The sequence below is a fragment of the Primulina tabacum genome, chromosome 12 (genome assembly GCF_025594145.1).
Source record: "Primulina tabacum isolate GXHZ01 chromosome 12, ASM2559414v2, whole genome shotgun sequence".
Classification (NCBI taxonomy): domain Eukaryota; kingdom Viridiplantae; phylum Streptophyta; class Magnoliopsida; order Lamiales; family Gesneriaceae; genus Primulina; species Primulina tabacum.
In genome coordinates this window covers 874,071-1,014,772 of record NC_134561.1, presented here as the reverse complement: position 1 = coordinate 1,014,772, position 140,702 = coordinate 874,071, and the positions used below count along the sequence as shown (strand labels likewise).

Below are 140,702 nucleotides of genomic sequence, written 5' to 3'. Positions count from 1 at the left end.
AATCGATACACATTCGCATAGTACCATCTTTCTTCGAACAAAATAAAACTGGAGCTCCAAAGGTGATACACTCGGCCGAATATATCCCTTATCGAGAAGGTCCTGTAATTGTTCTTTCATTTCCTTCATTCCAATGGTGCCATGCGATAAGGAGCTTTAGAAAGGCGCAGTTCCCGGTATAAGATCAATAGAAAAACTAACGTGAGGAGGAAATCAGGAATCTCATCGGAAAATACATCCGGAAATTCTTTCGCAACTGGAATATCAGATAAAGAAGGTTCCTTCTTAGAGACATCAATAGCGTAGATAAGATAACCTCATCTCCGCTAGTCAAAAGTCGAGACATTTCCAGGAAAATACCAATGGAATTTTGGCTTGGGAACCGTTGCCATAAAAATTCCACTTGGGTCCATCAATCGGTCGAAATCGAACCACTCCATGAAAACAGTCAACAGTAGCTCGATTTGTCATCAAAGATATTCATGCCAACAATACAATCAAAGTCATGCATTGGAAGGACAATCAAATTCAGAAATATCACATTATCCTCATATATCAATACACAATTATGCACAACTTGTTCAGACAAAATAATCCTTTCTACTGGCGTGGCTATCGATAATGTATCATACAACTGGGTACACTCAATACCATGAGATGCAACAAATGCATGAGATATGAATGAATGAGATGCTCCTGTATCAAATAAAACACGTGCAGGATAATCGCAAAGCATGCAAATACCTGCAATCGCACCACCAGGAGCTTCTTTCGCCTGATCCTCAGTCATAGCATACACTCTAACTTGAGGAGGGACTTGAGCAGTCTGACCACCCGGTCCTCGATATCGAGGAACACTCAACTGCTGAAAAGAGGGAACAGGAACAACATGCCTCATCATACTGGGGCCACCTCTAAATCCTGGCTGGGATTGAGAAGAAGTTGTACCGCTGTTCGGACATACTCGAGAAAATGGCCTTCCTGCCCACATTGATAACAAGTACCAAACATACCTCGACACTACTCGATAGTATGTTTGCCCCAACAATGGCTACCGTAAGGAGAAATCACAGGACTCCCTCGCTGGGATCCACTAGAACTCGAAGAAGACGAAGAAACAGAACCAGTCTTCTTGAACTTCTTACCTCTCGGACGCAAAGTAGGCTGCTGAGCTGACACTGGAGGTAGAGGAGCGTACTGTGGACCTCCTCGCCTTAGTCCAGCCTCGGCTCCCTTAGCTCGTTCAACTGCCTCTGCGTAGCTCGTAGGCAAACCAGAAATGAAAAGTATAGATAGCAGGATGCAATCCATTCACAAACATGTTATATTTTGCTTTTGCATTCGCAGCTACGTGAGGTGCATACTTCAACAGAGTAGAAAACTTCGAAGCATACTCTGCAACAGTCATCATTCCCTGCTGCAGACTATTGAATTCATTCTCTTGAGCAGTATAATAAGAGGGAGGGGAATACTGCTCCAAAAATTGGGCCTTGAATATATCCCATGTGACTTCAATCCCGGCTTCTTTCAGTCCAATCTCAGCGGCTTCCCACCAAGATTTTGCTCGGTCTTTCAATTGATACAAAGCAAGTTTCAGTCTCTGAGCCTCGGAATATTCAACAATATTAAACAGATGCTCAATATCCTTCAACCAGGCCTCTGCTCTTTCAGCACTCTCAGTTCCAAGAACCTTGGTGGTTTCAGATCCTGGAATCGAGCCATCACTACATCCATGGACAATCCTTCAAATTGTCTAACTATCCTCTCAGTACTGCTACTCGCAGTTTCATTTGTGGGATCCATCTACAAATCAGAGGATGGATATCACAAATCAATATCAATTTCACATCATCATCATCTCATATAATCAATCTCATCAATAACTTACTCAAACTAAATCAAGTAGAAGCAAGTAATTCAAATAAATCAAACACATACGCACAATTCATTTGTGCCTATTCACGTGTACACAAGACTCAATCAAGCATTCCCAGCTAAGCTCTGATACCATACTATGTGGGGCCCTTAGCTCTTAATCGTTATTACAACACAATTTGATTATGGTTAATTAATTACAGCGGAAAACGAGTTTAAAATTTCTTTACCATGAGCCCAAAACATCTCTTCTATAATTTGAATACTAAAAATAGTATTTAATCCCATAACATATAACCCGCCCACACATAATCAAAACCAATCACATACAAACAACTCATATCCTAAGGACATGCCCCGGTATATAGATACATATATATACTGGGAACAAAACATAAAACCTCAGTCCAAACTGTGACTCCTTCCAGAAGTACCCTCTCCGGCCTCCTGATATCCTGGAGTACCTGCCATTGTCCACACACAAAGACAATAACAGCCCCCCTTGGGGGTGAGCAAAGCTCCGTATGGAACAACCATCATATATACCACAAGTATCTAAACAATGATATATGATATGCAATGCATGTATGTCGTGGAGGTATCATGTCAAATGCCCATCCACTAAGCACATGTCAGAATCAAACGAATCGCTATCAAATCAATGCTCGAGCTGGCACACCGACCTCAATTAGGGATACTCTTATGATAGCGTCGGCAAAGCGCCATCAAATCTCAAATCTCAAATCTCAATCAATCGTCGAGGCCACAAATGTCTATGTTTTAAGGGTCATGTAATACCAAACATAGCATTGTGTTCACAAACCCCAGAATCCAATCAAATCATATCAGGGTATCCAAGGATCATAGCTCAACGTGCATGTCATGTATCGATGTATGCATCAAACGATGTGTGTTAACAAAACATTTATTTTATACATCGATATTCAAATCACAATGTCATGTATGCCACATTAAATCATCACATAAGGCATATAGACACATATTCTCAATCAAATCAATCAGACATATATCATATAATACATATACCTGTCGTATGTTACCCGATCGCAACATACCTCAATTCTTCGTTCCAATTGATGTAGCTTGAAGATATCAGTATAATAATCTATCTACATCAATAACATATTCATTTCAATCAATAACATGATCCAAAATCAATAATATAAGTTCCAAATATCTTTTGAAACTTTGAAAATTCATATCAAATCGAAATCATAACATAATTCAATTCCGACTTCGAATATGAGTTTCTTGTCGGTTATTCTACCACATATAGGAATCTCGATTTCAAATACATGATATTCCAGCACTTTCATATTTAGAGCTGCTGAAACTAGAAGAAATTTACCTCAACAAGAAGCTCTCAACGCGAAGATTCCGAATCTATAATTTGTTTCGCGTTTGGACAACATTTCGAAATCGATTCGGACGAAAGGAATCGATTTTCCTCGAAGCTACGGTTGAAAAATGAAGAAGGAAATGAACAGAAATCTTAATCTTATCCTCACCGCTCTCGCGCTCGGGTGGTAGAATTCTCGCGCCCGAGCGCGAGAGGTTCTGCCCCCGAGTATCAATTGCACCGCGCTCGGGCGGTTAAAAACTGCAGCTCGGGCGCGAAAAGTTCTGTCCGAGTAATAACATGTTCTACACTGGCGCTCAGGCGGTCATTTTCTACCGCTCGGGCGCCACACGTTCTGTCCAAAAATATTGATTTTGTATTGTATTAGCGTCCGGCTTCTCCACTCGAGTTCTTACAACTTCAATTCTATTAATTAATCAATATCTAGTGCAATATTTCATTATCACATTTATTTTCTCATTTTCATTGTCATGATATACCTCATATACATAATCACATGACAATTTCATAAATTATCGATAATCAACATAGGATTTACGATAATACGGTACACGGTCCTTACAAAACTCCTCTCGACATATGTTTTAAATCCATATGTTTTTATCTAAACTTTCCATTTTTGGAAAATTTCTCTAAAAATCTCATTCGTTTCTTGTAGTGCTTATCGGATTTTTATGGAATTGGATTAAAGAAACAATTAGTATTGACCTATATTGTTGGGATTGTACCTATCTGAGATAAGTTGACTTAAGCTTCTAACTTAAGATGAAATATTGGATTTGGGAACAATAAATTATTTATGGAAAAAAACTAGTGTGTGAAAATCTGAGATAAGAGTTATAATAAATTTTGAATATTCCAATATAGAAGTTGATTTTTGGCAATAGTTAAATGTGTGAACATTAATTTGGGTTCTTAAGAATGCAAAGCGTTAACTTTAAATATGTATCATTTTGGGTTATCTTGTTTAAATGAGTGTGGAAAGCAATATCTTCAGGTTTATAAATTTATATTATTTTTGGATAACTAGTAGATTATGATCTTATGTGAATAAAATAAGTTATGAAATATTGTTGGATATTGAGGAAAATATAGCATAATAAGTTTGACTTTTAGGAATTTTATATTACTACAAGCATTTGGATAGGAAACAATAATAATTGGGAATCAGTGTCTACATTACTAGTCGACATTAATTTAAGACGTGATTTTTGGGATTTATATTGGATTAAATAAGAGACTAGTCTTGATATTAAATGTTCAATGGGAAATTTGATATTGATTTTTTCGGATTTCAATTAGAGTTACATTATTGGGCTACATTTGGATTCAAAAGGTTTTTATTAGGGTTTTTCTCTCTCATAAGAGAAATAGTTTATCAAATTAAGATAATAAGATATGTAAATATTGAGTTACAATAAGTTGTTGTAGATTCATCGATTGTTGTCATTGGATGCAGTAATAGAATTAATAATAAGAAAATTGGTGGTATAAGTATAATTCAAAGTATGAGTAACTCAACACTTTAGTTATTAAGATGTTTGACAAGAATCACTGATATATGATTTAGGAATTTTAGATGATTTTCTATTCATACTGAAAGAGAAGTCACTTGGGAACTAGAATAGAAAATACATGAGCAATACTTGTACCTCTTGTTAGACAAAGCCAATCCAAGTTTCGAGGACGAAACTTTTCATAAGGTGGGAGGGCTGTGAAACTCCGATTTTTCCCGGAGATAAGAATTCTGATGATAAGCCTAATTTTGGGATAAATAAGTAAAGATCTAAGATTTGATATGATATTTATACTAGATAAAGATCTAAGATTTGATATAATATAGATACCAATAGAGATCTAAGATTTGAGATTATAATGATATATTTGGATAAAGATAATGATGGATAAGATATGATAATTATCCTAGATTTAAATTTGATTCGAAGTTCAAACGCGAGGATAATACACGATCAGGATAGCTGACAACCCCTATAAATAAGAGAGCCATGCCATTTGAAATTCACACCTCCACATTTTCGAATTTTCTCTCTTGTTTTCCTTAGGAATTTTCGAGACTTTGCTCTCTTAGTGTGTCGAGTATCGAAACTCTGCAGCAGTCTAGATCAAGGCTCAGTTTCGAAATCCTACCATCACCAGTTCTCATTTTTTTCGAATTATTCAAGGTAAGTGGGTTCTTGTTATACTATAATTTGTGCACTTGTCCTTCGTAAGTGTGCTCTTGTTATACATATATTCTTCGTAAGTGAGTTTTTGCTATACTATAATTTGCACACTTGTCCTTCGTAAGTGCGCTTTTGTTATGTATATATATTCTTTCGTAAGTAAGTTTTTGTTTGCCACACTTGTTCTTTGAAGTGTGCTTGCGTTTAAAGAAATTATAATTTGTGTACGAATCTCCCTTCAGTTTTTGAAAGTTCGTTCGAGCATAATTCTTTGATCATGATATATTTTCTTCAAAATTTGTCAAATTATATGTTCAAAGCAGTGTCTGGCGATTGTATATGGGAAAGGATTTCCGAACTATGACCCTTATACGGTGGGATGGTAACCGTTGTACGGCCTCACTCCATAGAGGATTAACATATTGGACATGGCATCACTCCTTAGAGGATTAACATATAGGAGACTGATATCAGGAAACCATGAAAATGAAATGACTTTCAGTGCTAAACAAGTATGTTATACGAGTATGATATGTGATGACATGTTGTGATTATGAAGTATGAATATTCGTTATTATTCAAGTTATAATATGTTATGTAAAATTTGAATTCAAGTATCTGTATATTTTGCTTCATGTCTTGAACGGTCACCCGCTTGCTGAGTATTTCTTAAAATACTCACCCCTTACTTCCTCCCCACCCAGATAAGAATGAAGAGGAGCAAGAGCAATTTTGGGGATGATAGAAGATCCCGAGTTATTCCAGAAATTTTAAGGCTTAGTTTATTTTTATCGCTTCCGCACTGTTAAAACATTTTAATCAGTTTATTTTGGTATTAAAGTTGTAAAGAAGATTTTTTTGTTGATTATGAGAAATAAACTGGTTTTGGTATATACTGTACTGCGAGGCTTGTTGTTTGACGATTATGTGATTGTTGAGCAACGTTGGTATCGACTAATCCCGGTCTCGGGGCGTGACAATGAATTTTAGTCAGGGATTCACCCCTTGCCTTGGGTGTGGATATCCTACGCGATTTGAAGAGTTAATAGTACAAGGAATCTCTGGCCTGAGTAAGACATGTGCATTATAGAAACGTGTTTCCTTAGTTTCACATACGATGCCACTATGATTACTCAAATATATCACATCATAATCGGATTCAATTGCAACTCTCGTTATACCAATGTTTGCATATTTGATTGGAATATATGTATTGAAGGGAGCGTATTGTACGTTAACCATAACTTATTGGTTCTTGCAAGCACTATGACATGGTCGATTTGGGGGAAAATCGTTGTACTACAATAGCTCGGTTCTTGAAATATTGAACACCGATGAATTAAATCGAGTTTGATTTTCAAATCAAGCGAAAGACACTCAAAATAATCCTTCGTAGAAACTGATTAAACATTTTGTAAAGTATTTAAAATATATGCAAGTTGAATGAGTAAAAATTATTTTGGTTGAAGTATTTTATCAAACACTTCGTATGTAATATTTTGGTATTTGAAGACACATAAAATGTTTCAACAATGCATCTTTAAAAACAATTGAAATGATAAGTAAATACAATAAATAAATAGACATGAATTTGTTTATGGATGTTCGGAGATTAACAACTCTTACGTCACCCCTTCTTCCCCTTGGGAAGGATCCACTAGAAGACTTTGATTTATACAACACCTTGTACAAACCTATTTCAACTTAGGACTTATCTCTTGCCTAATTGAAATTCCTAGCATATTCTCGATTGTAGGCCGCAACCTCACAATCCGCATAATGTTTAACGTCTCTTATGCCAAGACTACAAACATAATCTTTAATGTCTCTGTGTGAAGACTCACTCAACTAATCTTTGAAGTTCAACTCTCTTGTACATGTGTGAGTGATTGTGTGTGAGGAATTTATCCTTTATAGTGTACATATCAAATGTATCCTCATACAAGGTATTGTGCTCTCAACTAGCAGATTTATTCATGCTAACTGCCAATGCTTTTATTCTCCTTCAAAAGCTCTTGTTTGATCTTCAAGATGTTGCATTTATAGGCCCCAACAATGATATATACATTAGACACAAGAATATGACCGTTTGAAAAGTTTCTGTATTGTTTCTGAAATTGCAACAGTCAAATTCGTCTTGCTGGACATTTTTCCGAGCTTAAACTTGTTGGTCAACGGTTCAAACTGGTCAGCGGTTCAAACTGATTAGCTGTTCAATCTGGTCAGCATCTCAACCGTAGCTCAACTGGTGTGCTGTGCAGAACCAGTAGCTTCATCGCCATTTATCAGCATCTTATGCTTCGATTAAAACTTTGATTTCTGAAGATGATTTGTAGATCATCGTCTTATCTTTTCCAACGCATACTGAATCGATTCATTTCAATAACTAAGCTGAGAGATATGACCAAAATATGGCAAATGCTCATACCAAATTGATTGCTGTTTTCCAGCAATCAGTTTGGTCATTCTGCGAACAGTTTGGCCTAGTTAACATAATATTTTACCCAACTGACGTGAAATACGACTTGTTCCAAATTGAGTTTTCTGATCATTCAAGTTAGCAGATTGTCATTTGAATGATCCCGTTGAGAGGTATCATCAAAATACCGAAGCTCGCCAGAAGTTCATTTTGGCTAAATTCAGTTTCAGTTTCATTTTCTTTCTTGTGTTTGCAAATTCACATATGAGTAAATATGTTATAAATACAATAACAAGTTTTGTGAACATCAAAATCAAGATAATACACTATAAGTGATACCTAGGGGACTACATGACGGTGATACTAGATGTTCTTACCATGATCCGATAGGTGCAATCAGACTTGAGTTTTGATATTTTTTTATCAAGAGGTTGATGAAAAGAATGAGGCTAATCAGAGTAAGCCCGAATAATGACAAATATTTGTCCCCAATCACATGAAGTTGTGAACCCACGACTAATTGTATCCTCGAAACCATTGAGGGTCATATAAGTATTGAATTCTCTGTTCTCGTGGAGATAGTAAAATTCAATGAGTTAAATTTGATGTCTTACTTTGATGGATATTAAAAATATTACTTATAAAGAAATTTATGAATGGATTTCTTATTTGAAAGTTGTGGAAGTTAGCTTGACAGCTAAATGACCGAGGAGAGTGCAACTGCCTTATTTACTAAAGAAATTCCCAAATAGGCAGATGCTAAAATGAATATGTGGAAAATTTTGATATTCGAAAATTTCACTTTTCATTATAGTAGCGAGATTTATACCTTCGTCACATTAGCGTTGTCTGATATTCGTTCGTGATTATGATGAAGTCGCAATAATTTAATTATTAAATTTAGAGTATGTTAATTAAATATTAATTAAGTAGTTTTGACTATTGTGTAAAATTATCATTGAATGTTCTAGAATGATCTGAAATTGATAAATTAAATAAAAGTTTGTAATTATATCAAATCTTATAAAAAGTTGATAAGATAAACTTGAAGGGATTTTACAATGAGAAATCTCTAGACGAAGGAGGATTCTAGAATAGTCTAGAAACTAATCTATATGTATTTGTTATCCACAGCTGATAACACACAACAAAGAAAATATAGATTAGATTTTTCCCTCACCAAGTAAAAAATTAGGAACCATCAACTCAAAGAACAAGTTTTCGGCCAAGTCACCTCCACTAGCACCGCCATGTGCTGCCAACCCACCTCTGTTGCCGCCGTGGTTCCGGCGAACAATCTCAACGATAAATATTTTCTAGTTTTCTACAGAAAATTACGAAAAGGACATTATATTTTACTTTCAATTGTCGAGTAATTTGTTATTTTCATATTTCAATATACTTATGTTGCATCGTGGGGGAAAGGCTTGTGTTTGTGTATATGCTAAGTAATAAAGACAAAATTGAATTCAAAGCACCTCATTTTTTTATAAATAATTAACAAATGTTTTGAGTTAGTAAAAAATGTATGTAAGCAATGATGTTTGTTTTTGTTTTCCTCCATAAATCTTATCTATAAATACTCATTTATTCTTAATCACACCAAAACACAAAATCTTTTTTTTTACAATCACATTTGTAGAAGTGAAATAGAAGATTTAGTGTGAGATTTCTTAAAAGTATTTATGATTGGAAGGAATAGGATAAATGAAGAAAAATCGAGTGTTAAAATCAGAGTGTTCTGTGTAAAATACTTTGTATTCTCAATTCTTTTGTCTTATTTGTTATCAATAAAAAACTAATCTCGTTGAGAGTTCTAGATTGGACGTAGACCAGTATTGGGCTAACCACTATGTATATCGATGTCTATTTTATTTGTTGTCATATACTATAGAAAGGTCTTGGATGCTCTGTGGTTGTATCTTAGTCCGAACTTTTATATCATAAAAGACTTTCTAGACAGTATTAGGGAAGTTATTCTCTTGTGTTTAGGTTTTGACGAATAATTCATTAGTAGTAGTCTCAAAAGATGGAGGTACATACAAGAAATATGATTAACCTTAGTATGATTAATTATCAGCTTTGGAAAAATAAAATGAAAATTTTTTTATTCGTCACCAAGATGCACCTATCGGCGTTCAATGAATCTAAACTAGATGATATATCAAATGCCGAATGAAACTTTGACCTCGAGCAAGTCTACGGGTACATCCAAAAATTTGTCAATGACAACATGTATAATAACATTTTTAATGAGACACATGCTAGTACGCTTTGGACTAAGTTGAAGGAACTATATGAATTATATATGCATTCAAAAGTGGCCAGAAAAACAGAAAAAATTGTTCTATCTGAGCAAGCTAGTCCAAATTCGGTATAAAGAAGGAACTCTGGTGGCACTTCATCTGAACGAGATTCAAGCATTTGTGCAGCAATTATCAAGTATGGGTACTAAACTTGATGACGAGGTGATACTCCTGCTTTTGCCAGCTTCATTACCAGAGTTTTAGGAGAATTTGATCACTCACAAACACAACCCTGAGAGGAGTCATGAGGATGATTCATCAAGAATAACATCTTGAATGAAGAGATGAAGCGGATATCCCAAGGTGCTTCTAACCCACAATCAGATGTTTTGGCTGCTGAGTCATGGGTGAAAGACAAGATCAAGAAAAACACAAATTAGAAGCTAAGGAGAAACAAGTCCTTGGGGAGATATGCCAACATAAAGTGTTATAGTTGTGAAGAAAACTAACATATTAAAAAAATGTCGAAAACCAAGAGACAAACATGAAATATGTGATGAGCAAACAAATGTCATTGACGAGTTCAATGTTGTTCACAAGTTGATAGAGGTCGTATTTACGCCTTTTATTGCATCGTTTGAGTCTGAGTCTGCATCATTTGTGTGCATGAAGTCCGTATTTTGTTCATTTTATCTTAAATTTTTTCATACGATCACCGCTGACCGATTTGCATGAATTTGTAGGAAAATGGTGGAAAAGACAAAAATTCAACTGGAACTGAAGTTGAGGTCAGAGCACCTCGCGCTGGGGTGAGTAATCACGATCGCCCTAACGCGAGCACCAGACAAAAAGATGTTGGGACAGAGGATATCGCACTGGGGATGAGAATTCTCGACCCTCGCCCCTGCGCAAAATGCTGAAAAATCACCAAGTTGAAGCAGAACCCCTCGCGCTAGGGCGAGATTTATCAACCGCCCCAGCACGAGATGCTGAGAAATAGCCAAAGGACAGAACACCTCACGCTAGGGCGAGAATTCTCGACCGCCCCAGCGCAAGTAAAGAAAGAAATTTCCTTCTTCAAATTACTCCAAACTTGGAAGGTTTTTGGGGGCTTCCACAAGAACCATAACACATGAATTGAGGGGCATTCTTATCACGTTCTGGAGAGGAGAGGAGAGGAGCAGCCGCACGAAGGAGAAAAAGCCAGAGTCGAGGAAACTTGAAGACTACGTGTCGACCGTAGTCTTATCACATTCTTATCACGTTCTGGAGAGGAGAGGAGCATTCTTATCACTTTCGGATTTTCGAGCAACGTGTCGACCGTTCTTCATCTACGCTAGTATTTTAGTTTACGAATCTTTATTTTAATTTCGCGTTGCATTTATTATGATGAAATCTAGTAGCTAAACTCATTGTTTGTTGGGATTCGAAGGGGACCCGACCCCGAATGATTGTTTGACATAATTTAATACTCGAATTTTACTTCTCTCTTGATTTTATTATTGTCTTGATTGAATTATTGAAATCTAACTAACTTTGATGATATTTCACATTGCGAGTGAGTTCGAGAGAATAATTTGCAATAGGATCTAGTAATAAAATCCGTGGATTTACAATTTACATAGATATATGAAATTGAATACGCATCGATAGTAATAGTCCAATAGGTCGAAAGCTGGAGGATTCCATAAATCGTGCATGCAATTCACCGTTGATAAATAATTAAAGAAGTTTAATTATTTCACAGTGTTGAATTATTTTAACATAACTCGAGAGAGAGTGTTAATCCTTTCGGGAATTCTGTCGAAGGAAGCGAACAATAGTCGAGATTAAATAGTGATAAAAATTAGGGGTAGGTGAACCGAGATTCCCAACTAATTATTTTCCCATTTGATTTATTAACGTTTATTTCATTTTTTTGTTTGCATTCAACCATTTACTTATTTAATTACTGGTAGTTAATCACTCACATTGATTATCGTTTGCTAAAGAAAATATAGTTGGAAACAATATAAGTGAAATACAGTCTATGGAGGAACGATACTCGTACTCGTTTACACTATATTATTACTTGACTTCGTAAATTTGGCAACTCAAGGACCCAGTTGGGTGATCGACAGTGAAGCAACAGTCAAAGTTACATCTCGAAGAGAATGCTTTATATTATACACAAAAATAGGTCTTTGTTTTGGTTAGGATAGGGAATAACGACTTATCCAGAAACTTGGGAAAGGGATATGTCAGCTTGACTACTGTGGATGACTCTACACTGGTCCTGAAAGATGACAGACATGTTCCACATATGCGTCTGAGTCTGATATCAGTCGAAAGTCTCGATGATGCATTTTTTGTAGTACATTCGCTGTGCAAGATTTCAAGAGGACTTGTGGTGGCAAATGGATTAAAGACGTCACAGCTGTATGTAGTACAAGAAAATCATTCTAAAGGAGTGAACAACACAACAGAAGAAAACTCAACAGAGTTTTGGCACCAATGTCTTGGCCATATAAGTGAAAAAAAGTCTTACATGACTTATGAGCAAGCAAGTTCTGCCTTACACAAAGCAGGTTCATATGAAATGATGCACTTGCTTAGCCAGAAAAGAAAACAATATATCATTTAAGAGTTTACCTCCTAGTATAGCCGATAAAATTCTAGATCTGCTATAGTCAGATCTATGTGGGCCGATGCCATTGTAGCTCGGAGAAACTACGTACTAGGCACCTTTTATCAATGATTATTCTTGGAAATTTTGGTTTTGGACACTCAGTACCAATGACCGAGTAGCAGAAACATTCAACAATTTTCTAATTTTGTTGAATGGAAAACATGCATAGAAATCTAATGTATTCAAAAGATAATGGAGGATAACACATTTGATTTTTTAATGAGATATGTAAAAGGAACAAAATCAGACACAAAATGACAACACCAAAGACACCACAACTGAATGGATTAGTTGAGAGAATGAATAGGACTTCGACAGAAAGAGTTAGAAGCATGCTCACACATTCATAACTGACTAAGGAATTTTGGGGTGAAATTATGGTTGCCGCCGCGTATATATTGAATCGCTCACCTTGTGTTCCTCTCAATTATGATGTCCCGAAACAGGTGTGGCAAGGCAAAAAAATTTCCTATAATCATTTGCGAGTATTTGGATGTGTTGCTTATATTCATATACCAAATGATAAAAGACAGGAGTTTGATGAAAAAAACAAGTAGTATATATTTATAGGCTATGACAAGGATCAACTCGGATATAAGTTTTACAGTAAATATCTCAAAAAGCCTAAAAGAAGTCGTGATACCGTATTTCAGGAGAATGAATTCTTGGAGACTATGGTCAAAGAGAATTTTGGATCTGGACTAGATCTAGAATTGTGGCCTTCAACGGTAAATCCACAATCAGTTGAATATGAAGAATTTCAGAATGACCATGAGGATGGATCATTAAATAATGATGAGATCTGTGTTCACAGTGAACCACCGGCAGAAAATTCTTGTGGTACAAATACCAAATATTCTGAAAGTGCAGTGCGACCCTCAACTAGATATTAACTGAATAAATATATTCCGCTAACTGATGGGGAGAACCGGAGAGCTTCCATGAAGCTATTATCGGTGAACACATGGAAACATAGATGGAATCCATGCAAGATGAAATGCAATCTTTTCATGACAATGATACATTTGAGCTGGTGAAGTTGCCAAAATGCACGAAACTTTTGACAAATAATCGGGTGTTCAAGATGAAACATGAAAAACACATAGTAAACCAAGATTCAAAGCTAGGATTGTTGTCAAAATAGAAGAACTGGTTGTCGCAAGAGGCAAATATGGCAAGAAGACCTGATTTTCACATGAGAGTTATATTGAGAAGGTACTAAGGAGGTTCAACATGGACCAGGTCAAAGTTTTTGGATATCCACTTGCCAACCACTTCAAGTTGAACACAAAATAGAGTCCTATTACGGAGGATGAAGAAGAAGAAATGAAAAGTGTTCCATATACTGTAGCAGTTGGAAGTCTGATGTTTTCCATGGTATGTTCTCAGCCAACTTTAGCTCATTCTGTAGGTGTAGTGAGTAGATTCCTTTGAAAACCAGGAAAAAATCATTGGGTTGTGGTAAAATAGATATTCAGATATCTACGTGGCATTTCTAAACATAGATTGAGTTTTGAAGGATCTAGACTTGAGCTTGTAGGCTACACAAATGCAGACATCGGCGTTGTTTAACAATTTAAAATCACAAAACAAACCACGTAGTACATAAAATAGAAAAAAAACCAGTCTATTACATAAATCAAATTTTTTTTTACAGTGCAAAACATAAATGCGGAAGTGATAACGTAAATGAAGATAAAACTAAAACTGATGCTTGAAACTTCATGTCTCGAACTTAATCACCAACCTCAAAAACATGTGTTGTTCATCCTCTTCTAGTTGATCTTCGCCCTTATCCGGCGACAATCAGTATGTGGGGGCCAATCGTACAGAAAAATATCAAAATATACATATGATATGAGTTCAAGGTGACATGTCGTAGGATAGGTTGTAACATGAATCAAGACATGAGACAAGAAAAATTCGAACAAGGCATCAGTTCATAACTGAAAATGAACTTATACAAGGCACTGCTATTCATCTCTTTGCTCATGATATATTGATCAGTTCCTAATTGTTAATTTTCTAAGGGAACGAGACCCTATATCAATTATTATAACTCACCGCATCAGGGGCCTTATCTTATCTTATTTTATGTTATCATATTTCAGAAATTTCCTTACCAATTTTTATTCAATCCTAATAGAGCATTTTCAAGATTTCATAGCATATCAAAAGAATCATGTAGAACGAAACATATATGAATCAAAGAACATGAAATGAGTAGTGCACGATCAAGTTATTGAAAACATGAAAATCATTACTTTAAAACATTTATATAAGACCGTTTACAAAAAATATAAGTGTGCAAATTTTATAGAAAGAATATAAATATCAAAACCCCACTTACCTTTGGATCACGCAAAAAAAAAAAAGAGTGAAAATATTGAATTCTTGGATCAAATTCTAGCTTGAAGAAAGCATCACCTCGATAGCACATTGGTTCGAGCTGGGCAGGAAATTGGGCAGTACTTTCTTGCTCAACTTATCGCTTGAATGGCACAACCTTTGGCTTGAAAATGTGGTAGAATTTCGACCCCTAAACAGCTATTGAAACATGCAAGGATTTGTTATGGATTAAAGGATTTTGGAGGAATTAAGTTTTTTGAAAAATCAAAACAAGTTTTTCCGCGACAATCAAAGTGCAATTCATTTTGGGAAGAATATTTCCATGCATTTAAGATCTAAGCATATTGATATTCACTATAATTGGATACGAGATGTATTGGAGAAAATTTGTTAAAGTTTGAGAAGATTTTGAGAAGATTCACTCAGATGAAAACATATCTGATATGATGACAAAGACATTGCTGAAATGAGAGTTGGAATTGTCATGCCCCGCGATCGAGGTATAAATGACATTCGGAATTGTTTGATAACATTAAACCTCGTAGCAAAACAGATAGCCAAAATTAGTCATTTTCAAAATAAATCGATGTTTTAAATTGACAATAAAAACTCATAAGAGTACACCACATAATTGTGAAGGAAATTACATCGGAAAACAATAATAAACTAGGCAAATGATTGATCTTCAGAATTTGGTTTCTTTACCAGCCCCAGAATGTCTTTACTCTTCATTGTTCATTTGTTCCTTAGTCTTATCTAGTGGAGAGAAATAAGAGGGTGAGTGTTTGAGGAAACACTCAGCAAGTGGAGGCCTGATCAATTACCACAATAACATAATGTATACACATAGACTTAGTTTTAAAATTCAATACATAACTTGGTCAGATTTCAAAACTTAGCTTATAGACATATATCAAAATAGTAACAGAATCATAAATCAGAACAGAGCTGAGCAAAGCAAATCAAAACAGAGGAAAACGGAGCACTTATATTCATCTTGTTATCCATGGTCAAATTGTCCCTCATATGTTAATCCTCTAAGGAGAGAGGCTAGAGACAGTTTTATACACACTGTGTGGGGTCAGACAGAACTTAGCAATTCTCTTCTCATTTAAATCTTGAATCATAACAGTGCATTGCATATTCAAACATGATAGACAGAGTTTAGCAGAATTAGAATGGACGAACAGAAGCAAATAAATATAAGACCTAACAAACATATAGTATATTAATCGAATTTTAAATCAATAAATATAATTTTAAAGTATATATAAGCCCATTTACCGTAATTCAAAGATGCAAATTGAACTTGATCAAAATTTGGATAAATGCTTGGCAGGGCTTGGGCATGACTTGGGTAGCAACTCAAGTTGGTTTTGAATGCGATATGTGGCAGAATTAGGGATGTAATCGAGTCGAGTCGAGCCGAACTCTTGAATGTTTGAGCTTGGTTCATTTATAATCAAGCTGAGCTCGAGCTTTATTTAACGAATATATGCATGGCTCACGAGCTTATTCAAGCCTTTATCGAGCCTAAACAAGCTTAATAAATATGAATTATATATTTAAATTTTCATTAAATTAATTAAAAAGTAAATTATATATTCAAAGAAAAATATATTATACTTATTAAAATTTGTAAATTTATTATAATAAATAAATTTAATAGATTTTTCTATATATTTCATAAATAATATGCAAAATCAATAAATCAAATATCAAAACTATTATTTTTTCATCTAAAAGATTACTCATGAACTTACAAACGAACATGTTCACGAGCTAACGAGCCAAATACTGTAAAACTTGAGTTTGGTTTGTTTATCTTAACGAGCCTCATTAAACGAGCTCAAACGAGCTTTTATCGAATCGAGCTTCGAATAGCTCACAAACGGTTTGATTCGTTTACATCCCTAGGCAGAATATCACCTTGAACTTGAATTGTTGTTGCATGAAAATTTCCTTGAAGTTCACCAAATCGGCAACCCTATGTAGTTTGAACTAGACTCGATCACCTTGGCTCGAACTCAGTCTGGGTTTGGTTCGAACTAGAGTTGTGTTTGTCTCAATTTTTGGTAAAGAAACAAACAACACAATGCCTTGAAATAACACCTAGCTACTGAACAATATCGTTGAGCACAACATTCCTTTCCTCTTACTTGAGAATGGTCGAAATTTTTGGTTATTTGTGAGAGAGTTTGAAATGTAATCTTGCTAGCACCTTGTGAGGTATTTATAGGCTGAGAATTTGCATATCAAGGGTTGGTCATGGCCGATTTTGTGGAGCCCAAACAACCACCATGTGATCAAAGTTCTATCTACTACCAAGAGTCACCTTGGTTCACTCAAGATCCAATTCTTGCACAATGAATATGTCTAACTCCTAGCTTCTCCCTTGGTTGCATTTTCAGTCACTTTAGGACATTATAACAGAGCTTCTTTCAGCTAAAATTTCAGGCTCATGAGCTGGGGGTGTGCATCCCAGAGTTGTCTCACTTCGATCCTTGCAAGCTTGCATCATTTCGAGCTCCCTGCGCTAGATTTAAGTACCATTGAGCTGAAAATTCTAGTTACTATAGCTAGGTTTTAATTAATAAGTTTTAACTAACCGTTTTTGAGTTGCTCGCTTACATGTTTTCTGCTTCGAAATTCTGATTCGTCACATGAATAATTCAGAGGTATTGTAGGTCTGATTGAATTCACAAAATGTGTTTGAGGGGGAGAATTGCTAAGTAATAAGCCAATTTTGAATTCAAAGATCATTTTTGACAAATAATTAACACATATTTTGAGTTAGTTAAAAATGGTTGTTTGATTATGTAAACAATGATGTTTTGTTTTATTTTCTTTCTCAAATCTCAACTATTCATCCATTCTTCATCACACCAAAGCACACAATCTTTTCTTCTACAGTTACACTTGTAGAAGTGAAATTGATGATTTAGTGTGAGATTTTTAAGGAGCATTTACCCTTGAAATAAATATAATTAGTGAAGAGAAAATGAGCATTAAAATCAGAGTGTCATGAGTGAAATAATTTGTATTATCAATTCTCTTGTTTTCTTTGTTATCAATAAAGAAGTAATCTCTTTGAGAGTTCTAAAGTAGACGTAGCCAAATATTGAGATAAACCACTATAAATGTTGGTGTATATCTTATTCAGTTGATGATTATACTTATGATGCGATGTTACCTCAAATTTATGTTTATTTCCTAATATCTCAACAATAAATACTACTCCAACAAAACCTCGAGTGGAACATAAAATTAAGATATATTCATTTTAGAACAAGATCATTTTTCAATATATATTTTTCATAGCACAACAATCTTCAGTTCATAGATTTAAACTAAGATCTCTTAATTTCATGTATAAACATGATGACATATCACTTCACAACGGTTGTTTCAAGTAATTAGTATACTTGTATCAATATCTAAGCACAATATTCCTATAACTTCTAGCTACTACTCGGAAATGAGCACAATATTATTAACGAAAATGAAGAAAACTAGAGAAATTCAAATAAGAAAATTAAGGGAGTCAAAATCAGACACGATCCACTAATCCGACACGGTTCAACAAAAAAAATCAGGTTTGGGTTTGGGATTTTCGGGTTCAGGTCAGATCGGATTGGACCCGATAACTTACCCAAAAAAAATATCGGGTTGGGTTGGGTTGGGTTCGGGTTGACGTGAGTTGACCCGAAAATTTTAATTTTTTTAAAAAATATAATTAATAAATATTGCCTACATTTTTATATATTGTATGTCTGAAAAATATTTATTATATATTTATATCATAAATTTTCCCGGGTCTTTAGGAAAGTAACCGGCACATTAGCTATGATATGGGCTATCCAAGTACCAGACCGGTTATCCAAGTATCAAACCGGATTAATGATGACCCAGATCCTTGTGGGATATCATTATTCATATTTTATATCAACCTTTAGTTGGAGTATCGGTTAATTAATAAACATTAGTTGGTCAGGAATTCCAATTACATTCGAAGTACCCAAAAGAACTTATTAAATTTACATATAAAATACATAATAATTAAGCTTTCCTTTGCAAATAATAAAGCCATACACTTAATTTTTTTATAAAATTTTCAACCTTCATATGATTAAACATGGATGGTATTTTTTTTTCTTACATCATGAGGAGATGTTTGTGCATAAATAGATAGATGTTGGGTGACGATACTATTTGAATGACAAAATATTCAATAATTATTTCAAAATATTCAGAAAATGTCGACCCACATATTGACGTGGAAGACTCGTTTTGGAGAAGACTCGTTTTGGGGGAAGACTCGTTGACCCCATATTATTAATGATATACATAACTGGAAAAATAAAATTTCTTCAACACCAAACCTACGACTATAAAATAATATGCATCAATCTCCAGCATTAATTAAGAAGGAAAATATCATGAAGAAACTCTTATTTCCCATGTTTTTTTCACTTTTCGCAGTGCTCAATTGTTCTATATTTGTAACATTTGCGAGAACAAATCGGAACCTGACTACAGATGAAGAATCGCTTCTCGCATTCAAATCAAGAATCACTCGAGACCCTTTTAATATATTGGCAAGAAATTGGTCGACCAGAAAAGGGGCTTCATTTTGCTTCTGGGTCGGTGTTTCATGTGGTCGACGTAACAAGAGGATCACCGCTCTGGACCTCCATGGTTGGAATCTTGAAGGCACCATCGCACCACATCTTGGAAACTTGACGTTTTTGAGATCTTTGGACCTCGGTTCTAATAGCTTCACTGGTAGATTGCAAGTGTTAAAATTAGGGGCCAACAATTTGACAGGCACTGTTCCCATGTTTCTTGGTGCCTTGACAGAACTTGAGCAAATCCCGCTGAATAACAACAGTTTTACTGGTGTCATCCCTCGTCTGTCCAACCTTTCGAAATTGGAGATATTTCATATGTCCTATAATTCTCTACATGGAACTCTTCCACAAGAAATAGGCAATCTTTCTAGTCCTACAAATATTGAGCACGAGGTCCAACCAATTGACAGGATCAATTCCATATGAGATATTCAACATTTCGTCCCTCCGGACGATTGATCTCACGAATAATAGCTTTTCAGGCACGATCCCCATGAACATGTGTGACAATTTGTCCAAACTAAACATACTCGCGTTATCTTTTAACAGTCTCTTTGGGGTGATTCCTTCAAACATATACAAGTGTAAATCACTGGAGATATTGTCCTTGTTGATTAATGAATTTAATGGAAGCATACCAAAAGAGATTGGGGAGTTGACAAAGCTCAAGGAATTATACATTGCCAGAAACAATCTTGAAGGTAAAACACTAAACTGAAGTAACAATTTAAGTTTCTAAACATTTCAAACACTTAATTAAGTCCCTAAAATAAATACTTCAAGTCCCTAAACATTTCGAAGTAACAATTTTGATCTCTAAACTTCAAAAAATATGAAATATTTGATCACTAATGTTGTCTTTAACCATAAAGTTATGGCAAAATATATATGTAATTTTTTAAACTTTAGGTTATGAGTGCTTGTGTGAAATATTTCTAATAAATAATTTTAGGTTGAATGTGAAATGACTTTCCCAATATCAGATTTAGTTCTTGTGTGTTTGGCTACCTTGTAGGAGGTATTCCAGCAGGGATAGGCAATCTCTCCCGAATAGAGATACTCAGCGCGTCGAATAACTCAATCTCTGGTGAAATTCCATCTGTTATCTTCAACTTATCTTCTGTGAGAGTGCTTGATCTTGCTTCCAACTTACTTAATTGCAGAAAGCTTTCGTTTCTAATTCTGTCGATTAATGAATTCACAGGCGCTATTCCAAAGCAAGTTGTGAACTTGACTCGACTCAAGCACTTGGATATATCACAGAACAAGATGACGGGTTTTCTACTTGTTACGCTAATCTCTTCATATTATTGCTAATTCCGTTGTTGGGATTTTTAGCCATTGCTAACTTTGTTTGCAGGAGAGATACCCTCTGAGCTTGGTAATCTTAAACTTGAGAATCTTATCTTTTTTTCAAATGGCTTATCCGGGTCCATTCCTGTTTCCATTTTCAACATCTCAACGCTAAGAAAACTGCAGCTTTCTATCAACCACTTTGGAGGTCAACTTCCGAGAAATATGGGGATTTCGCTTCCAAATTTAGAAGCACTCGGTCTATCTGGCAACAGACTCACTGGAACAATCCCAGTTACTCTAAACAATGCTTCTAAGCTTGCTATTATAAGCATCGCTAAGAACTTATTTACGGGTACGGTACCCAATTTCAGCAATTTAAGTCTTCTTAAGTGGCTGTTTCTTGGAGGCAATAATCTGATTGGGGGAAATCTGAATCAAGAATTGGGATTTATCTCTTCACTGGCCAATTGCCCTCATTTGGAGATGATGGAACTGTCGTCAAACCAACTCAACGCCATCCTTCCAACTTCACTTGGAAATTTATCGGAATCCCTCTGGTCTTTCGACGCATTTGACTGCCACATTAAGGGATCCATTCCTCCTACAATTGGAAACTTGACAGGCCTCAAATCTATTAATTCAGAATTTAATGACTTAACTGGGTTGATCCCGAAAATGATAGGGAAACTAACCCAAATTGAAGAGTTATTTCTCGGACAAAATAGACTTGAGGGGCACATACCCACAGAGCTTTGCCGACTGAGCAGATTGAGTGAATTGCGCTTGAGTGGCAACATGCTCAACGGCTCAATACCAACATGCTTTGGGGATTTAAAATCCCTTAGGAGAGTGTACTTAGACTCCAACAGATTGACTTCTGTGGTACCGGACTTGTGGAATATTGCAGGTCTTTTGGAACTAAACTTGTCCACTAACCTCTTAAGTGGAAACATATCATCGGAGATCCTCCCGAATTTGAAGTCACTTTCGAATCTCGACTTGTCATGGAATCAATTTTCGGGTGACATCCCAATCAATATCGGTTCCTTGCAGTCTTTGGAGACCCTATCCTTCGCACACAATAACCTTCAAGGAAGTATTCCTAAGACTACCGGAGACTTGCGAGGCTTGGTGTATTTGGATCTTTCTCACAATAATATCTCTGGATATATTCCGAAGTCATTAGAGTCGCTTATGTATCTAAGTGATATTGATTTATCCTACAATAGACTAGAAGGAGAAATCCCAAACGGAGGACGTTTCTCGAACTTTACTGCTCAATCTTTTACGATGAACTATGCACTTTGCGGTGATGTTCGACTGCAAGTTCCACCCTGTCACATTGAAGGTGTTGATAAGTCAAGCTCAAAACATGTTTCCTTCATCAAATACATCTTAGCTCCTATTTTATTAGCTATCTTGGCGGTGTCCTTGTCAATCTGGCTACTACGAAGACGGAAAGCCAACAAAAAACAAAACCGAGTTGAGACCTCGTCAATTATTTCTTGGAGACGGATTTCTTACCACGAACTCCGACAAGCAACGGAAAACTTTTGTGAAGGCAACATTATGGGAAGAGGGAGCTTTGGTTCAGTTTACAGAGGAACACTCTCTGACGGGTTAATCATTGCGGTGAAGGTTTTCAACGTGCAACTAGAACGGGCCATCAAAAGCTTTGAAGTCGAGTGTGAAGTAATGAGCACCATTCGTCACAAGAATTTAGTTCGTGTCGTAAGTTGTTGCAGCAACATAGATTTCAAAGCATTGGTTTTGGAGTATATGCCTAATGGTAGCCTGGAGAAATGGCTTTATTCCTCTAATAATTCTTTGGATTTGCTACAGAGATTGAACATAGCAATTGATGTTGCACTAGCTCTTGAATATCTTCATCATGGGATTCCGTCACCAATCATTCATTGCGATTTAAAGCCTAATAACATCCTGATCGACGAAGATATGATAGCACATGTCGGCGATTTCGGAATCTCCAAACTCTTTGGAGAAGGGGAGGCTTTCCATCAAACAATCACATTGGCAACACTATAATTTTAATCTGACAATTTGAACCGTGAACTAAAAAAAAAATATTCTTGGTATCAGAGTATGGATCAGAAGGGAAGGTATCAACAAGCTGTGATATTTACAGTTATGGCATCACATTGCTGGAGCTATTTACGAGTAAGAAGCCGACCGACGACATGTTTACAGAAGAAATGAGCTTAAAGGATTGGGTGAGTGAAGCATTACAAGAAAACATAGTGACTGAAATTGCTGCTGATGGCTTGCTCGTCCAAGAAGACCGACGTTTCTGGGCAAAGGAGCAGTGTGTGTCGTCGATTTTCGACTTGGCGATGAAATGCTTGGCCATTTCACCACAGGAGAGAATCAACATGATTGAGATAGTGGTGACACTCAAAAAGATCAAATCCTCATTTCTAGCAAGCACGAGGTAGAAACCGGCACAAATTCTTGCACAAATATGTTCAAAGATGGTTATGTATTATATAACACTATGACAATGGCTTGATGGTTTAGAAATATATTTCATACTATTTTGAAATTTTTTCATTCCTATACGCATATATGGGCTATATTTAATATCTTATAATAATTTTGAATTTTATACAATTTAAGAACATCTATTCAAAATATTTAAATCAAACTATATTTCATTTTTTACAACGAATTTTTTTCTGAAAATACATTGTAAAATGTTCAATAAAAATATATTTATTTTCATAAATTTCATCAATATGTTAAGATTATTGGTATCCATCCTTTTCTTTAGATGATGTGATATGAATTGAAGTAAATCAATTCATTTTTAATTTAGTTAAAATAAATAAAAGTAAGATTATGTATGGCATATAAATATGTTTTGCAATGTAAATTATTTATTCTTGCAGAAATAAATTTATTTTCCATTTTATTCATACAATCCAACATCACAAATATTTTTTCTTTTACTTATTTTCATAAAATTTTATTATTTTAAAACATACTTAATATTTGTTATTTTTATATAATACGAATTTTGTTATTTTATACAATGATATATTTAAGATTTTTTTATTTTTACAAGTAATTAATTTTAAAAAAAATTGTGTATAATAAATATATTAAACAATTTTAGGATTTATTAATTATCTAGCTTCGTTTTGAGCATAAATTTAAAATGTAAAATTTCAGTCACATATTTTCTCTTTCCATTTTATGATATTGGCTTCCAAAACTACTTGTTTTAAGTTTTAATTTAGAAACAACTCATAATAGTTGTTAGGATCAATCGTTTATCACTAGGCCAAAAAGTATAATTATTAGTCAAATGCACAACTTTATTTCCTTATAATTGTCGCAGCATTTAGCACGTACTAAGCTACGGGTGGTCATGAGATGCTACACCTACTTGGTTGTCGATAGGTCGGTCTATTAGGTCCTATTATTAAAAGGAAAACGCCGATTAGATATTGAAAAACCGATAATTTTCGCTCTACAATTAGAGATAATTTTTTTATTCGGTCTCTAATTCTGTTACAAATCAGTGTTTTCTTGCCGTGCATGAATCAAAGAGGGGCTTTGGTCTTTGGGGCATGTCTCATTACTGATGTTGTCCCATATTCTCTAAATCGGTCTTACTTATTCTTTATCGTCGCACAGATAGATTTACCTGTTAAAATCTGGCTTCCCTCTTTTTATGGTTGATCTAGTCAACTAGATTAAACGAAGCAACGTCAGCAGCTTAAACCACGAGTGCTTTCCAGAATGCCATTCACCTCAATACTTCTTTCACACATTCTTGTTTAACCCAAAAATAATTAATTTTTATAATTAAAGAAAATTCGATTTTTAACAAAACAAATTCCTTTTTTTACAATAAAAAAATTTGTACAAACAATGTATTTTGTTATGGCTACATTCTATAGATAAGTAAGAAAAACTAATTTTGTTATTAAATAATTTATATGTTTTTTTCCCTAAAATAATATGATATGGGTTTATTCATAGCATAAAAATTTATTGTGATAAAATGATATATGGAAAAGTTATTGACTTGAAGAATATATTATGTTTTTATTGGCTCAGTTTTTTTAATATATAATTTATCAAATGTATTTAACTTTTTATATGAAACTATTAACATAAAATTAAAATTTAATTCAATATTCAAAATTTAGAATGTATATGATCATATTTTTTTATCTTTCAAATTTGAAAAAGTTAATTATTAAAATATATTTTAAACATAAATACCAAATACATTTCTCTTAATATATTAGTTTTATACATTTCTCATAATATATATATATATATATATATGTATTTTAGATTTAAAATTAAAATAACATATATACAATATAATCACACAAAAATATTTAGTTTTATTGAAATTATATGAAAATAAATTACAACAATAAATTATGGTGTAGGATTATGTAGGATTATCCATAATTGTCATGAACGATTGATATGTGAGCAACAATAGATTAGGTGTGTTGTGCTAATATAACATATTTAATGTAAATAAATCAACGAAACTAGATTTATCAACTTTATCTATCTCGGTTATTAGATTTCAAAATTAAATGTTTTCACAAAGAGAAAATGTTATCTTTATTCAATATGGAACATCTATCGTGTCCAGTTGGTTATTGATAATTTTTTACTGGAGAGCGCCGATGAATATATGGTATTTGATTTTGATTTCGATGAATTTACATTATCTATGCTTGTCACACCAATGCATAAACACAGTAGAAAAGTATTAAAAAAAACTTTTGCAATCATTTTAGGAAATCAAAGCGCAACTCTAGCTGCTTGCAGCAAATGGTACTTGAAGGTAAAACTCAATCAACCAGCGACGATGATGAATTGGGAAGAGTGTTCTAAGCAACAATCAATCAATGAGGATAAATGGCTGGAGAGAATTTAAAAGCAAAAAGTAAAATGTTGCCTCTCCCTTGTTGAATCCCCAACCCGACATTGACTATTATACTGTTGCCACACATACAAATCCCTAAATATAATCCCTGATTTTCGATTCATCTTCCTGAATTTTACGTCTTTTAGGTCACAAATTTGATTAATCTTCGTCTCGGCGCGGTTTATCCATTAACATCTGTATCAGCAACGTACAATTTAGTATTTTTTTTTTTGTTCTTGTTTATTGGGATGAGTTCTGAATTATAGCCCTGGTCATCCCGAGTATTTCTTGCAATAATCTTGGCTTTGAATGGCGGCGCAGAGGGGCCTGGTGGTGGACACCGGGGTACGGATATTGGACGTGGATGAGGGGAAGAATCCGGAGTCTCCGACGGGGAAGAATTTCAAGGCAGACAAATTTCCGCTTTCGCGATGGGAATCTGCAATGGCTTTGGGGGTGTTTTTGCTGTTTTCAATCGGGTTGATGTGCATATATCTTACCATGCGTGAGGCGGAGTACGAGATGCTCAAGCTGCCTCGCACCATTGCTGATCTTCGCTTGCTCAAGTTCGTTCTTTTTTTTTTTTCCTAATTAAATTTCCATCATCTTCATTTGATTTTTCTTCGTTAGTTTTTAACCCAATGGTATGCATGCTATTCCAAAACGAAATTAATGGTTTTAACCCAATCGTTTTTGCCACTGAACTATGGATTTGGAAGTTCGCTCAAGTAGCTTCGTGTGTGTGCGTGTGTGTGGACAAGATTGATTAGTGTTTCTGTATTTATCTATGTGTTCTGTCGCTATTGAGTTTCACAATCTAATTATGCTACAGGGACCATCTTGCAAACTATGCTGGAGAGTACCCAGCAAAGTTCATTCTTGTTTACTGTTCAACATACATATTCATGCAGACATTTATGATTCCAGGGACAATATTCATGTCCTTGCTAGCTGGAGCACTATTTGGTGTCATTAGAGGGCTTTTCTTGGTTGTTTTCAATGCCACAGCTGGTGCATCCTCATGCTATTTTCTATCCAAACTGATTGGTCGGCCTATTATTAATTGGTTGTGGCCTGACAAACTGAGATATTTTCAAGCTGAGGTATTTATTTCCTTTTTTTTTTTGGGTGAGATTGTACTTCATTTCAGATTGTAATATCTAAGAACTGATAAGTTTCTTTTTAAGCTCGTTTGTCTTGATCTTTCACTATCTATGGCAACTTGCTGAGAAGGAAGTGTTTGGTTTCAGATAGCTAAGCGGAAAGATAAGTTGCTCAATTACATGCTCTTTTTGAGAGTGACGCCGACACTTCCAAATCTCTTTATTAATTTGGCATCACCAATTGTGGATATACCGTTTCATGTCTTCTTTCTGGCTACTGTCATTGGTATTATTCCAGCCTCCTATATCACCGTGCGAGTAAGACTTTTTCTTTTTGTTTTGTTATTCACTTCTTCAAGCATTTCAATGTGGCTTAGGGATACACGCTAGTCGAGTCGAGCTCGAATCAAAAAGAAAATTTTCAAGACTTGATTTTCAATTGATTAGAGCTTGAAAGCTATGTAGTTTCTCGGATATGAAGTGAACCTGCGAATGGCAAAAGTACCCTTAAAATATATTTACAACATTGGTTGTTAAAATGTCATTCATAATAAAATAATAATTTATATATTATTTGAAACATAAAAAAGATATTTTCATCTGAGCTCGAGTTTCTTGATCTGTGAGATGTTAAAACTCGAGTTGGATTCGGGAGAGTGCTCAAGCTGCTCGAACTCACATCTGAGCGCTGAGCTGCGTGCCAGCTACGGACAAGTGGCTTGGCTCGCGTACTCCCTAATTTGCCAGCTACGCTGCTGCTACTTCATTTCGATTAGTTTGTTCATCTGTATGCAATCGACATAAGTTTCTCCCACTGCTTTTGTTTTCATCAGGCTGGACTCGCGCTAGGCGATCTCAAATCAGTGAAAGATCTATACGATGTCAAGACCCTGTTCGTTCTTTTCCTTATTGGGTCGATTTTGTTACTTCCTGCTGTATTGAAGAGAAAACGGGTATACGCATAGAAGTGTTTTCATCTTTCTCCATGGAAAAATGGAAATCCGAAATATGGATCCCGTGGTTTTCGCCTTCGCTTGGGATACATGAAAATCTTTGAAGCCTCCTCTCCAGATCAATGAACAGAAATCATGGGATTTGACTCTTATGGAGTAACAATTGTCAGATATAGATTTTGATTCAGGTATGGAATATATAGTATTAAAGATTTAATCCCAATAGTAACTTGCAACTTCAGTGGAGAGTCCCATTCTAGAACTCATTAGGAGTCTGGGATCTGAAGCTAAATACTGTGATTTAGTTCATGCAATTTAGTACTGGAGAACTAAAACAAAATATTTAAACCATTATGAAATCCTTCCTTGTGTTCCACGCTGAAAACCTGACCAAATATGATTGATGTATCCCTTTTGATCATGGAATGACGCTTTCGCTCTCAAGATGTATCATTGAGGAGTTATTAGCATGACTAGCGGGTTTCATTTGTTAGGTTCACTGTTGTTTTCGTTAGCAACCTTGAAATAGACATGGAAAACAATATGTTCTTCCATCTAGTAGATTAATCTTTCAAACTTTTGAAACTTCATAAATTTATGTCCTAATACTGGAATCGATAGAGCTTCATCCATGGGTTGCCTTATTGTGAGAACCGAATTTTTCTCATTGATGTATTTTTTTTTTTTTTTGCAAGGAGATTTGAGCATAAGATTTTTATTATGATTGTATGGAATAAGATTTGCATATGGGGAGATAATAATTGAGGAATCTTTAAGGCCAAGTCTATAATACCTACACTTAGGCATGCTAAATTTTCGAAAATAGGTAAGAAGATTTAGAAGATTAGGATATTATACAAGTTAGAATAATTAAGGCATGGACTTTACAAGCAAATTTCGAATTATACAAGATATTTTGCCTAAATATGGTGGTGCCTAGATACTTGATATCATGCAATCTTGAGCCAAAGATTGGAAGCAAATCCTTTCCCCCCTCTTACAACATATTTTCGAACCATTCAAGGAGTGGGAATCAAGGATTAAATCCCACAATTTAAGTAGCTAAATTTTCGAAAATAGCAAGAAATAATTGGAGCCAATTTATGAGATTTGTACACAAATTTTGGTAAGGATTTAGCCACCAAATTTAGCTTAACCCTCTCCCCTGTAAATGTTGCATCAACCCTAGTCATTCCACACACCTAAATTTCGAGTTCCAGCAGCCTCTCTATAGCCAAAACTCTGCCCAATTATCGTCACAAATTTAGCCTAAAAATCGAAGCCGAAGCACCGTCCGAGCAAAAATGAGAAGCGATCCAAATTCCGAAGCCAAGCGTTCACGTTTTCTTATCATTCAAACACTGTAAGTGGGCTGTTTTAAATGCTTAAGATTTCGGTTTTATGCATGTAAGATTTTCGGTTTTTGATTTAAAAATTCGGTCGAGCTCCGTCTCCCGTCTATGCGTTTTTACGAAAATTTTGGTACGTTTATGTTTGACACTGTGAGGATTCCCTGAAAATGGGTGGAATTCCAACATATGGCCCTCAACGGTGGGATAGAACCGTTTTATGGCCTCGCCCCCTTAGAGGATTAAAACTTAGGGACTGACGTCAATAAACCGTTAAAGGTGAAAAATCGCAGTGTTGTTATGTTACGGGTACGATGTTACGTTTATGAAAAGCATGATGTGTTTATATGTATGTTTCGAAAAGGCTATAAAATTGTTATGTTTTGTTCAATATCCCCCATTTACTGAGTATTCCCAAAATACTCACCCCCCTTACAACCCTCCCCAGATAAGCCCGAAGAACAGATTGAGGAGGAAGAATCCGAGCAGTTTTGGGGATGGTGAATGCTCAAGGAATTTGATTATGTTTAAGTTATTATTGTTTAGACTTACGTTTAAGCATTTAAACTATGTCGTCTTTTTGAGATTTCGGGTTGTAAAGACAATGTTTATTTCATTGAAATTATGCATTATAAACTGGTTTCGGTTTACACTGTGCTACAAAGGCTGGTTGTTTTCAATTGTGTGATTGTTAAACGACGCCGATGTCAACTCCGAGTTTCGGGGCGTGACATTTAAGTGGTATCAGAGCCGCCAGGTTCATAATCCGGGTGGGAAGGAATTTTTACAAAAAAAAAAATATTTGTCGGTGGAATTTTTACTCGAGGTCGACGCTATTCCCTGCGAAACGGCCCAACGAGCGATAGTCACCACCCTAAAGTCGTGAGGTAGGGGCTGAAATCGCGAAATTCCTCCGTTTAGACCTTCGAAACGTCATTTTTGCTGTTTTAGGAAATATTCGTAGACCCTATAACTTCTCGTAGGAAATTTCGAATTCGATTCCGTCGATTGTTCTGGAATCCTCTCAACATATGCTTCGAACTCATATGTCTAATTTCAAACTTTCCATTTTTGGAAAAAAAAAATATATTTATTTAAATTTCAAAAATTTCATATATATTGTATATTGTCCTTTGTTATATGTTGTCTTTTTCCGATTACGAGCATTTCCATTTTTGATTTCAGGAAATGGCTCCATCTACTCCCATGCGATCCCACACCCGTGCCCAAGCTGCCATTCGTCTGAAGGAGCTTATTGATATAGAAGCTGGCTGGTTGTGTTCGTTCTAATTTTATTTTGCGTTGAGTTTGATCCATCCAGAGTAATGGCACCGTCTCAAACGAGTTGTTTAATTTTTTGAACAAATTGTTAGAATATCAATGTACTTTTTCCAAAAACATTTAATTCTAGAAACCAGTTAATTCATCAATGCTCCCATGTTTGGCTTACCTGTGTACAAAAATTTGCTAATTACAAATTTATATTTTGTATAAAGATGAATTTATTATGTGCATACTTGAGCCAACTTGAGCATTATTCTGTTTAATAATTTTAGTCAGGGTTGGCAATGGATTCGACCCGCATTGAATCTGTCCCGTTTAAGGTGGGTCTAAACTTGATCAATTGGTGTATAAGCATATCCGGGTTGGATAATGGCTTTTAAGGACGGCTCGGGTATATTATCATTAGTAAATTATGAAGTAAAATTATAATCATAATTTATATAAGATTTTTTTTTATTTTTATTAAGTGGTTAATTTTATGTTTAATGTAATAATAATTGATATAAATCATTGACAAGTCATAGTGCAATTTGATGGAGGTATTATTGAAAATAAGTTGTGATAATTTTGAGAAAAAAATGTTGTTGAAAAGAAAATTTGGAAAACAAAAGATTGTGTCCTCTAGGTAGCATATTTTTTATAATAATAATAATAATAATAATAATTGTTACCATCTCTTACCTTAATTCATAGAATAGGTCTTTCCTAAGACGGTCTCACGGATCTTATTCGTGAGACGGATTAATCATGTCCATATTTACAATAAAAATTAATATATTTGACATAAAAAGTAATATTCTCGTAATATTGCTCTTTTTGTTCCCGAAGGATTGGTAATGGCTCTTCAACATCAATGGACTAAAGTTATCATAGAAACACATGCCACAAATATGGTTAATTCCATTTACAATCCTTGCCCTTTTGCAGCAAAAGCATCATCTCTTTCGTTCGCAGTTCTTGCTTGCATGCACATAAATCTAACTCGAAAGTTCAACCTTGTGAACGTGACGCCAATCATGTTAAGCATATCCTTGCCTCCCATGGTTCTCTTAAAATTTACGAAGTATCGAGACTGAGGGCTTGGCCCAATGGTCTCACCTGAATTCACTAGTGTATTGACTCAGGTTCGAGTCTTCCCCACCCCTTAGATTAGGATTTAAAAAAAAAAATTTACGCAGTCTCGTCCTCAAAAATATATATATTTCTTTTAATCAAATTGGAACCATGACCTCTTGAGTTGGTCGTTCATATTGATACATATCGTGCTGTTAAACTCAACCATAGTTGGAACTTTTGACTAATGAAGCCCAATAATTAAATTCACACTAAACTTTAAATCGAGCCAAATTATAAATGAAAAAGGTCAGAGATATACTTAATCCAGAAAAAGTTAAAAATATATTGTGTTTTTGTTTCAATTTAGTTCATTATTCTAGACTTCCAATTCTCTCCAATAGACATTTACTTGGATTGTGTTCATGGAACGAGCATATTGATTTGATGCAATAAGAGATATATAATACAACCAAGTGAATCAAAAGATGCCTCAAACACAAATAAAACTCGCATAACGATTCATTTATCTTTATTGAAGACGGAGTACAAGATGTTATTTAGAACAAGTCGATTGTCGAAACACAGTAAGGACGATATATATACATATCGATATGAAGTACTAACTGTGGTAGAGCATTAACCCTTCAAACGTGAGTCTTCCCATGTCCAGAGTGAAGCTGGACAGTTTGGCTAGGGACGACTTGAAGCACGCCGGGTTGTTCTGCAGATTGTATCGTACTATTATCAGTATCTTGAAGTAGATTTAGTGCGCTCATGAAAATGAACAGAATGGGACGATACAAAAACTACGATCAGATAGCGACTCGAATGGGAGTAAAATTTTAGAGACTAAATTAAAATTTTGTGATATCTAGGTATTCTCTTGTTTAAAATAGATAAATTTCATGTTTGGTGCCCATACAGCAAGGAGATTGGTTTCTTGGCTAAGGGATCACATAGTTTTGCTTCAAGTAGGACCTAAGACTCAAATATACATCCAAAATGCAAACAAGGCCAAAAAATTAGAATAAGAGAAATATCCAAGTCTGGAACCTAAGGGAATGTTTGCAGTGAAGAAAACAGAATTACTCAGTTTCCCTCAAAAAAAATTCCTATGACTGTAAATATGAGACAAAATCAAGATAGTCCGGAAACCGAGAAAGAATTTAGTTTCAAAGCAACATGGAACTTTTTGAAGGGTCAAGAATTACATTTCTACTCTTTTTTAAAATTATTTTCATTTCAGAGGCAATGATCCTTCTCACCCACGAGAGAAAAAAACGCTAAGAACCAAGAAACACGAGAATAATCTCTCGTTTGATTAACACTACACACATATATCTTACATTTAACATTAAGGAAAAAACACAAAAGGAACACAAACATAAGCATAACCATGTAGCATGGACACGGACTCGGCAATGTTACACAAAGTTCTAAAAAATTTATGGTCCCATATGGCAAAATGTGGACGCACACACACGCACGCACATGTAAAGTATTGATATTAACAATAAAAGATGAAAAATATCAAGTACACATCAAAATTGGAAAAATATGCAGCAATAAATATATACCAGATTCACCGAGAAACTAAAATACACAAGTCTTTTCCATGTCTTGAAATTGAAGAAGTCATACAATACATACATAAACAGGAATTGCTAAAAAATGGTTTTTTTAAAAAAAATTGGGCTATAAATGTTAAAAGAAACACTGGTTGTGTCCAGAACTAGTCCGATACCCTGTGCGGCCGTGTTCAAAGTTTTTTCTCAACTTAATTTTCGACATATCACATATTCGAGCTACGCACAGATTATAGGCATAAACAACACCACCAAGGATCAATTTTTTGGAGTGTCTTGGCATACAAGTTGTACAAATTGGTAGCAAATCCAGAAGCAAATCACAGAACCAGCATAATCATACAAAGATCTACTTTCGCAAATGACACAACATTATGAATTAAGACACCAAAAATCAACAGGTAAATTACTACAAATCCATTAACCCACAGCTAAAGAATAGGAAAAATAACGTACTTGAAAGTTGAGAGACTTGTTCAGGAGTCAGCTTAGCTGAGAACCCACTGGCTGCATGCTTGTAACTGTACAACAAAGCCCCCTTCGCAGCATCCTCACTTTTAACCAAAATTTCAAAAACAATTTCACATACCACCATATATAACAATTTTCATCACAATTACACACCTCTATCTTCGATCTTGACAAAATAATCATCAAAGATTCGAATAAAAACCCATAAAAGAACATATAAAAAACCGTATTAGCCCAGATCACCCATAGTTTTTATCGTCACAATAACAGATGCAGTAAAAAAATCAGTCAAACCCATGAGAACTCAAAATCAAATACCAAAAGATCCCATTCCAGATCACTAAACATACTTTCCTTCAAAGAGATCCCAAAAGATTGAAACTTTTCTAAACTTGATAGATCTAAGACACAATTTTTCATTCAAATCCTATTTCATACGAAAATTTTAACACAACTCCAACCTGCCAAGAACAGAGGAGAGGGTCTTGATATGATACTCCTCAGGCTCCTGGCCTTCAGGTCTTTCGGTGTAAACTATGTGAACTTTAGCTTCAGAAGAAGATGAATCAGCGGCCATGGTTGATATCAAGAACAAGAACAGCAGCAATATTTGTGACAAAATGATCTTTGGGAGAAAATTGTGATTTTTCGGCATCGCCTTTTCCGCTCTTCTTTATAAAGGCATTTTTTTGGATTCGGAAATGGGATGTAATTCTTGATTTTATTCTTAGCGATTAAGTTAAGTTTGAGGATTTTACTCGGTGTGGCGTTTAATGCCTCGAGGAGTTGAATTGATCTAATTTTATCATATTCATTTCCTGAACTTTCCTTTTATTATTTTCTTGGATTGTCCGTATTTCCCCGATAGTCGTGTTGCCAGCTGGTTTAAAATCGTTTGCACTTTCCTGCGCGATTTTTCAAGAAACTTTGAGAGAGCCTACTCGATCTTTTCTGTTGACTTCATATGAAAAATAATAACATTAATTAATGTCTGCAACCTTAGGATATTATATTAAAAATAGAATATTTTTTTTAAGTTCGAGTATTGATTTTTCTTAAAACTAGCATCTTATTAACCCGATTAAGGAGATTATAATACTAATAAGAGTAGGTCTCTTGTGAGACGGTCTCACGAATCTTTATCTGTGAGATAGGTCAACTCCACCGATATTCACAATAAAAAGTAATGTTTTTAGCACAAAAAGTAATAGTTTTTCATGGATGACCCAAAAAAGAGATCTGTCTTACAAAATACGACCCGTGAGACCGTCTCACACAATTTTTTGTCTACTAATAACAACACATTTCTTGTAGTCATTATTTTTAGGAGATGCTATTACATATACACTTGTCAATTTTTATCAAATCATTTTTGTACTACTGTTGCCAATTTTGACTAAAAATTTAGAGCCCGCTATGTTATTTGGAAGCTAATCTAAGTTAATATACACCTCATATACTGGCGTTGTGACGGTTCGTTATCTTAGTCACGATTTATTAACACACAATCACGATTAATTAGTGAACTGGAGAAAAGTGAGTTGAAATTTTGTTTTTTGCACTATAAAAATTTCGACATTATGTTCTCGTAAATAGGATATACCAGAAAATCAAATACTCCTAATAAACAATATATGCTTTCAATAAACACAGTTAACATAAACAAGTGTTGGTCAGATACAATAATGACATAAAAAAACAAAAAATATCATAGAGTCGTCAAAGCTCGATAATAATATAATATGATCCTCAAAATATTACAAACACATCATACAACTACTCGAGACATTCTCTGATAAAAGTACAACTCCATAATATATACATATACTATCTGAGAGACGCCACCACGACAAAATACCTAAATACAACTTAGTACACTCTCAAAGAGCTCTATTACTTCATGATGCTTACTCTTGAGCACCTAGAGTCAAACAATTTGTGCTACCTATCATGTTCACACACAAAAAACATGACACCACCATCTTGAGAGGTCAGAACCTCAGTACGAGATGCATGAATGCGATGCATGTATAGGTACAAGACATCAGGATATCCAGAGTCAAATGATCGATATCAACAATCATATATAATATATTCGAGTTGGTCTCTACCTCAGTGGACCGTATCTAGGATATGGCTTCACTCTTGATGCCAACAACTACCTAAGCTGGACCGAATCGAGGTTTTCAAAAATCCTCATGACACAACATAATATCATACAACGAATTTCAACCAAAATATAAATGAATGTCAATAATAGATATATTCAATATTATATATTCAATTATATTTATTTGACTAACTAAAATAAAAATGTGTGCATAAAAGAATTATTCTAGTCCTATATTTTGCTTTACTCTTGCTAGAAACTTGAACACTGGCATATGTATCATCCAATACACCGAGACAGCCCTGTTACAAAGTATAAATGAACTAGCTTACAAATTATGTGTACAAATCAAATATAAACGTGGTTGGTTGATATGTTGAATAGCAATATGAAAGAAATAAAATTTAAAATATAATTATAGCATACATGCCTTGAACCATTTCCATGGTTTGTTTGAGCAATTGTTCTCCACGGGAACAAGCTTCACAAGAGGTATTGTGTTTAGCTTAAGAATAGCTTTGAGTACCTCATGGTAATAAGTGCTTACACTGTGGAAACTTCGTAGATAATCATGTTCGATAATTCTATTCTTCTTATGACGAGTCAATATTGACAAAAACATTGCGTACCTTTTCATCAACATGAATATATCTAGAATCTACAAGACCACTGACATGGCTAACCAAGGTAACATATTCTTCCAAATGCATTTCAATTCATTCTCAAATCGATAACACACTGCACATCACCTACTTCGATAATCCTATGTAGGTGCTTCTGTCACGTCCTGAGACTGGGGTTAGTCGACACCGACGTTGCTCTACAATCACATAATCGTCAAACAACAAGTCTCGCAGTACAGTACATATCAAAACCAGTTTATTTCTCATAATCAACAAAAGAATCGTCTTTACAACTTAAATACCAAAATAAACTGATTAAAAATGTTTTAATAGTGCGAAAGCGATAAACATAAACTAAGCCTTAAAACTTCTGGAATAACTCCAGATCTTCTATCATCCCCAAAATTTCTCTTGCTCCTCTTCATCCATTTGCTCTTCGTTCTTATCTGGGTGGGGAGGAAATAAGGGGTGAGTATTTTGGGAAATACTCAGAAAGTGGAGGTCATTCGAGACATGAAACAACATATACATATACTTGAATTCAAATTTTACGTAGCATATCGTAACTTGAATAATAACAAATATTCATACTCATAATCATAACATGTCATCACATTTCATACTCGTATAGCATACTTGATTAGCACTGAAAGTCATCTCATTTTCATGGTTTCCTGATACCAGTCTCCTATATGTTAATCCTCTAAGGAGTGAGGTGCCAATATGTTAATCCTCTATGGAGTGAGGCCGTACAACGGTTATCATCCCACCGTATAAGGGTCATAGTTCGGAAATTCTTTCCCATATTCAATCGAATCCTAACAGTGCTTTGAACATATAATTTGACAAATCTTGAAGAAAATATATAATGAACAAGGAATTATGCTCGAACAAACTTTCAAAAACTGAAGGAAGATTCGTACACAAACTATAATTTCTTTAAACGCAAGCACACTTCAAATAACAAGTGTGGCAAACAAAAATCCACTTACGAAAGAATATATATATACATAACAAAAGCGCACTTACGATGGACAAGTGTGCAAATTATAGTATAGCAAAAACCCACTTACCTTGAATAATTCGAAAAAAAGAGAACTGGTGATGATAGGATTTCGAAACTGAGCCTGGATCTGGACTGCTGCAGAGCTTCGATACTCGGAACACTAAAAGAGCAAAGTCTCTAAAATTCCTAGGGAGAACTAGTGAGAAAATTTCGAAAATGTGAAGATGTGAATTTCTAATGGCATTACTCTCTTGTTTATAGGGGTTGGCTGCTATCCTGATAGTGTATTATTCTCGCGTTTGAACTTTGAATCAAACTTTAAATCTAGGATAATTATCATATCTTATCTATGATACTGGATAATTTCGAAATCTATATATCAATTACTTGGATATATTTTCAAAATATTCTCTTATCCAAGCATGCAAAATTTCGAACTTTGTGTCTAATTCCCAATATTCGGTAAATCTTTATTTTCCCGTACAATTAAATCCTTGCTCTTAATCCCAAAAATTTCCTTTAGTCTTTTCGAATTTGTGGTAAATTATCCCAAAAATAATATTTCCCTAAATTTCTGGTAGGCGAACTTTTAAATTTTTCTCATGCCTGCATTTTTTTATCGTGCATAATTTTTCTTATCTCCATAATTTCGAAAATCTTAATTAAATACTCCAGGATTTCGAAATTTATGGATCATATTATCTTCTTGCTTGATCTTTATCCAGTTATTAACATCATATCAAATCTTAGATATTTATCCGGTATCCATATCATATCAATCTTAGATCTTTATCTGGTATAATCTTTCCGACTTTGAATTTATATCTCAAAAATTACCTGCTTATATCCAAAATTCCTTATTTAAATTCTTATATTTTGGTTTATTTATCCCAAAATTAGGCTTATCATAAAAATTCTTATCTCCTCAAGAAAAATCGGGGTTTCAAAACTTCAACTGAAAATGTATTCTTCCTATAATGCTATAGGACAAGCATCGTCCACAGCACCTATGCTAAGGTTGTGCCATGAACTTCACAAATCTGTAGCCAACAAGGCACAAGAGGCAAGAACAAGAAATATGGTGGTTTGTTTCTTTCGATGCTTCGTCGAAATCATAAAGAGCTGCAATAACTTGTGATTACTCTTCAATGGTAGGAGATATAAGACATATTTATGGTCTTTTACAAGGTTTCCATAGATTTGCAGTCAAACTACAAAGAAATAGAAGCTGAAACAACAATCATATTTTTGAGAAAGCAAAGAAATTTACCTTCGTCTGATTTGGTGTTCACCTGACTCAGATTCACTTGCTTTCCATCTTACCAAAACATTTGCTACAGTTGTCTCACTTTACTTTTATTTTGCAGGGTTTCATTGTGAAGATGGCATATTGTTGAGATTTTTTTTTTCAACTTTTGTTCTTACTGTAATGGATTGGTGTTCATCCAAATCAGTTGTGTTTTTTAGTTCAAATTAAGGTTTTTTAATTTCTGTCCTACTGCAATGGATTGGCTCAAAATAGGGTTTGAATAATTTGAATCAAACCGTGATTTTTAGCCATTTCGAGGTGCAGTTTGATTATGCTCGAATTTGTCTAGGGCTCCAAATTCAGTTCTAACAAAGATAGAGCCAAAATTAGTTATTTTTCAAATTTCGGAGTTTGAATATCTTCTTATTTTTCAAACTCGAACTCGAATACCTCTATTTATCCAGCTCGTTTTGATTTGTTAGCACCCTACTACTTTTGAAGCTTTCATTAAAGTCTCAGCTCTTTGTTTCGTTCTCTTCATCCATAGCTATGTAAAATAAAAAAAATTGGCTTCATTTTGTTTTTGATTAATGGGTTGCTAAAATCACATTTCTTGTGTGTTAACCATTCCTTCATATTTCGAGTAACAGCTTTCTTCATGTTTCAATTAATTGCTTACCTACCTATTCTTTTTCCTCTTTTGTTTTTCATTGCCACATCTCTTCCTTTCATCATGATTGCAAGAATGTCTAATCTTGGATTTCATAAGCTGATAAATTTTTTTTGGGTGGATTACCAAAATAACAATCATTACGTGCTTTTTTTTTACGAAAATATCACTGGTTTTTATAAAACAATGAAATTGATACATCTGTTGCGTTTTGATGACTATTTATCTATGAAAACGCTATATTTATTTTTTTATTTATAAAAAACTAAATATTAATTGACAAAAACTTGTGTGAGACGGTCTCACGGGTCGTATTTTGTGAGAAAGATATCTTATTTGGGTCATTCATGAAAAAAGTATTAATTTTTATTGTGAATATCGATAGAGTTGACCCGTTTCACAGGTAAAAATCCGTTAGACTACGTATACTCATATTAAATTGGTTAGATTATCATCTATTGTGGATTGAATATGTAGCTTGACGCAATAGTTTTTATCAACTATGTTTTTGACATTGGTATGTATCTTATTTAGGCTACCCAAACACGATCCTGCCGTCATCCTTGTTCATCACTCTCCCCATTCATTTCCCATCGGAGCCAATATGCAGAGAAGTCGACGCAGGTGCAATGGCACCGCCATGGGCTCCATCGTGCTCGATCTCCGTCCTGGTCTTGGCATCGGACCTTTCTCTCTCGGTAATTATTTTTATCAATAATTATCGTTGGCCCAGGACTAAATTTTCAGGATTGGGACACAGTTTAGGTTTTTGATGCTCGGTTGAATTTTTTTTTTTATTGCAGTTGGCAAAAATATTCTTGATAAATTCTGTTCATGTGTCAGGAATGCCCATATCCGAAGCCTTCGCACAAATAGAGCAGCAGCCCAATATTTATGATGTTGTGCAAGTCAAGTATTATGATGAGGTTTGGCTTTTCTGATTTGGATTTGACTTTATATTCATTGTATCAGTCTTTGCGTTCATGTGTATATCTATGTCTGTTTTTCTTCTTTTTTTTCTTGTACTTGTCAAATTTAGGACCATCGTAGCTTTACGATACTCAAATAACGAGCCTGATGGCATAAAATCGAAAAAATCCTTGCATTTATATTGTAAGTTCTGAGTGTACGCTCTTATCAAAATAATCCCTTATGTCACTTGTAAAATTCCAAAGTCCTCCAGAAAATGTATGTCTGTGACGAACTTCCAGCATAATATCTTCTAAAATAGTAATGAAGCCTCTTAATTTCATCCCTGTTTTCCAGGATCCGTTGAGGCTTGACATTGTTATTAGCTTCCCTGATCATGGTCTCCACTTGAGATTTGATCCTTGGTCACAGGTAGTTTTCTTGAAATTGATTATTTGTTTGTTCTTTATTTTGGTTAAAGAAATGGTTTTTGTGTCGTTGTTAATATATAAACATTTTAATAGTAATGCATTTAACATGTCTTTATTTTTGTCGTTTAAACTATCAGAGGCTGCGGCTTGTTGAAATTTTTGATGTCAAACGTCTTCAAATGCGGTATGCCACTTTGTTGGTTGGGTATGGACTTGTGCCTCTATACTTTATATTTCACCATTCTTGTTTAACAAAGTCTTGTCTGACATTCAAGTTTTTACTTCCAGTGGACCATCTACTCTTGCTACTTTTGTTGCTATCTACGCTCTTTTTGGGCCAACATATCCTGGAATTTATGACGAAGACAGGGGTGTCTACACTTTATTTTACCCTGTACGTGTGGTTGATATCTGAACAGATCATATTTTTTTCAGTTCTTTTCACATTTTGTTCTTCCAATTTTATCTCTTGACAATGTAAATTTCTTGGTTTTGCAGGGCTTGTCCTTTGCTTTCCCAATCCCCTCACAATATGCAGAATGCTGTCATGATAGGGAAGGTATTCCTTTTTACTTCTCCGATCTCTTTATTTATTTGGACTTATACCCTATGAACGACGCTAAATGGTTCTTCATTCTTGCTCCTCCACCAATTTGAAAGCTGAACTGCCTTTGGAGTTTCCAGATGGCACGACTCCAGTTGCTTGTCGTGTCTCTATATATGATGCTTCTACAGATAGTAAGGTTGGTGTTGGAGCATCAATGGTCAAGGCATGTGTACCTCCATTACCAGCTCACAGCCTCTACATGGAAGAAGTGCGAGTGAAGGCAAGCATTTTCTATTGTCATTTGCATTTCGTGGCTAATCTATTCATAAGATGTCGAGTAACTGCTACATGTAATCAATTTGTGTTTCAGCGTACTTTTGGCGTTCAGTTTGATGAAATGTACCCTTCACATCTCTGTTTTGCAGTTAGGGGAAGAACTGTGGTTTACAGTTGGTGGACAGCGCATTCCTTTTGGTGCATCACCACAGGTCTGACATTTTGAAATAAATGCTATGCTATGGATTGCCTGACTTGTCATTAACTTTCGACTTGCTTACACCATATCTCATAGATAATTATTAGTCATTCATAATCATGACCTTTGTTGCTACTGCTGATTCTTCGTCACTAATGGCATTAATACATTCATGTAAAGAAAATTGATGTCAGAAGCTGATTGTCTTCTCTCTTAAACGGGCCTCTGTTTTGATATTTTTTATTTATTTATATGAGATTATGTTGATGCCATTTTCATCTGCCTACATTCATCTGCAGATGGCATGTATTTCATTCCTCTTCATTTCTTATACAGGATGTTTGGACTGAATTAGGGCGCCCCTGTGGAATTCATCAAAAACAGGTAGTGTGTGACTTCATTTTCTCATGAACAATACTGCTCTTGGTATCATGGTAATTATGTTCGTGGGTGATACAGGTAGACCAAATGGTGATTCATTCTGCATCAGATCCACGGCCACGGACGACTCTATGCGGTGATTACTTCTACAATTATTTTACCCGTGGCGTGGACATTTTATTTGATGGACACGTGAGTTTTTTCTTTACAATTTTTTTCACTGCCAACTGCATGAACCTATGAATAAGATGCTGAAAGAATGTTTTTGGCAATTTGCAGACTCATAAAATCAAGAAGTTTGTGCTGCACACCAACTATCCTGGGCATGCAGATTTCAATTCGTACATGAAGTGCAACTTTGTGATATACAGTTCCGACTGTTGTTTTTTGGTTGATATATAAGTTCATATTTTTGGCTGTAAAGGAAATGGATGAAACTAAGCTCTATATTTTTGTTTCATACTCTCAGGCAGCGGGTCGTTTGATCAGGATGTGAATGCATCGAAATGTGCTCTCACACACAGCACACAGTGGGAGCAAGTTAAGGTGGTTGCATACTACAGTTTGTAACTTTGTGTTAAGTCGGACAGGGTTACGTCTGTTCAACTGAGTACCATATGTGCGGTATTCTGCAGGAAATTCTGGGTGATCGTGGTCGTGCTGCCATTCAAACTCAAGGCTCCACCAATAATCCTTTTGGGTCTACCTTTGTATATGGATATCCACATATTGCTTTAGAGGTATATCCTGTGTCTTGAACTTTATGGTTTTCCTGTGGCATTGTTGACATTTTTCTCCTGATTCGAACTTGCACAGGTGATGAAGAATGGTTATATTGCTACCGTAACTCTTTTTCAGTCCTGAGCATTGCACAGGTAAGTCGATATCGTGAAACTTGGTGCTATTCGTTACACGTTTTAAAATTTCTCATCGCCATCGCTTTTTAATCCAAATGAGGGAGCAAGTGATTCTTCAATTTTCACATCACGACTGAAGAGTGTTTGCAATCTCTAAAAACTGTGATTTTTCATTTTTTGGCAGTAACAGGTAAGGATTTGTGCTTTTGTACAAAAAAAGTTGGAACATTGTAGTTTGTCTTGTGATTGTAAACTCTATGTTCTTTGTAATTATCCTATGTAACTTCACTAACTTGTGTCGACTCGTTCTTTCATTCTTTAAGTTTATCTTTCGCTTCGAAGTACCATATTTTTTAGCTTTAATTTCTTAAATAATTTGTTGAAAATTAAATATTACTACCTATACTAAATATTCTCTAAATAATATATCAAGTTAAATATCTAATTCACTGAAAACACATGATCCTAAAGCATGGATCATGTGGAGCAGAAGCCATATTTTTAAGCAATTGTGGATGGAAGATCATAAATTCAAATGACACATCTCGGGATATATTAGGATCCAACGTCCATCGATATAAAACGATCACAACCGTGATTTTTCATCCTCATCCTTTTATGACAAGGGTTGTTTCGTTATTTCCAAAAAATAAGGGGTAAGTTCCGAATTCGGCCAACGAGGCTACGACGATAATTTGGGAAAGTTGAGGGGGGGTTTCAAAATTATTCTCCAAGCTCAGGTTGGGTGAATATGCCACCATGTCTCCCTTTGCCCTTGTCAAGGTCCAAATTGTACTTCTCATCTCTCACCACATTCAACACTTCTTCTTGCTCGGCCAAAAATTAGCACATGCACAAGTCATCCATTAAATTTGGTACATGCATAACAAAACGAGTACTCATAAGTGTATGTATAAATCTATCTAATATTTACGATTTTATGGTACGAAAAATCGGGTGGGTTGAGTTCTTGGTCACTCTTTGATTGATCGGCCTACTAAAAAAGTGTTATAATCGATCGCGATGTTGTTACGCTTGATGACTGATTCGAAAGAGTCGTTTTATCTGATTGAGTTCATCCATGTCTAAAAAAATTAATATATATTATAATCATGAATTCGATTATATTTTTGATGGTAATGAATTCGATTATATTTAATATAAGATAAAATCTCGATTTTTTTTTTCAAAAAAAAATTTCGAGATGGGATATAGAAATGGTGAAGAGTGGGCTACATACCTTTGAGGAGTTTGGCTTGATGAGAGGTGATGGTGGCAGCAAAACCACGAATGACATTGTATGCATATATCATCGCATCTTCCGCCGCCTTCTTACTTTTTATTCCAAAATAAACAAATTAACTCGTTTTAATTAATATTATAATAATTTTTTAGTATTTTCAATTTTATTTTACCATACAAAAATTATACCATTAAGTTATCAACCATACGTATAATATTTGAATATACAAAGTCCCGTCCCGACGTGATCGATGATCGATCCCACAAGCATGCGTGGACATTTGCTCGCGTTAAAAAAAAATATTTAACGTCAAATTTTTATTATCCGCCTAATTTTGAAATATTAGCTAACCCCGGCAAACAAGAAAGTGGATAAGATATGATAGTCATGGAAATCAACCTCGGAAAGACCGAAGACAAAATTCTGAGGCAACGTTCCTCGGGACTTTTCCCTTTAGTTGTTGGTTCCGACATATACACTACATAGTTTCCGTGGTTGGTGATTCTCAGCGGATGATGGAGATCGAGCTTCCGATTTTGCAACTAAAAATGCCAATTGCAACCCAACAAAACCAAATAAAATAATCACACCACCTTTCGTCATATTTTCCTCACTACAAAATGAATTAGTTTTTTTTTTTTTTTTTTTTTCAACTCACGTTGTTGCTCTATGTATTTAATTATAAGTAAGTCTCTTGTGAGACGGTCTCACGAATCTTTATCTGTGAGACGGGTCAATCCTACCGATATTCACAATAAAAAGTAATACTCTTAGCATAAAAAATAATATTTTTTCATGGATGACCCAAATAAGATATCCGTCTCACAAAATACGACCCGTGAGACCGTCTCACACAAGTTTTTGCCATATTATATATTTTTATTGAGGTTTAGTTATGTTTTTTTATCTTTCCTTTTTTGGGATTTTGTTGCATTAAATGAAAGGGGTGTTTGGACTTTATGTTGTATTGATGTTTGGTTTCTTTATTGCTATTTTTATCGGGGGAATCAAGTGGTTAATGAATTTTTGAGTTAAAGAAATGAAAATTAAACGAGGGAAATGGAATTAATGAAGCAACATTTGGCTGAGACATTAGGGGAATTAATTAACATTTATAAATGATATATTAATCGGATTTTAAAAAGTTTTTTTTTAATTTTTGGATCTAGCGGTGAGTTTGGTACGTAGTTACAATCTTGACTCTATAACATCTTAATCATATATAATTATATTATCGTAAATATACGAATCACTACTGTTTTCATCATTTTAGAATGTTACAAAACATGTGTGTCTAATTTAAATCGTCTTTTTGTCTTCTAATAGGACTAGTATTTGTCCTAAATATGATTTCCATATGTTACGTATTTTTAATTCTTCTCTGACTTCATCGCTACAACAAAAATGATTTTTCGCAGCGTAGAAATATGCCTTTTGGTGCGGGAATCACATGCTGCACGATTAATTTTTTTTAAAGTCGTATGTTATTGACAGGGCGCAATGCACGTTACAGAAAATAAATGCAACAACTCAGCAGGTGAGCTTGGCGGAGAAATGGTGAGGGGAATTGGACAACTTTCTATACTTCGTGAGTGTAAAATTTTAGGTTAAAATATTAATAGCGTACATATGATGTGCACTGTAAAAAATAATATTGGCGGCGTATATTTTATACACGCGTTATTTATATAAGGTTATATGCAGTTCATTTATAGGCGCATGCTGTAAAAATAATATATAGAGCGTGTTTTTTATGCACGCCGTTATTTCAGTAAAGTATCTTCAGCAAATCTTTAACATGTACATCAATCACTCTGTCCTTCTCAGGATCAAAGTGTCTCTTTTTTGCTTCACATGGTGAGATCTCGGAAGGATGTTCAAGTGATGCTCCGCTATCAGGAGTGAGATCCCTGTCAATTCCTGCTGGGACCAGGCAAAAACATTAAGATTTATTTTTAAACAATTTATCAAATTAACCCGAGTGGATAAGTCAAGGTCTCGGGCCACCCGGATCTCCTTGCCTGGCCCAATCTCCACCACCTCCTGCTCTTCCTCTGCCACAAATTGTACATCTCCCTTCTCCACTACCCTCTCCATCTCCCCACCACTCTGAACTTTCTTCCCTTTCTTCTTCGCCCTCTTCTGGTCCACCCGGACAGCCTCTACATAACACTTCCGGGAGGAAGACTGATCTCCCCGGACTTCTCCTATTCGGTTTTCCACTGAGAATTTAATCTTTTGATGATAGGTGGATGCTACAGCCCTTAGCTCGTTCATGGCCGACCACCCCAAAATTATATTATATGATGACGGGGCATCCATCACAGTGAAAGTAGCCATCACCATCTTCTTCAGCTCCCTGGCACCCAAATTCAAAGGCAGAACAATCTCCCCCTCTGGATAAACAGCATGGCCAGCAAAGCCAAAAAGTACCGTGTCCATAGTCTCCAGCTGATACCCCTGCAAATCGATTTGTACCAGGGCATTCCTTGAATATAACATTAACAGAACTGCTCGAGTCCATGAAAATCCTCATAATTTCATAGTTCGCTATCCGGGCTTGGATCATCAGGGTGTCATTGTAAGGAAGGTTCACACCCTTGAGATCCTCGGGACCAAAACTAATAAATGCATCATTCCTCCTTACTCCATGCACCTCCATACATTCCCTCCTGCCTCTTGACTTCCTCGCCCAATTGGAATATCCGTCCGTAGAGCCTCCAGATATCATGTTGATTACCCACAAGACAGGGGGTGAGGTCTTCTTCCTCTCACGCTCTGGCTCTCTTCTTCCCCTCGAGGCACTTCTAGAATCCTCCCGAGTACTAGGCCCCGGCTACCGAGCTGTCCAGGGAGGGAACCTCGGCTTCTTATTAGGTTGATTGTGTCCCCGGACAGGGGACGAGACATAATCTCTCTTGAGGGTTTTGCAATCCTCCGTGTTATGATAGCACACCTTGTGAAGGGTGTAAAATCCTTTCATCTCAGGCATAATAAATTGCTAAGGTGGGGGCAAGTCCCTACTACACTCTTGGACCTCCCTGTCCCGGATAATCTTCAAGGGCACATGTTGAGAAAAATGCCTCTGGTAATTCCTTCTTGATCCTCTCTTTTCGGGCTTAGATGCCCGGTCTCCCCTTTCTCTTCTCCCTGCCTCTCTCTCTGCTTATGTTCTTCTTCCATATTAATGTATTTTTCCGCCCGGGCCAGCAAATCCTCGAAGTCCCCAGACACCTTCTTTGTTAATGAACGAAAAAACTCACCCTCCTTCAACCCTTAGGTGAATGCAGTTGTCTTAGTCTCGGTGGCACAAGTGGGGACATCCATGGAAACTCTGTTAAACCTTCTGATAAAAGCCCTTAGGCTCTCTTCCGGGCTCTGTTAGACTTTGAAAAGACTAAATGCAGTCTTTTTGTACTTTTTCTGCTACTGAAATGGTGTAAAAACACCTTCTGGAAGTCCTCAAAAGAATGGAGACTCTGAGGGGCCAGTCCCTCAAACCACCTCTGTGCCGAGTCAACCAGAGTAATTAAGAACACTTTGCACTTGATTCTGTCAGTATAGCAGTGCAACATGGCCATATTCTCGAACCTGGCCAGGTGTTCCTCGGGGTCTGCGTTGCCATCATAATCTTTAACTTTGGCAGACTTGAAATTACCGGGAAGAAGTTCCTGGACTATAACTTCAGAAAACGGGCATCCCTTAATAACTACCCAGGAACGACTCCTACCCTCCATCTGCCCCTCCAACATCCTCATCTTCAGCCTCAACTCTTGCAACTCCTCTACCACAGTCGGGGACTTGGACCCAACACTCGACTCTCTTTCTTCCCTCCCTGCTTCCTCCTCCCCCACCTCCTGCTTTCCCTCATGTTCTCTTCCTGCATGTGTAGCTTGATGAGAAGCATCATTCCGGGCTACGACTTTTTCCACTTGTTCGGATATAATCCGAGCCAACTCCTCTGGGGATAAGGTAATGACAGGGGGAGGCCCTGTAGGTGGAGGACCACCACCTTGTCCCGAAGTAAGTGCACCATCTCCAGGAGCCCGGGAAGTGTCCTGATTAGTTCTTCTGATAGGAGTCATATCAACGTCTTAGACTCAATTCCCCACAGACGGCGCCAATGATGATATATGGGTGAATCGGGTATAAGATATGTAGGCAATCCACCGGATGATGAAGATAATTTTGTGTTTAGGAAATTTGAGTAAGGATAATGGCTTCAATTAAGACCTGCAAACAAGGAAATGAACTCGTGAATGAGCGCCAGAGGGGTGTCTGGCATGGCCACTCCGATGCTTAAGTCAGCAGGTGAAGAAGAAAAGCAAAGTAGTTATATATGTGATGATATACGTGAAATGCTTAAGAATTCAAAGTTCCAGAATCTGTAAATGAGAAATTTACCATTCTATTTATAGGAGGATATCTCATCATTACCTTGTTTTCAATTCTCACATGCTAAGTATGGTAGGGCATCTGCCCATACCCTGTGCTTCTTATGGCTTCTCTAAAACGCCAAACCCATGCTATTCTGACAGATTAGATAGCTCATACCGATACACTCGAGTGTGATGCGCTTCTCGAGGTAACCTGGGTAGAAGTTCCCTGGAGCTTGCATGAGGGCACATGCGCTCGATTGCGGAAGAAAATATCCCGGGCGTCCCCATGCCCGGCTACTGAAGAAGATACTCTGCATATTGACTCTGTTTTGGGATATTCAATTAGTATTCCGGTTCATCCATGACCCGGGCCCTTATGAGAGTATTATGGATGTTCACATAAACTCCAGTATGTCATTTTCCTCTTCTTTATTACATTTGCTTTCTGCCTCATATTCTTCTTCCCCAACACTTCCAGCTGCACCCATGCAACAATCCAAACTCCAGGTCTCACATGATTTCAATATTTCGTTAAGCTTCAAACCTCTAAAAGTACGTAATTTATTGCGAGAATTATAATTAATTTTTTTTTAACTTTGAGTCATGCTACAGTATTCCAACCCTGCCAAATAAAGTGGCAATATATATATATATATAAATATATATCTTATATAATTATAAAAATAGTGTAACATCCAAGTCACAATCTTATATAATTCACAATATTCCATGCTTTTCATTGTCATTTGTATTAGTTTTCTTCCGATTTGTTTATTAATTTATTATTATTTTTATATACTACTTGTGAAAAACACTCGTTTTTCAATTTATATTTTTATTTATTTAAATATATAATTGCAATCATTTGATGGAAGTTTTATTACAAAAACATGGTTTAAAAAACATCATAAATTAATGATGAATATAACTAACTTTGAAACTCTTACCTTGTTTATTTTAATTTTAAAAAAAATTAGTATTTGTATAATTTTAAAAAATAACATTTTTCAATATTATGAGTTCGATTTTCTCTGAGAACACTAATTTCCCGGACAAATCTACCGTACATGATTTAACTAGCGTAATTTATCTGATTAACATGATTTGCAAACTATTGTGTTATCTGAAATTTACCGAGTATGCACCGAAAATTAGGACCCTTTGGTTCCATTTATATTATCCACAACATCACTAAAGTAGAGAAAAAGTTGTGTAAGCCTCTCCCCAGCAAGCTCCTCTAGATCAAGATCAACAATGGCTCCGACTCCTACAATATTCAACAATAACAACGTCCAAATCCACTCCGACGAATCCGAAGCCGCCCCGACATTCCGGCCGCCGTCGTCTGCTCGCCGGAACATTATTCCTTCATTCGCAACATTTAGCAGCACCACTAGCACTACTCCATGTACTAGCCCTCCCCATTTCAAAGGAATCCCATTTTCTTGGGAGAAGATCCCCGGAATCCCCAAGTACCAAGAATCCCACAAGAGTTCGAAATCGACAAGGAGCCTCCTCCCTCTCCCTCCGGCCGGGAACTCCGTCTCCGCCGCCGCCGCCACGAAGAATGATCCATTTCTCGTGGCTCTAATGGAATGTTCCAAGGATGATCATGGCACAGATTTGGGCCATTTCTGGAAGGGTAGCTCCAAGAATTTCATTACAAGGACTCTGAGCGACAGGTTTGGATTCATAAGCATGTATGGCTCTTGCAAGAGAGGCTGCGCCGTGTCGGAATCCGTTGTTTATCTGCCCAGATCAGCACGATCCAGTACTTGATTAAAAGATCAATGGTAGTAATTAATTACGAAAAAATCTATGTTTTATGTGATTATCTATCAGTTTAAATGTTAAAAAAAAGCATAATATAGCTCATATAGATGATCAATATATCGAATAAAAGAAAAATCAATTCTCCTTTTCAAAAATTTCTGGGCATTTTTCGTCGGTTGTGAATTATTATGTATTAATATAGGACCAGTCGAAGTGGCTCGTCTGTAGTTTAGAAATCTTTATTCGAATTAGAATATATAAAGTCAGAAACATTGTTAATTAATGTATATATCTATGATTCTGTTTTTGTAATTGACTGCATCATGTACTGAAAATTACGGTATAAAAAAATATTATATCGGTAACTAGCATAGCGATCATATCGAGTACTCAAATTTTCGGTATACCGTACTGAAATTTTCAGTATATATAACTAGCATACCGATTATCTCGAAATTGTATGGTATACCGAGATTTTGGTGCGATATCGATATATATCGAAAAAAATCTTATTTTTCTAAAATTTTATAAATTTATTGTTTAAAAATATTGTATATTTTTAAATTTTTATATATTGTTTCCGTATTCCGATATATATCAAAATTTTCAAATTTCATACTGTTATCGCATCGAAAAATTCGGTATCGTTACCGTACTGTACAGAAATCTTCAATATATCAAAAATTCGATATTTGTTCTCTTCTTTAATTATTCGTTTGTTGATATATGTATATATATATATATATATATATATATCACGTGAAGTTATTTGGAAGATTATCCATGTGAGACTTGCAGTTGAGTTGAGAAGTGTTCACTGTAGTAAGTGTGAAGGAAAATAATATAAATTTCCTTATATTTTATTTAATATATATTATTAGAAAATATCAATAAAATATTTTTTTATGGACCCAATTAAGTGTTTATTGTTTAAATCCGAAAACTTTATAGTGTCTTTTGTTATTTTGTTTCCTTGTGAAATTTCAATTGTAGTTTTTTATATTGTTTATCTTGCAATTTGACATTTTTTTTTACGTGGTATTGATGTGTCTAATGTCTAATGTCATGTAAACACTTTAATAACAAAAAAAACTAAAATTATTGTGTGCAATAATTGCCCATGCTTGGTAGAGCGATCGAACCGTGGTGCTTGAGCAGCTGTGCGGTTTAAAAGATTACTACTAACTATAACTTTTGGTAAAGTGGCAACCGCTCAGTCCTAAAAAATGATAAAATAAAATACCAAAATTGTCAAAAAAAAATGAAAAATATGATATCGAAACTCAATTATGATTAAAAATAAAAAGGACGAAAAAAGTAATTTTTCTTTTTGAAAAGAAAAAACTCCACGTTATTATTACATCATTGGATAGCAGATAGATTTTACAAGTATATTTAAATTTACACGAATATTATTTCTTTATTTTTAGAGTTGTTAACTCTTGAATATCATATCTTAAATATGTTGGAATATATATTAATTTATAATCTCCATGTTAAATATTCATTATTTTTAAAAATGGTAATATTCTTTTTACAAGGTTTGAAATTAGGAAAAATAAATTATGCTCTTAAAGGATATTAGAAATCCACAAACACTATTCTACTGTAATCAATTATTTATATCCCACTTTGCAGATATTATCTTTCTACGAGTATTTGATAAATTATTAGGTTAAGAGTAAGTGTTTTGTGTCTTACGATTTTTAACTGTGAGATGAGTCAACCCTACCGATATTCACAATAAAAATTAATACTTTTTCATGGATGATCGAAATAAGATATCAGTCTCACAAAATACCACATGTGAGTCCGTCTCACACAAGTTTTTGTCTTAGGTTAATGCAATAGTCTCGAAATCACGCCAGTCAGTTAAATCATATTATGTAAACATGTTGAAATTGGGAAGAAGAATCGAACATGTGATCATTGTTAAAATGTTCACTTGTTTCATTAACTCGAACACATATTCGGAAGCTGGACATTTGCATTATTATTATTTTCATTTAGAGTGTGTTTTAATGTCGTCAAACAAATTTAAAAATCATGAATTTTAGATTATATAAATATAATAGAAAGTTTTGACTAACATATCCCAATACAAATTTAAAATGAGGCAAATTTTGAATATTATTCTATAATTACATATAATTTTTTTACTTTATTATTTTGTTTGACAGAGACCTCACCATCCTCGCTCGCTCACCGTCAACGACACTACCAAATATAATAATGAAAATAAGATTATATATCTTACATATAATGAATTTTTTGAATAATTATTACATAATAAAATTTATTAATTTGGTAGGGCCATATATAATGAGAACAACACAAAAACTCTGTAACGGTGAGACATATATTATATTTGAGTCACTTATTAAAAGTATTATCTTTTTATTATAAATATGAGCAAGTTGATCGATCTCATGAATAAAGATATGTGAGATCGTCTCAAATAAATAATAGAAAAATAATAAATCATATTTATTATTTTTTAATATTCAAACTATTTTTTAATATCAACAAAATTATAATTACATTAATATAATATAAATAATACAAATAAAATATTAAACAAAATTAATTAAATTACCTTCTTAGACGTAAATATACGGAACTTGTAATAATATCAACGGACGATGCTAATATCTGAAATAAATGACAAGTATTATAAAAAAAAGTACACAAAAAAATTACTTCTTAATATATAATTATAATATTATCGACGAAATTAAACATTACATCTTCGTATCTCTTCAAATGAAATGTACGATAAAATCAACAAATAATATTAATATATGATCGAAGTAGAAAAGATGGATTTTTCACGTATAAATCGAATGAAAGAAATAAGTTGCAAGAATGAATATGAGGAACAATTATTTTCGACGATGATGGAAAGAATACCCGCATTTGTACTTAAAGGAAGAAAACGACACGGCTTCTTAGAATTCGTGACAGTCTTTCACGGATTTGCCTTAGCGACGGTTTTTGGTTAAACCGTTAAACCGTCGCCAATAGCGACGGTTTTGCACAAACAGTCGCCGATCTCCCTTTTATTTTTTTTAAAATCCGTGCCCCCACTTTCTTTGTCTTTTTTTATTAAAAAAAATTAAAAAATATGAATCCGGGACAATAAGTCCCGGACTGTACTAGTTTTACAAAACTTCACAATTTGCCACATTTTTACACTGATTTTATTAATTTATAATATTTTTTAAAAAAACCCCTAAATATGTAGTAGACACGTAAAAAGTGAACTAATATTAGTCGCTTGAGCATTGGAGGAATTTTGCATGGAAACTTCCATATATAATTCTCTATACTTTTCTTTCTTAAAATGATATCTTTGTGGCATTTCATTTGGATAAAAATTTTATTTTTTCTCTCATATTTGGTCATATTATAGGTCATATTATAGGTCAATTCATGCCTTTGATCCACTAATTTGAAACTTTTTTCATTTAATACTTTTTTATTAAAATGATGACGTGACATCATAGTAGTCACCAATATTTTGGTTTCACTCAAGTAACTTTTAGTTTCACATCATCGTCTTCCACAGTCGCATCGATACTATGATGAAAATGACCTAAATTTTCCGAACAGGGGCATAAATCGACTGATAATAGAGGGAAAATTATGAAAATTACATGAGAAAAAAAGAAATTTTTTCTTTGATTTTAATTTATGGATAAGTTCTTGTGATTGTCACTTCAGATTTTAGAACATGAAATTGTTTGTAGAATCTATTTTTTTTTAAAATTTTTTTAAATATACATATCAAGGGATATATATAATTTTCCTATACCTGATCTCATGCATAATAATGGCAATAAATTTTTCGGCTTGTACTTCTGCAACCAAAGATTCGGAGAAATATATAGCAAATCCATTTAAAATTAATGGTTGATGAAGAAAGATATTACAAGCCACCAACCAATTTAATTTCTACAAATATTCCAATTCTTAATGAGAAATTACTTGCATGACTTTACACACACACACACACACACAAAATATATATACTATTGTTAAAATTGAGGTATTAATAGTAACTATTTTGGTCTTTCGTGTCATACAAAATTTCCCCCCATAATATCACTCCTCCATAGATACCATTATTATTTTTAATAGAACCAAAACATAATAAATTATTTGTCACTCCCCTAGCTCAAGGTTATTCGACATCGGCACTGTTCAACAATCACGTAATCGTAAAACAAAAAATCCCGTGTATAATATAAAACAAAACCAGTTTATATCCTCAAATAGGATCATTTTTACAACATAACCTCTAAAATGATAAAATTCTGCAGAGGCGTTTTACAACTTAAAATAAACGTGAAATAGATTAATTCCTTCATGTACCGACTACCAGCCCCAAAACGGGATTTGTTCCTTCCTCTCAACTTGTTCTTCAGAACTCAACCTGGGTGATATGATCGTCACTCCGTAACTGAAGGCTATTCGAGCACATACATATCAAACATATATGATTTTTGAAAAATTCATACCATGCATCATATTTCGCACCACATATTATAAACATAACGTAAGGATATCTTGGCCCAGAGGCAGAGGTACATGCAATGAAAGCCCGGATGAACCAATTTTTTTTCAAAAAATTCATATGTAAATTTTGTATAATTTTGAAATAATATGATATTAGCCCGAGTAAATTAATTTAAAATATTAAAAGATTCTAGAGTTTAAAATTCTAACCCGGGCAGAGCCATATTTCTGATTCCTCCACTGTCTTGGCCTAAGCATCGAGATTTCTCTACTTTTCATGATTTACTGATATCAGTCCTTAATTTTTACTACTCAAAAAAGACGAGACCATATAAGATGTGACGGTGCCGTACTCACAGCTAAATATCCACCTTCGACTATTGCAATGTATCATTCTGTCGGTGATAGAAAATTCAGAAGTGAACATACATACATACATATATATATATATATACACACACATTGTTTCTGTTTCAAACGTGCACAAGAGTAAATATTTATCAATATATTTGACGTCCATATTTTTTTCAGTGAACTTTAGATGTAAAGATAAATATGCAACTTTAGAGACACAATTGAGGTATCATTGGTGGTATGAAATTGTATATTTACATACATGTGTATGTACAGTTTTGATATATTTTTTTATCTATATTGTTCACTTATATGTATATCGTTGAAGTGACATTTACATGTTGGATATTATGAAATACATAAAAATTGTACATTTAATAAACAGTGTCATATCAACATAGTTCAAATAAGTGGACACGGTAGATTCAGCAACGTTTCAAAACCATATATATTTATATATATTGATCTCTATACATCTATTATGAAGAAACATGTGTGCACCATTGATACATTATCTATATATTAAGGCATAGTTTGGTACACATGATAAGTTAAAAATGTGATAAGGATAAGTTAATGATAAATAAGATGTATGATATTATATTTAATGTTTGATATGATTTTAATAAGAGTGATTAAATTTATATATTAGATTGTAATGACAAAATTAACCTTATCATAATAAATTTTATAATTTCAAAGATATTGCTTGAGTTCATATTTCTTATCTGTTCATGCGCCGACAGAGCTTGCATGATTTATTTTTATTTTTTTTTACCTAATTTTATATATTATATAATATGATAATTGAGTCCTTAATTTTGTGAGTCAAGTCAAATATAAATTTTTAAGGTTAATCGAGTGATACTAATAATTTTATTGAGATTTATACGAATCATTTATATAATTATCTCAAGTTCATTTATATAATTATCATATTATATAATATATAAAAATAAATAAAAAAATTTATTTGATTTTAATTTCTACCTACAAGTGAAATGAGAAAACAATATGGTTTAGGATTTTTATATATTGAAGGCAATTAAGTCATTTGTGGTGTTTTTATCATTAGATTAAAATTATCACATCTCATAAAAGGGATATTTTATCTCTATATAAAATTATTTATTACGGGTCCATGATAATATCATGGGCTTTCTAAAAAAGTACTAAACGTGGGATAATGAGGATTATTTATCAATCCCTCTCTTATCATCTTCATGTACCAAACTATAACTAAATGTACAGTTTATGTACACACACATTATTACCAGAAACGTAAGCAAAGTTTAATTTTACAAATAGATAGCATCACCTGATCTTTTTTAAAGATTCTGGTTGACTTAATGCAATGCTTCATATCTTGCGAGTAATATATTTTAATATATTAATCTGTCTCTGATTTCTCTCATTAATTATACATGTTTTGTCATTTTCAATTTATTCATTTATATATTTATTTACTTAATTTCTCGGGTGAGGGTGACTTGCAAATTTTGAAAAATCGAACTATTATTGTTTTACTAGACGCTACAGATTGTTATATAACTTCATTTTTCTAAATTGTACAATAACTCAAATGTCACGATTTGATCACTATCGTAACAAAGTCAATTATTACACCTCAACCGCTCGTATAATTTTTTTTTAAAAAATATGTTTTCGTAGCTTATAATTCAACTCTTCTATACCTTGAGCCGTTGGATTGGGGGTTAGATCAATTATGGCTAGATCTACAGTTAGATCTAATTTGTTTCCTTGAGTTGGTTATATTAACAATCACGGAAATATAATTAACTACAAATTTTTACTCATTAAATTAGTAGAAAGTAATCAGTAATTCGATCCATGTTCTTGTTGTTGGAATGAATTAGATAAGGGATCAAGCAATCTTGCTGATTTTCTCAATCTAATAAACGAGGAGTCTACGATAAAATTGTCAGTCATATGCTTGATCATCAAGTATGAATCAAACAAGAATAAATTTGTAAGAGAAAAATGTATTTTTAGTCATATATATATATATATATATATATATATATATATATATATATTTACTTCTTGGTGATTTTGATTTTTGTATGTTATCGATTTTCATTCTTAGTCCTTCATAAATCTATTCACAAAAGTGGTTCTAGAGCCTACTTTATCAACAATATTTCACAATATTCAAGTAATAATAACAAAATTAAAGACATGTGCCAAATTGACCATAAAGCCAACTTCCCGCTAGATAAAACCTCTCTGCTTGTTTTACTCATTCTCTTGTTCGTTCTCTTCTCTCATACTTGGAAAATATGACTTCAAATATTTTTCATTTATGTATCTGTCTCATATCCTTTCTCAAGTGTTTTGCCTTATCTGGTCTAGAATATGATACATCCTTTTAAGTGTAGGTGCATCCTTGATCCTCAGGGAGATAATTCCCTAGGAGAAGACTCCTTATAGCACCATTTCCTTCATTATCAACTTGATCATTTTGATCTAAATTCTTGGTTCCTTTTGAGAAGTACTGGTTCTTCGGCCTAAAGGTCATGGACTCCCATATTTCTCTTGAGTAACTCCCCTATCAACAAAACTTGATAGTCAACTAATGCAAATTAATTTTTGAATTTTTTGGACAAAAGAGTTTTAGAGCCCTCAAACTTCCTCAATTTAATTGCTGTGTTGGGATGTTGTTAGATGTTTGGGACGTGGTGATGAGTTGGTGGTGCCCTGAGCCTACCACATTCTTCCAATTCTAATAAAAGCAATGAGTTGGCCTAAAACTCTCTGTTTCTGAATATTTTTTCAATTTATTTCATAATGAATCAACACACATCCAACTTGATAAAAGTGGAGGAAGGGGAATCCCTCCACTCTGCCCCACTCCTCTATCCTGCCCTGGCTTATTTAGCCGAGTGACATTTTTCATATATTGACAGAGTTTCATGCCAATTGTGTCGACACTTGGCTGACCTCATGTAGAACATTCTGCCCCATTTGCATGCCACCATCATCAGAATCTACACCATTGCTGTTGGCTCTTGTTTCTTCATCTCCACTATTATCATCTTATAGATCATCCTTAGCGTCATCGTCAGCCACAGAATTTGGCCTTTCCTCTTCTCTTCTCCCCTCAGTTTCTCATCTCCAATCTGCCTTAGAAACACATTTTAATCAACTGCACCACCAGAACACAGCTCAAACTGCTCTCGACCTATCGTCTCAAAGGTCTCATATTGCTTTCGTAGTTAACTTATCCACTATCACCTCCCCATTCCAGATACCCAACTCCATATCCTCCAGGCAATGGTAGTTATATGGATTACGTGAATCGTTTCCCTTAGCTTCTACTCAATCTCTTCTACTCAGGGGGTATGGTTGAATTGAAAGTTGAAACAACTGGAGATTGTTCACCCACACCGATAAAAATGATGGCAGAAGCCAAGAAGAAGACTTTGAAGTCTGAAACGATGATATTGTGTGGCCAATCAGCTCGCCTAACTACGAAGCTGCTGTTTATTTTACACTCAATACCAGGAACCAAGTCTTACTGGGTGCATGAGTGAATAAACTTTTAAAAGAAAATTTGGGTTTCCAATATGACACTCAGACCTCATTTCTGTACACTGTGTATACATGTAAGGTTGTTATATCCTTATTCTGTCAAGTTTTTGTCCGCTTCACAGAATTAGGCATCTTTCTTTCAAGTTTTCGAGAATATCACAAATCCACTTTATCATTGACATTGAAACAGAACCGATCCGACCATAATTAAAGTTAGACAAAATCTGTGCATGAGCACATCAGTGCAACTGTGGAGTGACCAAATTGATCTCTTCGAGTAGCTACACAAATAATAAATTCATGGCACAATACAATAAATTAAATGACACGAAGATACACCAGTATGTGCCTTGAATAGCAATCATTCTCTATATCTTGTTTGTGTTGAGTTTTGCTTTACAGGAAGCTCTCGATGTCGAGTTCCACGAAAGAGCAGGGGTCCGGAATATCAAAGTTATCCAACACCTGATGCCATACAAACAAATATGCATGATTTACCCTTCCTACCAGAGCCCAACCGACAAAAATAAACTCCGAAGTGATTTTACTTCTATTTTCAAGTTATGTAGATGGAAAGGATGAATTTATTTATTGCAATTTCATAAAGGTTGAAGCTTCTGGGGAAAAAACAAGACCAATGTATGGCTGTGTTTCAAATGTTTTCAAGGAAATTTTTTTCTAGAAAAGTATTTTGACAAATTGAATCTGAAAATATCATATATGTTTAACTATTGCATTTATTATTGTACCAGCTATATCAAGCCACAAATTACTTTTCATTGAGATTGCATGTGTATAAATCGTGACTCGTTTCATTGTGACGTGAAAGGGATTTTATATACCTGTGGATGGACGATACCAAAAGTGCCTATTTGTTTTCCATTATAAATGACGTTCGCTTGTCTACCTGGAAGAAACTCAGGCTCCTGCAGCATGGATAACAGTAATGATCATATTTCATATTCCTTAAAAAATTCATACAATACTCGACATTGTAAAAATAGAAACGATGACAGAAAACATACGTCTGAACTTTGAATATAATAGCCTGTTTTGTCACCACGGGCTACAAAAGGAGTTCCGATGACTTCCATGATTCTATCCACAAGACCGTGTATCAGCTGAAAGAAAAAAAACCAAAGAATGAAAATTTCAGTCAAGCATTGGTGGATCCTCAAACTTAAGTTGATCGATGGAAAAAGAGTTATTGAACATTTAACAAAGACAGAGATCGACGAAATGTGACTGTCACGGGTTTGGGTTAGGGGTAGTGGGCTGGATCCAAATAGGGTAGTTACAGAAATAACATATACAAGAGGGGTATTGGTTATTTTGGGAGAGTAGTTTTTGTTTGGAAGTAACGTTGCTGGCAGTTGCTAAGGAGAGGGAAGATAATTCTGTGAGGAATATTTTCTGCTCTAAGGGGCCATACTCTTTGTGAGGATAGATCATTATCTTTTATGTAATTTTTCTAGTTTAGTTCATTAAATTACAGTTTCTTTTATAATCGTATTTTGAGTTTGTATCAGCGACCGTTTTCAGAATATTCATGATAAAACCATGCAACTCAGATTAAAGCTAAATAAAGTGCTACTCAAGATATCCCAACTCCAAAGATTGGTATAAAGTAAAGTAGGATGTTGTGTAGGTACCTCGAATCCTGAGGTAGACCCGCAATATAGAGCTGCGAGATAACGACGATTTGAGGCACCTACATCTTTCGTCTCGTTAAGCAGCACCACATCACCCACTTCAAAAATCTAAATCCAAACGATATATGGATATAGTTTAGAAAAGAGAGAGAAACATGACCCGATATTCTAAAACACCTAAAACAGAACAATAATCATCTCTCATACATGCACATCAGCAAAATAAGACGCCGAGATTTAACAGAGGGAGACTGACTGAACATGCCAAAGCAGACTTCTAGAATAGCTAGAAACTATAGGTTCATATAATAGCTAATTTATTCTATAATTTTAATTTCCAAAGCTCTTTGCAGAAAATGCTCTCGCGGCTCTGTGTTCATAGCATCAGCAAGATAAACATGCAAACGGCCTTCTGTGTCTGTGCTTATAGAAATCTCATAATCGTCATGACAAGACTTATCATCAAATTATGGCATGACAATGAACATGGCATGCGATACAATTACCTTGATTGGTTTTGGATGGTCTTTATTGTGCCCGACTGTTTTCAATATGCCCGGCATTAGGCTGGTACGGACCACCTGAAAAATTATAAAAATGAACGGACATAGGCTGTGGTAAATTGATTTCAGAGAGGATGACACGAACATGGACAAACACACATCGGGGGCGATGTTGCAGTACTATAGATCAGACTATATAAATTTGGGAGTCGGATAACAATTTTCTCATGAAAAAATACCAAAGGCCAGTGAGAAGGGCAATTGCCATTGAAATTTGAGGCGCTGTTTGAATTCTGTGGAAAACAGAATAGGGCACAGAATGCTCTTGATATGTCGGAAAATTAGAAACAGTCAACTATTGATGACTCATACCGCGTGCATGCAGCTAAAAATTAAAGTATAACTAATATTTTGAAACTCAACTAACAGAAAGCATATTACGTTAAGATTGGATATTTAAGAAAAAGAAGTGCAGATTATGAGGATATTTTGAAACTCAGGAAATGAAGGGTGAATTAGTAGGTGTTAACAAACATATATTCATCCTTCATTTCCCCAATGGTCCTATTTTGTCCTGCACAAAATGCTAAATTTAAATGATCAGCTTAGCCCATATTGCATGGCAGAAGAAACAAACCTCAAAATCAGCGTTCCGGGGATTTCCATTTATTGCTGCTGTTGCCTTGTCATCTTTCCGGTTAAGCATGGTGAAATTTTCTTTATACGAGCATAAGATCCATGTTAACACCTCTGTATAACCAACCATTGCAATCTAAAACGTATAATGCAAATTTGGGTCAAATGAAAGCAACTCCAAGTGAAAAACAATAAGATCATGCATACAGCAGCCTACCTCCGTTCGAATAAGATCAGTGAACTGATTCAATGACTGTGGCTTCAACGATGGCAGCTTCATCTTTGGAATTTCATTGTAACCATAAGCAATCGCGACATCCTTGAAGAGGGAAGATGGTAACATCACACAAAATAGAAACTAGCGGCAAAGAAAATGAACTTGTGTAAGAGACTGTAAGTCAGAGCTGATACCTCAGCCACATCACAAGGATGAAGAATATCACTTCTCGTTGGAGGTACAGATATAGTGAAGATGGTTTGCTTCTCTTTAGATACAGAGGGCTCAGCATGTAATTGCATTTTATTCAACAAACCTGCCACCTGAAATTCAATTTGTGAATATTAGTAGGCAATGTTTAATTTTCTTCAGAGTTTCCTAGAGTATGCATGAGCCGAGTCATACAGCAAAATACTTTGTGCATTTATTGAATAATTTCTACCAGAAGTAGCATTCATCATGATTGGTTCTGAGCACATAATGAGCGAATATAGGGTACAATTTCTAATGTTATTTTCCAATATGTTTCCTGCATTCATTTTCAAGTTATGTGGCGACTACCTACTTGACCTTAGCTCACAAAATTAAAGGGAAATTGATAGAAAAAATAAATATGAAAGGATAGAGTATTGATGATCAGCATTTTGCAAAACCTCATGGACAGGCAACGAAACTCCAACTGTATTCGTGATGCATGATAAAGGTACAACCATCTGGTACAGTGACAGATCTGGGCATATGTATGATTTTCCGTCGGGGTAAATTACTTCAACTGGCTCCACCTCAAACTTCCTTTCACAATAGACCGAAAACATGGAAACCTGTACAACAAATTGTAACAGCAGAAATACTGAAGAGAAAGAAACAGAAACCTAATAATTGGATTCATTGAGATTAATACCACTGTGTTCAGAACAATATTTGCTTTTGTCAGATCTGTGGCTGTACACTCAATAAATACATTCTTTGTCTCCAAGCTAATGGCAGAATGTGCACCATTAATAATTGGAGGCAAAGACAAAACAGTCCTGCAGAAAAGAAATAAAGGTCTTATCGGGTCAAAACATAAATAAAATTAGTCACTAGGTATCCATATTTGTGAACATGATCACATTTGTATACGCAAGCTATGTGTCTTTCGAATAAGAGGTAAAGTCCAAATTATAAAGGTGGCTCCAGATTTTATCGCTTGAATACCGTGATTTAGGTTATCTGAGTAACAAACTTACCTGCTATGATCATATATAACTGGGAACACCGGTGAATTCTCGATTATATGCAAAAATTTCTTCAGTTTCATATCCGACTGCCAAATGATGTGGCAACAAAATTAATTACAACCCCTATGGAGTGCTCAGTCATTGCAGCAAGTAAAATACAAAATTCAATCAATTGAAAAGCAATGAGCACCAGGGACTACTGATAGGAATTAGGAGAAAATGGAAAACAAAAATCCTGGAAAAGCAACCAAAAGAGTCACCTTGTAAAATTCCATTAGCTCATCCGCTCTGAAGTTCTTTGTCTAAGCCATTGCATGTTACAAAAAGGTTCAGCATCATAAATGTGAGGAAGAAGTTAACAAGTTTATGGCCTATTACCCTAACTTGATGCATTGGCATATATGCAAGCTTTCCAAGATTTTGTAGGTTTTCTAACTATGTATGTTCTCGAAATGTTAAAAAGATGTTTTGACGTAAAGTAGCTAATTTTGATATCAGCTGCACCATTATATTTTATATAACAAAGGCTCAATAAAAACTGATTACCTGTTTCAAGGGTATGAAGTTTATCTCTGGGGGTGGTAAAGCCTGAAAATCATTCAAACTCAATATATCAATAATCATTTCTCACAAAAAAGTATCCAGCTTTAAAAAATAGAATAATACCTTTTAAAAAACCAATAGTGCTAAGATTGGTGTTAGTTTTGCAGAAAATTTAGGGGCGTTCATACGAAAAAATTGAGAATAACAAGAACAAAAACGGAAACTTTACGCCTACAATTTGGAATTAATGGAAATGGATAAGACACAGAATAAACTTATTAAAAAAGTTTCACATATACATTAAGTCCAGAGCACAGACAGTTGAACATAGCATTTTCTTCAATCAGACAATTCATAGGACTGTGAATGATGCACAATTTAACAAGATAACGGCATACTTCATATGTGAAAGGGCCTTTTATTGTATCCAAATCGTGCGTGCCAATTGCAACCAAAGTTCGTCGCCTAAACAGATGCAACCACCAAACGAAGAAATTAGAAGGTGAATAAATAAATTTTCATATTAAAAAATTTACAGAAAAATCATTTTAAGCCAAACTATTGGTTCTACCATGGCAACCGTGGAATTCACTTTACAATAGAGGTAAATAAACGCAAGTAAAACATTCATCGGTTCAATTGCACTCATCCTAACATTCATCAGTTCAATTGCACTCATCCTTGGATAAATCACTGATAAGATTAAGCATATTAAGTAAGGGCTAATATAAACATGTTGTAGATAGCTTAAACCACAACTGTGCTCCTCAAGCACAGAAAAAGGATATGAATATTTGTGATCTTGGTCACAAATATTATAGTGTGTTTCTCATGAGGCCTAGTGGGAATAATCTAAACAAGAAAGTCAAACACACAAAAAAAAATGGAATGATCTTTTCCACTTTAGATAAGTATACTCCTCTTAACAAGGCAGAGACCGGCTGGTAGAAAAAACTCGGCCCCAAAATGAGTGTATAAACAGAACTACCACACGAAATAACAACCATTAGCATAAATTATTCATTAAAAAGTAGGTATCAGCATGGCATGCAGAGATCATTTTCTTGGAGAAAAAACTCAGCCAAAGACAAATTGGTAGTTAATCGGAGATCAGATAGCATTACCGGCATATATTCTGATGAAGTCGATCTTGAAGATCTATAAAACTATTATATCTAGCTTCATCGAATGTAACACCTCTTAAAACAGCGCATACAACATATGGTCGAACCAGAGACGTCTGCAATAAAGGAAAATCACAACTGGGGCAATGGCAAAAAACGACAGCAAACTAACTAATAATATTATATTTTTTTGGCAACTTGCATACCTCCGATCTCACATGCATTTTGAGCATAGATTCTTTACTGATGTTTGCAACATTGTATGTAGGAATTGGATCAAGCCCATTGAATATGCGGAGGGCTTGTGCCAACCCCTCGAGACAAAGCAAGTCGTATCTGCCACGAAATTTCAACCCCGGAGAAAAAAAGGAACAAGTATCAACCTTTGTAGCTGAAGATTAAACAATTACACTTGACGTAAAACATTTCAATGGCCAGAATTTCATTCAAATTCCGTGGCCAAAATATTTCATCAAATCCCGACACAACACTTTAACCATTGCATATACAGAAGCTCACTGATAAATGTAATTGACAATAGTACCTATTGGCCGGCACCTCAATTTTGTAAATCACTTCTTCATCTTCGGAAGGGTTTTCTTCATCCAAATGCTTCTCTTTCCGTATAATTGCTTTTTCCGTTGTCTGTTTCCACATCAATACAAACCAAAATCACAAAATCCACTATCTCATAGTCAAGAATATACTGAACAACAAATGAAGTCATGCACTGTATGCAAATCAACATTGCATTAAACATTAACACCTAAACAAGGAATCAACTAAAAGTACAAACTTTCACGAGAAAATGTTATTGACCAAACAGTATTGCGCAAACCGAAAATTTCCTACATAACGCTAAATACAGACCAATATTGTCCAAATGAAGCAACATTCCATGAACTATACGCACCACGTCATCGAGCTCAATCCCGAATTTGAAGCATAAATCTTCAAACTCTTCCTCAGCTGCGATAATCAAAGATTAAAATTAAACAATGTTTAATCAGCTAAAAGAGTGGCAGCATACATAAATGAATCAATTCAAACGCACATAGAGAGAGAAGAATGTAGTTTCTTACTGTAAGTGCGTCCTAAGGCTTGGAAGAGGCGATCTCTGCCTACGCTAACCGTAGGCATGGCGGCGGGCGGCGTGCGGCGGCTTTGGAGCTAATTTCCGTTGGAACATAGATTCCCAGCCCTCATCGTTTTGTTTATGAATTTACCTCTAATGGGCCGACTAACGTGCTTGCATGAAAATGGGTCGGTCCAGTGGATCTAAACTAATGGGTCTTAAATTGACATTAGCAACTGGCCCAAATGTTGAGTCCAAAATGTTTTGTTCAAAAGAGTCCACGACTGATCTTTACTATTTTATCAATATAATTTAATTATTATATATTAAATAAATATATTTCGAAATTTTATTTTCGAATAGCTCATGAATATATTAGAATATTTCAAGCCGACCTCGAACTCAACTCTTGATTAGAACTGAATTCGAGCAAAAAAATATTAAAATTTTTGAGTTTCAAATAGAACTCGAGCTCAATTATAAATAATTCGAGTCGAAATCAAATTCTAATTTTGTTTTCATATTCAGCTCGATCTGGTTCATTTAATGTATTATGTAATTTTTTTATTTCCACACGATACTTGCACATTTGTTAGTCAAGTTATTACAATCGTTTGGGTATGAGTAGAACATCAGTATCTAATTCTGATCAACGTGATTTATTTTACACATAAAATAAATTGAAGCTAAGCTATAAGTCTATGGTAATGTTATCCTTACGAACAACACGAAATTATCAGATTTGCCTTTGTACAAAATTGGACAGTCTGAATGGTCAAATATCACACAAGAGATTCCAAGAAACCTAATAACACTATATTGTTGGCCACAAATTCCCCTTCTGCTTCAGTCTCGTTGTAGTCGTTGTATCTTGGGAAACGAATTGCCAACAACCGTGAGCACCGGGGCGGGGCAATATCGTTTTAAGGAAAAAGAGTCAAACTCTTGCCTCGACTATTTTCTCATAGCCATTTGGTTCACTCTTTCCTATCCCTAGATTTCCCAAGACAAATAAAAGTATACCATACCAACAATCTTAAAACGATATTGGAACTAAAATGGCCTCAACAAGTACAACGACGACTCCAACTGTCCATCATGGAGAAAAACCTGAAAAGTTCCATGGTATTGATTTCAAGCGGTGGCAACAAAAAATGCTATTCTACTTGACCACCTTAGCTTTGGCGAAATTCCTCAAAGAAGATCCACCTACTGTTGATGAAGGAGAACAAGATACTCAAAAGAGGACAGCCGTTGATGCATGGAATCACAGCGACTTCCTATGCAAAAACTATATCTTGAATGGACTAGACAATGCACTATACAACGTGTATTGTCAAGTGAAAACGGCAAAAGAATTGTGGGAGTCACTTGACAAGAAGTATAGATCTGAGGATGCCGGCTTGAAGAAATTCATTGTCGGACGATTCTTGGATTTCAAGATGATTGATTCCAAATCAATTATGGCCCAAGTGCAAGAGTTACAAGTAATTCTGCAAGAAATTCATTCGGAAGGAATGACTCTTAGTGATTCATTCCAAGTGGCGGCCATGATTGAAAAGTTGCCTCCTATGTGGAAAGATTTTAAGAATTATCTCAAGCATTAACGCAAAGAGATGAATCTTGAAGACTTGATTGTGCGCCTAAGAATTGAGGAGGACAACAGGGCATCCGAAAGGAAGGCCGGAAAGAGCAACTTTGAGGCGAGAACAAATTTGGTGGAACAAAACGCTAGTAAGAAGAGAAAGCACCAAGGAAATGGTCCAAAGAAAGGAAAGACCAAAAAGTTTAAAGGCAATTGTTACAATTGTGGCAAGCCTAACCATTTGGCACGAGATTGCCGAGAAAAGAAAGGTAATCAAAAGAAGTCAAGGGACCAAGTGAACATCACCGAAGATGAGAAATTGTCAAATGATATGACGGATCTCATGCTATCTGCTGTTGTATTTGAATCCAATCTAGTGGACAATCCAAAAGAATGGTTCATCGACACAGGAGCAACAAGGCATGTTTGTGCCGAAAAGAAAATGTTCTCTACCTATACCCCGATTAGTGGACGACAACTCTTCATGGGTAACTCTACTACGTCAAAATCGTGGGACTTGGAAAAGTGGTGCTCAAGATGACATCCGACAAAGAACTAACTCTTATTTATGTGCTACATGTTCCGGATATTCGAAAGAATCTTGTGTCGGAATCAGCACTTGTCAAGGCTGGATTTAGACTAGTGTTTCATTCTAGCAAATTTGTACTATCTAAGAATGATATGTTTGTAGGAAAAGGCTATCTAGAAAATAGCCTTTTCAAACTGAATGCGATGAATGTACTTCGTAACATTGAAAGCAATAAAAGTACCAATTTTATTTACTTGGTTGAGTCGTGTGATTTATGGCATGATCGTTTGGGTCATGTAAGGTATAATTCACTACGTAAGCTAGTAAATTTAAATTTACTGCCTTCAATTGACATAAACAAAAAACACAAATGTGATATTTGTGTTGAGGCAAAATTTACAAAGGCCTCGTTTCCATTCGTGGAAAGAAATACAACTCCTCTAGAGTTAATTCACACTGATTTATGTGATTTGAAGTTTGTGCAAACTAGAGGAGGAAAAAAGTATTCATTACTTTCATTAATGATTGCACAATATATTGTTATGTCTATTTGCTACATAGCAAAGATGAGGCTCTCGAAGTGTTTAAACACTATAAGAATAAGGTTGAAAACCAACTGACTAAACGAATAAAAATTATTCGTAGTGATAGAGGTGGAGAATATGGAGCACCATTTGACGAATTTTGTTGCGAAAGTGGCATTATTCATCAAACTACTGCGCCATATTCACCACAATCAAATGGTATTGCTGAAAGGAAAAATCGCACTCTTAAAGAAATGATGAACGCAATGTTATTGAGTTCAGGATTACCCCAAAACTTGTGGAGGGAAGCAATCCTTTCAGCCAACTACATTCTTAATAAAATTTCACACAAAGTTAAGGACGAAACTCCTTACGAATTATGGAAAGGCCACAAGCCTTCCTACAAATATTTAAAAGTGTGTGGGTGTTTGGCAAAAGGTGAAGTGCCAAAACCAAAACAAGTAAAAATTGAACCAAAGACAATAGATTGCATATTTATTGGATATGCAAATAATAGTAGTGCATATCGATTTTTGGTACATAAATCTGAAATAAGCGATGTGCATGAAGGAACAATTATTGAATCAAGGAATGTTGTCTTCTTTGAAACAACATTTCCTTGCAAAGAAAATAAAGAAATAAGTTCTCGAAAAAGGACTTATGAAACTACGAGCAGTGGAGTTCAAGAAGAACAACAAGAACCACGACGTAGTAAGAGGGCTAAAACAGCAATGACCTTTGGCCCTAATTTTCTAACTTATATGTTGGAAAATGAACCAAGGACAATTAGTGAAGCACTATCAAGTCCTGAAGCCCCCTTTTGGGAGGAGGCAATGAACAATGAGATATAATCTATCTTGTAAATTCATACATGGGAATTGGTTGACCTCCCTCCGGGAAATAAACCATTAGGATGCAAGTGGATTCTTAAAAGGAAATACAAGACCGATGGATCTATTGAAAAATATAAGGCTGGATTAGTAGCCAAAGGATATAGACAAATGGAAGGTCTTGATTATTTTTATACATACTCGCCAGTGACGAGAATAACATCTATTCGAGTATTGATAGCAATTGCATCATTACATAATCTAGAAATACATCAAATGGATGTGAAAACGGCATTCCTCAATGGGGAACTTGAGGAAGAAATATATATGGAACAACCCGAAGGGTATATGGTTCCTGGACAAGAGAAAAAAGTGTGTAGGCTCGTTAAATCATTATATAGGCTTAAACAAGCGCCAAAACAATGGCATGAAAAATTCGACAAAACTATGTTGTCAAATGGCTTCAAAATTAACGAGTGTGATAAATGTATTTACATCAAAGGCACACCTGAAGCATATGTGATGGTATGCTTGTACGTCGATGATATGTTAATTGTGGGAAGCAATATTAATATCATCAAGACTACTAAGAAGATGTTAACAAAAAACTTCTATATGAAAGATATGGGAGAGGTAGATGTCATTTTGGGAATAAAAGTCACCAAAACATCGGAAAGACGTGTTTTGTCGCAATCTCACTATGTTGAGAAAATATTGGAAAAATATAATGCAAATGATATGTCCTTGATCAAAACACCCGCAGATCCAAGTTTGCATCTTTCCAAAAATAAAGGTGAACCCATATCTCAATTAGAGTATTCGAAGATTATAGGCAGTCTGATGTATCTCATGAACTGCACTCGTCCAGATATTGCTTATGCTGTAAACAAACTTAGCAGATTTACAAGTAATCCTGGCAATGATCATTGGAAGGCATTAATAAAGGTACTTAAATATTTAAGATACACCTTAAATTATGGATTACAATATACGAGATATCCAGCGGTCCTAGAAGGTTATAGTGACTCAAATTGGATATCTGACACAAATGATTCAAATCCACAAGTTGTTACGTATTTACCATTGGTGGTGGGGCTATATCATGGAAGTCTTCTAAGCAAACTTGCATTGCTCGATCCACAATGGAATCGGAATTTATAGCTTTAGACAAAGCTGGAGAAGAAGCCGAGTGGCTTCGAAATTTCTTAGAAGAAATCCCTTGTTGGAATAAGCCAGTGTCCTCAATAATAATTCATTGTGATAGTCAATCAGCAATTGGAAGGGCATAAAACACTATATATAATGGTAAGTCTAGACACATCCGTCGTAGACATAATACCATACGACAATTGATCTCTAATGGCATTATCTCCATTGATTATGTAAAATCAAAGGAGAATCTAGCGGATCCACTTACAAAAGGTATACCGAGAGATCAAATGAATTGTCTATCAAGAGGAATGGGATTAAAACCCCAAAATTAAATCTTGTAGTGGATACCCAACCTAGTTGACTGGAGATCCCAAGATCTAGGTTCAAAAGGGACAACTAAATTACAAGATTGGTAGAAACACCTTGGAGAAAACTCCTACCTATTCCTATGATAAGTGGTGTTGCCCATAAAGGGGTATGAGGCTAGGTTTTACCTTTAATGATTCCTAAGATATACTAATACGTATGTTGGAGTATAGTGGGACACTCTCCTAGGAGATCACCGGCGTAAGTGCAAAGTGTGGCCGCTTCAAATATGAAAAGCACTCGCGAAACCAAGCGGTGTCCATGGCCGAAATGGTCCCAAGAGTGAGAACATAATGAAATGTTAGAAATGTTATTGTGTGAATATAATTGACTTGGTTTACACAAAACGACGAATAGTTCAAGGCATCACGTCCACTAATTGCCAAGTAAATCCGATTATATCTTACTAAGAAAGGTTCAAAGCCAAAAGCTACCTATCCTGATGCAATAATATTTTGCTAGAACGCTATTTGTTGAGTCAGCATAGTCACATACATTAATTTTCATTCATGTGGGGGATTGTTAGAAAAATAAATTTTGTACTCGTTTAAAATCGATAAAATAATTCGAACAAGCTAAGTGACGAATGTAATTATTTTTCGATTACCAATTTGGGTGAATGAGAAATTAATTGAGTTCGAATTTTATCAAATGAAAAGATTGAATCGAAAGAATTATATATATATATATATATATATATATATTTAAAAAAAATATTATTGAAATCAGATGGCCAATGGCCGTGTGATTTCAATAAATTGGGTTGGCCGAAGGGCCAAATCTATTTGATTAAAAGGTGCAAGCTTTTGTGGTGAAATAGTGCACCATTTCATGAAGAAGCATGTCTCTTGATTCAAGTCCTTCCATTTTCTATAAATAGAACCCTCGTCATTTGCATTGATTGCACCTTTCTTCTTCTTCTCCTTCCTCTCTGGTTTAGTTCTATATGCGAATTTTTAAGCACTAGAGCTTAAAGTTCAAATTTTCAAGATATAAAATCTTGAGTTTGAATTTTCTAAGCTTATACGCTTAAATTCGAACTTTGGAATTAAATTTGAGAGTTGTCTTCCAGTTTTGAATTTTTTAAGCATTTACGCTTAAATCCAAGTTTTGCAAGATTTAAACTCTTGGAATTGGATTTTTAAGTTTTACGCTTAGAATTCGAAATTAGAAAGTTTGCATACCATCTTGATAGCGTTACAAACATTTCAAGTTCGTGTGACTTTAAAATTTGTAGTGCTACTATTTTAAAGTCGTAGTCGTTGTATCTTGGGAAACGAATTGCCAACAACCGTGATCATCGGGGCGGGGCAATATCGTTTTAAGGAAAAAGAGTCAAACTCTTGCCTCGACTATTTTCTCATAGCCACTTGGTTCACTCTTTCCTATCCCTAGATTTCCAAAGACGAATAAAAGCATACCATACCAACAATAAGAACATGAATGTCTTAAAGAAATACTCACTTCATTTACATCTTTGATCATAAATTTATCTGATACGGTAAAAACAATTCTGTTAGATGAATGGCTTGTCGTTATCGTCTACTGAATATGATAAACAACACAGAAATGAGTGATGAACATACAGTCATCAAGTGCAAAGAAATTAAATTCAAGCAGGTCCAAATTTCCAAACATGTAGCTCTCAAAAGTGGAGTCTCAAACCTAGAAATCTAAATCAGTGATAATTGCAAGTCAGTTGGCCATGTATCATACTTCAGCTTTCACAAATTATGATCATAGTGGAGTTCAATTGGAGTTGCTTGATTAAAAATTTTATCATTTGGCCATGAATTGGCTTATTAGCATTCAGACAACTTATGTATTCACGATGCCATAGACTTTGAGGACCACTTCATTTCGCTGCATGTTCAGTTGGCCATTTCCCCAAATCTCTGGGAAAAAAAAAACACACTTTTTCCTTGCTTAGATAATGCGCACTAACCATTGACAGATCCAAGCACATCAGCTCATATATATAGCACAGAATGAAACTCGCACGACCGCCAACAAACGAAGTACTGAATGAGCAAAAAATACAGGTCAGAGATTTTTCGTCGAATGTAGTGATACTTCGGACAATATTGCATTGTCTGTTTATGCTTTTCAACCATCAGAAAAGATATCAAATTATCGAAATCCCGTTGTTTTGTAAACATTGACATTTTCACAATCTGATGAGTGACTTTTTAAATCAATGACAAAATCACTATAACAAGTTTTGATAAAAGGTGAATCTTACTCGTACACTTTTTCAATTTCAATTATATATATTCCTTAGTCGTGAACGTTTTCAAATTCAATAAAATAACCTTTAATTTTAAAGAAAAAAATAATCGTATAATAATATTTCATTATTTGTTCATACTTTTTCAGGTATCGTGATATCAAGAAAATTATCGAAATCACCCTTTTTCCATCCATTGTAGCGACGACATTTCGATCGTTTGTCTATGCTATTCAGACATCAAAAAATCAAGAAAACTATTTAAATCACCATTATTTCATCAACATCGAGATTTAATAATTTGATGGTTGAATGTTTAAATTAATGACAAAAATGCTACAACCAAGATTTGCTAAAAGTAAAGTACTTTCTTCTATTTCACTAAAATATCACTTCCACAACATTTTATTGTTTATTTATGCTTTCATGTATCACAAATTCACAATACTAAAAAAATATCGAATTCGCGTCTCATCAACTAAATGACACTTTTGATTACATTTCATTGTTTGTTTTTTCAGGCATCACATAATATTTTTTAAAAAATATAATTTTCGAAATTACAGCTATTTAGTTACCATTGATATTTCACAATTTGATGATTTAATGTTTAAATTAAATGCAAAAATTTTATAACAAGGTTTGGTCAAAGTAGAATCTTATTTATGCACTTTCTAAATTTTAATTCTATATTTCCTACGTTGTGCACTTTTCAATTTCAATAAAACAACATTCTATTTTCAAAAATAAAATAAAAATACATTCTTTCGATGACATTTGTTTATGTTTATTAGGTTTTAACGATATAAAAAATTATCGAAATCACCAGTTTTTTGTCATCTGTAGTGACACTTCTGATAACATTTTATTGTTTTTGTAAGCTTTTCAGACATCAAAATAATAAGAAAAATATCAAAATCACCGTTCTTTCGTAAAAATTTTTGACATTTCATTGTTTATTTATGTTTTTCAAACATCCCAAAAGCAAGAAAATTATTGAAATCTTCGTTCTTTCATCAACATTGATATTTCGCAATTTAATGATTTAATTATTAAATTAATGACAAAAATACTATAAAAATGTTAGTAAAAAGTAGAATCTTATATCATTAAATTTATTTTAAACACGTGTATTTTATCAATATTAATAAAAACCATTAAAATTTTAAAAAAATAAAATAGAAAAATAACTTTCCTGTCATATTTCACTGTTTGTTCATACTTTTCAAGCATCTAAAAAATATCTAAAATTTCACTATTTCGTCGACTGTAATGATACTTTCGATAATATTTCATTGTTTGTTTATGTTTGTTGGAATCACAAAAGCCAAAAAATTATCGAAATCATTCTTTTTCTTTTCGACAACATTAATGATATTTTCATAATTTGATGATTGAATTTTTAAATTAATGGCAAAATGCTATAACAATGTTTAGTAAAAGTAAAATCTTATATAATTATATATTTCCTAATCCATGCACTTTTCCATTTCACTAAAACATCTTCCGTAACATTTTATTATTTGTCTATGTTTTTCAAGCATCACAATATCAAGAAAATTATCAAAATCAATGCTTTTTCATTGACTGCGATGACACTTTCGACGACAATCTATTGTTGCTTGAAACTTTTCAAGCATCATAAGCAAAAAGATTATTGAAATCACTACTCTTTCGTCAATAATGATAGATCACAATTTGATGATTGAAAGTTTAAATAAATAGCAAAAATCCTATAACAAGGTTTGGTAAAAGTAGAATATTATATCATTTTATTAATTTTAAACTCATGCAATTTTTCAATTTCAATAAAAAAAAACTTTAATTTTTGTAAGAAGACTTTCCCATAACATTTTATAGTTTGTTTATGTTTTTCAAATATTTGCTACATTAAATTCTTCGAAATCTTCGTCCGTTCTTTTGTCGATTGTAGTGACACTTTCGATGTAATCTCATTGTTCGTTTATACTTTTCAGAAGTAAAAGAAATAAAAAAAATTATCGAAATCATAGCTTTTTCGTTGACTGCAGTAGCACGTGGGGAGAACAAATTTCTAATAGCATCATATATTTAAATCAGTAAAAAATAGAATCTTATATTAATGACAAAAATACTATAAAAACAGTAAAAAGTAGAATCTTATGTCATTATATTTATTTTAAACATGTGTATTTTATCAATATTAATAAAAAAACTATTAAAATTTTAAAAAAATAAAATAGAAAAATAACTATCTGGTCATATTTCATTGTTTGTTTATACTTTTCAAGCATCACAATACCAAGAAAATTATCTAAATTTTTACTTTTTCGTCGACTGTAGTGACACTTTCGATAATATTTCATTGTTTGTTTATGTTTCTTAGAATCAAAAAAGCCCAAAAATTATCGAAATAATTCTTTTTTCTTTTTCGACAACATTGATTTTTTCATAATTTGATGATTGCATTTTTAAATTAATGGCAAAATGCTATAACAATGTTTAGTAAAATTAAAATCTTATATAATTATATATTTCCTAATCCGTGCACTTTTCCATTTCACTAAAACATCTTCCGTAATATTTTATTATTTGTCTATGTTTTTCAAGCATCACAATATCAAAAAAATTATCAAAATCAACGCTATTTCATTGACTGTAATGGCACTTCCGACGATAATATATTGTTTGTTGAAACTTTTCAAGCATCACAAAAGCAAAAAGATTATTGAAATCACTACTCTCTCGTAGCAATGATATATCACAATTTGATTATTGAAAGTTTAAATTAATATCAAAAATTCTATAACAAGGTTAGGTAAAAGTAGAATATTATATCATTTTATAAATTTTAAACTCATGCACTTTTTCAATTTCAATAGAACAACTTCAATTTTTGTAAGAAGACTTTCCCATACTCTTTTATAGTTTATTTATGTTTTTCAAACATAAGCTACATTAAATTCATCGAAATCTCCGTCCGTTCTTTTGTCGATTGTAGTGACACTTTTGATGTAATCTCATTGTTCGTTTATATTTTTTAGAAAGTAAAAGAAATAAAAAAAATTATCGAAATAATAGCTTTTTCGTCGATTGCAGTGACACGTGAGGAGAACAAATTTCCAATAACATCGTATATTTAAATCACTATGAAATAGTTTTGTAAACAGAGAAATTGAGTGAGTTTTGCAATGGGAGACCCGATATAATTGCTGAGCCGGTTCGGTATTTTCAATCATCTATCAAAACCATTTCCAATTGAATTCTCCGCCCTTTGATTTCTCTCTCACTGAGGTGAGATCGCATTCGATTCGACCATAAACCCTACAAAATTTTCTATATTTTACACCAATTTCTTGTGTTATTTGTTGATTTATTGTTCCCTTAATCCAAATATTGTAACTTTTTATTGTTCGAGTGGCTCCGCAACCTTTTCAACTTCTGATGGCAAATCCCAGATCGGATATGGAGTCAAACGATCGGAAGAAGATGAAGATGATTCGAAATGAACAGAAAGTTGAGGAAAAACCCGATCTTGATAGACTCAGCTGCTTGCCAGACAGCATTCTGAGCCATATACTCTCTTTTATTGACACAATTTCTGCCATTAAGACTTCCATACTCTCCAAACGCTACAGATTTCTGTGGACTCTGTCTCCGACACTTGATTTCAAGCTCTTACGATTCAGCCCTTATCGTTTCAGGCCGTGTTATCCCCATGATCTTTTTGATCAAAAGGGCCTCAATGTCCTTTCTTTTGAGGCACATGTTAACCATGTGTTGCAATGCAGGGAGCACAGTAGTCTCACGATGTTCCGCCTTTCGCTGCATGTGCCGGCGGGGTCGGAGTTCATTAGAAATTGCATTGATTACGCTGCAAGGCACAAGGTGCAGCATCTTCGAATCCGAGGTTACACCAAACGAGGTTCGGTTGTGTTGCCGAGACTGTTGCTCGTTTCCACCTCATTGACAATTTTGCACCTGAATAATGCTGTTTGTTCCAGTATAGAGTTGCCTAAGTCACTTTCCTTGCCCAACTTAAAGATTTTGCGCCTTAAGAATTTTGAATTCTCTGATAGCAATTATAATGGGGAGGTGTTTTCAGGGTGTCCAAGCCTTGAAACTTTGATCTTGAACAAATGTTGGATTAGACCTGCCGATAAACTCAAGACTCTGAGTGTTAATTGCTTGAACCTTAAGAATTTGGAGATAAAGTATTGGAGGAGTCCTTGGAGATGTTTTGTGGAGCAGAGTATCTGTGTGAATGCTCCTGCACTTGATTTCTTTAAGTTTCAGGGTCATATAGCTAAAGTGAAATTCCGGGATGGTTCACCTTGCGTGAACAAAGCATGGATTGACCTCTGCTGTCCCACCGCGTGCACATCATTTGATGTCAATGGAAGGATGGCAAGTACCTCGGAAAGTCTTATAGATATGGTTCGACAGCTTTGGAATGTTAAATCCCTCTCCCTATCGTTGAGGACAATCGAGGTATATGCATTGATCTCGATGTGCTTATCTTGAGAGGTGAAAGCTATATTGAATAACCCGGTTAAAATAGCAGAATACAGAGTTGTGGTTTCCTTTTTGCTCTATGAATGAAAGACTACAACTTACAGGCATGAAACAAATTACCGGACTTGTTTTTAAGATCTTATAAGCTTTATCCAAAATAACACCAAAATGTAAGTAAAAAAAAGTCTTATTCTACCAAATACTACATTTTTTAAAATCATGTTATAATCTCAGGTGAATTATCTTATCCAGTGTTAAATTTTTAATAAGATGCAAGATCTTTTAAGTTAAAATAATTTATAAACTCAAAAGTTTATAAGATGTTTAAGTTAAGTTTAACCAACCACTTCTAAATTACATATACAGTGACGTGTAATTGCATTTTTATTTGTTCTTAGGTTATGTCTGCAAGTCCTTGTTTGCGACCATTTATGTTCGAGAATTTGAGGTTTCTAAGGTTCACAGCTGAGGAAAAACATGGAGAGATGACCATACCGATCGATAAAGTTATGCAGCTAACAAAGAGTGCCACCTCTGATACTTTGGTGTTTGATGGTTCTAAGGTATCGTTTTTGTTCATGGAACTTTTTGTTTTGAAAAGTATTTCTATGGGCAAAATCAGCAAGACAGTATTGACTAATCTCGATGTGTCAAGTTTCTTTAGTCACAAATTTTTTTATCAGATTTCCAAAGATGCTCATATAATAATATCGTCCGCAATTTGTGTACTGCGAAAACATGCTGACATGTTTAGCATATATGGTTGTTCGTCTCATCTTGAATTTGTTAGAGGAACCTAATATATTCCGCAATTGCCGCACCTATAATCTACATTTCATCCACACTGAGCCGGCCATTTTCTGTTATTACTTACTGCAAGAACCATTGGAGATAACATTTGGAGCTTTGGTTAGGGTATAGATTAACTAGTTGATAATGTTTCGAAAATAAATTTATGTAATCTAACAATCAGGAAGCGACTGCAAATGATAAACTGGGAGCTAAATATGTTTTTCCACTCCACCCTCTCTACCAAAAGATGCCCACACATACTCACCACATCGATGAATTGTGGAAATATTTTTATTTTGATGCATTAAAATGGTGCTGATTCACCATTCATTGCAGGAACAAAAATACAAACTCAAGTGTTCGAAGGGCAAACCTAAGAAGGCTGCAAGCCCCGTTGCTGTATCAATACATGTTTTGTCCTTTTTACTTGAAAGCTCTCCTTGTGCAGAGTTTTTAAGTATTGAAATACCAAAGGTATATCTTATTGAAAGTATCCAAAATTTTCAAATGAAAGCGGATTTAGTGACCTATGGGATGATTGTGCTTTTGTTTCAGGTTCAATCGGATGAAATGACAGGGTAAAAGGGTACCATAAAATCCAAAAGGTATTACTAGTCGTAGATGATTAAAGAAGTATTTTTATCTATAGTTTGAGAAGAATGGTATGGTTGTTCAGAATTTTGTTTAGTTAATCGTTGTGATCCATTTCTGTAGTTGAGTTTGAAGGAGACTTGAGAGATCCTCGTTAACTGTTGAAAGTCTGAAAAAATATGCATATAAAACTTGTGCTGTTGAAATTCTAGTTTGATTTGTGCTTTGAGTTGTTATTTTTCCTTGGTATCACACATCAATCCTCAAATGGCTAATCTATATTTGGCAAAGCCACTATGTTGTAAAATAGTAGTTGTGCTCGTTTCCGCCTCTATTTGTTTATATATTGTAGCAATCAAAAGATGATGCTCAAGTTTAGATATTTGAATTGCATCATTATTTTAGTTATTTAGAATGCAAAGCATACGATTGTGCACGGGTGTTATGGAGTTACAGACATTGGGTGGAAGGCATCGCCGCGCTCAGTCTTATCCAAACTCGGCACACCAGGCATGCATTTTTGGAATATATGCAAATAAAGTGAATTTTACTACTGTACTACATCACTACAAAAATACTTAGTAAATAAATGACGCGATTAAAGAAAAAATTTCGCCCTTTGAACCATTAAAACCCCTCTTGATCCTCGGCTACTCAAAGAAATTTCTCAAGAAAGTTGTGAAAAGTGGGCATCCATCATTCCAATCTCTTGCTGTGTCGTAAGTATCGGCTTTTGGTTCCACAACCAAGCAAGCATACCTGTTTATCACACCAGTTACTGGTTTAGGGAATTTGGATTGGTTAAATAATTGTACTCGAACTTGTTTCATACAAAAATATTTGCTTCGAGTACCTGTCTGGAGGTGAGTTCCTTAGTCTATGTAGAAGTCCTGAATACACTTCCGCCTGTATGATTCTTGGAAAAAAAAATATTAAGTATGATGGGTATAAGACCAATTATTTGTTGGATTAATAGAATCGATTGGGCTTAGTGCTATTGAGGTCCAAATCATTGATTATGCTTGCAGAAGCCCAAGCCCATTAAGCCCATCAGACGCTCTTAAAAATCTATAAATAGATGAAGCTCTTGACAATTTGATGGGGGCTCTCATTTTCATAAAAGTTCTTTAGTTCTCTGAATTTTCTTTGGACTGCTTACTGACTTGAGCATCGGAGTGTCTACGTCGGGAACCCTCTCGACGCCCACTTAACGAGTGTTCGTGACGCAGGTGTCGTCTCGCAAATTAACTGTATATCGTCTACGTGGATCCGTTTACCAGCCAGGTGAGCTCGTTTACGGGCCAAGTGGACCAATTACTAATCAGTCGGATCTCGCGTGTGCAGTCTACTCGACTCATTTATTTTAACTGCATCAAAGTACAATCCCAGTTATAAGTTAGAATGTGTGATATCAGGAGAATGCAAGAATTTGAACATTAGCCATTGCATCTTGTTGGGATAAAACCCATTTTCGGAGATTTTCTTGGTTTAGTCTCTCTTGTAAATTTATCACGAGTCAAAATAATCTCTAACTTCTGGAACTTGACCAGATAAAGTCTTCGATGATATACAATATACCAGAAACTAACTCTAGCTCAACTCGAGAAACGGGAAAATATCAATTAACAAACTCGAACTCGATCGAGTACAATATGTTCATTTTTTATTTTCTCAAGCATTAATTGCGCAAACTCCAATTTTGCTGTATATCAACGAAAATATGGTAATAAAATTTGTTGTTAAAATATGTAAGTTAAGCAGACATTGAAGCTCAATCGAGCTCGACCCAAGATGATCATACTTGAGCTTGGTCGAGGTTTGACTGATCTACCCGTAATTGGTTCGAGGTTCTTGATTATTATTACCTTAAATAAATCGAAGAATAAATCGTCGAACAGAAACACAGGCTCATGGAATGCTTCAGCCTGAACTTTTGCAACACTTGCTCATTTCCTCTTCCGTCTCCATCATCCTCCTCACTCGCCAATCCGAATCCGAAACAAGATAACCCGACAGCGCTTTCTTGTTCTCATACAATCCATTGGCATGAAGCTTCAAATCTAGCTGCTGATCCGATGATGAAGCTGAAGTAGTACAGGAATGCATTTGCCCACTTTTCTTGAATCTCGTTCTTCGATTCGTGAAAGTACTTGTGATTCGAAATGGGATTTTCCCATTATTTATTCAATATTTTGCAAATGAGCCATCGTTGTCTCCTTTACACTACACGTGGTTTGTGTCCATTTCAAAGATTCATTCAAATTCTTGGCAAATAATTAATTTGAAATACTCACTCCGTGTTAACTCATTTTGCATGAACTCGAGGTTTATCAAGAATCTCCCGTCTAGTTTTTTTTTCCTTCGGTTCTTTCAAATACATAGTTCAATATCAATATATAATGACATTTTTTCTTAATATAATTTTATTAATTAAATTTTGAAAAATGTGTGACTATGTTTTGAATGAATTAAATATAAATAAATGTGTGACTATGTTTTGAATGAATTAAATATAAATAAAATAATTAGTAAATTTTGTTCTTTCAACTATATATCTGGAATAGATAAGTAATTTCTAACATGATAGTGGAAGAACTTGATTCAAGAACAACTAATTTTTAATATAATATTATGATCAAGATTAGGGGTCTTATATCATATCGGATCATATCGAAAATTGTATACCGTATGCCTTACTGAAATTACGGTATAATTTTTTTTTTATAACGATACCGTACATAAATTTTCGGTAGACATATAACTAGCATATCAATTATATCGAAATTGTCCAGTATACCGAGATTTCGGTACGGTATCGGTATATGCCGTTTTATACTGAAAAAACCAAATATTTTTAAAATTTTATAAATTTATTGTTTAGAAATATTATATATTTTTAAATTTTTATATACTGTTTCGGTATTCCAGTATATATCGAAATTTTCAAATTGCATACCGTTATTGTACCGAAAAATTCGATATCATTACTGTACCGTACCTCAGTATTTTTCGGTACGATAATCTCGGTATACCGAAAATTCTGTATTTTTTCTCACCCATAATAAAGATGATAATTAAGTGGGATATAGCTTTTAAGAATAATATAGTGAATATTTTGTTAAAAAAAATAATTTTATTATTTTATATTTCTGGCTTCATTAATACCATTTCATATACTAGGTCACATGGTTACCACACACAAGAAAAATGGAAAAGTCGAAATCTTTAGTATTATCACAAACTTAACTAGTGAAAAAAATTTACATTAATCCGAATAAGCTTCTACAAACCTTAACCAGCTTGCCTCTCTTCTTGACATGATTCTTCTGAGAATTATGTTCAGCTGAACTGATATAGAGATCATTTTCATCGGCAGCAGTGCTTAACTCGTGGCAACAACAACGATTCATTCGTCGATACCCTTCCGCAACGGATGCCGATCTTCTCATCGAAAATGATCTCTTTACTACACTGTGGAATGATGATCTTTGTTTTCCATCACTCAACGTGGAAGAATCCGAGCAACCAGGGTATTTTCGACCGAGGATGACGCCGAACACCTCGCCGACTTCGTCGTGGTCTTGTTCTAGAACTCGAGCCGGATCGAGCATTGTTGTTGAGTTGCTTCTTGTGATGTTGGGATTTGGTTTGTAGTCTTTTGGTTTGGAGTTGCTGTAGTTTGCTAAGGATGTTGGGGTGTGAGAGCGGAGATTGGTGAGATCTAAGGATTTGGATCGTTTTGTGCCGCCAACTTTTTTGATTCTTGAATATGCATACATTTTGATCGTGAAGGTCTCACTCTAACGGAGAGGTTGTAGTTTTGGAGAGAAGAGAGGAACTTTCTTCCTATCTCGACTCTACAAATCAATAATTGAGAGACAGGTGAGATTAGCGGTGTTTATCGGTCAGTTCGATTTCAATTTTCTTTATTTCGGTTTCCAATTTTAGAAATATATTATCTGATATCCAAACTGTTTTTCATCAGTTCGGTTCATCGTTTTTCATAATTATTTAAATTAGTAAGTAAAATATAATTTAAAATTTGATATATTTTTATTAGTAAAAAATTAAAATATAAAGTCTAAATAAACTAAATAAATAAAAATCAACTAACAAAAAGATTCTGAATCCACTAAATATCATCACATAAAATATATAATCTAAATAAAAATATAAATTAAATTATTGATTTAATTAAAATTTTGTTTTTCGATCGGTTCGATTTTAGAAACCGAACCATATAAACTCTCAATTTTAACATTTATATCCGAATTCGATTTTGATTTAATATGGGATTTTCTACTAGCATATGATAGGACTGGTGGGGTTAAGGTTGTTGCATGAAATGTCACAATGGTAGGTTTGGAAGTATGGCTGATTCCCTTGGATGGCTCTATCCATGTGGGGTGTTTTTATATTATTATCACTAAAATAGATTTTAGAAATTAAAAATCTTTACAAAATATTTTGACATACCCAATCGAATATATTACAACATTTGTTGAATTCCACGTATTTTATTTTGAATGTAGACTATTGCTATTGAACATGTTATATTAAAATATAAGGTAAAAATTTGTGTGAGACGGTCTCACGGGTCGTATTTTATAAGACATATCTTTTATTTGGGTCATCCATGAAAAAGTACTTTTTATTATAAATATCGTTAGGATTGACCCGTCTCACAGATAAAGATTCGTGAAACCATATCACAAGAGACATACTCAAAATATAGAAGAAATGCTACGCGGATAAACCGATTAATTGATTTGGGAGGTGCTGAAAATTAAAAATTTTAATTAAAACTCGACTTTTAAAATTTATATTTTAAAGTAAACCACATAAAAAATTTGAGAGGAACACTTTCCGTATCATGAGAAGTGACTTAAGCTTAGCAAAATAATTGTATTGTCACTTTCATTAGTTAATCATATGAATTCACATTGTCAATCATTAACAACATGTGGTGATGTATTAGTTTGTGTGGTATTTCTTTTGGAATTCAACTCAATATCTTTTGATTTTTTAATAAATAAAAAAATTGTGATTTATTAAGCGAATTTTTGAAATTTGGATTTCAAATAACACAAATCATGTGTATGTTACATTATAATGAAATATACAAGTATTTAATTACCAAAGAATAAGTTTTAAATTTTGAAGGACTGAAACAACTTGAATATATTTGAAACGATGAATTTAAAATCCGCAATTTCAAACTACTTTGTTTCTAATGGTCTGATTGAAACGAGTGGCAAAATTTTCATTATGATTGTGTTTGAATGAAATAATTTGAATGTATTTGGTTTCAATTTTATACCTCAAATCCATTATATCTATTTGCTTCAAAATCAAAATGAAAGATTTGAAGGAAAAAAAATCAATGTTAGCTAAGTACTTTTTTTTACTATCAACTCCTCGACTTAGTCATTTCGCTTCCATATATTTCAAATGTTTCGATTTCAAATCCATCAATCCAACCACAGCATAAAAGATTCAAAGTTTCACTTAATTGATCCCATATTCTTATATATACTTGGATAGAATTCTTAATCACACTCAACTACTTATCATTTCAAATGCATTGTATTATTAATTTTTTTTCCCTAAATGCATTCAATTATTCAGATGATTGCAGCCCATTAATATAAGTAATTGTGTGGGCTAGGATATGATGTTTGGCCCATTACAGCTAGGCCCAAATTTGGGTCACTCCTGGACTGGTTCATAAAAGATCTGAGTCGTTTCTATGTCAGATCACGTTGGAGCATTCAATTATTAGTGTTCTTCCTTCTTAATAAGCAATTAACATACGAAACTTTTCACCAATTGCTTGAAGTTTTTGTATTTTTTTTAGATAATGGAACCCGTGACCGCGGTTCTTCATTGCGTACATACATACGACAATAATAAGATAAACCGTAATGGACAAACATGTGTTTTGGTCATAGTTGTCAAAACATGCGAGAAGAGCGGGCCGACCCACAACAAACCAAACCAAAACTGCCAGTTGGCAGGCCGGCCTGTCCTTTAACAGGATTGAGAAATTCAACCTGATCCGTCTACTTGGTCCCGTCTCGTCAATTTTCAATTATATTTGGCGTATTTGGGTGGACTGACCCAAAACTCGCAACAACCCACCATTTGGCAGGGCGGGGAGACCAACCCAACAAGCCCAACCTACTAAATTTAAAGGGGATGAATAAATTTTTCTCAACAAATAATTTTAGTTGGATTAACAATACTGAATTTGATTCTTTTCAGTTGGGTTCTCAATAAAACAATCAATATAAACTGTACTAAGTAGGATTATTGAGATTGTTTGAACAAATTTCTTAACAAAAAGATCAGTTGGGTTGACTGAATTGTTGTAAAGTAGATAACAAGTAAGCTTTTGCTGACTTGAAGATCCAGTTCACTTCTTCTCCTCTCTTTTTGTCAACACCAGCCGGTGGCTTTATGTAGGCAAGACCATATTCTAACTGAGAACTTATGCCGTCAATATTTTCATTAATGTTCGCTTAGACTTCCTCTATCTTGGTGCAAATTTGAAAGTTATTGGTTTATATTTGCCCACCAAGATGAGTAGCTATAGCTGCCTGAGTTTTTTTGTTCTTCTCCAATCGATTAAATACGTTAATCATACCCCTGGACAGATCTGACACTTATTTGAGCATTTTATGTTTAAAAGACAATAGAGCTTCCTCGATATTCAAATTGCTTCTTGTAGGAACTGTTATAGAAGAAGAAATAGCAGTGAATCTTGAGCTTATTTGATCCCCAGTAGTTCCATCAGTTAAGTCCAAGTCAGGAGAGGATGGTTCTATTCTTGGGAGTTCTTTGGATATGGCAACTACTAGTTCAGGAGTCTGACTACTAGATGGTCCTGCTTGTTTAATCATGAAGACTCCCGAGTCAATCTTGCTGATAGGTATCTCAACATGTTCTGACTGATTTGTTCTTCATTGTCTCCATCGTCTTTCTCAGTCATAGTTATCTCAACTACTTCTTGTATAATTCCTCGAACAAATGCAGCTTCATCTGATTTGAACATAAGTACATCCTATGATAGGATGACTTCTGCTTCAGAGATCATTGCACAAATTTTCCCAGTCAAGGAAGAAGGAGGCGACTCTTTGCTTAGAAGGACATCCTCATTGGCATCATCATCATCATAAGTAGTTGTTGTGCAATGGATTGCACAACTTCCTTAACATTGGCCAAAGTAACCTACCTTAGAGGTGGAAAAGTGACGATATCTTGATGACTGCGCAATTTGGCTTCCTTGGAATCAGATTCAGTTGGCTTCTCAGAGACAGACTGAAATGAGGATCCAATCACTATCTCTACCTTGGGATACACTAGCTCAAAAAATTTGTGATCATTCTTCCAGAACTTGACCATCATCTACAGTAGTTCGTTAACGACAAGCGGAATAAATTTTTCTAGTACGGTACGTCCTCATCGTCGATAAACCAAGGACAACACAACTAATCGAACTTTGAACCTACGATTCAGTTCGACTTGGGAGGGGGAGACTGGTGATACCCCATGGAAGACAGGCCCATCAAGGGCCCCATTATCCTTGGCCCATCCCTAGCCCAAGTGGAAAACAAGCCCACCAAGGGCCCATGTATTCTCCTATAAATATCAGGTTTGAGTGTTCAGTAGATTCATTCACTATATTATTTTCAGCAGCGCCCTTAGCTGCTCCCCTCATATATCCTCAGTCTCTGACTTGAGCGTCGGAGTGGCTACGCCAGGACACCCTCCTGGCCCCCTCCTAACGGTCTTATTTGTGATTTCAGGCCCAGGGTAATTTTGAAATCCGTGTCTGGATTAGTGACGCTTGCGTGGATCGGACCCTAAATTTCCCGTGAGTATCATACAGAGTGACCGAGCTTTGCCAAGAATAGTTCAAATATAATGAATAAATGCAACTGGAATAATCAGTTAAAAAATTTCATGCATTCAACTATTTAATATTGATATACTATTATTAGATATGACATATAAATAAAGATATATAGGGATGACAACGGCGAGGCGAAGACGAGTTTGTCATCTTCATCCTCATTCTCGAATTTTATCCTCATCCTCATCCACATACCCGTCCTGATCCCCGACTGAACCCGCATGGATCAAATCTGCATCCCTTCTCCATCCCCATTTAAAAAATATTATCGGGACGTCTCGAACCCGAACTTATTATCATACTATTATTATTAATGATAATATTAATATTGATTTTAATATAAATATCAATAATATTATTATTATTATTTTCAAAAAAATTGATAGTAATATTAATAATATAACAATATTGTTTAATAATATTATTATGAATATTTTTTTAAAAAAATAATATTATGATATTATTTATATTAATAACAATAACAACAAAAATAATAATAATAATAATAATATTTTATTATTATTATTATATTAGGAGTAGGTTCAAGAATGATGATAATATCCTCATACCCGTATCTAAAATCCGCGAACTCGAAAAAATGGGGATCTCCGTCCCCATTTCGGGTTTTCCTCGCATGGCCCCGAATCCGTGGGGAAAATTGTCATCCATGTATATATAGATATACATAAAGTTTGTTTATTGTGAAATGATGCTGATATCTCGGAATTATATATTACTTTTAATTATCAAATAATAACATTGACATTTCACGATTTGATGATTAAATATTTAAATCAATGACAAAAATGTTAAAAAGGTTTGACAAAATAGAAATCTTATATCATCGTATATATTTTCTAACTCGTGCACTTTTTTTAAAAAATTCTCTACAACAACCTCCCGATAATATTTAATTGTTTGTTTATGTTTTTCAGAAATTGCAATACCACGAAAATTATCAAAATCACTATGTTGGGTGCAATAATTGTTCCTGTTTGGTAGAGCGATCGAATTGTGGTGCTTGAGATACTGTGCAGTTTAAAAGATTTGAGTTGCACTATTACCACTAGCTATAGCTTTTGGTAAAGCGGCAAGCACTCGATCCTACAATTGGTATTAGAGCCAAGGTCACGGGTTCGATTCCCATTGATTGCAAGAAGTGCAATTATTGGGAGGGAGATTGTTGGGTGCAATAATTGTTCCTGCTTGGCAGAGCGATCGAATTGTGGTGCTTGAGATACTGTGCGGTTTAAAAAATTTGAGTTGCACCATTACCACTAGCTATAGCTTTTGGTAAAGCGGTAAGCACTCGGTCTACACACTATTCTTTCGTCGACTACAGTGACACTTATAATATTTCAATTATTTTTTAATACTTTTCAAGCATCACAAAACAAGAAGATTACACCCTTTTTTTTGTCTACTACAATGATACTTCCGATAACATTTCATTGTTTGTTTATAATTTAAGACATCACTAAAACAAGAGAAGTATGAAAATCACCATCTTTCTTCGACGTTTTTGTGATATTTTTGATAAAATTTCATTGTTTTTCAAATGCTTTTCATGCATAAAAAACAAGAAAAATATCAAAATCATCGTTATTTCTTCGACTTCAGTGACATTTCTGATAACATTTCATTGTTTTTTTTTAAAATGTTTTTCAAACATCACAAAAGCAAGAAAATTATTGAAAGTGACACTTACTATTACATTTCATTGTTTGTGTATGCGCATTTCATTGTTTGTTTATGTTTTTTAATCATCACAAAAAAAAAAATATCGAAATCATTTTTCTTTTGTCAACTTTATTGACACTTTCGATAACATTTCATTTATTATTTATGTTTTTCAGTCAACACAAAAACAAGAAAACTATCCAAATCAGTCCTACGGAAGTATAATCACTTTAGGTTCTCACGTCATAAAAAAAAAAAAAAAACCACTTAAAAAATATATGCAAAAGAAGTATAATTCAAAGTAATTTCCACTTGGATTTCAAATTCATAATAATCGAATTCATAAAAATGCTCAACTTACCAACAATACAATACCTAATGTTTGTTATATAAATGATTTATTTGGTTTCATTTTTTGCTGAATTAAACACGAAAGACTTGTCAAGTTTCACCAAAAGTCATCACAAGAACACCGCTTTTCTGTTCCAATAACATTTCATTGTTTTTTTTAAGATTTTATACTTTAAAGTATAAAAAAAAATAAAAGTATCAAAATCATCGTTTTTTCGTCGACTTGAGTGGCATTTCTTTGATTTCAGCGACACTTTCGATAACATTTCATTGTTTGTTTATACTTTCAAGCTTCGCAAAAAGAAGAAAATTATTTAAATCAATGCTCTTTTGTTGACTGCAACGACATTTTCGATTACATTTAATTGTTTGTCTATGCTTTTCAAGTATAGCAAAAATAAAAAATAAAAAAATTACACCACTTTTTTCAAATGCAACAACTCTTCCTATGACATTTTATTATTTGTTTATATTTTTCAGTCATCGTAAAAACAAGAAAATCATATAAATCACCGTTTTTTTTTATTAACTTCAATGACATTCATTTCATTGTTTGTTAATGTGTTTTTAGGTATCACAATACAAAAGAAATTATCGAAATCATAGCTCTCTCGTCTATTGTCACAACACGTAGAAAGAGCCAACTTCCTACAACATAGTATATTTAAGAGAATTCTACAGATGTACACGTGTTGCATTTGTTATTATTATTTTTAATTTGATCAAATAATACTAAACAATTAACTTAAAATTATTTTCAGTTTAAAATAATTGTCCGATTTAAAAGGAAAATTTTGTTTATATTTTTTTCTATGTAAAATATGAAGTGATTTGAGGAGATTTGTAGTAGAATAAGAAAGAAAATTAGAAAATTAAATATTTTGATATTCTCTTAAATAATTACTCTAATAATATCGTATTTTATAATATAGTATAGAGATATAAATTATAAATTTTTTAAAATCTAAATCATCTATTTTTATACTAATGTACTGACACGTGGGAAGTGCAAATTTTCCAATAAAATCATATATTTAAAATGGGAGACCCGAAATTTTTGCTGAGTCGGTTCGATCTGTTCAATCATCTATCAAAACCATTTCCAACTGAATTCTCCGACCTCTGATTTCTCTCTCACTGAGGTAAGGTCGCATTCGATTCGACCATAAACCCTGCAAAATTTTCGAGATTTTACACCACTTTCTTGTGTTTTTTGTTGATTTATTGATCAAAATATTGAAACTTCTTATTGATCGAGTGGCTACGCATCCTTTTCAACTTCTGATCGCAAATCCCAGATTGGATATGGAGGCAAACGATCGGAAGAAGATGACCCGAAATGAACAGAAAGATGAGGAAATGCCCGATCTTGATAGACTCAGCTGCTTACCAGACAGCATTATGAGCCATATACTCTCTTTTCTTGACACAATTTCTGCCATTAAAACTTCCATGCTCTCCAAACGCTACAGATTTCTGTGGACTCTGTCTCCGATTCTTGATTTCAAGCTCTTACGATTCAACCCTTATCGTTTCAGCCGGTGTTATCCCAATGATTTTTTTGATCCAAAGGGCCTCAATGTCCTTTCTTTTGAGGCACATGTTAACCATGTGTTGCAACGCAGGGAGCACAGTAGTCTCACGATGTTCCGCCTTTCTCTGCATGTACCGGCGGGGTCGGAGTTCATTAGAAATTGCATCGATTATGCTGCAAGACACAAGGTACGGCATCTTCGAATCCGTAGTTACACCAAACAAGGTTCCGTTGTGTTGCCGAGACTGTTGCTCGTTTCCCCCTCATTGACAATTTTGCACCTGAATAATGCTGTTTGTTCCAGTATAGAGTTGCCTAAGTCACTTTCCTTGCCCAACTTAAAGATTTTGCGCCTCAAGAATTTCGAATTCTCTGATAGCAATTATAATGGGGAGGTGTTTTCCGGGTGTTTGAGCCTTGAAACTTTGGTCTTGAACAAATGTTGGATTAGGCCTGCGGATAAACTCAAGACCCTGGGTGTTAATTGCTTGAACCTTAAGAATTTGGAGATAAAGTATTGGAGGAGTCCTTGGAGATGTTTTTTGGAGCAGAGTATCTCTGTGAATGCTCCTGCACTTGATTTCTTTAAGTTTCAGGGTCATATAGCCAAAGTGAAATTCCGGGATGATTCACCATGCGTTAACAAAGCATGGATTGACATCTGCTGTCCCACTGCGTGCGCATCATTTGATGTCAATGGAAGGATGGAAAGTAGCTCGGAAAGTCTTATAGAAATGATTCGACAGCTTAGGAATGTTAAATCCCTCTCCCTATCGTTGAGGACAGTCGAGGTATATACATTGATCTTGATGTGATTATCACGTCGATCTAACTATAGTTGAATAACCCGGTTAAAATAATAGAACACAGAGATAGTTGTTTATTTTTGTGCTCTATGATCAGCATGATTATGTAGTCTTTATTTCACCAAAGCCTGCAACTTATAGGCATAAAACAAATTGCGGGACTTCTTTAAAACATCTTATAAGCTTTATACAAAATAACACCAATATGCAAGTATAAACGTCTAATTCTACCAAATAGTACAATTTTAAGATCATGTTATATTCTCAGGTGACTTATCCACAAGTTTTAGGTGTTTAATTTTAAAATAAGATGTAAGAACTTTCAAGTTGTTAAAATAGTTTATAAACTCAAAGCATATAAGATGTTTAAGATAACTTTAGCATAACCATTTCTAAATTACACATATGACGCATAATGGCATTTCTATTTGTGCTCAGGTTATGTCTGTAAGTCCTTGTTTGCAGCCATTTATGTTCGAGAATTTGAGGTTTATAAGGTTCACAGCTGAGGAAAAATATGGAGAGATGACCATACCAATCGTTACAGTTATGCAGCTAACAAAGAGTGCCACCTCTGATACTTTGGTGTTTGATGGTTCTAAGGTATTGTTTTTGTCCATGGAACTTGTTGTTTTGAAAAGTATATCTTTAGGAAAAATCAGCCATACAGTATTGACTTATCTCGACATGTCAAGTTTCTTTAGTCACAAATTTTTGTGTATTCCGAAAACATGCTGACATGTTTAGCACACAAGATTGTTCGTGTCTTCTTTTGAATTCGTTAGAGGAACTTAATATATTCTGCAATTGCTGCACCTATAATCTACACTTCATCAACTCTGACTCGGCCATTATCTGTTTATTACTGACCACAAGAACCATTGGAGATAACATTTGGAGGTTTGCTTAGGGTATAGGATAACTAGTTGATAATGTTTCGTACAATCCAACAATCAAGAAGCAACTACAAATGATAAGTGGGATCTATCCTCCCTACTATAAGATGCAAGCACGCACTCGCTGCACCGATGAATCCTGGAAACATTTTATTTTGATGCATTAAAATGATGTTGATTTACCATTCATTACAGGAACAAAAAAACATACTCAAGTGCTCGAATGTCAAACCTAAGGAGGCTGCACGCCCAGTTGCTATATCAACTCATGTTTTGTCCTTTTTACTAGAAACCTCTCCTTGTACAGAGTTTTTAAGTATTGAAATACCAAAGGTACGTATTATTTTCGGCGAGTTCAAAATTTTCAAAGGGAAACTGATTTGGTGAAATATGTGGATGATTGTGCTTTTGTTTCAGGTTCAATCGGACGATATTACAGGGTAAAGGGGTACTATAAAATCGAAAAGGTTCGTAGATGGATTAAAGAACGTCTTTTTATCTGTAGTTCGAGAAGAATGGTATGGATGAGTGATACTTGGTATGATATGTGCCAAAATTTTGGTTTGTTAAATGATAATTGTGTGCATTGCCCCCTGTAGTTGCAGAAATCAAAATATCATAAATTTGAATTGCATGGTTACGACAGTTATTTAGAACGCAAAGCGTACAAAGGTGCACTGGACAAGGCACACCAGACATGATTTTTTGGAATTTACATAGATAAAGTGAATTTTTTTTACCACATAGCAACACAAATATGTTTTATAAAATATTACATAAACCAAAAGTCGATTTCAGTCGTTCATTGGATATTACAATAATTATTATTTTAGATAATTAATAATAAGGAAATATTTTGTAAAAATATAATAATGGGAACCAAGAATGACTATTACCGTTTGACATTCCCACTCCAATATCATATCAAACATTGAAGTTTAATATTGAAATAGAATATATTACAAGTGAAGAGTGATCCAAAAAGATCAAAGTACCATCTCTTTTCATTCAACGAAGAAGTCCCTGTTATATACAGTACAAGAGACCCATGTATTCTAGAGTGTGTGTATTATTTGTGTGTATTATTATTGTGGTGCATTATTGTGCCACGTGTGTTCACATCCAAGTAAGTATATATCTAATAGAATATATCTTTAATATATATAAATATAGTATATATCTTTAATTGAAGATATAGCTATATTTGTTTATTAACTAATAAATAATTAATGTGCCAAAAATCTATTAAAAATATTAATTTGTTTATTATCTATTTCTGATAAACAAGTCATATAATTAATTAATTTAATAATGTGTGTGTGCGTTTTTTTTTTACCAAGCGGCTTATCTGTGTTAATTAGCATAAAAGAACTCCAATATTTATATTATAAAATATTTTTATTTGATAAAAGCATCGGTGATTAAATCGAGTTTGGCAAGATTTTGTATTTTACCACTCCAAGATCAATAATTTATAATATGTGATGTAAATATATTGATAATATACATTAAATTAATCATATTTCATAACTAATCGACCAAACAGGCGATCTTAATCCACTTAAAAAAAAATATTTGTTATTTGTTTCATATCCCAACATAAGAAACTCAACATGATCCGTTAGAGTAGATGTATTGCAAGTCAACTATTGGTTAAAGATTTTATTGACTCATGTGTAATAAACAATTTTATTTTAATATAATTTATATTTTATATTATTCTGGTATTTTATTTATTTGTATATCCATACAAGTTGTATAGATAGAGACTTTGAATATACTATAGTATTATTAATATGAGATTGTACATGTGTTGACAATCATGGAACACATATTTAAGTTAATGTATATTTTAAATTAGTTGCTAGTCGATTCAGTCGCATAAAAGAGGAATAAATGTTACTTGAACTTGAAACTAACATTTGTTATGTTGTGTACCATGTTTCATTCGTAGGGACATAGAGATTTTAAAACATACAAGATGAGTGATAATTTAATGAGTTCATTGAACAACTCTCCCTATGATTTTTCAGTGATTACCATCCATCGAGTGGATAAGTCTGTAATTATGGTAATACATCTGTTGTGCCTAATATTTCAGAAGCCCAAAACAAATTCAATAGATGAAAGCCAATTGTTATGTCCAGAACTCAAAGAAGCCCAAAATTCGGCCCAAGTGAAATTGCAGTTGGTCCAATGAATCAGAGTGATATCAGTTGCTGCCAGTGCCCGACGTGGAAGAACGTGGAGTGATGGGGGAAGGGAAAACTGCTGTGCGGAATGTAACAAAAGCAAATAGAATAATCAGAAAGAAGGCCCCAACAAAATTCACACAAAAAATCTACAACAACTTCTGGGCAACTTTGCTTTCATATCAGCGATCGTCTTCCATAGATTTCAGATGTTTATTCCAGTTTCTTGTAAAAACTTTGTTCGAATTTATAACGGCATAACATATGTTGATGTTGTTTATGAGTTCCCCCTTTAATTTCATTATATTCGTCATTTCAAGTTCTTATTTTTGGAGCCATTTTGAGGGAATTAGAACGAACGATCGAATCAAGATTCGCAACGTTTGATTAGAAGTCAGATTAATTCACATTTGGCATGAACACGTGCCGCAAATTTTCGTGACAAACAAGTTGGCACGCCCAGTGGGACACAATGCCTCCAAAGCGTACTGAGAAGAGTGAAGGAATTCCTCCATCAATGGGGAAATGTCATCGCTCACAAGAAGAGTTTCAGGAAACTGATGCAGATGGAAGAACGGTGGAAATGTTAGTACACAAGTTCGAGGAAGAGAATATGAAGGAAGGAATTGATGTTTCTGGTGGTGGTGGGCCTTCGCTGAACTTTATGTTGGCCATGGAGAAAAATATCCGCAGTGATCTCAGAGAAATGACCCAAACTTTCTCTACTGTCATGATGGAATTTGTTGCAGAAGTGAAGGAATGGAGGAAGTCTGCGAAGGGAGAGGCTGTTACACCAGAAAATGTTAAACTTCAAGAAACTGACGTTAAATTGCTGAAAGATCAAGGCCAAGGATCAGGGATTTCTCAAGCAGGTGAAAATCGCCGCTTGGGGGAAGTACGAGTTCCTGAATCTGCCAAGGAAGGGAGATACACTCCTCCGCACAAAAGGGATGAGGAGTTGGGGTTGAAATTCCAAAACTGCAGCAACAGTAAACAAATGGCTGGTAACGTGTTCTCTGTGACGTCTCGTAACTTACATCCAAGGATGTATGTTGATGGGGGAATGCGTGGATATTCAGTGCCAGGTTCGGGAAATAACACTCGGGGGGCAATATATCCTCCTCACCATTTGAGACAAACTCCAGCGTTGGATTTTGAGATGGTACGTGATGCGATTCAAGAGTTGTATGGCCCAGGAGTGAGGCCAATCAACCGACCAGAATCCATAAACCATATCCTGATATTGTGGATCATGAAAACCCTTACCCAAGAGGATACCGCATTCCAGACTTCACGTTATACTCCGGGGAAGACGGTCAATCCAGCGTGGAACATGTGGCCAGGTTTACAATTCAGTGTGGGGAATTGGCAAATTTGGAGAACTTTTCTAATTACAAGTTACGTTTGTTCCCCAATTCCCTGACCAGTACTGCTTTCACATGGTATACAACATTACCTCAAAATTCTATTATGACTTGGCACGATATGGAACGTCAATTCCATACACAATTCTTCCGGACAGTACCTGAGATTATAGCGGAACTGTCAAGGGTGGTCCAAAACCCGGGGGAATCTGCCGATGATTTCATTTGTAAGTTCAAGAAGGTGAGGAGCAGATGCCGAGTTTTCCTCCCTGAATCAGAATACGTGAATATGGCACAGCGAGGACTCGATTTTGAACTTAGAAAGAAGTTCCAAGGGATGGAATTCCGTGATTTTTATGAACTTGCTGCCAAGGTATCAAAGTATGAGGAATTGTTACGAGAGGAGAGTCATAAAAGAAAGTCTACAGTGGGCTCTTATTTCCAGGAAGTGGAGGAAGTTGCATTGGCAGAAGTAGCAAACTCCGGATCACGGATTGTCCCTTTCTTGAAACGCAAAAGTGAAGAACTTTCCAAGAAAAAACATTCCTCCAGTGCAAACACCCTATACTTTTGATGCATCAAAGACGGAGGAAATTTTCGATCACTTGGTGAAGGAAAAGTTTATAACATTCCCCTCAGACCACAAGCTGCCCACTAGGGAGGAATTGAAAGGAAGGGATTACTGTAAGTACCACAACTCCTTCAACCATAATACTAATGCTTGTTGGGCTTTCAAGAATGTCTTGCAGGAAAGAATCAACAAGGGTATCCTGAAATTCCCTGAGAAAAAGGAAGCAATGATAGTGGATGAAGATTCTTTTCCCCCGATAGCCAATGTGAACATGAGCAGTACTGATTTGCGCTTCTCGATCAATGAGAGGAGAAGGAGTGGAAACAGGGACATGCCCATTAGGCCAGGAATTACTATAAAGAAGTGTTGGGTGCCTCGAAAAATGATGTTTGAGGTTAGGGAGAAGAAAACAGAAACTTTTCATGGGAAAGATCGCTATTACAGTGGGGAGGATCTGCATTATACTGGAAGGAATATGAGGTATGACAGGGAATCCATGGCCAAAAGGCCGGAGAACCAGTACCTCAGAAGGAGCCCATATTCTTGGTCGAGGAATAACGAGAGAAGAAGTGGCCAGCAGTCATGTCATAAGATAACACAGAGGCCATCTCTTCTGAGCACCGATAAAAAATATGAGAGGAATTCCCGCTTTGTTGTTCCTCCCAGAGCAATCCCTGATGGTGTATGGAGGCGAGTAGAACATTCAAAATTCCCAAAGCCTCTTTCTAGAACCCAAAAACGACGTTTGTTGAGAGAAAAAGCTGCTGAACGTAGGTCTAGGGTAGAGGAGTCATTTAAAGAGAAGAAAAAATTTGGGAGGAAGGCTACTGAAGATAATGAGGAGGAAGATGATGATCTATTATCGGAGGAAGACAGTGAACCAGTCAAGAGGGCTACTTTCAAAGTGGGGCGGATTTTGGTTTCATTTGAGTGTGCCACTGGCTTGTTAATGTTTCCAGAAGAATTCAAACGCAAAAGGATGTGTGAATCCGAGGTGTTCGCTGGAAATCAAAATGGTACACAACCTGTTCAGACTGATATTTTCAATGAAAGCGTCAGTGTTTTTGTCGATGAAGAGAAAAGAGTATTGATGAAGCGACCCACAAATGAAATGACTCAGCATATCAAGCCACTCTATATTGTAGCGCATGTGAATGGAAAGCCGTTGTCTAGAGTGTTAATAGATAATGGGTCTGCTGTGAATATTTTGCCGTACAGAATTCTTCAGAAATTTGGGAAGAAGGTGGAGGATTTGATTCCCACCGAAGTTTCCGTGGCGGCTTTTACTGGGGAGTCTACAAAAACTTTGGGATTATTGCCAGCAAACATCACTGTAGGGTCCCGATCTTCGTTGTCAGCTTTTTCGTGGTAAATTCCAGTGCAAGTTTCCACGCTTTGTTAGGAAGGGATTGGATTCACACCAATCATTGTGTGCCATCATCCATGCACCAGTTGCTGTTGATGTGGAAAGGAGATGAGGTGGAAGTGGTACAGGCTGATTCACAGCCGTATCAGTCAAACTCCAACGCAGTAGAAGCTAGATATTATGATATAGCCTTCGGACCTATCAGAATTCGTGATTACAAGGTGAATGGGCAGCAAGGAGCAGTCTACATGGACACCAAGAAAATAAGGGAAGCAGTTGAAATAATTCTCAAACCCACTGCCATGGTCTCTCCTAGACCCATGGTTCGACCTATTATCGAGGGGGTCGATGATTAAGTTCACTAAAGAAGAAATGGAAGTGGCTGCAACTTCCGAATGGAAAGCCACATTGCAGCAGCTGGTGAGTGAAGTACAATCTCAAGAATTATGGGACATTGATGGAACTGAAGTAATATTTGAAGATGAATTTGATAACGGTGAGAAAATAGAGTTACAGCTGGAAGATTTAGTCTTAGCTCCGGCACAGATGGAAGATCAACATCCGGAGACTCAATACCCTTTGAAAGAGGTGAATCTGGGGACTGTGGAATGCCCTAAACCCACGTACATCAGTGACTTATTGGAGGAAGAGATGAAAGGGGAAATAGTGAAACTTCTCATGGAATTCAAAGATTGTTTCGCATGGGAATATGAAGATATGCCGGGTTTAGATCGTAAATTGGTGGAACATCGACTACCAATTAAAGATGGTTTCAAACCATACCAACAGCCGGCTAGAAGGATGTCCAAGGCAATTGAAGCAAGAGTAAAAGAAGAAATTGAAAAACTACTCAAAGCAAAATTCATTCGTCCAGTAAGATACACGGAATGGCTGGCAAATATAGTCCCTGTCATGAGAAAGAATGGGAAGCTTCGAGTTTGCATAGATTTCAGAGATTTAAATTGTGCTACCCCGAAAGACGTTTATGTTATGCCAGTAGTTGATATGTTAATCGATGCAGTAGCAAGAAACGAGTTGATGTCATTTATGGACGGTTTTTCAGGATACAACCAAATAAAAATAGCCGAGGAGGATGTATCCAAGACAACCTTTAGATGCCCTGGAGCGATCGGCACGTTCGAATGGCTTGTTATGCCATTTGGATTGAAAAACGCGGGGGCAACTTACCAAAGGGCCATGAATACCATTTTCCATGACATGATCGGTCATTGCTTAGAGGTATACATTGATGACATTGTTGTAAAATCTAAAAAAGCAGCAGATCACCTTGGCCATCTTAAGAAAAGTTTTATAAGGATGAGGTAGCACAACTTGAAGTTGAATCCTTTGAAATGTGCTTTCGGTGTACAGGCTGGGAATTTCCTTGGATTTTTGGTTCACCAGCGGGGAGTAGAGGTGGACAAAAATAAGGCTAAAGCCATTATGGCAGCGATGCCACCGAAGGATAAGAAGGAGCTACAAAGATTCCTCGGTCAGGTAAATTATTTAAGAAGATTTATTTCAAACCTGGCAGGTAAAACTCGTGAATTTTCTCTATTATTAAAGTTGAAAGACTCGGAGGAATTTAAATGGGAAAAATGTCACCAGGAAGCCTTTGATAAAATAAAAGAGTATTTGTCTAAACCTCCTGTTTTGATGCCCCCAAAACATGGTTTTCCCCTTAAATTGTATATATCGGCCGCTCAGGATTCTATTGGGTGTCTTTTGGCACAAAATAACCAAGAGAATCATGAGCAGGCCATTTATTATCTGAGTCGATCATTAACAGAGGTGGAGGTTAGATATTCAGTCATAGAAAAGCTGTGTTTGGCGTTGTATTATTCATGTACTAAATTGAGGCATTATCTGATTCATTCAAGAGTTTATGTGATTTCGCAGACAGATCTTGTCAAGTACATGCTTCACAGGCCTGTCTTGACTGGGAGAATTGGCAAATGGTCGCTGGCATTGGCCGAATTCACTTTGATCTATTGCCCACAAAAATCGGTGAAAGGCCAAGCCGTTGCTGATTTCCTAGCAGACCATCCTATGATTGATGTGACAGGGAATGTGCCAGGAGATATACCAGTTTTCTGTATTAATCAGCCTTGGATTTTGAAGTTTGATGGTTCCAGCACGGAGAGGGCATCAGGGGTTGGAGTCGTGATAACATACCCAACAGGAGTCAAGACGGCTTTGTCGTTCAATCTGGACTTTCCATGCACCAATAATCAGGCTGAATATGAAGCACTAGTGATTGGTTTGGAAATTTTGCGAGATTTGGGAGCTAGAGATGTGCTGATTATTGGGGATTCCCAGTTAGTTCTCAAGCAAATGTCAGGGGAATATAAATGTTCGAGTTTGGCGTTGGCCCCTTACTTTACTGCTGCTTCACAGCTCCTTGATGATTTTGAAGATGTGACATTCCAACATGTGCCAAGGCAAGACAATTGGGAAGCTGATGAATTGGCTCAAATTGCTTCTGGTTTAAAGATGTCGTCCGAGCTCACCCACAAACTCTTGTTGATACAAAAAAGAAATCACCCTTCTATCCATCAGCGAGGAATACAAGTGGATACCTTTGACATTGATGTTGACCTCGCTGGGGATTGGAGAGATGAAATAAAAAATGCATTGAGGAATCCTGAGCAGAGGTTGCCTCATGGTTTGAAGATGAGAATTCTGCATTATGTCTTGATGGGAGATGAACTGTACAGGAAAGGATACGATGGTTTATTGTTGCGGTGTTTGGGTTTCCCAGAGTCCATGAGAGTTATGCAGCAAGTACATGAAGGAATATGTGGGGTACACCAGTCAGGAATCAAGATCAGATGGCTAATCCGCAGACATGGCCACTACTGGCCATCGATGCTAAAAGACTGTATAAGATATTCGAGGGGTTGTCAACAATGTCAAAAACACGGAAATATTCAGAGGATACCAGCCGATGAAATGCACGCTGTCATAAAGCCGTGGCCATTTCAGGGGTGGGCCATGGATTTGATAGGTAAAATTTATCCTCCCTCGTCTAAAGGACACTCCTTTATAATTGTGGCAACCGATTTCTTCACCAAGTGGGTTGAGGCTCTCCCCATGAAAAAGGTAGAGCAGAAAGATGTGGTTCTGTTTGTAAAAGAACATATTATTCACAGATTTGGAATCCTGCAATCGATCACTACCGACCAGGGAACTATGTTCGTGGGGTCAGAAATGAAGGAATTTGCCGAAGATTACGGAATCCAGTTGATTAATTCTTCACCTCATTATCCCCAGTCCAACGGTCAAGCTGAAGCTTCAAACCAAGTATTGATCAAGATGTTGAAAAAGATGATGGAAGACAATCCCCGAGATTGGCACCGGCTGCTATCAGAGACTTTATGGGCTTATCGGACCTCAAAGAGAAGTGCTACTGGTATAAGCCCTTTCACCTTGACTTATGGGCATGATGCAGTATTGCCTATGGAAGTGGTAATCCCTTCTTTGAGAGTGATGAGGCAGAATGATTTGGAACCAGAGATTTACACGGAAGCTATGATTATGGAACTTGATGATTTGGATGAGCTGAGAATGCAGACATATAATGCTTTGATGCTTCAGAAATCCAAGGTGGCCAGAAGTTACAATAAGCGTGTGAATAAGAAAATATTTGAAGAAGGAGACGTGGTTTGGAAAGTGATTTTACCCCTCGGGACCAAGGACAAGGAGTTCGGCAAATGGTCACCCAACTGGGAAGGGCCATTCAAAGTTCATCGAATATTAGATGGAAATGCATATTGGTTGGCAAGTCTTGATGGGGAGCCACATAGAAGGTGCATTAATGGCAAATATTTGAAGCATTATTACCCCAGTAGTTGGGTAGGGGTGTCAGAAACAAAGGGTTCATGAAGCTGGATGCGAAGGAGTTGGTACAAAGTAGGCTAGATAGCCACTTTGTTTGAATACATTGTATTAACTTGTAAGAAGTTCTTGTGAATATGCAAGGAATAGGCTTTAAGCCATTCCTTGGCAAACTTATTTGTAAAGAGTGATGGAGCATTTGTAAATAAATAAAAATACTAGCTCGTGGAGTTCGCTGTAGTTAATTTGGGTAGAGTGCTCGTTGTGTTTAGTTGGCCAAATCGGTAACAAAGCGAAGTTCATTTAAGTGCATGTCTTGAAACTTCGGTGAGCTTTATTCAAAAAATGTGGTTTGGCCGTTCATTGGGAATGTATGTTGATTTGCGTTTGTTTGCGTCGTTATTAAATGTTCACTTTTTAGAAAAAATTTTGGCAGAGTTTCGTTTGTAAGTATAATATGCCAAAAATATAAAAACACCTGCAAACAAGCCCCAAGCAACAGATATCCAGAGAATAGTGCATTATAACAACAGAGCTGAGTTTCTAAACATTCCCCAACATTCACGAAATAGAAAAAGAACAAGCCAAATCATGGCAGACAGGTGCAATATGTCAAGAATGTACTATTCTATGGTCCAGAAATTCCACAAAATACCAAAACATAAACCAATATCGCCATAAAGATGAGATGGAGTCTTCAAGAGAAATCAAGTTGACGTAGCTCTTCCCACTTGGACAAGCATTCAACCCGAGTCTGCTCAGCCGTTTTCAATGTATCCTCCCACTGCTGATAGGCATGCCTTTGACTTACTAAATTATCGCCCAAGCTTTGGATGTCTACCTTGAGTCTGTCAGAGGAAGTCTTTAAAACCTCACTGTCATGAAGGAGAGTTACCATATCAGCTTTGTGTTGGGCGATTTCCATTTCTAGCTTCTTCACTAATTCCTCTTTGGCATCAAACTCCTCATTTTTCTGATGTAAATCAGAAAGAGCAACTTTCCGTTCGGAGAGCATACCATCTAAATGTTTTTTTTGCTCCTTGAAGTTGTTCACCCAAATTAGTGTCTCTGAACATATAGAACTCGAGTCCTGGAAAGCTGAGAATATGTTTGGCAAAGCAGCCAACACCTCATGAAGTGGGGATGACGAGAAATCTGGGCTGCTTTTCAGGATAGACACAGCGGATAAAATGGTGGTTTTTTCCATATCCCCTAAGGCGTTGAGGTTCATATTCAAGAAATGCTTCAGTGAAGCTTTTGCGGTAGCAAGCTCCAAACCAGAGGGGACATTCAAAGAGGAGGCCATATGAGAGGGTTCTGACTCCAAAAAGCTGAAATCAAAATCCAAAGTCTCCTCTACCAAAGAGACCATCACCCTCCGTGCCGATAGATCCTACAATGCCAAGGAGAAGGTGAGACACAAACAACAAACTGATAATTAAAGAGGGAGTAGAATGGTTGTTACCAGAAAGTGGGAGCCTAGCCGAGGGAGATTTCTCTGCCACATCATCGGAGAATTCCCGGGGAGAACTTTCCTACGCTTGAGTGAGGCCAAAGGAGTGGCCAAAGGGACATGCTCATCCGACTCGGTTTCTACGAAAGGGCTGGAGGTTGAGGAGGAGTCAAGATTTTCTACTGTCACAGGGCCAGCTGAGGGAATGGAAGTGAGTGGTTGGATTGCCCGAGACAATTGAGCGGTGGATCGGGTCCGCCGTCTTGACGGCGAAGGAATAGGTACTTGTTTCACTTGAGCAGACGGAGTCACTTGAGTAGGATTTGGTTTCCCCTCCTTGCCTTTTCTATCATTCCTTGCAACCGACAGATCCAAGGCTTGTCGAGGACTTTGAGGGTCTACATATCCAAACATATAATATTTAAAATCTTAGAGTAGCAAATCATACAAAAAGCAGGAGGAGATATACCTGATATGTCCAGCTCTGCAGGGATAAGACAACGATATCTTGCAGTCCACCATGCAAGGTAGTCATCAGAGACTGAAATGGGGGCCTCCACAACAGGGGTCTTAAAATATTCGGCTTGCTCCGATAATTCGATCAACGATAGTGAAGTGAATTTCTTTTGAGACAACTCCGCTTTCATCATTTCGTTCAGGGGGCGAGGCAGATACAATGCGTTTGAAGGCACGATCGGACACAAACCTAGCTGGGAGGGGTGCAAGGTTGGATTGTAAAACTCAAAAATATGGGTACTTTGATCACGTGGGGACACCCCGTCATGTACTAGGAAACGAGGATGTAGATTGGCAGTCCGCACATTTTTAACCAAGGAAGATACGTCTATCGCTTTACTGGTAGCCATATACCCAATCCACGGGTAATCATCGGCTGTGACCGTAAGGAAAGGAGGCCGATGAACTGCTCGAGAGAAGGGCAGAGATCGCATAAAAGTACACACCCCTACAACAATGAAAGTAATCTGACAAGTTATGAGTTCCTTCCATGACAACCTCTCAGAAAGAAGGCCGGGCGAGGATTTCAACTCAGGAAAGTAAGAGAACAGCCACATTTGAAGAAATCACATAACCCTATTAAGTCTAGAGAGGGGCACATCATTCACGGCAACGTTCAACCAATGGTAGATCGATCCCAAAAACATTACACCAAGACCGTGTACATTTCCAATGCTCAGGGACCTGGCAAGGGCCAAGTATTCCATATTCGGCTTACCAGAAGAAGGACAAAAAAGATACTTACATATCAGTACCCACATAAAGGATATACGTTCTTCGCTGGTAGGGGAAGTCCTCTTGAGAGCGCTCCAAGACCTGATAATCTGAGAGTAAGAAGAAGGACTTCAATATTGTTCAGAGAGCTGAGGTAAGTCCCGGGTATCCACCAGGCTAGCAAATTCATTTCCAAGAACGGGAAGACCAGTGAGATGCAAAACGTCTTGAAGAGTGATGGACATAGGGCCACAGGGGAGAATGAAAGAATTACAAGGCGGTGCCCATAACCGAATGGCACCCTCGATGAGGTCTAGATTAAAAGTACGATCGGTGGTGGACATTTGGATGAATTGGTAAAGGCCCTGTTTTCGCCACATTCCCCCATCAAACTTTTTCAACCTCTCAACCCAAACATTCCAGTTAACATCTCCCCTGGGTAAAGATTTAAATTTGGCTAACTCAAAAGGTGGTACAACGGTGCGATTTAGCAATAAAGCGCTTGGCTCAAGGATGGAAATAGGAAATAGCATGTTGTTGGCCTCGATGGGATAAGGGAATATGACTATAGGAAGGATCAACGGTATAATCAAAGACTTCCACCAAGTTAGAATCACCCTCAGTGATCATCGAAAGTCTGCAAATGGCATAAGATTCAAAGTAAGGGGAATTAACACTTAACAAAGTACACCCAGACAAAGAGGAAACATACCCGGGGATAGACATCCCAATAACGAATTCGTCGCTAAGCGTAGAGGATTGGTTTCGATACGCTGACGAGTATGCGCCCACGAGTGAAAGATCACCGGTTATCCCTACAAGGTGAAATACAAAAGGCGTTTCATGTGACAGACAAGAAAATCGAAGAAATATACATTGGTACTGAGAAGGATCACGTGAGCTAAAGTTACGTATCTAACGAGCAAAGAGGAATTGCCAATGTGCAGTAGTCATCCTTATAAAGCACTCAAGAACACGTAGCCACACAGAGCAATACTCCAATATAAATTTGAATAGACACAAAATACCATCCGATCGATTCAACCGAGATAATGAAACAAAAAGGGGGATATCTACCTGTTCCTTGTAGTTGCCCGGACGGTGGACGGCAAGTGAAGGAATCACAGACCCGTGAAGAGGAGCTTACACTATTTGGATAATGGCGTGGCGATGAGAGAAAACCAAGAGAGGAGAAGGAGGGCGGTGGTGCACACGGTATATCACAGACCGCAGCTCCCAGTAAACTGAAAGGATTTGGGCGATGGGCAAAATCGAGAAATGTGGAATGATGAGGCAAATCGATGCTTTTGTTATCCAGCGTAGGCGAGGAGTTGGGGAAGAAGACAATGGAAGGAACGAAGGGAGTGTGGAGGATTTTTAGGGATTTGACGCGGAGATCGAGGAATAAAGTTTGGAAATGAAAGTTGAGATAGAAACATAAATAAGCCAGGATCTTTTATTGTGAAGGGATTACATTTATTAAACTCATTTTGAAGGACTCCAGGAAGATCGGAATGCTTGGGAAATGTGCGAGGGAATTCCATTTGTTTTGAAAAGGGACATGCGAAAATATAGCCAAACTGGCCCATGGGCCAAATTGGCTACGGGGGGCAATTGTTGTGCCTAATATTTCAGAAGCCCAAAACAAATTCAATAGATGAAAGCCAATTGTTATGTCCAGAACTCAAAGAAGCCCAAAATTCGGCCCAAGTGAAATTGCAGTTGGCCCAATGAATCAACGTGATATCAGTTGCTGCCAGTGCCCGACGTGGAAGAACGTGGAGTGATGGGGGAAGGGAAAACTGCTGTGCGGAATGTAACAAAAGCAAAGAGAATAATCAGAAAGAAGGCCCAACAAAATTCACACAAAAAATCTACAGCAACTTCTGGGCAACTTTGCTTTCATATCAGCGATCGTCTTCCATAGATTTCAGATGTTTATTCCAGTTTCTTGTAAAAACTTTGTTCGAATTTATAACGGCATAACATATGTTGATGTTGTTTATGAGTTCCCCCTTTAATTTCATTATATTCGTCATTTCAAGTTCTTATTTTTGGAGCCATTTTGAGGGAATTAGAACGAACGATCGAATCAAGATTCGCAACGTTTGATTAGAAGTCAGATTAATTCACATTTGGCACGAACACGTGCCTGGCACGCCCGCAAATTTTCGTGATAAACAACATCATTAGTTCTTATGACACGAGACAACACTGAGGCTCTGCATGCTAGGATTGCATTTTAACTCGTTTACCGACTCCGTGAAGGTCATCAGATAGTGAGATTGTTTGTAGTTGAGATACATGTTTCATTTTAGACCGAGGGTTAACTTTTCAAATGCATTATGGTATCAGAGCCATGTAAATAGTCTGGATAATAATTTAGCACTTTATATTCAAATGAATATTTTCGATTTTAAAGAAACTGTTCAAAACAGTTTAAATGAAGAATATGATTTACCTTAGAATTTAGATTTATTAAATAAATGGACTATTCCTAAGATAGATTCTAAAATGATCTATAAGTTAGGAACCTTTGAAAGAATTGGTTTTAAACAGGTAGTTAAAACTACAGAATCATCGGTACCACTTCATAATAATGAAATGGTTATTAGATTATTAAACAATAAGGATATTTTGCCTTATATAAAAAATTATAGATTCATACATATAGGTTTAATTCAAATTGCTTTTAGACCTTTAACATTAGAAGGACTACCAGAAAGCTTTATAGCAGCTTTGAGAGATGGTAGAAATTTAAATTGGAAACAATCCCTTATGAGAATAATTCAATCTAGTCTGGCTCATGGTCCAGTATATTTTGATGTTTATCCGAATTTATCTTTATCTTTGTCTGATATTAATATATTAGATTCTTTAACATTAAATGTTAAAACTCATGGTTATAATTATACTCCTGGTACAGAAGTAATAAGTATCTGTTATCGTATTTATTATAAACCATTATTTACTCTGAATCCTATGTGTAAGAGAATAGATAAAAAATTAAATGAAACTATTCTTATAGAAACAAATTTTAATAGATCTAATATTACGACCCGTAGATCTATAAAATGGGAAGAAATTGAATTTCCAGAAAGCTGGATAATTGAACAAGTTGTTCCTAGAAATCCGATAATAAATAGAGATTTACAACAGGTTATACAAAATAATGAAGGATCTGTTCAAATACAGTTTAATAATGAACAAAGAAGATTATTGCCGTCTTCTATCTATACTAGATCAAGATCTAGTCATTCTTTTATTTCGCCTTTAGATTATTTGGTGGATATTCCTCAAACTTCTAGAGCTTCTACTTCTCCGATAAGAGAAGATGTTGAGTCTCCTGTACAAGATACAGTAGATGAATTAATTATTAATCAAAATAATATTGTGCATAAAAGTAACTTTCAAAAAGTTAGAGAAACTGATACCGTTTCAGAAATGAATTTTAGTATTTAATGGATAGTAAATCTAAAATTGATTTTACTAAAGGATCTCTTGCTAGAGCAAGGATCAATGCAGAATTTTATTTACTCAAATGAGAATCTTTCAGAAATTGGTATTTTAAAAGTTTTTCTGAAGAAGAATTTGAGTATATTGTTTCGGAATTTTATAAATATTGTGAAATCCAGAATAAATTAATTCATTTTGTTCCTTGGTTTTTTAAAATATTTATTTTAGATTATATTTCTATTCTTGAAAGAAATTATAAACTTTCTTCAGGACAGATTCAAAAATCTGTTTATCCTCCTCAACTATCTTTTATTATAGAAAAGAATAATAAAATTTTAAATTTTACTGCTTTTTCTAAATTATTTGAAAATGATATGATACAAATAACTGTTAAACATATTAATCAGATAATTGAAAAGCAGAATTATACAAATTTGTATCTTACGATAATAGGAGAAGAAATAGTTTCTCTTAAGGATCGTATTGATAAAATTATTCTGGCTATTAATCAAATTAAACCAGATGTACATATTCAAACAAAAGAAGAAGAAACTAATATTGTTTCTATTGCTACTTCTTCTATTCAATCCCCTCCAGATATAAAAGATTTTAAATTTAAATCTTCTGTTTCTGATATAGAAAAATTATTAGAAGAAAAATTTAGAAATCTTAATTTAAATACTCTTAATAAAGAGTCAGATAATAATGAGAATCATTCTGATGAAGAAATTAATAAAATTAAATGGGCAGATAGACCTAACCAAAATAAATATTATTATAATCGACCTACTCCCATGGACGTTCTTATTGAAGAACAAGAATATATATTTGCTAATAGTTATAATGGAAAAAATATTTATGAATGGAATATTCATGGTTTTAGTGATAAACAAATTTATAATACTGCTCACAGAATGCTTATGTATAGTACTGTGTGTAAAACTTCAGGCAATACTGATAAAAATATTGCTAAGATGATTATATCAGGTTTTACTGGCCAACTTAAAGGTTGGTGGGACAATTATTTAAATCAATTCCAAAAAGAAGATATTATTAATTCTATAAAGATAGAGAATAATATTCAATCAGAAAATGTTGTATATTCATTAATAATGACTATGATTGAATATTTTACTGGTAAATTCACTGATGATAGTGAAAAAATTCGTACTTTATTAAGTAATCTAAACTGTAAAACACTTACTGATTTTAGATGGTATAAAGATACCTTTTTATCTCGTATATATGAGATACCAGATTGTAATAATAGTTTCTGGAAAGCTAAATTTATAGATGGTTTACCTTTTCTATTTGCTGAAAGAATTAGAAAAGTATTAAGAAAAGATGAGATTAATATTCCATATGATAATTATACTTATGAAAATTTAATTAATACTTGCATTAAAGAGGGTTTAGCTCTCTGTAATGAATTAAAATTAAATAATCAAATTAAAAGACATAATTTACTTGAGAAAAAACAATTAGGTAAATTTTGTGATCAATTTGGTATGGACTTACCGAATAAAGGTAAGAAGAAAACTAAAGAAAAAGATGAAAAACTTTATAAGAAGAAAAGACATTTGTCCTGATAGACAAAGAGATAAAAAGAAGAAAAGAAAAGAAAGTCGTGATTTACGGAAAGAAGAAAAATACAAAAACAAATTAATAATTTATAGAAAATGTAAAAAGCCAGGTCATTATGCCAATCAATGTTGGACTACAAACAAAATTAATAATTTAGATATAGACGATAATCTAAAAGAAAAATTATTTAAAATAATAATGGATTCGAATAATAATTCTGACAGTGAAACTGAGAATTCTTCAGAATCTTATATTTCAGAATAAATAATAGATAGTGAATCAGATATTTCTGATGATTTAAATAAATGTAATAATTGTATACAAGGAAAATCTTGTTTAAATCATATAGAAGATAAAAATGATGAATTTTATAAACTAATGTCTCAATTCAATGATTTAAATATTAATGTGTTATCTAACAATAATATTTTAGAATTCCTTAAAATGATTAAGGATCCAGTATTAAAATCCACAATTATTGATCAAATGGAGAATACTGCTTCAACTAGCAATAATAATAATAATATTCTTGTTAAACAAGAACAAGCTTATTCTATGAAAGAAGTTAAAAATATTTTACAACAGAAATATAGTAAACAGAATCCAGTTACTATACATGATTTAGTTAAAGAAATAGAAAATCTTAAAGAACAAGTAAAAATTTTACAACACAATAATAATAGTTTAAATTATCGTGTTTCAATCATTGAAACTAATAATAATAATTCAGTTAATAATCCTGATAGTTTTGATAATCTTCAAGATATTTCTTTTCCTAATCCAGGAAAAAAACATTTATCTGTTTTAAGCATGATTATATCTCAAAAATGGTACACCAATATAACTTTATTAATTGAAAATTCTTATAAAAAGAATTTCATTGCTATGATCGATAGTGGTGCAGATTTAAATGTTATACAGGAAGGATTAATTCCTACGAAATATTTTCATAAAACTACTCATTCTCTCTCTCATGCAGGAGGAGAACCATTAGAAATAAATTATAAATTACCAAAAGTTTATATTTGCAAAGATAAAAACTGTATTCAAACCAGTTTTTTATTAGCAAAGGATATTTCTAGCCAACTTATTCTTGATCTTCCTTTTATTTATCAAATTTATCCTTTAACTTATGTTAATGAAACAGGTATTATAGAAACTTTTCAAGAAATCATATTTCCTTTAAGTTCATAACTAAACCTGTTCATAGAATTCTTAATGAATTACAAGAAAAGATTGATAGGAAAACTTTTCAGATTAATTCTTTAAAAGAAGAAGTTAATATATTAACTATAGATGATAAATTAAATAATCCTAAATTACAGGAAAAAATCAAACTTATTTATAATAAATTCTCATTAGATATATGTAATGATCTTCCTAATGCTTTTTGGAATAGAACGAAACATATTATCTCTCTTCGATATGAAGAGAATTTTGAGGAAAAGAATATTCCTACCAAGGCTCGTCCTTGCCAAATGAATTCTGAATATTTAGAATTGTGCAAAAATGAAATTCATTCTTTATTAGAAAAAGGTTTGATAAAACCTTCTCAATCTCCTTGGTCATGTACTGCTTTTTATGTTAATAAACATTCTGAACAGGAAAGAGGTGTTCCAAGATTAGTCATAAATTATAAACCTCTTAATAAGGTTTTAAAATGGATTAGACATCCTATTCCTAATAAAAAAGATTTATTAGATAGACTTGTAAATGTTATCATATTTTCAAAATTTGATTTAAAATTAGGATTTTGGTAGATTCAGGTAAAAGAATCTGATAGATATAAAACTGCTTTTAATGTTCCAATAGGACATTATGACTGGACAGTAATGCCATTTGGCCTTAAAACCGCCTCTTCTGAATTTCAACAAATTATGAATGATATTTTTTATAATTACAGCAATTTTATAATTGTTTATATTGATGATATCTTAGTATTTTCTAATGATATTGAAATACATTTTAAACATTTAGATATGTTTAAAAATATTGTTATTCAAAATGGACTTGTTATCTCAAAATCTAAAATGATTTTATTTCAAACCAATATTAGATTTCTTGGTCATATGATTGAGAAATGAAAAATAATTCCTATACAGAGAAGTATAGAATTTGGTTCAAAATTTCCTGATATTATAACTGATAAAACTCAGTTACAGAGATTTTTAGGAAGTTTAAATTATATTTCTCCTTATATTAAAAATCTTACTAAAGATTCTGCTATCTTATATGATAGGTTAAAGAAAAATCCTTTACCCTGGTCTGAAAGACATACAATAGCTGTTAAAAATATTAAGGAAAATGTTAAAAATCTTCCTTGTCTTATGCTTGCTAATCCCCAATGGGATAAAATAGTTGAAACTGATGCCTCAGATATAGGTTTTGGAGGAATCTTAAAACAGAAAGATCCCCAAAATAAACAAGAATATCTTATTAGATTTTATTCTGGGAAATGGAATAATGCCCAGAAAAATTACTCCACAGTAGCAAAAGAAATTTTAGCTATTGTCAGATGTATTTTGAAATTTCAAGATGATTTATATAATCAAAAGTTTATTATAAAAACTGATTGTAAATCTGCAAAATTTATGTTTAATAAAGATTTTAAACATGATGTTTCTAAACAAATGTTTGCAAGATGGCAGGCTCATTTAGCTCCTTTTGATTTTGAAATCATTTATAAAAAGGTAAAGATAATCACTTACCAGATTTCTTAACTCGAGAATATTTATCCTAATGTTTTTATCTACAGATATGTATTCCCGAAGAAGAGGAGAGTCCTCTTATAGAGGGCGAGGTGGTAGGGGAAAAACCCCTAATATCATTGCACAGCATGGTAAACAGAGGCTTATAGCCCAGAACTTATCCAGTTCATCAGCCAGTAATACTGAGCAAAATAATGAGTTATACAATGAGTTTCAAGAATTCCTGAAACAAAAACAGATAAGTAATACAGATTCTCAATCTTCAGCATCATATGCTAATATTATCAAAGAAAATGATAATGATTCAGCTCTATATACAGAGACAAAACATCGAGAATTGATTCTTCTTATAGAAGAAAGAGATACCCAATGGGAAAAAACTCCATGGACTATCATGGAAAGATATTTAACCAATACATCATATGTATATGGTTCTTACAAGCAAAGAGGATTTTATGAAAATCTTCTGTTATCTACAAAAAGTGTTGATATAACTCACTTTTTCAGTAATACTCAGCAGAAAGGAAGTTATAACTTTTCAAAGTTTATCATTAAGAAGATTATATCTATTGAAGAATGGGGTATATCTCCATTAGTTGAAAAAGAATTTTATTCTGAAAATCATAAAATGAGTTTTAAATTCAATTTTTGGGATTATATTGAAAGTTTTAATAAAACCTTGTATTATGAAAATGAAAAAAGAAAACATACTTGGTTTTTAAAGATTTGTGAAAATGTTTTTCACTATCCAGTTCCAAATTGGTTTTTAATATGGTGGAAGATATTTGGTCCATCCGCAAAGATTTTGCCTGAGGTTTTTATAAAACCCATGAATACTTGGTTAAATGTTTCTCCAAGTATTAAAAAATTATTTTCTGAACATTGGATCGATGGAAAGACTCTATGTCTATTTTTCATGGAATTTGGAATCTCATGGATCTGGAGATGGCAGCCAGAATTCGGTTACACTGATGAAGGCATCCCTTGCATATGGAGGGTTAGTTCTACAAAATTTTGGGACAAATTATTAAGAGATGATCCAGAAACTGGAAAACCATATGGTTATGAAACTCTTCATCAAATGGAAGAAAAAATTTCTTTATATCAGAAAGAAATTAATAATCAACAAGAAAAGAAAAAAGCCTCTATGAGTTCTTTCAAGATTTTTACTCAAAAATATTCTGAAATATATTCAAAAGAAAAAATGATCGAGATCTATATTGAAGAAATGAAAAAAGATCTTTTCCAGAATATTGGAGGTGCTGATTCAAAATCAGATAAATCTATGGCGTCCGAATCTAGTGAAAATCAATTTATTCATCTAATGAAGATGCAGGATGCTCAAGACCCTGAGGATGATATTCCTCAATTTTCTCAGATAGATGAAATTTTTGAGAATTTGAAAAATTCTTTAAAAGACAATATTAAAGATGATTAAAATCGTCAGAAAAAGAATCTGCAGTTGGTACAGTTGGTGGAATATCACATCATGATATATCATGGAATATAACAAAAAGTGGGTGGTATATCACTGTAGACTTTTTGACTTGCTTTAATAAAGCATTGTATTATTTACTTTAATAAAGTATTGTACTGTTTTTATTTTAAGATGGAATCCGGGGTTTCATGTCCGGCTCTTCTATCTATTTATAGGTTCTTTCTGTGTCTTTAGGAGGACACGGTTGAGTTTGTTCCCCTCTCTATTCTCTCTTGTAAAAACCCTTCTGAAGTATATCAATAAAAGTTTGAAGTTCTGATAACAACTTTGTAAGTTCTTACTATTTTTATTTTCTGTTTTTATTTACTATTTTAAATTTTTATATTTCATTAGTTGAGCCTGTATGACAGGCTAAAGCATTCGTGCTAAATTATTACCTTACTATGACATGATCTATATTTATTTGTTCTTGGGATCAGATTGAGATAATAAAAGATCTATTCAAATTTTTGGAATTTAATGTAATATAAGAGTCTTTGGTTAGAACTTAAGGTAAAAAGATGAACCAGGAAATGGTAAACACAAGGTTCGAGTTTAACCAGGAAAAATAAATTCATGTTGTAGCCCTTTAGTCTGCTTAGCCGAGAGATGGCGTTTAAGGCGTTCATGGGTGATTTTTATGAATTTATGATTCTGAGGTGGACCTCGGTAAAATCCTCTGTTGTTTAATTTCTTTGGTATATCTTTTATAAATCTTTTTATGTTTTGTAAAAGTTCCAAATATGAATCTTATATTCATTATTATTCTGAGATTTAAATCCTTCATTTTCTTAGCTCAATAAAGTTGAATATGGTATATAGGCTGGAAACCAATAACCTCCATGTGTGCGAAAGCCACTAAAGAAAAATTTGGTAAAACAAAGCCACGTATCAGATTTCTCATTTTGATCCCAAGCCTCAGATGGTATTATTATTATTATTATTCCAAATGCATTGTAATTTTTAGATGACTGCAGCCCATACAAGAAATGGTGGAAATAAATATTCTTAAATGGATTTTACTAAGTGGGCCTGGACCATTTCATCTTGGACCAAGTGTGGCTCAATTCTGGACTGGTTCAGAATAAATGGCCCGATTCTAAGTTAGCCCATGTAGGGAGCACTCAATTATTCAAGTTGTCCTTTCAATACGCAATTAACGTACGAAACTTTCCTCCGATTGCCCAAACTTTTCGTCAATTCTTACACCATTATTCAATAATTTCCATACTCAGTGCTGCTATCTTGCCAGTGCTTAGTAAAGATTTCTTTAATAAATTTCCAATTCTCATCGCCATTCTTGTCTCTTTTGTCAGAAAATTCTTGTTTTTTTCTTGATTCATGATCTGGGCCCATTAAAAGTCGCCTCCTTTTTTTATAATTTGGAAGCAGATTTCTCGTATTCGGGGGGATTTAATCAGAGCCCATATGGATCCCAATATGCGGAATGAAAGGAGGCGGCGCATCTATGAAAGAAGGAGACGGGGGGAGGAGGATCAGCCGATGATGTGGCCGAACTCCGGCGCCAAAAGGCAGCGGAAGCTGAAAGATTTTCTGCAGGAAATAACTGTAAAGCAGCGATCACAGGGAAAAGGAGCTGCTGCCCAGAATTCAGAATCGGAGAGTGAATTTGAAATCATGCAAATTCCTGACGATTTGCTGTTGAAGGTTTTCAGTATACTTCCTGCTGAATCCCTTGTCAAGCTGCAGTTCGTGTGCAAGAAGTGGTATGGTTTAGTCAATGGCTCTATGTTCATCAGATTTCACGCACAGCAGTCCGAAACAGTGCTCATATCTCGAGATTTGATCGTTGCTAGAGCACATACTTCTTGCCTACTCTTACCACCCGTTGAGCCTAAACCTCACTTCCATTACTTGGATTTGAATCGTGGGAACGACAATTTTGTTGAATCTTGTGTGATTGATTTAGTCGATATTCGGGCGAGCTGTGACGGTCTAGTGCTTGGTATAAAGGCCAAGAACAAGGGATTGATACTCATGAATCCCTTGACAAGAAAACATGCTAAGCTTCCATTAGGCACGGTTGGTTTCCGTGAATCCTATGGTTTTGCGTTCTGCGTCCAGGCAAGAACGTACAAGGTTGCACACTTGTTTCGTGAGGCGCCTGGGTATACCGTCTGTGAAATCTTGAATGTGAGCACAAGAAAATGGACTTGTATGGATGGCCCTTCTTCTGAATTACTACACGACGTTACGCAGAGGCCTGTATCGGTTCATGGATCATTGTACTGGATGCCGAGGGAACATGGTAGTGACTATTTTGTCACCATGAATTTAGAGGATGAAAAATTTAGCACCATGAAACTACCAATCTTTTGCGTTACGAACGACAGACTGGTCGACGTTGGGGGAGCTCTTGGTTTTGTGACTCATGCCACACTGAATCTGATGCAAGTGTGGATTTTGAACGGAAGGGAGAATTGGGTGAAGCGTTATAGCATATACATGAACTTTGACGTTAGGCGTGTTGTGCCCATTTGTAGCTCGAGAAATGGGAAGGAAATCGTGTTTGAATATCCAGGCCATTACTTGTATGTTTACGATATGGAAACCGGTGATACGAAGGAGGTTTATTCAAGAGATGACGAGGAATATTGTGAAGGAGCAGAAACGCTCTTCATCCCTCACAGAAATACTCTTGCATCATGGAAGGATGCGATTAACTAAGTTTTATGTTAAAACTTAAAGGTCTGCATATTTTGGAAGGTATTTGTTTAGTTTCTTGAAGCTTTAATGTTTCTGTGTTGCGTTTTCTTGCCAGCGTTTTCCTAGCTTGTAATATATGCATATGCTTATGTGTTGTCGCTCTTCTGTTTGTTATGGTTTTTCTGATATACAACTAGACAAGTCTCTGCCAGCATATGCAAAGTTGTAATAATACTTGGGATGAAATTAGCAAAGAAAATCGTGTAAATTATTTGTGCATTTGGAGCTTTCAATATCTGGGAATATCCGATGTAATTCTGATATTTCTTAGCTGCTACTGCAAAATAGTACCAAAGTAAAAAGTAACATCCCTCGTTCCAGCTTTCTCGTCAGGTGCCAAAAATAATCGTCATCGAACAAGAACAAGTTGTTCAATCCCAAATACATGCACACCACCACCAAGGTTTCTTTCAATCTTCTTTGGTGATCATCGAACGCCACATGTTAATCCTATGCTCCGAGGAACTATGAAACGGGTTCTTTACTTTCGAGGTGGTTCGGGAAATGATCTTAAAACAGGTCTAGCCGTTCAAGGAAGATAACTCTCGGCAACAACGAAGTGAAAAAGGAAAGAAAACAATCAATGCAAACAAACCTTCACTTCTACCGGAAGGGAATGATTCAGTGGTAAACATGCTAAAAGCTTGAGAAGGAATCAAGAATAGGCCTGGGAAATTATCAAGAATCCTATGAACATGGTGAGCTGAAAACTAATCAAGCCACATAAACAATCGCCAGAAAGAAGCAATCTTGATCTGCCGTGGCCTTCGATCAATTTACACGGCAAATTTCACTACAGATAACCAAAACAAATTTGCAAGATTTGCACTCCACATTACTCAAAAACAAAATGAGACGCCTAATGTTGATGCCATTTTCACGAAGATTAAGATTCATACATACCATTGTGTTCCAAAAGCAACAAATGTGTTGATGTAGGTTGATATATGTGTTAGTGGTTCTGATGGATGTATGGTATGTTTGTGATTGGTATTTAGTCTATCTCCTGGGGATGTCCAGTGTATTTGTATTACTAACTTTTTACCTATTTTAATGGATTCAATTCATTAAAAAAAAATGAAGCATCAGCTCAGAACAGGCGAAATCATCAAAATATACAGCAGTTTGAGTTAAAAAGAAAATTTCAAGAGAGATTTCATGTAATAGCCTTTCCCTTACGGGCATCACCATAACAAACAGAGAAAACCAATCAATTAACAATCTTGGCAGCAATTCCCATCTCCACCATGGATATGTTTCTTATGATTAAAAGGTATGCAGCAGAAGATTTGATTTCTGTATTACTGTCAAAGTAGTTTACATGTTGGAATATTTATATGACTATTTCTGTAACAAAAAGTCCTTTACACAAAGAAGATGATAAACGCTAGCTGATCATTTGTTGTAACAGTTTGAGGGAGAATCTGTAAGCGGTTGACATTGTTGCTCAATTGATGTTGGAGAAGATTTTGAGGATGTTTCGGTTGAGATTTCTCCAACACTTATCACCGTAGTTTTCACCATTATTATACTCGCAATCGTCCTCGGAGTCGGAATCGCCCTCATCGAAAGGCTTTTCTTTGTGGAAAATGCAGCACTTCTTTGAGCTTTTCTTGTTCATGAACTCGTTGTCGACCGTTCGCTCTTTCCAGGACACCACCTTAGGACGCTTCAATTTCAACACCAAGACTGGAGGATTGGAAGACTACGGTGTATCAATGGTTATGACGGGCGGCGGCAGCGGTCGCCATTGTTGCGATCTGCGGGTTCGCGGGGGATTATAGGCGTGGGTTTGAGAGTTGAATTCATGATCAAATATAAACCGCAATTTAATTAAGTCTATAAATCGAATGACGCTTCTAAAAATTAGTTGGATCATATATTTTAAACGATGACATGCCATACAATATATAAATATCAGTGTTCTAAAAAACGGTAGGCGGTAGACAGATGGTTACCTACCGCCTAGCGCCTAGGCGGTTTTTTTTAAAGTTTAAATTCATAAGTATTATATTTGTATATGAAATATATATTATTATAAAATTTAAAATTGTAATAATAAATATATATTAATAAATTTTTATATATGAATCATCCACATCAGTTTACTACTTTACTACAACCGTTGTACAATGAAAATTAAATTTGTTCAACATTTTTTTCCAACATAATATATTGATATTAAACCTAAACATCTAACTCTTCTAGTTCATCTCCATATTTTTCCAATACTTCTTCTGTATCGAATTCAAACTCAAAATCCATGGCTTCTTCCTCCTCTTCATCCGATACAAATTCTTCTTCGTGAAGTTCCCTTACATCTTCAACATTTTTCTCAACATCTTCATCTCCACCGTCAACAATCCATCCTTGTGCCATAGTTGCTTCTTCATAATTTGTTTTTTTTTAAGTGTAAACAGCCTAGACGGATTTTTAATTGTAAAATCACCTAGGCGGCTTTCGCGTCAGGCGGTCCGGACGCCGCCTAGGCGGCCGATTAATATGGTGGCGCCCAGAAGTTTCGACTACCCTAAAATCGGGACGGTTTTGGACCGCCCAGCGCCTAGGCGCCACCTAGGCGGGAATTTTTAGAACACTTATAAATATTTATGCAAAGAGTAAGGACAGAGAGTTCAAGCTATCTTAACAACACCACCTGACCATAAACCTATTAACACATGTTTTGTAATTTTAACACTATCAACATTAATATTACTATATGATCTCTTCGACATACAACTAACATATCAAAACACTAATTTTTTTTTTAAAAAATGAAAAAATATGTGTCATCAAATTACTAAATATGTGACCAAAGACACGAGTCCATAACGAGGCAACTTCAACAAAATATTGTTTCTACACATTTTGCAGGGAAAAAAAGGACAGTTCTTGTGTCTCACAAACCGATTACGAACCAAAAGGCAAAGGAGGATTAAGAAATATAACTCCAAAGACCAACTTTAAAACCTCAAACGATCATCCGGTAAAAATTTACATCAGACACAACAGCAGCTTGTAAGAAACCAAACCCGAATGTGGATTTGCTAGTATATTAATCTTTTTCAATCGGGAGGGAGATGCCAATACAGTCCTGGTAACCATGGGCGTCAAATGTGATAGGAAGTTACGGTATCTCTGTTGTCCGGGGGTGGATCATAGTGCCTATACCCGACTTTATTTGCTGCTACGAGAAAATTAAATACCTGAGGCCCCAGGGAAGAGTTCTGATATTTTATTGAAAACATCCATAACCTGAGTCATAAAGGATGGCAAAATTACAAACTACCTTCAAGATCGAAAACCCAAATGCAGCAAGTAGTAAGAACCCAGTAAGGCTCGTCATGGAGTAACATCATGAGAGAAATTTTCGTTACAGATAGATTGGTTCGGTTTTTATAGAAACAAAAGCAATGCCAAGGTTGCAAAGGTTTGTTTCATTACCTCTTTGTCGTTTTGGTACTTGGCTATATTCAAAGGATTTTGGGAACACTGCAAAAACCAATCAAGCAAAGAGTATATGAACGTAGGAGTGCAAAGCGAGAATATCAACAAGAAAAAATAAGAGAGAATAATGGAAGAGAGAATTTAGTGCTTGTAGTTGTATTGATCGTATTGATGCCTCTTAATTTTTTTAAAGCATTCAGCACCACAAATGCCTTGTTCCTTGTTTGGAATATTATGCCACATAGACAATCTCAAACAACCGCAAGGACGATCACTGTCTCCAACAACCCTCTTCCGTAAACAGTTTCAGCTTGGAATACATGTAAATGGAAGCCCGAAGCTGTGACCGAGCACTTGCTGCTGCACCATTAGTCTCAACTATTTGTCTAGCAGCATACACTCAATCGCATAGAACAAAAAGAAGATGCTTACATCCATGATAGCGGCTTGAACTCTTGGATTTTGAAATGCCATTGCAACATCAGGATTGGCCATTATTTTAGAAATCACTTCTTCAGGAGTAAGGCCTATCTGATCTGCAACAAATACAGTATAGGAGCAATCATAAGATGAGAAAATTACACAAGATGATAAAATTACACAAGACAGCAATAAGACAAACACAAACATTTTAATTTCATTAAACACCAACAAAAGTTCGTTGCAGATTGTACTCACCAAACTGCTGCTTGACCTCGGGACTGCTAAGGTCAAAGTTTTTCAAGTTCTCCATCATGCGTTTGTCCCATTCAGGGCTTCCGCCCATGTTAGTACTGGGAAAATTGTAGGAAAAAGAAGTAAATTTTTGAATGAAGTAAGGCTTCTTGGGCATTGAAAATTTAAATTACAAATGCAATGAGTTTTTGACCGTAGTGGAGCTATTCGCACAAGGAAAAAAATTCAACCAACTAATTGTATACTTTTATATTCATTTTTTAGCAAGTATTATACATTTATATTCTAGTTTCTATAGGAAATGAGTAAAAATAGGTCAACACAGCAAGGATGAGACCAACACTGAATAGCAAACTGAAATTTGACAACATGCACAACATCTCGTAGACAAATCCATAAATCTTCAAAAGTATGTGTGATCAACAGGGCAACAGAAAGACGGTTGACTGATGTAAGTGATAAAGAAAATAATCGAAAAGAGACCTCAAAGAACATTCTTTAGTTCAAAGTTCAAACCCTAGAATACATTGTTCTTGGACGTACAGTGCAGCCACAAAAGAAACATGTAAAACATAAGCAATTTCATGTCACGACGATAATTATAAAAGATCGAAAGAGCCTTCTAAATGGGAAAACAAGGGCATGACACAATCAGCTTTGATAAAATTTATATAAAGCATGCTTTAGTTGGAAATCTCCAAAGTGACGGCATTTGCAAAATATACTTACAGCATATCTTGAAGTTGCTGACGGTATTGTGGATTTTGTAGCATCCCTGTAGTATCACATGCAATTGCATTTGAATGTTAACATGATAGACTTTAGGGCTAGATCAATCACCATTCAGATGAAAATCGAGAAAGAGGTCAGTGGCATGAATGGAAATTGGTTTTCATCACATTTTACAGTCGAAAGAACAAATGTACACACGAAGAAAAAAATAAATAAACTTAAATTTATCAAGATCCCATTGAGTTGCGTTTGCAAATCGATATCCAATCTAAGCCAGGACAAATTAAAAACGAAGTGTACAAGCAATTTTCAGCGAGTCAATCGAAGAATTTTAAAACTTAACGTCTTATAGCGAAAGATAAACTCACATTTAAAGGTAGAAGGATTCCTCATCTCCTCTGGTAAATAACTGCAAAAATATTAAAATGAACAGCTGGTCCCCATTTCTCTTACTAGTAATATGCACAAGTGACACTATAATGATTGTGAACATTATGTTAGAAAACTCTGAAGAACAAAGAGATAAGCATCATATAATATTTTATGAATTATTTTAATAAAATGGATGTTCAAGAATGATAAACAGTGAAAAAATATTATTCTTATTTAGGAGCCAAATATTCATCTAACATACCATCAATAGCAGAATTTTAAAAGCATTAGACACATACGAAAAGAAGAAGATCGATGAGGATCTCAACTCATTAACATACACACAGAATATTTCAATTACAGAACAACACTTCATATCATAAGTGAATGAGAATGAAATGCAAGGCAAAAGGCCATCTTACGGATAAACCATTTTTTGCACTGTTGGATCTTCCATCATTTTCTCCAAAGCATCCACGGACAAGAGAGGGTTTGCTGTACCTGTGCATAAAAGAGTAAAAGCCTAATTGGGCTATTTCACTGGATAAGATTTCATTCACTTCTAATAAATTCTGCAAACAACAATAAATTAACTAATTAAATAACTGTAAGGACAACATCTTCAATTTCACAACATTTTCAAAAACATCTAGTAATTTCAAGTCCATCAAGGAACTGGAAGAATTCATAAGAACGAATAAACCTTAATTTAATTTGCAAAAAATCTGTTGGCATAGAAACCTGAACTTCATGGTTATACCTCCGCAAGAATTTTTCAGGGCAGTTCTTAGCTTACACTAAAACATTTTTAAAAAATAGGCATCTGAAAAGGTAGAAATGAATTGGCTCCACATGGAGCAGTGATCAAATACACCAAATCAGGAAAAAAAAGGTTTCTTTTGATAAGTCGAAACATGTTTTAACAGATAGGTATATGGTTACAAATATGACATTACAATACAACACAGAAAACAAATGGCAACTTACCAGTAGAGAAACCTTCTTGAGTACCTGTTTCAAACTTTGTAGCTGAACCATTTTGAGAAACCTTTTGGAGACCAAAAGAAACTAATGAAAATATCATTATAAGTTATTTGCTCAGACTCAAATGACAGTTCAACTCACTGGTTGTGAAGGATGTGGATCTGTCTGGGTCGATTCTTTGTAGCTCTCAAACGCATTCTTCTGAACTGTTTCTTGAGGGGAAACATCGACAAAAGCTACAACAAAAACGTATTCATATCTATAGAGTATCGAAAACGGAAACCATAAAAGGAACTGGCATAATCTCTGAAGTAACAACAGGGTGGTGGGGATCATGTTGAAGCCAGGAATATCGACTAGCACTAAAATAATAGTGAAAGATGATCTGTGAAAATTTGAATATCAAAAAACTTACACTTCGTTCTATTATAATTTCTGCATAAGAGAGACACTTGCCACATATAAGAGACAACAAGGGAAGCTGAAATACCATATTTCTTTGGTCCCTTCTCGGTTTCTGTGCCATAATCGACAGATACGGAAGGAGGATCCTCAACTTTTGTTACAGGTACATCAACAGTTACAGCTTGAGATGCCATAGGAGTTGAAGCTCTAGATGAATCTGGCATCGGGGGTGTGGGTGGTGGAAACGGGAAAGGCGAACCAGGAGCAAAGCCGGCATTACCGTATGGATTATTCTGCAGACTCATCTGTTGAGTCCATGTTTTTAAAGCTTGTTCCATTGCATATTTCTGCATCATGAGTTAGAAACCTAAATAATAAGTGACTCGTGACAAACCAAAATAGTTTTACCAATTCCTCTGACAGCACACTAAATTTATTCTCCATATGTAGTTGAAAAAGAACTAAAATGATATAGCCACTTCACAAGCGAAATCATCTCTTACCTCATAGATGACTTGATAATAGAGAAAAATAATGGTGACATAAAAATTAAACAATTACTACAGAATCTGCACATAAATATAATAATAATATATTGTCCCGCCATGTAGCCAGCTTAACATTATTGGTACCATAAGAATGACACATCGTCTATTTTTAATCCATACATGACATAAGATATTATCTCCTTTTCTACAATGTATATACGAGCTGTAAGATTGCCAGAAAACAGTAGCAAAATAGGAAATATAGAAGAATTCACTCACCTTTGTTCTTCCAGCCACCTGAAATAAATGCAAAGTCAGAAAGATAGCGTAAGAATTAACTCTAAAGCCCAAAAGGTGGACCAAGAAATCTAAGACAAACTAACAAACTGCATAGTAGTACTAACCCATGAAAAAAGTGCTGAGAGACCAACACCAACTCCGATCCAGAACAGTGGTGAACCCCTGTTTGAGCATGCGATGCATAAGATTGAAGGGATAGCGAGGGAGGGAAAGGGAAAGGGGGAGGAGGGTTGGGGAAGAAAAGGTTAGACACCAGATAATGAAAAAATATCTTGTTCATAGTCTCTATATTCCTTAACGAAACTTTCCAATTAATGAAAACAGCTATAGATTATTACACGGAGGAACGAGGTGGTACTGAAAGCTGTGGATTTACACTAACTGAGGTTGTCTCTTGGCTATTTGATGACGATATGCTTGCAAAACAGTCCCTTTCAACTCTCCCTGGTACTGCATGGAGGTTATACTAAAATGATAAGAGCACACGAACAAGAAAGACAGGATGACAGCAGACCATTATGGATGACGCAAATAAATCCCAAGCTAAAACTAGTTATTTGTGAAGAAACAAACATGGAATGATGGTATTCATATAATGGTAAGTGCTATGACAAATTCCAATGCACACCGGTCTTTCTTTATGTAACACACCTCAACACAGAGCTCCCCTTCTACAAAAAAATGTACATAAATAAACAGTGGTGTACATGAGGAAAGTATGGAAAATCATCCATATAAAACGACAGAAATACAGATATAATAGTGGTGTACATGAGGAAATAGCATGTCTACCAGCATCAAACATAAATAAACGCAAATGAAAATGCAATTCCAAGAAACTATCATAAACAAGCGGGAGCTATAGATACAAATACAAGATTGCACGGCAAAGGTTTAATCTTTAATGGACTCGCAACCATGTAATTTTTTTTTTTTTTAAAAAAAAGCAAAAATCGCAATCTTGTTTTAGAATCACCGAAAATTCAAACAAAAAGACAGAGTTCGGCATCTTCGGAAAAAGATAAGAAAAAAAACATACATACATATCCCTGTCCAAACCAATTGGCGACGGGAAACTAAAAGGATGGTACCTATAGTCTTGGTGGTTTTGGGGCCCTGAAACAGAACAAGAGCAGAAAATGAGGAACTGGGCTTTCTGCATCTGTCATTTTTCCCAGTTTTCCTGAGTAAATTCGGTATGCCCACGAAGGGTTTACTGGAAATCATCGAGTTCCGGTGGTTTGAAGGGAGACCCAGTACAACATTGGGAGACAAAACGAGGCCAATATTTTCCATTTCAAGTGAAATTACACCTCAAAACAACTCGGAAGATGAAAAATTTGTGTTTTAAGAGGGATGAAATGGAAGAAGAGCTGCAGCGCACGCTGTGTGTATATCGACCCTCGTCAGCAAAACGGGTTGTCGGGCTTTCTCAAAGCCTCTTTTTGACAAACATCGATTTAGCCCCTAAAATAGCTTAAAATGCATTCAAAACCCGGAGGGGATCTGGATCCTCTAATGTGTTGACGTGATTATCTCAGTTTAATTTGATAACTTTTAAAATTTATCTTATATGATGTGATGTTCACAAGATGATCACGTGATCATCTCATGTAAAAAATAAACAGCACTTTCCAAATCAGAAATTTTACCGAGTTTTTGCAAAAAGTTATTAAATTTATATAGATGATCACGTGATCATCTCGTGTAAAAAATGAACAGCACTTAGTGTTGTGCTTCTGCAGTTTTCTCATGAAGCTCGAAAGTCGATTTGAGGAGTTCCCATTGCAGCGTCGTATTCTTTGAATTCACTTTTGTTTTTTGTTTTTTTTGCATGTGATAGCCATATACTTTCAAGTCTACAGTGGAAGATTGCTACGGAATGCGGAACTGCCTGTCTTTATATAAAAGGACTTCATGCTTCTTCTCTCTCATTCAGTCCCAACACAAATGAGGAAGTGGTAAATTGGATGCTTTTCTATCTCTATTTTGCAGGGACATGAGTTCTATTTGGGGCTCCCGACTTGTTCACTTCGAAGCAAGAAATTGCAATTCCGTCATGTTTAATTTAGTCCCACATGAAAGAAAGAAAATTCTAAAAGGTTCCAGAAACACTCAAAAGTTTGATAAAAGCCAGTGGAATTATCTAGATTGTTCACGGAGGTGGTTGAATATCCAAGAAATGTGTAAAGAGGTTCGTAAATATTATAGACATTACTAGTTTGTGTCTAAATCAATCTAGAGAGATGTAAAAAACTTATAATACTCTAAAATCATGTAGTTGTATATGGCACAAAAAATATAGTAGATCAATTTATAATCTTTACCTGTATGTAAGTGTAGAATACTCTAGAAGCTTAGATGAGTAGCATAAATAGGTTTGGATAATTCATTTGCAACCCAACCCAAGTTTCCCATAGCAACATATTTTCTCTCAAAAGCTTTCTTGATTTCTTTTTTGTCTTTGTTTGGTTAAGCCTTACTCATCTTGTCGAGAAGATTACCTATCAGATTTAAAGAATCACGGTGTATGGCTTCTGAAAACATTCACTAGTTTGAACTCTAGGATGAGCATCTGCATGTGACCATATGTTTACTCGAACTCCTCTATTTCATTCTAGCTTAGGTATACACATAGATTGTATCGGGTCCTTAGTTCCCAATACAACACCTGAAATTCTTCGGTCAACTGAAAAAATAATCTAAATACCGAGTTTTTAGAGCTTTCAAAATCTTGATTTAACATATAAGATTTGTTCAAGAAGAGAACAAAATAAAGATACATAGTTCTCGATAAAGTAAATATAAGAAAATAATTGCTGAAGGAATTGACATTGAGGGAAAAATTTGGTTGAGGTCTTCCCATGAGTACTAAATGATACAAAGTCATGTTCATCAAAATGATACAAAGTCATGTTCATAAAAAATTTGGTTGAGGTCTTCCCATGAGTACTAAATGATAAAAAATAAACATTTGGTTGAGGTCTTCCCATGAGTACTAAATGATACAAAGTCATGTTCATCAAAATATTCTTTTTGACATAGGATGACATTGGTTTGGTTCCACAGATTTGTTACGGCCTAGATCTTCTAATTCACAAGTAGGGCATTAATCACATCTGAGTTCTCCTCATTATGAACTTTTATCTCAACAACATGAAGCAAGGAAAAAGCTGGGTTCTCACTTTGAACTTTCAGCTTGCCAACATGAAGCAACACATATTCTCCAAAGAAAACATTGTGGTTGTATATAGAAAATTAATGATGGACAATACGATCGATGTCTAGTAGCTCCGAATTGATGCGTATGCGAGTGCATTAACAAGATTACATGTAGATTGGTTCAAATTCAAAGCTTATTAGTGAAGAAACAATCTTCACATAGAAAATAGTAAGCAATGGGGAAGAACTCGCCATTAGTGCGTTAAATCTTGTCATTGCACAAGTTGTGCAAATACTAAACGTTAGTAATATTGTAATTTGATCCTCCACAAACCAGAGAATTTTACACCAAACAGTACTCACCTCAAATAGGAGGAGAAAATCCCAGTTTTATTTGTGAACGAGTTTGAAAGAGCTACTTTTTACTTGGAAATGGCCGCCACTATCAACCAATACAGCAGCCCGATTATGTGAAATGCCTCTTTGTATAAATCTATAAGGTAAATATCTGTTTTGGGGCAGGGGAAATCATAAAGATCTCCAAGTTTGTTAATCGGATTATTATTGTTATATTTATCCGTTAGATATCATGTCACACTAAAATTCGTTTATAAACTTTTCAATTTCATTATGACTTCTCTAATTTTTTAGAAAAATAAGTACCCAAAAAAGTATATACATAAAAAAATAATTTATGAATTTTATGTGCACAAATAATACTCTATCAAAATTCTACATATTATATTAATCTCTTACTTAAAAAATTCAAGTTCATCTTTCCACCCAATTATTTGATTATTTAATGGGGAGGAAAGGTATACTTTGTGTGAAAACGAACAACTTTACAACAAAGCTTGTCGGTTGACCAAATGGAGATCTTAAATTTTGAAATCAAGGGAAACTGAGATTCACAACCTTGCGGGAAATTGGAACTCTGATGGAATAATAACATTGAATAAATTTGATTAAAATTCGTGGAGAAGTGAAGAAACTCGAAGTGGAGGAATGGATAAGCTTTTTTTTTACCAGAGAGCGTAGGAATGGATAAGCTTTTTAAATTGAAGAAAAAAACCAAGAGAATTTATATTTAAATAGAAAGATGAAACTAGAAAATTCATATTTTTATTACTCAAACTTTACTTAAAATTGAAGATCACATGAGACGATCTCACGAATATTTATTTTCATCATCAAGGTGTCTTTTATGTCCGCCAACTTGGACTTGGACTTGAAAATGAATCGAAAAATAGTACGACATTCAAATTTGCTTTATGGTACTTTCGGTTTTTGGCATCCATTTTGATGATGGAATGAAACAATTTTACCAAAAATGTATTAAATTCCGCCACTTAACAAGATTACATGTAGATTGGTTCAAATTGAAAGCTGATCAGTGAAGAAACAATCTTCACATAGAAAATAGTAAGCAATGGGAAAGAACTCGCCATTAGTGCGTTAAATCTTGTCATTGCACAAGTTGTGCAAACACTAAATGTTAGTAGTATTGTAATTTGATCCACCACAAACCAGAGAATTTTACACTAAACAGTACTCACCTCAAATAGGAGAAGAAAATCCCAGTTTTATTTATGAACGAGTTTGAAAGAGCTACTTTTTACTTGGAAATGGCCACCACCATCAACTGATACAGCGGCCCGATTATGTGAAATGCCTCTTTGTATAAAATTCCTCTCTGTAGCCAGCTAGGGTTGTAGGAAAATGAGGATGGCAGTACCGCCGCTTAATTTGTGAAGGGAAATAAAAATCGCGGGAGATTAAAAGTTAATTATCGTTCATCTTTTACAAAGTAATTAAGGGAAATTAAAAGTTAAACATGGTTCATTTTTTTTTACTTCACTAAATATAAATTTTAGTTTTTTTAAAATTTTTATTTCATCAAAACTACTATGTCGAAGTAAAATGTTACAAAAAAAATTAGAAGTGAAACCTATTTTTAAAATTTTGAAGTAAAAAATAATATTTTACTTTGTCTGTGTTATTACCGAATTTGACTGGTATATACTACTTCATAATTAATAATCACCGAAGTAACCAGTGGCAAAGTAAAAACCAAAAATTCTAATAGTGATCACTCGATTTTCAATAGCACAATCTCAAGACAACACACATTTTTATATAATTCATCAAACAAATCCAAAATAAATCAAATGAAGTTATATATTTAACAAAAACATGTTTAAAATTGACTTTTCATAGTTAACATAACTTACTTCCAATGAATCTTGCTGGAACTAGGTGAATTTGATCACATCTTTGATAGATTCAATATTAAGGATAACGATTTTGTTTCAATTATAACATAAAACTAGAATAAGATACTTCACCCAATTACACAAAAACATATATTATTAACTCAAAACCTTAATCACCCCAAAAATAATTGAAATGACAAAATAATAAAACATAATCTAAAACAAATTATTAATCCACCACATTCTCTTAACTATATTATATTTAATATTAATGTGAGTCACGACTTGTAATATAATTAGCATATTCAACTTACAATAGTAGAAGCATGTACAATCCATAACATTACACAAATGATAGCCAAATACTAATACAATAGTAGAATCTCGTAAAGTCATGGTCTTGCTAATCCAACATTTCACTTTCCATAATCACATTCTTATTCGAAGTCATGTAATCCTGTATCTGGAATTTACAATAAATAGAAGAAAAATAAAAATTAACTCTCTAGAGACTTAGTGAGAAAATAAAATAAGCTTAAACATATATATCGATTAGAATGGAAATATATAAGTACAATATTCCAATATGTGATGACATGTATTGTTAGTGATTGTTCAGGTCTCCGAAGTGAATATCATGGACTAAAAAGTTCGCTCTCACCAACATTCAATGTAATACTTTTCACCATGTATTCAAGTAGAATTAGTACAATCGATCAATTAGAGTCAAAGTGAACTCACATTTCATATCGAAGTCACGTTGTTCAGTGGACTAGATATCTGGTATAAAGACCGTTTCCAGCTCCAGTCATTTGTTCAATCAGTAGACGATCGGTAACCATTCAGAAACCAATAACATTGTCGAAAATCAAATATTCTAAACAATATGATCAATAAATATATGACATGCACAATATAAGGACCGTGTATCGTATTATCGTAAATCCTATGTTGATTATCGATAATTCATGAAATTGTTATGATATTAAGTGTACGAAATATATAATTGACAATGAAAGTGAGAAAATAATTAATGATAATGAAAGATTGTATTATAAATTGATTTGTGCTTGAATGGCGGCTGAACCGCAATAGAAAAGTGACACATGTTATGGTTTTCAGCATAATTATTGAGTATTGGTCCAAATGAAATGAAACCAATTTCATTGAAAAGATAATACATAGTACTACAATTTTCATGTTGACCATTTTTATTAATTTGGACCCAAGGATGTTGGGCAGAACAGCTCGCGCTCAAGCGCGATATTTGACCGCCCGATTGCGGCACAACCAGTACTCGGGGGACAGAACGTCTCGCGCGAGATGTTACCGCCCGAGCGCGATACAAATAGCACTCAGGGACAGAACATCTCGCGCTCGGGCTCGAGATGTTACCGCCCGAGCGTGGAAGCGGTGAAGGATAAGAACAAGTTGATGTTACGTTTTCTTTCATTTTCCTTTCAGCAGCTTCGAGAATATTGAGAAAAACTTGATTTCTATCGTGCGAATCTATCCTCGAAATGTTATCCAAACGCGAAACAAATTATATATTCGGAATCCTCACGTCGAGAGCTTTCTTTTGAGGTAAGTTTCTTCTAGTTTCAGCAGCTCTAATTATTAAAATGCTGGAATAACATGTATTTGAAGTCGAGATCCATATATGTGGCAGATTAACCGACAAGAAACTAAGTTTTGAAGTCTGAATTGAATTATATTATAATTTCAATTTGATATGAAATTTCAAAATTTCAAAAGATATTTAAAATATATATTGTTGATTTTGAATGATGTTTTAATTAAAATGAATATGTTATTGATGTAAATAGATTTTTATACTGATATCTTAAAGCTACATCGAGTGGAACGAAGAATTGAGGTATGTTGCGATCGAGTAACATACGACAGTTATATGTATCATATGATATATGTTTGATTAATTTGACTGAGAATATATGTCTATATGCCTTATTTGTTGAGTTGACGTGGCATACATGATATACACATTGAGCTATGATCCTTGAATATCTTGATATGATTTGATTTGATTCTGGGGTTTGTGAACACGATGCTATGTTTGGCATTATGTGACCCTTAAAGAATAGTCATTAGTGGCTCAGATGATTGATTGAGATTTGATATTTGATAACGCTTTGTCAACGTTATCATACGAGTATCCTTGAAGTACACGAGGATATATGTACTTCTGGCCAGACTTTTCACTCGAATTGGAATTCTGTCATTGTCTCGGCATTACAAATTGAGCCGAATTTGATATCTAAAATACGAAATGCTCAACGAAGTGATGCTTAGATCCAGAAGTCGAAAGAACTTGTATCTGTGGACATCAGTCTGGATTTTAGATTTCTTCTGATGGTTCTTTACGACTTAATGGTCGGCTAGTAGTTTTTGATAATTCTGATCTGAGATCTGCCCTTCTTCGTAAAGCACATAGTAGCAAATACAATATTCACCATGGAGGCCGAAAAATGTATTTGACATTGAGACCTCAATTCTGTGGAGACGTATGAAAAAGGACATTGCTAAATTTATTTCGAAATGTCTTGTCTACCAGCAAGTGAAAGCCGAGAGAATGTAACCGGGAGGATTACTCCATAGTCTTGAAATCCCGAAATGGAACTGGGAACATATTGCTATGGATTTTGTGACTCATTTACCTCGATCGTTCAAGGGCTGTGATGCTATTTGGGTTATTATTGATCGGCTTTTTAAATCTGCACATTTCATTCTGTATGACCGGACTTATCCTTATAACAGAATGGCTCGTTTATACATTGAGAATATTGTGAGACTGCATGGTGTGCCAGTCTCGATTGTATCAGATCGTGATCCCAGATTTGCTTCTAAATTATGAGGTAATTTTCAAGAAGCTATGGGTACATATTTGGCTATGAGTACTGCTTATCATCCTCAAACCTATGGCCAGACCGAGCAGTACAATTCAAACATTAGAAGATATGTTACATGCTATAGTGATGGATTTCAGAATGGGATGATAAGATGCCTTACCATTAGTGGAATTTTCTTATGATAATAGTTTCCGAACAAGTATTGGTATGGCACCATTTGAAGCTTTATATGGGAGACGATGTCGACCACCATTATTCTGGGATGAATTTGGTGAAAAACAATTGACTGGACCTGAAATGATACATGAAATGAATGATAAGGTTTTAGTTGATTCGACAGCGAATGAAAGCTGCTTAGGATCGTCAAACCAGTTATGCGAATAAAAGAAGACGACCCTTAGAATTCCAGAAATATGATAAAGTGTTTTTGAAATTATCTCCTTTTAGAGGCACGGTTCGATTTGGCATGCAAGGGAAATTATCTCCTCGATATGTTGGTCCATACGAGATCCTTGATCGAGTTGAGGATCTTACTTATCTATTGGCATTACCACCAGCTTTATCTGCAATTCACGATGTATTTCATGTTTCAATGTTGAGAAAATATGAACCAGATTCATCACATGTACTTCAACCTGATGAGGTTGAGCTCGGATCCTTCACTTTTCTATGTTGAACAACCTATTCGCATTATGGATCGGAAGGAGAAGATATTGTGTAACAAGTCGATTCCACTAGTTCGAGTACAATGGACACGATATGGTGTTGAGGAATCAACGTGGGAATTGGAGAACAAGATGCAAGAATCATATCCCCACTTATTTGATTCTATGTCACTTGTTCCATTGTATTCAATGTATAATTATCCATTTACTGATTTTAGTTTTGATATGTACTATAACGGGTGACGTAATATATAATTGCCAATGTTATGTATATGTAAACACTTGAGATTTCGAGGACGAAATCTTTTAAGTGGGGGAGAAATGGAAGGACCGTGTATCGTATTATCGTAAATCATATGTTGATTATCAATAATTCATGAAATTTTTATGCTATTAAGTGTACGAAGTATATAATTGACAATAAAAGTGAGAAAATATGTGATGATAATGAAAGATTGTATTAGAAATTGATTTGTGCTTGAATGTCGTGTTGAACCGCAATAGAAAAGTGACACATGTTATGGTTTTCAGCATAATTATCTAAGTATTGGTCCAAATGAAATGAAACCAATTTCATTGAAAAGCTAATACATAGTACTACAATTTTCATGTTGACCATTTTTATTGATTTGGAACCTAGGATGTTGGGCAGAACAGCTCGCGCTCGAGCACGATATTTGACCGCCCGATTGCGGCACAACCAGTACTCGGGGGACAGAATGTCTCGCGCAAGATGCTACCGCCCGAGCGCGTTACAAATAGCACTCAAGGACAGAACATCTCGCGCTCGGGCGCGAGATGTTACCGCCCGAGCGTGGAAGCGGTGAAGGATAAGAACAAGTTGCTGTTACGTTTTCTTTCATTTTCCTTTCAGCAGCTTCGAGAATATTGAAAAAAACTTGATTTCTATCGTGCGAATCTACCTCGAAACATTATCCAAACGCGAAACAAATTATATATTCGGAATCCTCACGTCGAGAGATTTCTTTTGAGGTAAGTTTCTTCTAGTTTCAGCAGCTCTAATTATTAAAATGCTGGACTAACATGTATTTGAAGTCGAGATCTATATATGTGGCAGATTAACCGACAAGAAACTAAGTTTTGAAGTCTGAATTGAATTATGTTATAATTTCAATTTGATATGAAATTTCAAAGTTTCAAAATATATTTGAAACATATATTGTTGATTTTGAATGATGTTTTAATTCAAATGAATATGTTATTGATGTAGATAGATTTTTATACTGATATCTTAAAGCTACATCGACTGGAACTGTAGAGCCCAAAAATCAGTACACGTAAATCACATGCAATTATTTAATAGTTAAATCATTTACTTAATTTTAAAATGATTTTAGTGATGTATGATTTATTTAAATTGCATTATTTTAATGTTTATGTGATGCACGTTAAAATGTTTCCTCGAGTTTCATGTTTCAGGCGATTATACGATGCGGGATCGAGGAAAAGAGACCGGTGACGATTTTGGCAATTTTAAACGTGATATTTTATTTTAAGTTAAGGTTGAGGTATTTTAAATAATTTATAAGTTTTTATCATTTGTAAAACCTAAATAATTTATTTAAGTAATTTTAGAATTTTAAAACTTTTAAAGTTGAGCTTTTGTGCATTTCATTTTTTTAAGAGATTTTATTTGTGGTAGAAAAAGGTTAGTATTTTAATTAACTTTTAATTACTAATTAAGCAATTTCCTTCCCTAATTATATTACTAAACTCACGCACACACCTAATTACACACACACTTACGCAAAAACACACACACAAAATCACGTTTCAGATTTCTATTATTTTGAGAGGAGAGAAAAACCTAGGGTTCTTCCCCAAGAGAGCAGCCGCCCCTCCCCTTCTTTTCCAGCACATTTTTGTTGGTTTTCTTCAAGGAATTTAGTGCCACATTCGTTCCGGATCGTCTCTCGCATCCTTCCCGCTTCGGTGTCGTCGTTTCGGTAACTTTAAAGATTTAAAGGCATGTATATTCTTTCGTTTCTGCATCGATCTTGTCATAGTAAATATTTTGATGTTTATTGTATAAAAATCATGTGTATGTTATGTAAGTGTTTGAGCAAATATATTGGATCACTTTTGAAACGGTTTTTGGATCTGAAAACTCGAATTTGCTGTCTTTTTAATTACTGCGATTTTTTGGTCGGTTTTCTGGAAAAACATTCAACATATGAAACGTAGAAATTTTTGATACCTACGATTTAATATAAAATTTGAAATATTTGGATAAGAAATGAGTGAGTTATGATTGTTTTCGTGGGACTGCTCAAACTGCGACTTTTATGAAAACATGTTCTTGAAATTATTTTTTGCAGGCTTCGTTGGGCATCGCCGGGCTTGTGCTACTGCATTTAGATATGTTATGGGATATATTTAGGTGTTATTTGGTGGTTCGTTTGGGTTGGGATTGGCTTGGAATGTAATAGAAGTCGTAGGAAGCGAAACGATGTCGAATTACGAGTTATGGTTGTATGAAGTTGCTTGTCGATGTTTGGGGACGTTCGGGGTGTTTGTACGGGTTTGAATCAATGTAATAGCATCCTAAGATGAGTCTTGAGGTATTTGTTCATGGTCCTTAGGCTTGCATTGGAATGATGACTCAATAAGTTAGTGAATTTTCGTGAATTTCCAAATACAGAGGCTACCCGGACCCCGACACGAAGTCCGTGTCCTTTTGCCTTTGAAAATTCGAAATTCCAGTGCCTACCCGGACCCCTACCCGGGGTCCGTGTACCACATTTAACAAAAAATTTAATTTTTTTTTAGGATTTGCTTCGGGGTTCTATATCATGGTTTAGTACGATGGTTAAAATTTATTTATATAAAAATATAGGATTTGTTTTGGGGTTCTATATCATGGCTTAGTACGACTATTAAACGAGTTCAAGTCCCGAGTGATCTAGAATGTCATAAGCTATTTATTTACTACGGTGGCGAGCACGAGTTACCTACGTATAAGTTATGCAAGATAAGTGTTTGAACTTATAATAGTATGTGCAGCAGTGGCCCCAAGCGAGATCCAACGAATCCCTCAACGCCAAGTAAGTATGTTCGACGTGCAAAAGAAAATATTTTCATGTTTTGAGGTATGATAAATGTCTTGTGACCATATTATGTATGGGATTGGAAAGCGGTAAAGTATGACCAGGGACCAATCCACCCCGTTAAATTATGAACGTGTTTAAATCAGGATTGGAAAGCGGTAAAGTATGACCAGGGACTAATCTACCCGTTAAATTATGAACGGGGATCTCATGTATGTGGTAGTGGATCTTCTCTGTCAGTCCAGTACTGTGGTTTAGTCTGATCAGTCGTATTTACGTATGGGTCACTTGCTTTGAAACATGTCTCTACGCAAAATGATGAAGTTTATGTATGTACAAATATGCAAGCATGTTTAAGAAAAGTTTTATGTTGATGGCACGTCTATGTTATGTATGTATGTTCAAGTTTAAGTGCAAGTTCAAGTTCCAGTATGTACGTTCTATTTTAAAGCTACATGTGATTTTATTACGTATTACTCGTTACTTTTAGTTTATACATGTTGAGTCTTTAGACTCACTAGACATGATCGATGCAGATGAGGATGAATTTGAAGAGACGAGGGGTGAGGACCAGTGAGCTGGCTTGTACTAAGCGGGAGGCTAAACCCGATGACTGCCTTATTTTAAGAATTTATGCAATGTTCAAATACTCTGTTTTTTTTAATGTTACTATCATGATGTTTAGACAAATGCTTTAGTACAATTTTAAATTTCGAACGTTTGGTTGAAAATATTTTTTGGAACAGGATATTGGATGATTACAATTTGAAAGTTTATTTTATATTAAGAAAATTTTTAATTTTTCCGCAAAATTTTTAAATAGTTTAAAAATACGGTACATTACAGTCAGTATCAGATCGGTGTTCTTGTAAAGAGTTATGCCTACTGCCAGTTGCGAGAAGCTCACGAAGCCACACCTCAGGTCTGTAAGTTTAAATTTTTGAATTATGTTATGTATTAAGTATTAAGTCATGATTTCAGCATGCCTATGTTTTAAGTTCGACTTACGTGCATCTTTCGCTATTGATATTATGTTCTTGCATATTGGGTTTACGTGTTGGGTAAATTGTTGTAAAGTATGCCTCCTAGACGTTTGATTAACCATGAAGAAAGGGATGAGGACAGGGAGGCTCGGGAGGAAGGGAGAGACGCTCCTCTTCCATCACTGCTAGATATGCAAGCACAGATGCTTGCAGGTATGACTCAATTTTTTGCACAATTTGCGGAGAATCAGGCTACAGTTGACACGGGGGCTAGGCCCAGACCAGAGGCAGTGTATGAGAGGTTCAAGAGGATGAACCCAAAGGAGTTTTCGGGGACTACTGACCCGATGATAGCTGAAGGATGGATTAAGTCCATCGAGGTGATATTCGAGTTTATGGAGCTGCAAGATGCAGATAGGGTCAGATGTGCCATGTTCCTTCTAACAGGGGACGCCAGACTTTGGTAGGATAGTGCGTTGGTGTCATTGAACTTGCAGACACTGACGTGGAACGGTTTCAAAAAGGTCTTCTACTCCAAGTACTTCACTGAGGAAGTACGATCCAGATTGACAAGAGAGTTTATGACGCTGCGACAGGGAGACAGTAGCGTAGCGGACTTTGTCAGGAAGTTCAAAAAGGGGTGTCACTTTGTGCCTCTGATAGCTAATGATGCCCAGGGAAAGCTGTAGCATTTTATGGACGGTTTGCGGCCGGTCTTGCGCCGCGATGTGAGAGTTGCTGGTCCTACTACCTATGTCGTTGCCGTATCTAGAGCCTTGGCGGCAAAGCAGGACCAAAGGGATATTGAGAGTGATAAGTAGGGCAAGAGGCCCTATCAGACTACCGCCGCAGCAGCAGCAGCGACCTCAGTTCAAGAGGTCATTCCAGGGATAGCCAGGGAAAAAGTCACTTCAAGGACCACAGAAAGGCAAGGGTCCTGTCCCACGGCAGCAGACCCCTCAGAGGCCGGAATACCCAGTGTGCCCGAAGTGCAACCACCAGCACCAGGGACAGTGTCTATATGGGTCGGGCAAGTGCTTCAAATGTGGAGCTAGTGATCACATGTTAAAGGAGTGCCCACAGTGGAGGCAGCCAACCCAGGGGAGAGTGTTCGCCATGCATGCTCAGGAGGCGAACCCAGAGACGACACTATTGACTGGTAAACTTATTTAATTAAGCACCACATTATTCTTGCTATGCATGTTTTGAATTTTATTTGGGATTATTAGTGTGCTAGTTAATATTTTGGTAACTTGTGATAGAAATTTTCTTCTATGCTTGAGGTTAAGGTTAGAACTTTGGGATATAAGTTTTGTGTTGTACTATCGTCTCTCAGGGAATATTTTTATAAAGAGAGTATCCACGAAGGCCTTGATAGATTCAGGGGCCACCACTCCTTTATTTCAGAGTCGTTCGCCAGTCAATTGGACGTCAAGTCTATTGGACTCGATGTGAGCTACTCAGTGACAGTCCCATCAGGGGAAGAATTATAATCTACTAGTGTGGTCAGAGACATCGATCTGGAACTGCATAGGCCACCTACTGTATGTCGATTTGATTGTACTGCCAATGGCAGAGTTTGATATCATTTTGGGAATGGACTGGCTGACGAAGAGCATAGTTCTTATCGATTTCCAGAAAGGTCAGTGTTGGTAAGACTTTTGGGCATGGAGCAGTTTCTATTTGAGCCAGCGAGATGGAGGAGCTTCCCTCGCATGATCTCTTGCTTGCAGGCACGGAGACTTATGCACAAGGGCTGTCAGGCTTTCTTGGCCAGCATTGTGTCCGCACCTGACGTACCCACTCCGTCATTAACTGATGTACCAGTAGTAAGAGATTTTCCTGACGTATTTCCGGATGACGTCACATGCCTACCACCAGAGAGAGAGGTGGAGTTTTCCATTGACCTTGTGCCAGGCACAGTGCCAATCTCTAAGGCACCGTACCTTTTAGCTCCAGGCTGAGATGTTAGAGCTCAAGCAGCAGATTCAGGAGCTCCTAGAAAAGGAATTCATTCGCCCTATTTTCTCACAATGGGGCGCACCAGTGCTCTTTGTGAATAAAAAAGACGGGAGCATGACGCTGTGTATCGATTACCGAGAACTGAACAAGGTAACGATCAAGAACAAATACCCACTTCCAAGGATCGAGGACTTGTTAGATCAATAGCAGGGAGCCACAATGTTCTCAAAGATAGATCTTCGATCGGGGTATCACCAGCTGAAGGTGAAGGATGCCGATGTTCATAAGACAGCTTTCAGAACCAGATATGGGCATTACGAGTTCTTAGTGATGCCGTTTGGATTGATGAATGCTCCAACGATTTTCATGGACCTCATGAATCGAGTATTTCAGCCCTACCTAGACCAGTTCGTCATAGTGTTCATTGACGGTATTCTCATTTACTCGAAGAGTCATGAGGAGCACGTTCAGCATCTGAGTTCAGTTTTGCAAGTTTTGCAGAGTCGAAAGTTGTTTGCGAAATTCAGTAAGTGTGAATTTTGGTTGGAGAAAGTAGCTTTTTTGGGTTATATAATATCTAGCAGTGGTATTGAGGTGGATCCAGCTAAGGTAGCAGCGGTTAAGGAATGGGTTGAGCCGAAGAATGCGACAGAGATTCGCAGTTTCCTAGGCCTAGCGGGCTACTACATGAATTTTATTCAGGGGTTTTCTTCGATAGCAATGCCACTTCACTTCACTGACAAAGAAGAATGCTAAATTTGTTTGGGGTGAGGAATGTTAGAAGAGCTTTGATACCCTGAAGCAAGCTCTTATTTCAGCGCCAGTGTTATCCATGCCGGCAGGGAAAGGTAATTTTGTGTTGTACACCGATGCATCTAAGCTCGGGTTAGGCGCAGTGTTGATGCAGCATGGTCGGGTTATAGCTTATGCTTCCAGACAGTTGAAGGTGCATGAGAAGAACTACCCGACTCATGATCTTGAGTTAGCCGCCGTTGTTTTCGCCTTGAAGATTTGGAGACACTACTTGTACGGCGAGAAATGCAAGATATTTACCGATCACAAGAGTCTTAAGTATTTCTTCACACAGAAAGAATTAAATATGAGAGAGAGACGGTGGTTAGAGTTGTTGAAAGACTATGATTGCGAAATTAGATACCATCCAGGGAAAGCTAATGTTGTGGCAGATGCTTTGAGCAGAAAAGTTGCAGTCATAGCACAGTTGTCAGTGCAGAGATCTCTTCAGTCAGAGGTGCAGAGATTTGGGTTAGAGGTTTATCATAAGGGCAGAGCTCCTAAGCTGTCTAATCTGACAGTCCAGTCTTCTTTGCTAGAACGAATCCGTGTAGGTCAGTCTTCAGATGAGCAGTTACAGAAATGGAGACTGAAGGATGAGGCCAAGGGCAGTGTACTCTACACAGTGTCTGATGATATCATGAGATACAAAGGTAGAATGTGGTGCCTAGTATTGATTCGATCAGAGAGGATATCCTAACAGAGGCACACGCAACTCCGTATTCTATTCACCCACGTGGTACCAAGATGTACAAAGATCTCCAGATTTTGTATTGGTGGCCAGGTATGAAGAGAGACATCAGTCGGTTTGTGTCTGAATGTCTCACTTGTCAGCAGGTGAAGGCAGAACATCAGAGGCCAGCAGGGATGCTTAAGCCACTCCCTATCCAGAGTGGAAGTGGGAGAATATCACAATAGACTTTGTAGTTGGTTTGCCGAGGTCAGTCAGAGGATTTAATGCTATTTGGGTTATAGTGGATCGACTCACTAAGTCCGCGCACTTCTTGCCAATGAAGACGACTTTCTCCATGACGCAGTATAAGGAGCTCTATATCCGGGAGATAGTTCGTTTGCACGGAATTCCAGTTACTATTGTGTCCGACAGGGACCCTAGGTTTACATCGTCATTTTGGAAAAGTTTGCATGCAACCATGGGGACGAAGTTGCTATTCAGTACGGCTTTTCACCCTCAGTAAGATGGCCAGTCTGAGCAAGTGATTCAGATTCTGGAGGATTTATTGCGAGCCTGTATGAACGATTTCCATGGGACTTGGGAATCTAAGCTACCTCTATTGGAGTTTACCTACAACAACAGTTTTCAATCATCCATAGGTATGGCTCCCTACGAGGCATTGTATAGAAGGAAGTGCAGATCGTCGATTCATTGGGATGAAGTCGGTGAAAGAGCAGAACTTGGTCCAGAGATTGTTCAGCAGACTGCAGATGTGGTGGTCAAGATCCGAGACAGGATGAAGACCGCACAGAGTCGTCAAAAGGGCTATGCTGATAAGAGAATGAGAGATCTATAGTTT

General features: G+C 35.2%; 9 protein-coding genes and 1 pseudogene across 17 annotated transcripts; 7 read left to right on the top strand and 3 right to left on the bottom strand.

Annotated features, from left to right (window-relative positions):
• Nucleotides 1-19,529: 19,529 nt before the first annotated feature.
• LOC142521488 (uncharacterized) lies at nt 19,530-23,610 on the top strand (annotated as a pseudogene).
• Nucleotides 23,611-25,910: 2,300 nt separating this feature from the next.
• LOC142521326 (putative membrane protein At4g09580) lies at nt 25,911-28,478 on the top strand. Its single transcript, XM_075624541.1, has 4 exons — nt 25,911-26,535; nt 26,802-27,072; nt 27,220-27,390; nt 27,906-28,478. The coding sequence occupies exons 1-4, from the start codon at nt 26,279-26,281 to the stop codon at nt 28,035-28,037; spliced, it is 831 nt and encodes a 276-aa protein (XP_075480656.1). The 5' UTR covers nt 25,911-26,278; the 3' UTR covers nt 28,038-28,478.
• Nucleotides 28,479-32,227: 3,749 nt separating this feature from the next.
• Nucleotides 32,228-34,568, bottom strand: LOC142521116 (subtilisin-like protease SBT3.4). Its single transcript, XM_075624311.1, has 3 exons — nt 34,233-34,568; nt 33,757-33,854; nt 32,228-32,435 (listed from the first exon to the last, which is right to left on the bottom strand). Exons 1-3 carry the CDS (start codon nt 34,424-34,426, stop codon nt 32,359-32,361), a joined length of 369 nt encoding a protein of 122 aa, XP_075480426.1. The 5' UTR covers nt 34,427-34,568; the 3' UTR covers nt 32,228-32,358.
• A 5,359-nt stretch (nt 34,569-39,927) lies between these two features.
• LOC142521145 (PHAF1 protein At3g51130-like) lies at nt 39,928-43,321 on the top strand. 6 transcript variants are annotated; one of them, XR_012814083.1, is made up of 15 exons: nt 39,968-40,127; nt 40,273-40,355; nt 40,696-40,770; nt 40,907-40,974; nt 41,058-41,163; nt 41,268-41,328; nt 41,430-41,596; nt 41,742-41,804; nt 42,128-42,175; nt 42,251-42,364; nt 42,452-42,562; nt 42,642-42,718; nt 42,808-42,912; nt 42,989-43,047; nt 43,214-43,321. XR_012814083.1 is itself a non-coding variant. In XM_075624367.1 (15 exons), the coding sequence occupies exons 1-14, from the start codon at nt 40,034-40,036 to the stop codon at nt 43,034-43,036; spliced, it is 1,200 nt and encodes a 399-aa protein (XP_075480482.1). In that variant the 5' UTR covers nt 39,968-40,033; the 3' UTR covers nt 43,037-43,047; nt 43,220-43,321. The 6 variants fall into 6 exon arrangements, 4 of the variants coding, with proteins under 4 accessions (XP_075480483.1, XP_075480482.1, XP_075480481.1 ...); XM_075624367.1 differs by having other exon boundaries at nt 42,452-42,542; nt 43,220-43,321; XM_075624366.1 differs by having other exon boundaries at nt 42,452-42,542.
• A 6,584-nt stretch (nt 43,322-49,905) lies between these two features.
• Nucleotides 49,906-50,430, top strand: LOC142521268 (uncharacterized). Its single transcript, XM_075624497.1, has one exon. It carries the CDS (start codon nt 49,906-49,908, stop codon nt 50,428-50,430), a length of 525 nt encoding a protein of 174 aa, XP_075480612.1.
• An 8,572-nt stretch (nt 50,431-59,002) lies between these two features.
• LOC142520724 (phenylalanine--tRNA ligase beta subunit, cytoplasmic-like) lies at nt 59,003-65,962 on the bottom strand. The gene is made up of 19 exons (XM_075623828.1): nt 65,826-65,962; nt 65,657-65,712; nt 65,288-65,388; nt 64,950-65,079; nt 64,744-64,859; nt 64,018-64,084; nt 63,623-63,664; nt 63,337-63,378; nt 63,086-63,162; nt 62,758-62,884; nt 62,510-62,677; nt 62,051-62,179; nt 61,857-61,958; nt 61,641-61,775; nt 61,007-61,081; nt 60,501-60,608; nt 59,874-59,969; nt 59,691-59,774; nt 59,003-59,313 (listed from the first exon to the last, which is right to left on the bottom strand). The coding sequence occupies exons 1-19, from the start codon at nt 65,881-65,883 to the stop codon at nt 59,245-59,247; spliced, it is 1,782 nt and encodes a 593-aa protein (XP_075479943.1). The 5' UTR covers nt 65,884-65,962; the 3' UTR covers nt 59,003-59,244.
• A 10,230-nt stretch (nt 65,963-76,192) lies between these two features.
• On the top strand, nt 76,193-79,147 carry LOC142521185 (F-box/LRR-repeat protein At4g14103-like). Its single transcript, XM_075624412.1, has 4 exons — nt 76,193-77,501; nt 77,924-78,088; nt 78,654-78,791; nt 78,873-79,147. The coding sequence occupies exons 1-4, from the start codon at nt 76,455-76,457 to the stop codon at nt 78,897-78,899; spliced, it is 1,377 nt and encodes a 458-aa protein (XP_075480527.1). The 5' UTR covers nt 76,193-76,454; the 3' UTR covers nt 78,900-79,147.
• A 10,760-nt stretch (nt 79,148-89,907) lies between these two features.
• LOC142521436 (F-box/LRR-repeat protein 25-like) lies at nt 89,908-92,770 on the top strand. 3 transcript variants are annotated; one of them, XM_075624640.1, is made up of 5 exons: nt 89,909-91,179; nt 91,633-91,797; nt 92,286-92,423; nt 92,508-92,579; nt 92,620-92,721. In XM_075624640.1, exons 1-4 carry the CDS (start codon nt 90,160-90,162, stop codon nt 92,532-92,534), a joined length of 1,350 nt encoding a protein of 449 aa, XP_075480755.1. In that variant the 5' UTR covers nt 89,909-90,159; the 3' UTR covers nt 92,535-92,579; nt 92,620-92,721. The 3 variants fall into 3 exon arrangements, with proteins under 3 accessions (XP_075480756.1, XP_075480755.1, XP_075480754.1); XM_075624639.1 differs by having other exon boundaries at nt 92,508-92,753; XM_075624641.1 differs by lacking the exon at nt 91,633-91,797 and having other exon boundaries at nt 89,908-91,179; nt 92,508-92,770.
• Nucleotides 92,771-114,482: 21,712 nt separating this feature from the next.
• LOC142520908 (F-box protein At3g07870-like) lies at nt 114,483-116,328 on the top strand. The gene has a single exon (XM_075624064.1). It carries the CDS (start codon nt 114,757-114,759, stop codon nt 116,014-116,016), a length of 1,260 nt encoding a protein of 419 aa, XP_075480179.1. The 5' UTR covers nt 114,483-114,756; the 3' UTR covers nt 116,017-116,328.
• A 2,548-nt stretch (nt 116,329-118,876) lies between these two features.
• Nucleotides 118,877-124,925, bottom strand: LOC142520542 (protein TIC 40, chloroplastic-like). Of its 2 annotated transcripts, none has more exons than XM_075623565.1 (14): nt 124,550-124,925; nt 123,797-123,902; nt 123,563-123,620; nt 123,438-123,455; nt 122,756-123,017; nt 122,407-122,501; nt 122,269-122,329; nt 121,704-121,782; nt 121,278-121,318; nt 120,907-120,952; nt 120,181-120,275; nt 119,935-120,038; nt 119,500-119,547; nt 118,877-119,310 (listed from the first exon to the last, which is right to left on the bottom strand). In XM_075623565.1, exons 1-14 carry the CDS (start codon nt 124,752-124,754, stop codon nt 119,254-119,256), a joined length of 1,275 nt encoding a protein of 424 aa, XP_075479680.1. In that variant the 5' UTR covers nt 124,755-124,925; the 3' UTR covers nt 118,877-119,253. The 2 variants fall into 2 exon arrangements, with proteins under 2 accessions (XP_075479680.1, XP_075479679.1); XM_075623564.1 differs by having other exon boundaries at nt 123,797-123,908; nt 124,550-124,924.
• Between the last annotated feature and the right edge of the window lie 15,777 nt (nt 124,926-140,702).

Coding starts and splice junctions, on each gene's coding strand:
- LOC142521185 (XM_075624412.1), top strand. CDS start 76,455: ATGGCAAATCCCAGATCGGATATGGAGTCAAACGATCGGAAGAAGATG. Junction 78,089..78,653: donor TGGTGTTTGATGGTTCTAAG/GTATCGTTTTTG, acceptor CATTCATTGCAG/GAACAAAAATACAAACTCAA. Junction 78,792..78,872: donor TAAGTATTGAAATACCAAAG/GTATATCTTATT, acceptor CTTTTGTTTCAG/GTTCAATCGGATGAAATGAC.
- LOC142521326 (XM_075624541.1), top strand. CDS start 26,279: ATGGCGGCGCAGAGGGGCCTGGTGGTGGACACCGGGGTACGGATATTG. Junction 26,536..26,801: donor GCTGATCTTCGCTTGCTCAA/GTTCGTTCTTTT, acceptor ATTATGCTACAG/GGACCATCTTGCAAACTATG. Junction 27,391..27,905: donor CCTCCTATATCACCGTGCGA/GTAAGACTTTTT, acceptor TGTTTTCATCAG/GCTGGACTCGCGCTAGGCGA.
- LOC142520908 (XM_075624064.1), top strand. CDS start 114,757: ATGGATCCCAATATGCGGAATGAAAGGAGGCGGCGCATCTATGAAAGA.
- LOC142521268 (XM_075624497.1), top strand. CDS start 49,906: ATGGCTCCGACTCCTACAATATTCAACAATAACAACGTCCAAATCCAC.
- LOC142521436 (XM_075624639.1), top strand. CDS start 90,160: ATGGAGGCAAACGATCGGAAGAAGATGACCCGAAATGAACAGAAAGAT. Junction 91,180..91,632: donor TATCGTTGAGGACAGTCGAG/GTATATACATTG, acceptor ATTTGTGCTCAG/GTTATGTCTGTAAGTCCTTG. Junction 91,798..92,285: donor TGGTGTTTGATGGTTCTAAG/GTATTGTTTTTG, acceptor CATTCATTACAG/GAACAAAAAAACATACTCAA.
- LOC142521145 (XM_075624368.1), top strand. CDS start 40,059: ATGGCACCGCCATGGGCTCCATCGTGCTCGATCTCCGTCCTGGTCTTG. Junction 40,356..40,695: donor AAGTCAAGTATTATGATGAG/GTTTGGCTTTTC, acceptor CCTGTTTTCCAG/GATCCGTTGAGGCTTGACAT. Junction 41,329..41,429: donor ATGCTGTCATGATAGGGAAG/GTATTCCTTTTT, acceptor CCAATTTGAAAG/CTGAACTGCCTTTGGAGTTT.
- LOC142520542 (XM_075623564.1), bottom strand. CDS start 124,754: ATGGAAAATATTGGCCTCGTTTTGTCTCCCAATGTTGTACTGGGTCTC. Junction 121,783..122,268: donor TCAAGAAGGTTTCTCTACTG/GTAAGTTGCCAT, acceptor TTTTATGCACAG/GTACAGCAAACCCTCTCTTG. Junction 119,311..119,499: donor AGTACCAAAACGACAAAGAG/GTAATGAAACAA, acceptor TTTATGACTCAG/GTTATGGATGTTTTCAATAA.
- LOC142521116 (XM_075624311.1), bottom strand. CDS start 34,426: ATGCCGAAAAATCACAATTTTCTCCCAAAGATCATTTTGTCACAAATA. Junction 33,855..34,232: donor CTCTCCTCTGTTCTTGGCAG/GTTGGAGTTGTG, acceptor TTTGGTTAAAAG/TGAGGATGCTGCGAAGGGGG. Junction 32,436..33,756: donor ACAAGTCTCTCAACTTTCAA/GTACGTTATTTT, acceptor TACAATCTGCAG/AACAACCCGGCGTGCTTCAA.
- LOC142520724 (XM_075623828.1), bottom strand. CDS start 65,883: ATGCCTACGGTTAGCGTAGGCAGAGATCGCCTCTTCCAAGCCTTAGGA. Junction 65,080..65,287: donor ATTGAGGTGCCGGCCAATAG/GTACTATTGTCA, acceptor ATTTCGTGGCAG/ATACGACTTGCTTTGTCTCG. Junction 63,665..64,017: donor AAGGCCCTTTCACATATGAA/GTATGCCGTTAT, acceptor AATGATTTTCAG/GCTTTACCACCCCCAGAGAT.